This window comes from Diceros bicornis, chromosome 7 (genome assembly GCF_020826845.1).
Source record: "Diceros bicornis minor isolate mBicDic1 chromosome 7, mDicBic1.mat.cur, whole genome shotgun sequence".
Classification (NCBI taxonomy): Eukaryota; Metazoa; Chordata; class Mammalia; order Perissodactyla; family Rhinocerotidae; genus Diceros; species Diceros bicornis.
The window spans coordinates 60,566,736-60,710,914 of NC_080746.1; the positions used below are offsets into that span (position 1 = coordinate 60,566,736).

Consider the following 144,179-nt stretch of genomic DNA (forward strand, 5'->3'; position numbering starts at 1 on the left):
GAAGTGGAGCATGCCAGACCTTAACCACTCGGCCACGGGGCGGGCCCGTATGGGACAATTTTTATTTCCTCTGTGGAAGTAATTCCCATCTATTTTTCCCTAACCCTTTGCAAGAAGTCCTGGGGTTCCTCTTCTAAATAAGAATAAGTGATGAAGTTGGCCCCATGTGGTTAAGTTTGGTGCACTCCACTTCTGCAGCCCCGGTTTGATTCCCACGCGTGGATCTACAGCACTTGTCAGCTGCCATGCTGTGGCAGTGACCCACATACAAAATAGAAGAAGCACAGATGTTAGCTCAGGGCGAATCTTCCTCAAGCAAAAAGAGGAAGATTAGCAACAGATGTTAGCTCATATCTTATATTCAAGCTAGATAATATTTGCCCAGGGCAAATCTTATTCAGCAGAAAGGTAAATAAATAAATAAAAATAAGAATAAGTGGTTATAGTACAGAACAACTTGGGTTGACTTCAGGTAGTATGGGATACGCCTAGGATTGTCTTCTGCACCCAATAGATGGGAACATGAAAATGAGACACTATTAACATCATGAATGGGATTATAGATTCAAGCAGAATCAAGCAGACTAATTGATTCTGTGGATATCAGCATCCTTCAGCACCCTAGCTATCTCTGAAAATTGGAAACCAGGATCATTTATATATTTTGAGAGACCCACTCCATGATGTGAAGGGCAGGTTTGAGTCGCCTTAGTACACATTCAGAAGAGGCATTGCCAACTCCACATCTGTATATTTTCAGATGTGTATGTAGTTTCATGTGTGTGTATTGTAAGTGACCCTTACAACAGCCTTCTGGAACCTTTAACAGGCTTGGTGAAACATAAAATAGGCTCAAGATCCAAAAACAGAAAAAGGAAGCAGTATCATATATTGATTAACAGCATAGATTTTGGAATCAGACATTTGGCTTCAAATTCCATCTTTGTTACTCTCTAGATGTATGGCTTTTGGAATTTTTCTATAGCTCAAGTTTTCCATCAATACAATGGAAATAAGCATATTATCTATATCACAGGGCTGTTTTGAAGATTAAAGAGATTAACATGTAAAAAGTACTTTGAACATACCCTGCATATACATTTTAATGCTTATACTTAATAACACATTAAATTAAAATAGTCCTTACTGGAACCATAGGCTAAAGGCTTCTGGTAGGAAGGTCTCATAGGAAAAAAGGGGTTAAGTGTGTATCTTTAGAATGCTTTAAATTATAAGTAAAAGAAACTTGATCTTACTTAACTTACTTAAACATTAAAGGAAATTTTGTATCACTTTAAAACAAAGTAGAAACGTTGGTCTAAGCTCCTTGTCACCAAGAAGCTGGTCTGATTTTTCATCACCAAGGAATAATTTTCTTTCAGCATTTCAGAGTTGACATTCTGAGACTCCGCTTTATCCTAACGCTGGCTCTTGTCATGGTTGGAAACTTCTCTCAGCAGAAAATCAAGAACAGCTACTTCTTCCTTTACAACCAGCAGAAAAAGGGGTATGAGCTTGCCTAATATTTCTTGCTTAATGTTTCTGAAAATTAACTCTAATTGAACTTATCAGTTGCATGCACACAATCTCCAAGAAAATGCCATATGCAAATGTATGTATGTATATCTATGAAATTTAGAATTTTCAGACATTCAATTTTAAGTTTGGTGTGATATAACTGGAAAGACGAAAGAGTCAAAAGAAGGATTTAACTTCATGCTTTGTAGTCTGTTCTTTAGATCTTCATCCTGATCATGCCCTTTCTTAAGTATTGTTTAAGATGTCTGCTCAAGTGTGTAGTAAAGAGATATAATTCTTCACTCAAAATAATTTCATTCTAGTGAGAATGAGAAATATATATACATTTGACTGAAAAATGAGGGAAAATGTTTAACATAAGTGAGAACTTTCAGACCAAGTGCTATATAGACTTAGTGGCATGAGAGCTTTCTCATTCTGGCTTATATAGATCCGAAGTTTATGAAAGTGGTATTGTGAGTTAAATTCTATTTTAATTAACTCATTAAAATGTGACAGGTTTTGTACTAAGTACATGATATTCATTACTTAATTTATTCCTCAAAATACCATATGCTATTGGTAATATTATCATCGTTAATTTTCCACTTGAGGAAACTGAGAGATAGAGATGATTACTAAATCACTCAAGATGACCTACCTAGTACGTGGAAATCCAGTATGAGAACTGATTCAGACAAATTCCAGGATTGGATATTTTTACCCCTTATCTCTAGGACCTCTGTGACATACATAAGGAAAATTGTAAAGGGCCAAGAGTGAGAGGAACAATCATGGGCAAAGGATGATGAGACCAGAGAATCACAGATCCGAATCCCTAAAGGTAAGTTTTCAATGAACCTAGAATACATGGTCAGTGAAGAGGGAAAATGAGAGCTAAGGTTGAAAAAGGAGTCTCCTATGCGAGGTTATTAAATTTGAACTCAGAATATGGATTAAATATTATTTTATCTAGAAATAACTCATAGACTTTGGCTGCAAAATATCACACAGAGGGAGACGAAATGTATCAATATTTATAAATGATAATATCTGTGGGATTTTGCCCCACAGCTGTGATTTTCTCTATAGAAATTCCTTCTGTTTTTCTAAATCATAGTGTATGAGTTTTGTCAGCAATCTCAGAGGATTCAATCCCAGGGCACCATCATAGTAGAAAACTGAATTAACTCAGTTTTTCCAATGTCATAAGTAGCTGGAGCATTAACATAAAACCACTTCCCCTGGTCTGTATGAAAAAGGGAGATAGAGTTTTGGTGCTTGATTTTTCATCATGTCTCTATTCTTGTGGAAGAATGAAGCATCGCAGGAGAATTCTCTTGATTTATTTACATGCTGCAGTCGAATGAACGAGAAATGATCAACTGTGGCTGAGAACTGCTGGTCCTGATATGATATACATCATGTAGTCCAATTTATGAATCTAACAGGGGGAAAAAACTTGCAATTTTTAAATGGAGATTAGGTATCCTTGAAAATATCTAGAAGATCCAAGTCCTTTAAAATCTTTCTACCAAAAGATTATATAGTTGGTTAATAAATCATAATGTCTGCTTCTGCTGCGAGTTATTGGGAATGATGGACTTCGGATGCACGATGAAACTCTGACAGTGAGCAGTGACATATCAGTTAGAGTTTATTTCCAGAGATGAACCCAACGTGGGCATCAGGGTGTCTCGGAGGCTTGTTCTTGGCCAACACCCTACCACTGGGTAACAGCCGTCACTTAGATGTTTCAGTTCTTATAAAACACAAATAAGGGAGGCATTGCAAAATACAGCTTCTCTCTCTCTCGCTCTCTTTCTCTCTATCCCTTATAATCTTAGACTGGATGTAGCATTTATTTTATTTTTTCACCTTGATATATTTTCCACAGAAATATGGAGTTATATAAAGGATAAAAACCGGAGTCTGTGCTATTTTATCCTGATCATGAACCACTCTGCCTCAAGTTGGAGACCCAGGAAAGTCCTTTTATTTCATCATTTGAGTTTATGACGGCCTGGTTGCTTATCCACCATTTTGAAGGCATTCCAAAAGCACTTTTCTCTCTATTTCCTTTGGACAATTACAGAAAGGAATTCGCTCTCCGATTAGACTTTGTTATTCCATACATTTTTGTGCTGCTCAGAAATGTCTTCTCAGATCCCTGAAGGCTTCTAAACTAATAAGCTAGATTATTAGGTCTTCTAGCCTAATAACGATCGGAAGCCTTCTAGGTTGTCCTTTACCCACATTTCCAGTGACTTAATCAGGCAGAAGGGTGCTAGTTCTGTAGCAGTGGTAAAATTAGCAGGTTTTTTCAGAGGTAGTGATGTGGAGTGGAGAGTGAATGAAGAAGCTTTCAAATACCACTAGAAAACATCATCATCACAACACTCTAAAATGAGCTGCTATGAAATGATATGGTCCTGGGAAAATAGAGACACCGATAGAAATCTACAAAAGGTTTATTCTTATCTTTCTTTCTGCAGTATCTCAAGTATGCAGATATGTGACCCTGTACGTGCTCCTGGGCAGGCATCCCAGAGTGTTTGAGTTTTTGTTTGTAACAACGTGTATCTCTGGTATTCTGTTTCTATCTTTTTGAGGGAATATTAGGCTTTTTCTTGATATTTTTTCTATGTCAATAAATGACTGAATCATTTGAGAATTTCTGCATGTTCTAATTATGGAAGCATCTTGTACATTTGTGCCTGTGACATTACATTCTTATCTGCCTGTCTCCTTTTGGATTTATGTCTGTATTTCCATATATGCATGCTTGTTTTTTCATGTGTCCCTCTTCAGACAGGGACTTCACAAAGGTATGGGGCATATTAAATTATTCCATACTTAATATCAAGTTCTATGTCTTATAACTTTGCCATGGTCTTTCTGATAAGCCTTACATGCTAAAAAATTAATATTAAATCTGTATAAAGACTAAGTTCTTTGAGACTGGTGCGTTGTAATGAGTATGGCTCAATTTAGAATAAAAAATTGCATTAATAGGCCCTTCCAAATTGGAAACTTCATCTTAATCGCATATTGAAGCACTAAGCTTATCATTTTCAGAACCAATTCTTATTCAAACTTCTTTTTTTCTCATCCCTCTAGAAGTGGCAACTTCTCCTACTCTCTCATTTGGAAAGATGTTTTAGTCCAACAGCAGCACTTTTCACCCAGCCACATTTTTCCTCATTGGAATCCCAGGTCTGGAAGAGGTCCATGCCTGGATCTCCCTGTCTTTCTGCTCTGTTTACCTTGTGGCTTTACTGGGCAATGCCACAATTCTACTAGTCATCAAGATGGAGCAGACACTCCGGGACCCCATGTTCTACTTTCTAGACATCCTTTCTACAATTGATTTGGCCCTTTCTACAACCTCTGTGCCCCGCATGCTGGGTATCTTCTGGTTTGATGCTCATGAGATTAACTTTGGAGCTTGTGTGGCCCAGATGTTTTTGATCCATGCCTTCACTGGCATGGAGGCTGAGGTCTTATTGGCCATGGCCTTTGACTGTTATGTGGCAATCTGTGCTCCACTCAATTACAAGACCATTTTAACATCCCAGGTACTGATGGGCATCAGCATTCGCATTGTCCTTGATCCAGTTCTGGTTACACTTCCAATCATCTATCTCATCTACCGCCTACCCTTTTGTCAGGCTTATATAATATCTCATTCCTATTGTGAGCACATGGTCATTGCAAAGCTGTCCTGTGGAAACATCCGTATCAATGCTATCTATGGGCTCTTTGTAGTCTCTCTCTTTCTTCTGAACCTGGTACTTATTGCCATCTCCTACGTTTACATTCTCCGTGCTGTCTTCCGCCTCTCTTCACAAGATGCAAGGGTAAAAGCACTAAGCACATGTGGTTCTCATGTTGGGGTCATTTGCGTTTTTTATATCCCTTCAGTCTTCTCTTTCCTGACTCACTGATTTGGACACAACATACCCCGCTATATTCACACTCTTGTTGCCAACCTTTATTTGGTTATCCCACCCTCACTCAGCCCCATCATTTATTGTGTAAGGACCAAACAGATACGAGAGCGAGTGTTCCATATCTATAATAAAAAGTAGGGACCTCTACCTCCTTTGTTTGCCAAGCATCTTGATCCATCAAGGAAAACTAATGTGTTATTGTCAGAAAAACTTCTCCATCTAAATTCAGTTCTACCAAATTACATTCCTGAGCATTTGATCTTGGTTCTTATTAATTCTATAATTTAAATAATCCTCATAATATTTCAAGTTCAGGAACCAATTCCTATTATGGAAGCAAGAACTTGGGCGTTATTCCACTTTAAGTGAGAGTGACTAGCCCAAGCAATGACATTTCCTTTCATTACCTTTGTTAACATTGCTCTTTTCCTCCAATTTTTAAGCTCTATATTTTCTCTCAGTTTAACAAAAGACAAAGAAACTTATAAAAAATACCGTTGTTCCCACAACATGGAATTAAAAAACATTATTACTATGATGTATTTATCTTAAATGTTATACTAAATCAAACATATAGACATTTAAGTTGAAATGAACGTGACTACCACCATAGTCCAAGTCCAATTTTTTTCTTATCCTCAAAGACAGGAATGAGTACCACAGGCTTTTTCATCTTCCCTTAACTCTAAATTTATCATTTCAAATTCAGTAATTTTTGGAGGGAGAGGTTGAAATTGTAATTTTTAATTCATGTTAATGGTAACGCATTGTATATTATTTCACAGACAATTGTTTCACTTAATTTAGACATCTATCTATGTTGACACATATGGAATATGGTTATTTCCTTTTTAAATGTTGCAGAATCTTTCATTTGCATTTTATTTATACCTTCAACTTTTGATGATATGTATAATAGTTGAGTTATTTTGAATTGAGACTCAATATGGTAACATATTTATAAATAATTTTGGGCATGTTTTTAAAATTTCTGAATGTTCTACCTATTGTTAGATGGTAGGTGACTGATTAAATAGATTGAGTTCTTGGTTTCTCATATTGGGTTTCTTATTTACTGTAATTTTCTTTCCCCCTCCCCAGATTTTATGCCTAGCTTTTTAAAAGTATCTTTGCATGAATTATTTGAGTACAGACATATTAACACTTTGTTATAAAGTCTTTATATTTAAAGTTTTATTTTCATATGCTAGGATAAATTTTCAAATGAAATCAACACTGATTATACTACCTATGTCACAGCCTTCTGTCCTTTTTATACTTAAGGCTTCTGCATAGCTTTAATAAATATCAGCATCCCAACATCTATTTTATTATTAGTGATGCGTATGTATGTGTGTATGTGTATGTGTGTTAAAATTTAAATTTAATTCTAATGTAATTGCAATTCATTTTGGTGTAAAATGTACAGTAAGAGAATTAAATACCTTTCTGTTTCTTTTTCTAACTTGTATTTATAAAATACAAGTTATATAAATATATATAAATATAAAATAGCTTAATAATTCCACATTTCAGAACTGATGTGTCTTTATTCCTTCTTCATATTAAATTTCAATATGTATAAGTTTGCAGTTTATTAATATAGTCTGCGTGTCTGTATATTCTTTGATCACAATCACAATGTTTTGATCACTACAGAATTATATTTTAGTAACTTTTATAGCGGATTATCCTTCTATAATTTACTTTCTCTCCCTTTGTTCTTCACAATAATTTGCAAAAAAAAATGCTGTCATTTTGCCATAATTAAAAATACCCAGATAGAATTTTGAGTTAATTTATTCATTGATTCATTTAGTATCAAATACTTAAAGAATGTATCCATTTCTTGAACTATTCAGGGGGAATTAATTATGCTTCTCATTTGGATAAGCACAGATGATAAAAAGTTCCCTGGTGATTTTGCACTGTGATGACTTAGCTAAGCTAACACACTGTTCCCCAGAATTCTCTTGCATGTTTAGAGTTGAAATGAGAAATATGCATAAGAAGTGAGAGCAAATGTGAAACAGTAGCCAGTATTTTCCATGGTTCAACATTGTTCACAGGCGGTTTCAGATAAACACAGTGATACCAGAGGATTCTAATTTCTCCTCACTTTCCTTAGCTCCATGTCCAGCTCTCCATGAGTACCAGCCCTGGTGACCAAAAACAATCATGAATCTATGATCAGATATTTTACTGCAAATATGCAGAGGCAATAGGCATGAACACTAAACTACCTTCTATAAATTACTGCATGCTTGCCCTTTATAATCTAGCCTAGAGGCTGCATCTACCTAGCTTTCTGCACACTCAGTCATACATGCCTAATGTAGTTGGTAAATTTGTTTTCAAATCTTTTCTTCTCTAGCTCCTTCCACAGTGCTAGCTAATTCCTGAAATAAATTCCTTATTTCTCAATACCCATAGTAGTTCTGCTTCTTTCATTGAACTCTAACTGACGTAAATATAGATAACAAAAGTGATTCCTTGGCAACAAATTCTTAAGAATGAGAATTTGAAGTTGGTTCCTTATCTGATTAGCCTTAAGGACATTAAGGCCACTGCTGTTATTGGTAAAGGGGACATTCATGGTGTATGCAGTGACAACACTGTTAACGTGTATTATCACCTTCAGACCTCTGTAGCCAGGTGCTTAAAGAAGGCAAGGCTTTGAGTGTCAAGGACTTTAATAAGGATAAAGAGATTAGGGATTTGGCTTTTTGTGATGAACAAGCTGGAGAATCTGAGTAAAGGAAATAATGAGCTCAGTGTGCTAAACTCCCAGTGCGAGGTCCAGGTAAGTATATGTAAAGCATTTTTGACTATCCTAAAGAAATATCCTTCTTTTATTAGGCCATTTATTGAGAAGAAGTAGAATTCTAAAAATTGGAATGGCGTTGTGTGTAGACACCAGTGAAGCAAATCCTGAGTTTTGCCAAACCTCCTTTACCTTTAGAAGCAGCTTTTCTTCTCTTGTCTGAGGTAGGTAACTTCCCCTTGTCTGAAGAAAACGTAACACCCTCTCCTAAGGTAGCAGACTTAAAGTGGATTGTTGATCTGTCCCATGAATGACTCCTACTCTCCTTGTTGCTTCTAGGCTGATGGTGTTTATTAGAAAAGAAATGCGAGTCACCTGTGTAATTAAAATTTTCTAGTAACCAGGTTACAAAAGCTGAAAAAAAGAAACAGTGAGACTAAATAGAATATCTAATCTATTTAATATAACCAAAGATTATTTATGCATAAAATCAATATAAAATATCCTTGAAATATTTTATATCATTTAAATTTTCAAAGTAAGTCTTCTTACTCCAGTATTTTAGGCTTAAATCACATCTTATTTTGTACACTATATTTTCAATTGCTAAAATGAAATGCAGCCTTACAAAAACAAAACACTGTACTCAACTGAAAAATACGTTACATTGCTTCAGATTTTCCACTTACATTACTTAAAATAAATAAATATTAAAAATCAGTTTCTCAGTTGCATTTGCCACATTTTAGATGTTCAATAGCCATACATGGCTATTGTCTAATCTACCAGAAAGCGCAATTCTAGACCTATAACTGGACTCAAATGCCAACAGGCTCTATACTAACCAAAAGAATTGAAATATTTTGTCACTTTATGTAGATAGAGACATGGGGAACATGTGTAAGAGTATTGGATCTGAGTAGAAGAAATATGACATTGCATAAGGCTGAATTGTAGTATGAGGACATTAAATAGAGATTCTGGCCTTAATGTGTTTGAGAGTGGCTCCAGCAGCTTTTCTCATTGGTTGACTGAAACCTGGACTCAAAGATGGTCTTTACTAAATGAAACCAAAATGCAATAATTTCCTGGAAAAGACTATAAAGGAGAGTTTCCAAAGACTTCAGCGAGTACAGAATGTTAGAGTGGATTTATCATGTAATACTTGCTTGATCAGTTCCTAACTCTATCCTCGGAAGACCTAGAAAACAATCTCTTCATCATGGCTGTGATAAATATATTCATGAGGAGAATCTAGGAAACCAGGAAAAGATCTGTTTTGACTATTCTTTGTAGATCAGGAATGACATCAGGAACTTTTGCTGTCAAACTGAGTTTCCTGAATTTGGTTTTCAGACAATTCTGAAACCCAGAGCCGTTGAAGTGGAGGCTGTATCCCCTTGAGGAAGGATCTTGCTAAACAACCAAATACATACGGGTCTTCCTGAAAGGGACATGCAATCATTTGTCATTCATACTGTGCATTGGGAAAGGGAATATCTAGAGTCTTGGGGGATTACTGGACACTTGCCCTGAACCTACATTAATACCTGAAGAAGCAAAATGCCATTGTGGTTCACTAGTCAGTGTAGGAGCTTATGAAAGTCATGGAATCAATGGAGTTTTAACTTGTATCCATCACATGGTGGGCCCATAAATTCTCTTAACTTATCACAGAAATCAATATAACATTCATGAATAAATTGCAGGGATTAGTTCTACCATTAAGAAATTAAAATGTTTATTCCTACAACATCTCCATTGAACCTGCTTCTTTTAACTATGTGAAAGACAAATTGATCTTGAGTGGTGACTATATCATCATAAACTTAATGAACTGGTGTTTCCAATTGCCGCTTTCTCAGATGTTCTTTAGTGTTGTTTCAGATTAACACACTCCATAACATTTGATACGCAGTTGTTGATTTCAAAAAGGCTGTCTGTTCCGTCTTGTTAGTAAAGACCTTAATAAGTTGTTTGCTTTCAGCTGTCAAGGAGAGTAACACACTGTTCTGTTTCAAGGCTTTATCAACTTTCCATTTGTTGGTCCTAATGTGGTCTTCAGGGATTTTGATCCTTTTTTATTCCTTAGAGCATCTTGCTGACTGGATCTTGTGAACAAGAAAGAATAATTTATCTAGACACTTGACTAAACAACTTGCATGTTAACAGGTTGTAAATAAGTCCCTTAATAATTCAGGAGCCTGACACATTAGCGAAATTTCTTGGAGGTACAATGATCTTGACATATTGAGATACCCTTTCCAAGGTCAAGGAAAAGTTGCTGGATCTGGCCCTACTCACCATGAAAAACTAGACACAAATCCAGTTGGCCTCTTTTGATTTTGTAGGCAAAATATATCACATTTAAATATGCTATACCAATCCATTTTCTAAATAGTTGGAAAGGATGCCAATAACAGAGAAGGCTCAGCAACATTTCTACAACGCCAAGGAAGTTGATCTACCGTTTGTGACATATGATCCAGCAGATCCAATAGTGCTTGAAGTATCTATAGCTGATTGGAAGATTTGGGCTGGCACTGGGGCCGGCCCCGTGGCTTGGTGGTTAAATGCGCACTCCACTACGGGCGTCCCGGGTTCTGATCCCGGGCGCACACTGACGCACCTCTTCTCCGGCCATGCTGAGGCCGTGTCCCACATGCAGCAACTAGAAGGATGTGCAACTATGACGTACAACTATCTACTGGGGGGCTTTGGGGAAAAAAAAGGAGGAGGATTGGCAATGGATGTTAGCTCAAAGCCAGTCTTCCTCAGCAAAAAGAGGATTAGCACAGATGTTAGCTGAGGGCTGATCTTCCTCACACACACGCAAAATATATATATACATATAAAAAGATTTGGGCTGGCCTAGATAATAACTCACAATGTAAATATTTATGATTTTGGAATAAAAATTATACACTTCTCTTCTCCTTTTTTTCCCCTGGTCTCCTTTTCACAAAAGAGCATCTAGCTTGCTACCTGGTCCTAGTAGACTATACACTTGACCACAAGCCAAAACGTTACCATGCAAACTGTGTTGCCTATCATCAGCAGCATGTTCTCTGACTCATTCGTTACACAGTGAAGTAAATCACAGAATAACTTCTTCATGAATTACAAGTATTATGTATCAGATCAAGCCCATGGAGGTCTTTATTCACAAGGAAGGTGGATGAGGAATGGCAGAGATGTCCAAGTTCCCCAGTCCTGACACCTTACCTCCTTCCTCTCAACCTTAACTCAATTGTATAAGGCATAATTTCTAGAATGCATTTTTTATTTTATACTAGTCATAGTGGTTCTGCCTTCCACATTGAACCTTAAATGAAAAAGTTTATATAAAAATTGAGTATACAGTTTAATGAGGAGATAAAAAAAGTAATTTTTGCTTGGCAATAAATGCTTTTACAAAGATATGCTTGCGATTCTATTAACACATGTACAGGAATTATGCCATCTAAACTGCAGGGGGTTAGAAAAATTCCTGAAGGGACTTAGACATAAAATTTATCATGAAGAATACTTAGGATAAATGAGTAAAAGAACCAGTGGATAAATATTTGGCCTTTTCTTCCCTTTAAATGTACATTTCTGAGATGTAGTTTATACGATGTCTTGGGGATGTTGCTACAAGATCAAGTGAGCAGTTGTATTAAACAATGGCAAACTAGAGAACATATCCTCAAATTTAGTGTCCTCCTTTCCTCTTTCTGTCCCTTGTCCCTCACTCCTGCTTCCTGGGATTTCACTCCACGGGATTTTACTGACTTGGTCTTTGTTTCCTGGAGAATTTTTACTAAGACAAATGGAACCATAGTGGCCTAGTAAGGAAGCACTCAAAACGTGGTTTTGCTTTTAGCAGCAAGCACCCTATTGCTGGTTGTAAGTAGGACAGCAATAAACACTGGTCTGCAATAGTATAATACTTCCTAGAGATTTTCCTGTGGTTAATTGGGAGGAGATGTAGGTTAGAAATGAGGTGTTGTTACCTCAAGTGAATTCCAGCAATAAAAATTATAATGATTGTGAAATGGTCCACTTTCTTTCAACTGCATTAGAAGGCATTATGAATAACATAATTTTCACTAATTAACATTAATCAACATGATTAAAACAGCAGATGAAGATAATTTCAAATAATTTCGTATTTGAAATGGAATAATGCTATTCCAAAGATAATAAGTATGTAGGGGAGAGATTATCCTGTCACCATTTATTCCTGTCTTTCCAAATTTGCAAGATATTTACTTCCTCTCTTTTACTATCTACCTAACTTTACCTCTGAGTCTTTATGTATGGCTTTTCTCTTACTTTTTTATCTAATCATTGTCAGCCACTCTAGAATATATCTGTAAGAGATGGGAGATCCATTTTTGCAGTTGTTTATTATCCCCCAGAGCTTAGAATAATTTAGATTCTCCTTAAAGACCAGAAAAAAAAAATCCCCTAACAATAATGTGTGTAACAACTACTTATATTAATTTTACCATTTGCAAAAAGTAAGCAAAGTGTGACCACAGCTTTCATATATATGTCACATATATCATATATATATTACAGTTCCCAACATCATATAACTTTTGTGTAAACACTTATGAAGGTATAAACAAGATATTTGAGATTAAGCCAAAGAGTTATTTGATAAGAAACAACATTTGGCAGCCACGTGTGTAATTTTGTTGCCCAACAGGGATTACACTTTTAGTTCTTTAGCCTCCTCTCCACTTCTCCATGTTCTTGGCAGAAAGCACACACTTTGAAGCCATGGGATAAGCTTAGTGATGTGATACAATGAAAAAGTTCCTTGAGAATCACTTTTAACATCACATAATATCCTACCTTCTAGTTTCTTTCTCCTTCCCCCCCTCTCCTTCTCTCTATATATCTGGAGTAAAACATTCCTCAAAACACTCAAGGCTTTCACATTTAAGCATCTAAGTCAAATCTTTCTATTGACATGGATACTCTTTACTCTTTTTGGTGAGGAATTCCTAACTTTCAATACCAGGCCAACATTTATCCATCCCCACAAATTCTATCACATCTACTTTTCCTTAAGCATAATGGAATTGTAAATCATCAAACGCTGGATGAGAGGATATTTGCTTTCCCTGATTTTCCACTATAATGGGGGAGTACTATGAAGCCTCCCTTACGATTTGGGACATGTCACTAGCTTCAAGTGAGAAGGTCATTGTGAGACATAGAATATTCTTCATAGTCCATTGTAATTTGTGTTGCGTCCATTCTTGATACTTTGGTTAATTGATTGGTATTTTTGAGCCTCTGGTCACTAACATGTATAAATGAGGAAAAGGACATGTTATTAACATCATGTTTACCATCTGAATTTGCATGTATCCCACCTTGAAGATTGGTACATTAAAACCTCTGAAGATCATAATTCAAAATGATGAATATAAACATTTTCCTCCCAGATGTGGTTTTTCAAATCTCTAAAGCTTTATTGGCAATTTTAAATACAATCACAGAAAGGAAACAATAACTTGTGCCTGTGTGTGTATGTGTTAGTGTGTTATGTTTATTCTGGAAAGGATTTTTAATTCACCCTCAGGCATCAGTTGTCATTGGTATATATGACGAAAGCTAAAAGAGAGGGTTAGTTAGCACTAAGAATTCATGATCCTGGTTTATAATCTCAGTTATGTGGAAAAGGAGTAGAGACAAGCTGATGAAGAAGCTAGTGAGTGTGTCTGTATATATACATATATACGTATGTTTGTGTGTAAACATTATTCTGTTCATTCATTCATTTATTCACTCATTGCTCTTTTCATATATGTGTGTCAATATGTATGTATATATGTATTTATAGGAATATATATAAGTAAACAAGGAGATACACAAATAAATACATATAGGAAAAGATGGCCTTGCATAGAATAAACAGAAAGGCATTATGAAACAAAGATTTAGGGTAGTAAAATTAATCCAGTATTCTACAACTAAGTTTTAATTACAAAAGTTTTACTAGGATAGAGGCTTTCAATTATTCTGGAAAAAATACTGTTGATGAGGTTTTTGAAAATGATGTAAATAGATAAGACACCTGAATTTTTCCAGTACCATAAAACATCCTGATAACAGACTGATACATTCCAATATGGGTCAGCACACATCTGCAATGAACACATTCATATGAAATCACAAGCAAGATATCCCTTTCCAATGACACCCAGCTCTACCCCTCCTCCTTCCTACTGCTGGGAATCTCAGGACTAGAAAACATCCACATCTGGATTGGCTTTCCCTTTTGTGCTGTGTATCTGATTGCATTCCTAGGAAGCTTCACCATCTTGTTTGTCATCCAGACTGAGCCCATGTTCTACTTCCTGGCTATGCTGGCTACCATTGATCTGGGACTGTCCACAGCCACCATCCCTAAAATGCTGGGCATATTTCGGTTTAGCCACAGGGAGATAATTTTTGGTACCTGCCTCACTCAGATGTTTTTCATTCACACCTTTACTGACATGGAGTCAATAGTCCTTCTTCCAATGGCTTGTGACCATTACGTAGCTAATTGTAACCCTCTCCATTATAGAATAATCCTTACTAACAAGATATTAGCTCTCATTGGTTTTGGTGTGGTTGGGAGATCTTTCTCCTGTGTATTCCCCTTTGTACTCCTCATCTTGTGATTGCCTTTGTTTGGACACCATGTTATCCCCTACTCGTATAGTGGGCACATGAGTTTTGCTCATCTGGCCTGTGAAAGTATCAAATTAACATCATATATGGTCTGGGGACCACAGCTATTCTGGGTTTTGACTTCATGGCCATTGGTCTGTCCTATGTCCAAATTCTTCATGCTGTTTTTCGTCTCCTCTCCCATGAGGCCAGGCTCAAGTCTCTCAGCACCTGTGGTTCCCACGTCTGTGTAATATTGGCCTTTTACACTCCATCCCCCTTCTCTTTTATGACACACTGCATTAGTCGAAATGTTCCCTGCCACATCCATATCCTTCCGGTCAATATCTATTTGGTTATTCCCCCAGTGCTCAACCCTGTCATTTATGGAGTTATGACCAAGTAGATCTTTGAAAGGGTGCTCAGAGTATTCATCCAGAAATAAATAGTGGATGAAGACCCCCAGTTTTTGTCCAAAGGATTGAATATTGACATGTATGAATCTGAGCAATGAGGAGAGGCCTTGAAAATGGTAAGTGAGGTAAGGGCATGATTACTTAATGGAAACAGTGTCTTTTTTTGTTCATTTAACTCATTCATGTAGCAAGAAGGGAAGTTTTGAATTCTAAATATCAAGGTGAATAGCTAACAATTATATATGATTGTTTTGAACATGAATATAAGATATGTTCATGATTCCCAGAGATTGAAGTGGTCAAGTTACACAAGACAATTCTCCACACCGACTATGGGCACCGGATACTCCTTCTTCCTTGTCCTTCTCTTTCTTTTCCTCCATCTATCCTTCACCTTCTCTTCCCCTTTTCTCCTCTTCCTTTTCCTCCTCCTTCTTCTTCTGTTACTCTTTTTCTTGCTTTTTCTCTCTCCTCCAAATTTCTCCCTGTCAGCCTGCTTCAATGTGTCTTACCATATAGCTTTCTCTCCCTCTCCTGCCCCTCCACACTAGTTTAGTACTCCATTCCATTTGCTCTCAAAGTATAAACAGTTTTTTTCTTATTCATTTTATCAAGTAGTTGATTTAATGAATTAGTGCAGGAATTATAAACAGGAAGTATAATTAAAGACAGGGGGACAGGGGACTAAGCAGAACTAAAATGCATTCTTATAGATACTAGAAATCCACTATGCTTAAAATTAAGTACATAATTATCTCACTAAAAACACCAGTTTATAGAAGCACTGTTCGTCTGGCAGCCAATGATGGATACACTGTTGTTGCATCGAATATCTCTCTCTCCTCCTTTTAAGAACAAGTTATTGGGGCGTAGCTCTTAAGTGCCCGTGCACTGCTGCTGGCGGCCTGAGTTCGGATCCCAGGCGGGCACAGACACACCGCTTGTCAGGCCATGCTGTGGTGGCGTTCCACATAAAGTGGAGGAAGGTGGGCACGGATGTTAGCTCAGGGCCAGTCTTCCTCAGCAAAAAGAAGAAGATTGGCATGGATGTTAGCTCAGAGCTGATCTTCCTCACAAAAAACAAACAAACAAACAAACAAAAAACAAGTTCTTAATCGCCTGATGTTATTTATACACTTTGGCTGTAAAAGTAATTTGTTTCACAAAAATTGGGTATGTGTTTGTTAAGAAAACAGAGACTCTCTGCTATAAAATCTGTTGAGACTGAATCATAAAGATCTACAAAATACTCCCAAGTCTCTGGATAGGAAGAGATTATTTCTATTCAGGGAGTGAATACATGCTCAGGTATCATAAGTTAGTGACTGGTATGGGCTCTCAAGGCTACTTTTCTATTAGGTACACAAAGGCATTTCAAAAAGAGAAAACAACATGAGGGTGATCAGACAGATTTGATAAAACCTTATTTTTGCAAATTCAGATATAAGGTAGAGCAGGTAGTTAATATAGAGATTGATGTGGGGACCAAAGCTGGTAGGGAAGGTTTAGATCAGATCATGTACCACCTATTTTCTATGTCAAAGAATTATAATAACTAGGTCTATAAATTGGGGTGTTCTCTCATGTGTAAGTGGGAGGCAAATTATATTTTTATGAGGAAAATAAATAATATGAACGTAAGGTTAACACCGCATGTGACACACATTGACTTAAATTGTAAGATGCTTTTATTAATTTAATTGTTTCAGAGACCACTGCTATTTTTGGAGCTGATTGACCATTATTGCTTTTACATTATTCTCAAATTTAATCGGAAAATCTATTCCTGCTGTATTTTTGGTTAAAACTATAAATAAGCAGACACTCTAATATGCTCGAAGTACATGATGCATTCTGAAGACTCTTGGTCAAGAGTAAGAGAGAGAGGCCCACAAATTTAGAGATGGTCTCAAAACATAGTATATTTGAAATCAATATGACCGTAAATGTGCAATTAATAATAAAAAAATATTCAAAATCATATAATAGCTAACGCTTTTAGAGCTCTTGTGTATCAGGAACAGTTTTGAACACTTTACATATTTTATTTCATTTCATTATCACAGCAATCCTGTGGTTTAGGTGTTATTTTTATTTCCATTTGATAGTTGAGGAAAATGAGACATGCAGACATAAAGTACTTTGCCCAAAGTCACACAGCTAATAAGACATAGAGCCTGGATTCCAAACCACCCAACGTGATTCCACAATTCAATTTTTACAACTATGTAACAATGTAATAATCTCTATCATTTTTAATAAATTACTTTAAGATATTTTACTTGCATTGGAATTTTTTCATGATTTAAGTGAAAAAATTCAAGTTATAAAATTGTATAGCATGTACAAAATATCAAGAAAATATTATTTTCACAATAAATTTACAAGACATTAAGTTTTATTCCTAGACAAGAGAATTTATTGTTTTAGAAATTTTGTTAATTGTATAAAATGTTTTATGTTGAACATATGTAATTTTTATTATTATAAAATACCATTAAGCCATGAATAAATAAAGGAACAAGTTTAAAAGAAAGTAAAATTGCATATCTACTATTTAATCATTTCTTCTACTCCACATTTTTCTGAGGCATTTTTTAACCTCACTTATAAATGAAAGCCTATTATTGTTAAGGTTCCTAAATACACATAACACTCCTATATTTCGCATCTTAATTATTGATCATTACTATTCCGTTTTTTTTTTTTTTTAGGTGAATTTTTTTTTTTTTTTTTAGTGATATTTTAATGGTTTCTAACATTGTGAAATTTTGGGTTGTACATTTTTGTTTGTCCATCACCCCATATATGACTCCCTTCACCCCTTGTGCCCACCCCCCACCCCCACTTCCCGGGTAACCACAGTCCAGTTTTCTCTGTCCATGTGTTGGTTTATATTCCACATATGAGTGAGATCATACAGTGTTTGTCTTTCTCTTTCTGGCTTATTTCACTTAACATAATATGTTCCAGGCCCATCCATGTTGTTGCAAATGGGACGATTTTGTCTTTTTTTATGGCTGAGTAGTATTCCATTGTATATGTATACCACATTTTCTTAATCCAATCGTCAGTCGAGGGACACTTAGGTTGCTTCCACTTCTTGGCTATGGTGAATAATGCTGCAATGAACATAGGGGTGCATAAGCCTCTTTGGATTGTTGATTTCAGGTGCGTTGGATAGATTCCCAGTAGTGGGATGGCTGGATCATAGGGCATCTCTATTTTTAATTCTTTGAGGAATCTCCATACCGTTTTCCATAGAGGCTGCACCAATTTGCATTCCCACCAGCTGTGTATGAGGGTTCCTGTTTCTCCACATCCTCTCCAACATTTGTTGTTTTTTGTCTTGGTGATTATAGCCATTCTAACGGGCGTGAGGTGGTATCTTAGTGTTGTTTTGATTTGCATTTCCCTGATGATTAGTGATGTTGAGCATCTTTTCATGTGCCTATTGGCCATCTGTATATCTTCCTTGGAGAAGTGTCTGTTCATTTCCTCTGCCCATTTTTTGATCGAGTTGTTTGTTTTTTTGTTGTTCAGTTGTGTGAGTTCTTTATATATTAAGGAGATCAACCCCTTGTCAGATGTATGTTTTGCAAATATTCTCTCCCAGCTGGTTGGTTGTTTGTTCATCTTGATTCTGGTTTCATTTGTCTTATAAAAGCTCTTTAGTCTGATAAAGTCCCACTTGTTTATTTTTTCTTTAGTTTCCCTAGTCTGGGTAGGCATGTCATCCGAAAAGATTCCTTTAAAACCAATGTCAAATAGTGTGTTGCCTATATTTTCTTCTATGAGTTTTATAGTTTCAGGTCTCACCTTCAGGTCTTTGATCCATTTTGAGTTAATTTTTGTGAATGGCGATAGCACATGGTCCACTTTCATTCTTTTGCATGTGGCTGTCCAGTTTTCCCAACACCATTTATTGAAGAGACTTTCCTTTCTCCATTGCATGTCCTTAGCACCTTTGTCGAAAATTAGCTGTCCGTATATGTGTGGTTTTATTTCTGGGCTTTCAATTCTGTTCCATTGATCTGTGTGTCTGTTTTTGTACCAGTACCATGCTGTTTTGATTACTATTGCTTTGTAGTATGTTTTGAAGTCAGGAATTGTGATGCCTCCTGCTTTGTTCTTTTTCTTTAGGATTTCTTTAGCTATTCGAGGTCTTTTGTTGCCCCATATAAATTTTAGTATTCTTTTTTCTATTTCTGTGAAGAATGTCATTGGGATTCTGATTGGGATTGCATTGAATCTGTAGATTGCTTTAGGTAATATAGACATTTTAACTATGTTTATTCTTCCAATCCACGTGCATGGGATATCTTTCCATTTCTTTATGTCATCGTAGATTTCCCTCAATAATGTCTTGTAGTTCTCATTGTATAGGTCCTTCACCTCCTTGGTAAGATTTATTCCTAGGTATTTTATTCTTTTGGATGCAATTGTAAATGGTATTATCTTTTTGAGCTCTCTTTCTGTTAGTTCATTATTAGCATATAGAAATGCAACTGATTTTTGTAGATTGATTTTGTACCCTGCAACTTTGCTGTAGTTGTTGATTGTTTCTAACAGTTTTCCAACAGATTCTTTAGGGTTTTCTATATATACAATCATGTCATCTGCAAATAGTGAGAGTTTCACTTCTTCGTTACCTATTTGGATTCCTTTTATTCCTTTTTCTTGCCTAATTGCTCTGGCCAAAATCTCCAGTACTATGTTGAACAGGAGTGGTGAGAGTGGGCAGCCCTGCCTCGTTCCTGTTCTCAGAGGAATGGCTTTCAGTCTTTCCCCGTTGAGTATGATGTTAGCTGTGGGTTTGTCATATATGGCCTTTATTATGTTGAGGTACTTTCCTTCTATTCCCATTTTATTGAGAGTTTTTATCATAAATGGATGTTGTATCTTGTCAAATGCCTTCTCTGCGTCTATTGAGATGATCATGTGGTTTTTATTCTTTGTTTTGTTGATGTGATGTATCACGTTGATTGATTTGCGGATGTTGAACCATCCCTGCGTCTCTGGTATAAATCCCACTTGATCATGGTGTATGATCTTTTTAATATATTGTTGTATTCGGTTTGCCAATATTTTGTTGAGGATTTTTGCATCAATGTTCATCAGCGATATTGGCCTGTAATTTTCTTTCTTTGTATTGTCTTTGTCTGGTTTCGGTATCAGGGTGATGTTGGCCTCATAGAATGATTCAGGAAGTGTTCCATCTTCCTCTATTTTTTGGAATAGTTTGAGGAGGATGGGTATTAAATCTTCTTTGAATGTTTGGTAAAATTCACTGGAGAAGCCATCTGGTCCTGGACTTTTATTTTTTGGGAGGTTTTTGATTACTATTTCAATCTCTTTACTTGTGATTGGTCTATTCAGATTCTCCATTTCTTCTTGGTTCAATTTTGGGAGGTTGTATAAGTCTAAGAATTTATCCATTTCTTCTAGATTGTCCAATTTGTTGGCATATAATTTCTCATAGTATTCTCTTATAATCCTCTGTATTTCCATGGTATCCGTTGTAATTTCTCCTCTTTCATTTCTAATTTTATTTACTTGAGCCTTTTCTCTTTTTTTCTTAGTTAGCCTGGCTAAGGGTTTGTCTATTTTGTTTATCTTCTCGAAGAACCAACTCTTTGTTTCATTAATCCTTTCTACTGTTTTTTTGGTCTCAATATCATTTATTTCTGCTCTGATTTTTATTATTTCTCTCCTTCTGCTGGCTTTGGGCTTTGTTTGTTCTTCTTTTTCTAGTTCTGTTAGGTGTAATTTAAGGTTGCCTATTAGGGCTTTTTCTTGTTTGTTAAGGTGGGCTTGTATCGCTATGAGTTTCCCTCTCAGGACCGCTTTTGCTGCGTCCCATATGGTTTGATATGGCATGTTATCATTTTCGTTTGTTTCCAGATAGTTTTTGATTTCTCCTTTAATTTCATCAATGATCCATTGGTTGTTCAGTAGCATGTTGTTTAATCTCCACATTTTTGTCACTTTCCCAGTTTTTTTTTCCTGGTTCATTTCCAGTTTCATAGCCTTATGGTCTGAAAAGATGCTTGTTATGATTTCAATCTTCTTAAATTTATTGAGGCTTGCTTTGTTTCCCAACATATGGTCTATCCTAGAGAATGTTCCATGCGCGCTTGAGAAGAATGTGTAGTCAGCTGTTTTTGGGTGGAGTGCTCTGTATATGTCTACTAGGTCCATCTCGTCCAGTTTTTCATTTAAGTCTGATATTTCTTTATTAACTTTTTGTCTGGATGATCTATCCATTGCTGTAAGTGGGGTGTTAAGATCCCCTACTATTATTGTGTTGTTGTTGATTTCTCCTTTTAGGTTTGTTAATAGTTGTTTTATGTACATTGGTGCTCCTATGTTGGGTGCATATATATTTATAAGTGATATGTCTTCTTGATGGAGTGTCCCTTTTATCATTATATATTTCCCTTCTTTGTCTTTCTTAACCTGTTTTATCTTGAAGTCTACTTTGTCTGATATGAGTATGGCAACACCTGCTTTCTTTTGTTTGCCATTAGCTTGGAGTATTGTCTTCCATCCTTTCACTCTGAGCCTGTGCTTGTCTTTAGTGCTAAGATGTGTTTCCTGAAGGCAGCATATGGTTGGGTCTTGCTTTTTAATCCATCCTGCCACTCTGTATCTTTTGATTGGAGAGTTCAATCCATTTACATTTAGGGTAATTATTGAAATATGAGGGTTGAATGTTGCTGTTTTGTCACTTATTTTCTGGTTCTTTTGCATTTCCTTTGTTTCTTGTCCCATTTGTTTTGGATTGCCAATTCAGTTTGGTTGTTCTGTCTTATGATTCTTCTAGTTTTCTCTTTGTTTATCATATGTGGTTTTAATTTGATTATTTGTTTAGTGGTTACCTTGAGGTTTGGGCGAAAAATCTTCTGTATGAGATAGTCCATTATCTGATAGCCTCCTATTTCCTTATACTAAGTCAATTCAGTCACTTTCCTCTTCCCCTTCTAAGTTGCTCTTGTTATACCTTATTCTATCTTGTGTTGTGGCTGTGTGTTTACAGTGATGAGGTTAAATTTATTTTTGGTGAATGTCTTCCTTTGATCTTTGAGTTTAGTATTTAAGTGGTTGCTAACCTATTCCGGTAAAGATCTACTATTTCTCTGATTTTGTCTACCTACTTTTCTCCTTACTCCAAGCTTTGTGTTCCCTTTCTCTTCTTGTTTTCAGGCCTGAGGGCCTTCTTGAGTATTTCTTGTAGTGGGGGTCTCGTGGCCATGAACTCCCTTAGCTTTTGTTTATCTGGGAGAGTTACTATTTCTCCATCATATTTGAAGGATATTTTTGCTGGATAGAGTATTCTTGGCTGAAAGTTTTTGTCTTTTAGTATTTTGAATATATCATTCCAGTCTCTTCTAGCCTGAAAAGTTTCTGTTGAGAAATCTGCTGAGAGCCTGATGGGAGTTCCTTTGTACGTTATTTTTTGTTTTTGTCTAGCTGCCCTTAATATTGTTTCTTTGTCGTTGACCCTGGCTAGCCTTACCACTAGGTGTCGTGGTGAAGGCCTTTGTCTGTTAATATATATAGGCGTCCTGTTGGCTTCGCTTACTGGTATTTCCTGCTCCTTCCCCAGATTTGGGAAATTTTCAGCTATTATTTCCTTGAATAGGCTCTCTGTTCCTCTTTCCCTCTCCTCTCCCTCAGGAATACCTATAATTCTTATGTTACATTTTCTAATAGAGTCCGATATTTCTCGGAGTCTTTCTTCATTTCTTTTTAGTCTTAGTTCTCTCTCTTCTTCCATCTGGAGTATATCTGTATTCCTATCCTCTAAAGTACTAATTCTTTCCTCCATATTGTCAGCTCTGTTCTTTAAAGATTCCAGATTCTCCTTTATCTCCTCCATTGTGTTCTTCATCTCCATCAGCACTGATAGGTTTTTCTTTATGATTTCAATCTCTTTTGTGAAGAAACTCCTAATCTCATTTAATTGTTTGTCTGTGTTGTCTCGTATTTCGTTGAGTGTTTTTATGATAGCTATTTTGAAATCTCTGTCATTTAGTTTATGGATTTCTGTGTCTTCGGGGTTGATTTCTGGGTGCTTGTCATTTTGTTTCTGGTCTGGTGATTTCATATATTTTTGCATTGTGGTTCCTGTGTTGGTTTTGATTTTCCTCATCCTGGAAGTCTCTGGTTGCAATTTCCACCTGCCGCCACTGTCTGGTGGTAAAGGGCTGTGTAGTCTAAGCCCCCTGCACTCTGCCCCAGTTTTTCTGCTGCGATCCGCAGTTTTGTTTTGTTTTGTTTTGTTTTTTTTCCCCACTGCGATCCACGGGTCCAGTCCAGTTTATTCAGGTCTGCCTCGGACCGCTAGATCTGGTCGAGCTGCAGACTCCGGGTTGCGGGGAGGGGGGAGCTCTCTCTTTTGCCCTCTCGGTCCCTGACGTGGGAGGCTTCTCATTTGCCCCTCTTTATCCGCTCTCTGGGTTGCTCAGATGTTGATGGTAGCCCTGTGGCTCCTCTGAGCCCTCTGTGCGGGAGTTTCCCACTGGCTGAGAGAGCCCGAAGAGCTACAGTTTCCCACCGAGGGCCGCCCCTCCTCCCTCTCTGGGAGCCGCGCGGACCGGATCGCTGATCTGATGGGGAGGGAGCGGAGTTCTCCTTACCTCTCCCCACTTCCTCCGGGGGCCCAGCACGTTCCGCTCTCAGATGTGCGGCAGTGTGGATCCCTCCGCTCTAGCTTTTCACTGTCTGGGATTCCGTTGTTGGTCTGTGGCTGTTGCTTTTGTTGTATCTTGTGGGGGAAGAATTCACGGAAAAGCTCACTCCGCCATGATGCTGACGTCACTCCACTATTCCGTTTCTAATGTTCTAAGGAAAATAAACCATGGACTCATACTTGATCCCTTTCTTTGTCCCACAAGCCACACCAAAACCATCAGTAATTGCATTTGCTCTGCCTTCAAATTATATGTAGGTTTTGAGCATTTCTTTTCTTTTTTTTTATTGTTTTTTATGTGAAGAAGATCAGCCCTGAGCTAACATCCATGCCAATCCTTCTCTTTGTTGCTGAAGAAGACTGGCCCTGGGCTAACATCTGTGCTTATATTCCTCCATTTTATATGGGATGCCACCACAGCATGGTCTGACAAGCAGTGTGTAGGTGCATGCCCGAGATCCAAACCTGGGCCACCAGCAGCGGAGCGCGCATACTTAACTGCTACACCACGGGGCCAGCCCCAGCATTTCTTGAGATAAATAAAAACTGAACATTTGTTGAGATAAATCCAAGCACTTAATCTAATTACTAAATTCAAATTATAAGATCTCTAGAGAAAATAATAAGACAATATATTTGAGACCTTGTGGTAGGAAAATATTTTTTAAGCAAGGCACATGAAGGAAGATACTTTGGATTTTATCAAAATTAAAATATATTATTCCATTGAGAAACTTTTAAAAAAAGAAAGAGCAAACCATAGACAGGGGGAAAATGTTTATAATACATAATTCTGACAAAGGTCATGTAAGTAGATTCTATAAAGATAGTCTATAATTCAATTATTAAGAGATTTAAAAAAAATATGAAAAGGTGGGCAAAGAACTCGAACATGTACTCATAAAAAAGATAGGTAATCTCCAATAAACGAAGAAAACGTGCCCAGAAAGTTTAATCTCAAGAAAAATGAAATTAACTCTTTAATAAAATGCCTTTTCATGCCCACTAGATTGGCAGCTTAAAACAAAAAATTGATAATATAAAGTGGTGACAACACAAATAGGGAACAACTGAAAATCTAATAATTTGATGGTGCAGATGAAAAATAATATGGTGTTAAATGTACATTATGCTATACCTTTCCTGTGAACTAAATATTCCACTTTTAGGCATTTAGTCAAGCGAAATGGAACTAAGCCAATATTGGAAATCATGGCGACTTTATTCACAATACTGCCAAAGGAGAAATACCCCAACGTACTTCAACAGGACAACAGATAAACACATTGGGGTATATTAATATGATGAAATATTACTCAGCAATAGAAAAGGAAAGAACTACTATACACATTACAACATGATAAATAGAAAAAATGTTTTTTTGAGGAAAATAAGCTACAGGAAAACCTACACATGCTATATGCTTCAATATATCTAAATCTCAAGAACAAGTGAGAAAACTCTACAGTGATAAAAATCAGAATTGTATTTGCCTGTCTTGGGAGACAGGGCCAGTTGTGTGAGAAAACTTCCTGGGGTAATAGAAAGATGCATACTCAGATTTACATGCTGGCTACATGAGTACATTTATTTGTCAAAATTAATTAATTTGTACACAAAAGATCTATGGATTTTGCTACATGTAAATTATTCCTATTGTCTATGGAATTCAGACCAAGCAAATTCTTGAAACGGTGCTGAAAATATTCATTCAGAAATAAGCAGCACGTGAGAAACTTCAACTTTTGCTTATTATAACCAATCTAAAATTGAGTAGGCAATAATCATTTAACATGCTTGATTATCTAGAGCCAAAACATAGGAAATTTATTTGACTTCCTCCTCATGGTGTTTTAGACCAGTCAGAGAGTGAAACCACTCACAAAAAATTAACTCAAAATGGATTAAATGTGTAAATGTAATACCAGAAACTGTAAAACTTCTAGAAGAAAACATAGGGGAAAATCCCCTTGATACTGGTCTTAGGAATGATTTTTTGGATATGCCAGCACAGGCAACAAAAGCAAATATAAGCAAGTAGGACTATATCAAACTCAAAAGCTTGTGTACAACAAAGGAAAAATTTTTTAAAAATGAAAATATAACCAATAGAATGGGAGAAATTATTTGCAAACCATATATCTGATGAAGGGTTAATATCCAAAATATATAAGGGGTTCGTATAACTCAAGAGCAAAAACACAAAGAATCTAATTTAAAAATGTGTAAAGGACCTGAATAGACAATTTTCCAAAGAAAATGTAGAAATATCCCACTAGTATATAAAAAGGTGCTCAACATCACTAATCATCAGGTAAATGCAAATCAAACCACAATGAGCTATGACCCACACCTGTTAGGATGGCTACTATCAAAAAGACAAGCACTAGCAAGTATTGGCAAGGGTGAAGAGAAAAGGGAAAACTTGTACAACATTTGTTGGAATGTAAATTGGTACAGACACTATAGAAAACAGTATGGAGTGTCTTCAAAAATTTTAAAATAGAACTACCCTATGATCCAGCAATCCCACTTCTTGGTATACATGCAAAGGAAATAAAATCAGGAGCTTGGAGAAATATGTGCACCCTCATGTTCATTGCATTATTATTCACAGGAACTCAGACATGGAAACAACTCAAGTGTCCATTGACAAATGAATGCATAAATAAAATGTGGTATTATAAACAATGGAGTATGATTCAGTCATAAAAAGGAGGAAATCTTTGCTAGTGGACATTATGCTAAGTGAAGTAAACCAGATACAGAAAAACAAATACTGGAAGACCTCACTTTTATGTGGAATCTAAAAAAGTGGAACTCATAGAACCAGAGAGCAGAATGGTAGCTAGGGAGTGGGGAAAATGGGGAGATATTGGTCAAGGGTACAAAATTTCAATTATAAGATAAATGAGTTCTGGGGATCTTTGTACAGCATGGTGATCACAGTTAACAGTACTGTATTGTATACTTGAAATCTGCTAAAGAGATTAGATCTTGCGTTCTTACTACAAAAAACAAAATGTAACTAGGTGAGCTAATGGATGTGTTAATTAACTTGATTATGGCTATCATTTCATAACATATGCATCATCACGTGTACACTTTTAAAAAATCACAGTGTAAAAGCTAACTATAGGCAATTTTTATTTGTCAATCATGCTTTCATAAAGCTGGAAAAAAAACAGTTAATTTAGAATTCCATACCGTCTAAATTACCTTAAAAAAAAAATAAAGTTATTTTAGACAAAAAAAAACCCCAGGAAATTCATCAGGAGCAATATTGCATCAAGGAAATATTTAAGTTTATTCTTCAGACGTGAGTAAAATCATTACAAATGGAATTTTGAAGATGTAAAGAGGAAGGCATAGCAATAAAAAAATAAATATTTGGGAATATTCAAATTAATTTTGACTGTTCAAAAAAATAACCATATGTGTGTAAGTTTAAAAATTTATAAGAACTAAATTAAACCAGTAATATTATATGTCAGAAATTAAATAAATGGACTAACATTTTTCTAAGATCCTTCGTTAACAGAATGCAGTAAGACTGCCAATTTATATTAAAATATGATAAGTTGCATGGGCATCTTTATGGCAATGGCTAAAGTAATTGTAAAATTATGTGTACAAGTAAAGAAAATGGGACTTACAGTAATAATAAAAAAATAATTAAAAGAAGAAAATTTTTGTTGTGAAAGATCTATAGCTTAGGTTGATGAAAATGATAGTAAAGATAAGATAGCAAATTTAATAGAAAAATAACAATAATTATGTTAAATGTTCATGAAATTAGTAGTGTATTTAAAATATTAAAATTGTCAGATTGCTTTAAATATAAATTCTTTGACATTTGTAAGTTCAGACAAATTTAATTCAAGATATTAAAGGCTGAAGAAAAAAGGATGGATATTTATGAGTTGAATTTACTGCCTAATTTAAACTCTGTAAATTCCACAAAGCCGGGAAAAGTGGTATAGTCATCATTTTATTTCCAGCATCCTACAGTTACGAAACTAGGCATTAAGAAAACGATTATAATTATATTGGGAGAAGAAAGAAGCTCCTTCAAACATCAATTAATCTAGCAACAATGGATGAATTTAAAATTTTTGAAATAAAAATATCGACCAGATATTGAAAAGAATAGAGAAAAATGATATAACCTGCTAAATGAAATTATAGGCAGCAGTAGATATTGTGAACAGTGGTCTGAAAAGCAGAGGACAATCAAATTAATTTAAATACTTACAGAAGAGAGCCAATATAGATATATATATTTAACATAATTTTCATGAGAAGACATTTCACTGAATTAAGTTTCACAAAATTGCATATTGAACCTCATATATATTGTGTCATTCTTTTTTCTTTCCTTGTTTCTGTAGTAATATTTTCTTCACACAGTCATAGATCTGCTTAGGTCTGACTTCGTATAGGACAGAGTTGAGCACTGGTGGCACTACAACATAAAGATTGGGCAGGAGTATATGGGTATAGTGGGTGACAATTTGACCAAAATGAGCTGTCATAAAGGAAAAGAGGGCTGGTGTAGAGAAGGCAAGGATTACACAAACATGAGAATCACGTATTTTAACTTTCAATAGTTTTCATTCTATTCTTCAGTTCCTCGACATAATTATTTTTTAACCTTTAAATTTTCTGTTTATTCCTTTCCATAAAAACCAATGCTTTTTTCATGATTGTAATTCTCTCTCTCTCTCTCAAGCTTTCTCATTTCTCATCTCTTTAAGGCTGTTAACTACATGTATTTTAAAGTTTTGAAGTGGTTTATTTTTAATTCTATTTCACCCAGTTTCTTACTATCTTGTAACTATTTTTTTAAATTTTATAAATAATCTTTGAATGTTTGGGGACTATTTACTGCAAGGTTTTCTTTGCCGTTGTGATTGCATGCTAGACTCTTCGAAGACGTTGCAGGTTGGATGTCTTAGAAAGGATACTCTGAGATGGAGATTTGCATGTAGGAAGCTTACTCAGGTGTTGTGATAGGCAGAACAATGCCCCCTTACAGATACCCATGTCCCAATCTTCAGAATTTCGGAATATGTTAAGTTTCATGACAAAGAAAAATTAAGGTTACAGATGCAGTTAAGGTTATCCATCAGTTGACTTTAAGATAGAGAGAGTATCCAGGACTACCCAGGTGGGACTAATGTAATACAAGCGTCCTTAAAAGGGGACAATGGAAGCAGAAGAATTAGAATCAGGGGACGAGATGTGATGAAAAAAGCAAAGTCAGAGTAATACCATATGAGAAGGGTTCAGCTCTTCACTGCTGGCTTTGAAAATGGAGAAGAGAGCTATGAATTAAGGAATGTGGGCAGCCTATAGAAGGTGGAAAAAAAGCAACAAAACATATTCTGCCCTAGTGTCTCCAGAAAGGAATGCAGACTTGCTGACACTTTGATTTTAGCCCAGTGAGAAATACATTAGCTTTCTAATAACAAAACTGCAAGATAATACATTCTTGTTGATTTAAGGCACTGAATTTCTGGTACTTTGTTACAGCAGCATTAGAAAACTAACGCTTTGCTCTCAAAGTTGGGTGAGGTGGATGAAGAAAGAAGGAGAAAATGATTTGTGATGAAGTGGAAACAAAGCATCAGCCAGATGTTTATACAGGAATCTCTGAAGCTGGAGTGGTTCTTCACAGCTGTCCTGAATTGGGGTGAAATAAGTGAGCTTTTATACTTGTTCATCAACCAGGCATGATGAGGGCTCTCCTGGGAGGGGGATTTGATTTTGGGTCAGGAAGTTCTCACTAGGCAAGAGAAGAACCAAAGAGGGACTCAGCTAAGGGCTCTCAGTCACATTCCCAGTATTGGAGGAATGAGTACTTCAGATCTGAAAGGGGGTTACAGATACCACACCTTGGTGTCCACCACAAAACCCAACTAGAGTATAGATTTTTATGTAGTGGTGACACTACTGTGCAACTCCCCCTAATTCTTGGAGAATTTGCCCATCGTTTCTTCTTGCCTCTGGCTGGAAAACCTCAAGACATAGAGAAACGTGCATATCCATCCTTTGACATACAACTACCCCTTGTGTTTGCAGATATATGCTAGGCTGCTTACACTTGCCCTTTAATAATTGTCCTATAGATTTTGAAGTCATATATATGAATCATTTATTTTTTGTCTATCTAGAGCTTTTCCTCAGGAAAGACAATAGCTACACAAAATGCCAACTTTATGACAGAGACAGTCACATTTGTTAAAAGCATGGGAAACCAAATTTTGTATCATAACTGATTTGACAACAGGACTGAGTGAAGTGAATTTTTATTGATAAATATTTATTTATGATAGTTTGCATTGTTCACCTGTTATATGGTCATTATTTAAACATTTTAAACTCCATAAATTAGAATGACAGGAAATAATGTTATCTATATTGCAATGACCCAAAAACGTTTTGATATTGTGATGCTATTGCAATACATTCTTCTGTAGGATTGACTTTTTATTGGAATTATATCATATATTGTTGTATTTCATGTATACTTATAAATAAATGTGTGTACATTATGTGTAGATCCCTAATGCATTTTTATTTTAGTGGAAACATAATAATGTCTTTGATTGAGCATACTATTTTCTCCATTTAAGTATTTATTTTGTTTTTGCAATCATTCAAAACAGTATAATAAAAATTTTTGTGCACAAATCTCATTCAGTGTTTGAAATAGATAATACAAATATTCGACATTTATAATGATCTTCATTTCTTTCTTTAGACCAATTAAAAATTTTTTTGTTATTTTCCATCAGTTGGTAGTAGTCCTGTAGTATATTTTGTTGTACAGGTTGGCTAGCAAAGAAATCAGTTGGTTTTTGTTTATCTCAAAATATTTTTATAGATAACTCAAGAAGAAAAGTAAAGTCTGAATAGCCATTTAAAATGTGAACAAATTGAATTAGTAATTAAGCATATGCCACAATGAAAATCCCAGGACGAGATATCTCCACCAGTGAATTTAACTTTATGCTTAAGGAGGAACTAATATCTCAATATACTGCACAAACTCTTCTAAATCGTATGAATAGAAAATACTTCCCAATTCATTCTATGAAGCCATTATTACCCTGATATCTAAACCAGACAAAGATATTGCAAGAAAGAAAACTACAGAGCAATGCCTCTTATAAATACAGACACAAAAAATACTCAGCCTAATGCCAGCAAACTTAATCCAGCAACATATCATGGGGTGTTAAAACATAATTAAGTGAAATTTATAGCAGGAATTCAATATTGATGTAATATGGTAAAATCAATCCATGTATTATAAAGTAAAGGATTAAACCATGTGATCATCTCCATAGATACAGAAAAAGATTTTGACAAAACCTAAACACTTTCATGATAAAAACTCAGAATGAAAAATAGAAGGGGACTTCCTCAACCTGATAAAGATTATCTACAAAAATCCCAAACTAACACCACATTTGATGGGTGAAGATTGAATTTTTTCCCCCTAAGATAAAGAGCAAGACAAGGATGCATGCTCTTGCTCTTACCACTTCTACTCCACATTGCAGGCAGGGCAATAGGTAAGAAAACAAAATGAAAAGCATTCATACTATAGAGGAATATGTATAAATATTTTCATTAGAGTATGACATGGTTTTGTACATAGAATAACCTAAAGAGCCCACAATAAAAATATTACAACTAATAAATGACTTCAGCAGGTTACAAGCTATAATATCAATATATAAAAATGAATTGCATTTCTATACAATATCAGTTAAAGATCTGAAAATTAAATTTAACAAAGGAATTCCATTTACAATAGAATAAAATCAATAAAATATTTAGGACTAAATTTAAGTAAGTAAATTTAAAAATTTCACACTGAAAACTACAAAGCATTGAAAAAAACATAAAAGGATTTAAATAAATGGAAAGACATTCCATGTTCATGGATATGAAGGCTTAATATTGTTAAGATTGAAATACTCACTAAATTGATCCACAGATTCAATGCAATTTGGCCTGCTCTTTGTGTGTGTGTGTGTGTGTGTGTGCATGTATGTGTAAATTAACAAGCTAATTCTAAAATCAGTATCAAAATGCAGGGAACTCAGAGTAGCCAAAAAATGTTGAAAAATAATAAAGTTGGAAGACTTACTTTCTGATTTTAAAACTTAATACAAAGCTGCAATATTAAGACTGCTCTACTGCCATACGGATAGTCATAGCTAAAGTGTAAAATAATTGACATTCTAGAAATAAATCCTCATGTTTATGGCCAATCGATTTTTGACAAGTGTGTTAAGACAATTCAATGGGGAAAGAATAGTCTTTTCAGCAAATCGTGCTGAGACAACTAAATATCCAAGTGTAAAAGAATAAATTTGGACCCTTATATCATACACAAAAGTTAATTCAAAATTGATTTTAGAGCTCAAAATAAGAACTAAATTGTGAAACCTTTGAGCTATGTCTATGTCTATGTCTAGAAAATGACAACGGAGCAATCTTCATGATTTGGGAATAGGCCAAAAGGTGTTTTGCATTTGTTTTGTTTTGTTTTTAGATATGACATAGAAGCCAAAGTAGTAAAAGAAAAACTTTGATAAATTGAACTTTTTTTAATTAAAAAAATGTTGTGCATCAAGAAAATCATCATGATATTGAAAATACAGCCCATATAATGGGAGAAAATATTTGCAAGTCATACATCTGATAAGGGACTTATATAAGAATATGTCAAGGACATTTTCAACTAAATACCCGAAAGACAAATAATCCAATTAAAATGGGCAAAGGACTTGAACAGATATTTCTGCAAAGAAGATATAAAATGGCACAAAGACATACAAAATTATGTTCAACATCATTAGTCATTAGAGGATTGTGAATAAAAATCACAGTGAGATAACAATGCAGAAACACTAGGCTGGCTAAACTTTTTAAAAAGCAGATAATAACAAGCGTTGGTGAGGACGTGAAAAGCTAAAATCCTTAAACATTTGTGGTGGGATTGTAAAATGGTTCAGCCAATTTGGAAAATAGTTCAGCTGTTCATCAAAATGTTAAATGTAGACTTACCATATGATTCAGCATTTCCACTCCAAGGAATGTACCCAAGAAAATTTAAAACATATGTCCACAAAAAAACATGTACATGAATGTTCATAGCAGCATTATTCATAATAGCCCAAAAGTGGGAACAACCCAAATGCCCATTAACTGATGAATGGGTAAGCAAAATGCATTATATCCATAGAATGGAATATTATTTGGGCATCAAAGGGGTTAGATACTGACATATACTACAAAATGAATGAATCTTGATACATTATGCTGTGCATAAGAAAAAGTCACATATTGTATGATTCCATTTGTATGATATGTTCAGAATAGGAAAATCAAAAGTGGCAGAATATAGATTAATGGCTATCATTAGCTCTGGGGATGGTACACTAGGGAACAACTACCAAAGGGGATATAGTGTTTCTTTTGAGGTGATGAAAACATTTTAAAGCTAGATAGAGTAATAGTTTTACAGCTCTGTGAATATGCTAAAAATCACTGAATTGTACACTTTAAAAGGGTGAATTTCATTGTATATAAATTATATCTCAATAAAGCCGTCATTTTAATAACAATACATACTGTGTGATTTTATTCAGATAAATTATAGAAAATCTAAACTAACATATAATGACAGAAAGCAGATGAGTGACCTGGGAATGGGCCAGAGACAGACAGGACGGAAGGATTACAAAGTGACATCAAAATATGTTTGTATGTGATGTATCACCTTAATTGTGTAGTGATGGTTGCACCGGTGTATAAATATGTCACAACTTATCAAACTGTACAATTCAAGGTTGAAAAATGTCTTATATGTCAATTATACCTCTTAAAAGCTATCATAATTTTAAAAAATTAAAATAAAAAAACTAAATTTAAAATAAAAACAATGTCAAATACACAATAGCTGAGATCCTTCTATGCCAGCAGAACTGTATTAAAGGAAATATTAACAACAGGTCTTCAGGATAAGAAAAATGATCCCAGATGGTAACACAGGTAAAAAGTGATGAAAGGTATATTAAAAAGTCAAAATAGAAAATAGATAAATTTAAATACATACCTAGAAACAACTCTAGCTATTTGAGAAGGAATGAGCCTACATAGGCTGCATTCTATTCTAATTCAGGAGTCAGGCAACAGTGGGTCTGGGTGGTCTTCTTCAGTTGGATGGGGGAATACAACATGCCCTGCAAGTATGTTGTTCCTCTGGTCTTAGAGTCTCAAACCGACTCACCTCATCTTGCCATCTTGCAGAGTTCTCCTTTGTTTGTCTCTTGTGCCATGGTCAGAGTGTTTAGATGAAAGAAGCAAGGTAAAATTAGTCTATGCCATCTTGTCTATACCTGAGCCTATATCTTTTATTTGCCTTAAAATAAAACGTTTATCTACAGGTAAGTAACATAACTTTGAAGAAAGCACTCCATTATATACCTGAGGTTCAAGCTAAATAATATAATACTTTATTGAATTTGGATTAAGAAAAATGAGATCTAAATCAGTGCAAGATAAACTAAAATAGTCAACATCTGCCTGGTAATTATGTTTGAGTTTAGAATACGGATTACATATTATTTAGCTAGAAACAACAACCCATAGAGTTTGGGTACAAAATATAACTTAGAAGGAGATGAAATGTATCTATCTTTATGCCATATATAAATGATAATATCTGTGTGGTTTTGCTCCACATTTGTAATTTTTTCTATATAAATCCCTACCCCTGTCACTTTTTCTTGGGATTTTGTTTTTCTAAATCATAGTTTATGAGTTTCATCAGCAATCTCAGAGGTTTCAATCCCAGGGCACCGTTACAATATAAAACTGAATTAACTCACTTTCTCTGATGTCATAAGCAGCTGCAACCTTAGCATAAAATTACTTTCCATAGACAGTATAAAAAAAGGGTCATAGAGCTTTGCTGCTTGATTTTTTTCCTCGTTTCTCTATTTTTGTGGAAGAATGAAGCATCACAGGTGAATTTTCTTTTGATTTAGGTATGTATTGCAGTTAAATGAAAGAGAGACGATCAAAGGTAGCTAAGAACTGCTGGTCTTAACATGATATACATCATGTAGTCTAATTTCTGAATCTAACAGAGGGAAAAACCTGCAACTTTTAAATGGACATTGGGTATCCTTGAAAATATCTAGAAGATCCAAGGCATTTAAAATCTTTCTACCAAATGATTGTGTAGTTGGTTGATAAAGTACAATTTCTGCTTCAGCTATGGATTATAGGGAATGAAATGGACTTGGGAAGCTTGATGAAAGTCTGAGGTGAGCATTGGCATATTACTGAGAGTTTATTTCCAGAGATGAACCCAAGGTGGGCATCAGGGTGTCTAGAAGGCTTGTTCTTGGCCAATATCCTGCCACTGGGCCACAGCCATTACCTGGAAGTTTCAGCTTTTTAAACACAGAAATAAGGGAGGCATTGCAAAATACATCTCTTCTCTTTCTCTCTCTTTCTGTCTCTTTATTTCATCTAATCTTAGCTGGATATAACATTTATTTTATTTTTTTTTACCCTGATATATTACCCACAGAAATACGGAGCTATATAAAGGATAAAAGCAGGAGTATGTGCTACTTTATGCTGAGCTTGAACCACTCTGCCTCAAGTTGGAGACCCAGGAAAGTCCCTTTTTTTCATCATTTGAGTTTATGAGTGCCTGATTGCTTATTCATCATTTTGAAGCCATTGAGAAAGCACCCTTCTCTATTTCCTTTAGGTAATAGAGTAATTAATTAAGTAATTCTCTCTCCAATTAGATTTTCTTATGCCATACATTTTTGTGCTACTCAGAATTGCCTTCCTCAGGTCTATAACCACCTGAAGCCTTCTAGGTTGTCCTCTACTCACCTTTCCAGTGACTTAATCAGGCAGAGGGAGTGAACCCAGTGCAGGCTAGTCTGTAGCAGTAGTAAAATTAGCAGGATTTCTCAGAGGTACTGATGTGGACTGAAGCATGAATGAAGAAGCTTTCAATTACCACTAGAAACCATGACTACCATAACACAAAAATGAGCCACTATGAAATGACACGGTCTTGGGAAAATAGAGACATCAATGAAGATCTACAAAAGGTTTATTATTATCTTTCTTTCTGCAGTCTCTCAAGTATACAGGGGTATGACTCAGTCGGTGTGTGCTCCTCGGCAGGCATCCCAGAGTGAATGTGCTTTTGTTTGTGATACTGTATATCTCTGATATTCTGTTTCTATCATTTTGACAGAATATTAGGCTTGATCTTGGTATTGTCTCTATGTCAATAAATGACGACTGAATCATTAGATAATGTCTGCATTTTCTAATTATGGAAGTGCCTTATACATTTGTGCCTGTAACTTTACTTTCTTATCTGCCTGTCTCCTTTGGAATTTATTTTTGCATTTCCATATGTGTATCCTTGACTTTTCACACGTCTCTCTTCAGACAGGGACTTCACAAAGTTATGGGGCATATTAAATTATTCCATACTGAATATCAAGTTTTATGTCTTATAACTCTGCCATGGGCTTGCTGATGACCCTTACGTGTTAAAAAAAAAAATTAGGATTAAAATGAATAAGAATTAAATTCTTTGAGATTGGCACATTCAAATGAGTATGGCTCAATGTAGAATAAAAAATTATGTTAATAAGCCCTTCCAAATTACAATTTTTTTCATCTTCACTACATATTGAAGCATTAAGCTTATCATTTTCAGAACCACTTTTTATCAGAATTTTTTTTTCTCCTTCTAGGAGTGACAACTTCTCCTACTCTGTTATTTGGAAAGGTGTTTTATCCCAACAGCAGCATTTTTCACCCAGCCACATTTTTCCTCATTGGAATCCCAGGTCTGGAAGAGGTCCATGCCTGGATCTCCCTGTCTTTCTGCTCTGTTTACCTTGTGGCTTTACTGGGCAATGCCACAATTCTACTAGTCATCAAGATGGAGCAGACACTCCGGGACCCCATGTTCTACTTTCTAGACATCCTTTCTACAATTGATTTGGCCCTTTCTACAACCTCTGTGCCCCGTATGCTGGGTATCTTTTGGTTTGACGCCCATGAAATTAACTTTGGAGCTTGTGTCACCCAGATGTTTTTGATCCATGCCTTCACTGGCATGGAGGCTGTGGTCCTGATGGCCATGGCCTTTGATCGCTATGTGGCAATCTGTGCTCCACTCCACTACACGACCATCTTGACATCCTGGGTGTTAATGGGCATCAGTTTATACATTGTAATTTTTCCCATCCTTCTCACACTTCCCATGATCTATCTCATCTACCGCCTACCCTTTTGTCAGGCTCATATAATATCTCATTCCTACTGTGAGCACATGGGCATTGCAAAATTGTCCTGTGGAAACATCCGCATCAATGCTATCTATGGGCTCTTTGTAGTCTCTGTCTTTCTTCTGATCCTAATCCTTATTGGCATCTCCTACGTTTCCATTCTCCGTGCTGTCTTCTGCCTCCCATCACAGGATGCACGACTAAAAGCACTAAGCACCTGTGGCTCCCATGTTGCAGTCCTCTGTGTTTTTTACATCCCTTCAGTCTTCTCTTTCCTTACTCACCAATTTGGACACAACATACCCCACTATGTTCACATTCTTGTTGCCAACCTGTATTTGGTTATCCCACCCTCGCTCAACCCTGTCATTTATGGGGTGAGGACCAAACAGATACGAGAGCAAGTGCTCTGTGTCTTAACTAAAAAATGGGGATTTAAACGTCCTTTGTTTGCCAAGTATATGATCCAGCAAGAAAAATTGGTGTGTCATTGCCAGAAAGACATTTTTCTGTCTAAATTTAGTTCTGCTGAATTACATTCCAGGGGATTTGATCTTCACTCCTTATTGATTCTATAATTTAAATAATCTTCATAATAGTTCAAGTTCAAGGACCAATTCCTATTGTGGAAGCAAGAACTGTTTGCATTAGTAAACTTTGAGTGAGAATGAATAGTTCAAGCCATGATCTTTTTTGTCATTACATTTGTTAACATTGCTTTTTTCCCCCAACTTTTAAGTTCTATTATTTTCCCTCGGTTTAACAAAAGACAAGGAAACATATAACAGGTACGTTTGTTCTCTTAACATGGGATTAAAAAACATTATTATCTTGATTTATTTAACTTAAATATTATCTTAATCAGACGTAAGAGACATTTGAATTAAAATGACCTATGACTAAAACTGCAGTCCAGTTCTAGTATTTTTCTTATCCTCAGAGACAGGCAGGACTACGAAATGTTTTCTTTTTCTCTGTCTTAGAGTCTATCACTTCAAATTTAATAATTTTGAGGGGGCTTGAAATTGTAATTTTTGATTCATGTAAATGGTAATGCACTGTGTACTGTGTATCATTTCACAGAAAATTATTTCACTTAATATTAAATTTAGAGATCTATCTATGTGGACACATACGGGACACAGTTATTTCCCTTTTAAATGTAGCAGAATTTTTCATTTGCATTTTATATTCCTTTAATCTTTGATAATATACATAATCATTTAATTATTTTTAATTTAGAATCACTGTTGACATCTTTATGAAGTTTTTGTGCATATTTTAAACATTTCTAAAGTTTCTAGACTTAAAAATGGAATGTTACATGGTACGTTACTGATTAAATAAGTCATGTTCTTACTTTTTTGTATTGTGTTTTTTATTTACTATAATTTTCTTCCCCCCTCCCCAGATTTTCTGCTTAGCTTCTTAAAATTTCATTGCGTGAATTATTTGAGTACAAATCATATTAACACGTTCCTATAAAGTCTTTATATTTAAAGTTTATTTTCTTATGGTAGAATAAATTTTTGAATGAAATCAACCCTGAAAATAGTATTTATGGCACAGCCTTCCAGCACTTCTATACATAGGGCTTCTGCATAGCTTGATTATACATCAACATTCCAGCATCTATTTAATTGTTGGTATGTATGTTTGTGTTCCTTTTCACATTTAATTCAAATCTAAATGCAATTCATTTTGGTGCAAAATGTAAAGTAAGAAAATTAAATACTTTTCTGTTACTATTTCTAACCTATTTTTATAACATAGTTTGCTTAATAATTCATCACTTCAGAATTTATATTTATTCCTTCTCAAATTAAATTTCAATATATACAAGTCTGCTTTTTCTTCAACCAGTATCATAAAATGTTTTGATCACTACAGAATTAGAATATATTTTAACAAATTTGAAAGCTGATTATCCTTCTACAATTTTCTCACTCTCTTTTTGTTCTGTACAATAATTTGCAAAAAAAAAAAAAAATGCTGTCACTTTGCCATAGTTAAAAATACTCAGATGGAATTTTTAGTTAATGTATTCCTTGATTCATTTACTATCAATTAATTAAACTATGTATCCATTTCTTAAACTATTCAGGGAGAACTAATTAATCTCCTCACTTGGATAAGGACAGATGATAAAATGTTCCCTGGTGATTTTGTACTGTGACTGTTTAGCTAAGCTAACATTTTGTCCCCCAGAATTCCCCTCTCTCTAAGTTTCCAGTTTAGACTTAATCACATAAGAAATATGCGTCAACTGTGGGAGCAAATGTGAAACAGCAGCTGTTATTTTCTGTGGTTCAATATTTATTCACAGGCAGTGATAAACTCAGTGATCCCAGAGGATTCTAATTTCTCCTCACTTTCCTCAGCTCCATGTCAAGCTCTCCATGGTTGCCAGCCCTTGTGACCAAAAATGATCATGAATCCCTGACCAGATATTTTATTGCAAATACGCAGAGTCAGTAGCCGTGAATAGGAAACCACTTTCTATAAATTACTACACCCATGTTCTTTATAATGTATCCCAGAGGCTGAATGTACCTAGCTTTCTGCAAACACCAAGTCAGTCGTACATGCCTAATCTGGTTGGTAAATTTGTTTTCAGATCTTTTCTTCTCTAGGTCCTTCCACAGTTCTAGCTAATTCCTGAAATAAATTCTTTATTCCTTAATACTAATAGTAATTTCTGCTTCCTTCGCTGAACTCTAACTGACATGAATACAGGTAACAAAAGTTGTTCCTTGGCAACAAATTCTTGAGAATGAGAATTTGGAGTTGGTTCCCTATCTGATTAGCCTTAAGGACATTAAGGCCCCTGCTATTATTGGTAAATGGGACGTGGTGGCACATGGAATGCAGTGACAAAACAGTTATGTGTATTATCACCTTTAGACCTCTGTAGCCAGGTGCTTAAAGAAAACAAGACTTTGAGTGTCCAAGTGTTTCTGCCAAAGATTTTAATATGGATAAAGCGATTATGGATTTGGCTTTTTGTGGTGAACAAACTAGAGGACCTGAAGAACGGAAATAATGAGCTCAGTGTGCTAAATTGCCAGTGGAAAGTCCAGATAAGGAAACAGAAAGAATTTTGGACCATGCTACAGAAATATTCATCTCCTACTAGGCCATTTATTAAGATATAAAATTCTAAAATTTGAATGGCGTTATGTGAGTAGACCCCAAAGAAGCAAATCCTGAGTTTTGCCAAAGCAACTTGTCTGAGATTGATAGTTTCCCCTTATCTGAAGAAAATGTAATAGCCTCTCATAAGGTAGCTGACTTAAAGTGGATTGCTGGTCTATCCCATGAATGACTCCTACTTCCCTCATTGCTTCTAGATTGATAATGTGTATTAGAAATGAAATGTGGGTCACCTGTGTAATTAAAATTTTCTAGTAACCACATTAAAAAAGCTAAAAAATAACAATGAAATTAAATAGAATATTTATTCTTACTTAATATATCCACAAATTATTTAAACAGAAAATCTATACGAAATATCAATCAATGAAATATTTTACACCCTTTAAATTTTCAAAGTAAATCTTCTTAATACAATCTTTTACGCTTAAAACACATCTTATTTTGTACACTAAATTTTCAATAGCTAAAATGAAATACAGCCTTATAAAACAAAGCAAAACATTGTATTGATCTGAAAAATATTTTATACTGCTTTAGATTTTAAACTTAAATTAATTAAAATAAATATTAAAATTCATTTCCTCAGTTGAGTTTGTCACATTTCACGTTTCAATAGCCGTATATGGCTACTGTCTACTTTAAGAGAGAGCACAATTCTAGACCTATTGATGGACACAAATGCCAGCAGGCTCCAGAGAGTAAAATATACTAACCAAAAAGTTGCAAGCATTTGCCACTTTATGCAGATAGAAACCTGGAGAACACATATAAGAGTACTGGATCTGGAATGAAGAAACCTCATGACATTGCATGAGGTTGAATTGTAATATGAGGACATTAAATAGAAATTCTGGACTCAATGTGTTTGACAGTGGCTCCAACAGTTTGTTTGGTTGGTTGACTGAAACGGGACTCAAAGACGGCCTTCAGTAAATGAAACTGAAATGCCACAATTTCATTGAAATAAATGTAAAGGAGAGTTTCTAATGGCTTCAGGGAGCATAGAATGTTAGAGTGGCTTTATCATGGAATACCTGCTCCACTAGCCCCTAACTCTACCCTCAGAAGAACTAGAAAATGTTCTCTTCATAATGACTATGATAAATATATTCATGAGGAGAACCTAGGAAACCAGGAAAAGATCTGTTTTGGCTATTCTTTGTATGTCAGAATGACATCAGGAACTTTTGCTGTCAAACCGTGTTTCCTGAATTCAATCTTGAGACAATTCTGTAAACTAGAGCCCTTGAAGTGGAGGCTGTGTCTTCTTAAGGAAGATCCTGCTCAACAGCCAAATACATACTGGTCTTCCTGAAGGGACATGTGATAATTTGCCATCCATACTGTGCATTGGGAAGGGGAATAGGTAGAGTCTTGGGAGATTACTGGACACTTGTCCTGAACCTACATTAATATCTGGAAAGGAAAAATGCCACTGTGGTTCACTAGTCAGTGTAGGAGCTTATGAAAGTCATGGAATCAATGAAGTTTTGAGTTGTGTCCATCACATGGTGGGCCCATATGGTCTCTTAACTTATCACAGAAAGCAATATCATATTCATGAACAAATTGCAGGGATTAGTTCTACCATTAAGAAATTAAAATGTTTATTCCTACAACATCTTCATTGAACTTGCCTCTTTTAGCTATGTGAAAGACAGATTGATCTTGGGTAGTGACTCTATCATCACAAACTTAATCAAGTGGTGTCCAATTGCTGTTGCTTTTCCATGTGTTCTTCAACGCTGGATAAAATTAACATATTTCCTAATATTTTGCATGTAGCTATTGATTTGACAAATGCTGTTTATTCCATCCTGTCAGTAAGGGCCATGAGAAGTTGTTTCTTTTCAGCTGGCAAGGATAGTAATACACTGTTCTGCTTCAAGGCTTTATCAACTTTCCATGCGTTAATTCTAATGTGGTCCTCAGGGATTTTGATCCCCTGTCATTCCTTAGAACATTATGCTGACGGGATCTGGTGAACAAGAAGGAATAATGTATCTAGACACCTGATTAAACACTTTCATGTTACCGGGTTTTAAATAAATCCCTTGATCATTCAGAAGCCTAACACATTGGTGAAATTTCTTGGAGATCCAATGATCTTAACATATTGAGATATCCTTTCCAATTCAGGAAAAGTTGCTGAATCGGGCCTCAATTCCTGGAAGTACTTAAATATAAAATTTATGATAAAGAATATATATGATAAACGAGAAAAATGACGAGTGGATAGATCTTTAGTCTTTACATTTCTGAGGTGTAGATTATGTGGCATCTTGGGGATGTTACTACAAGATAAAATGAGCAGTTACATTAAACAACCCATGAACTAGAGAACGTACCCTCAAATCGACTCTCCTCCTTCCATTTATCTCTCCCTTGTCCCTCACTCCTGCTTCCTGGGATTTTACTCCATGGGATTTTACTGAGTCAGGCTTTGTTTTACGGAGAATTTATACGAAGACAAACGGAACTATAGTGGCCCTAGAAAGCCAGTACTCAGAAAGAGGTTTTGCTTTTAGCAGCAAGGAGCCTATTGCTGGTGGTAAGTAGGATATTGATAAACACTGGCCTGCAATAGTATAATATTTGCTAAAGATTTCCCTGTGTTAATTGAGCGGCGGTGTGGGTTAAAAATGAGGCATTGGAATGTACAATAGTTGTTACTTGAAGTGAATGTAAGTAATAAAAATTATAATCATTGTGAAATGGTTTACTTTCTTTAAACTGCATTAGAAGGTATTATGAACAGCATGATTAAACAGGGAAATATTAACAGCCAATTCAAGGCAATTTGTGAGAACAAGTTAGCAGATTACAAAGATTCATCCCTTGAACCTCAGCACAGCACAAATGAGGAAGTATCATGTCTGCTTTGGGATAAAAGAGTTAAACACATTCGTCCCTTGATGGGCACTTAGGTTGCTTCCAAGTCTTGGCTATTGTGAATAACGCTGCAACGAACACAGGGGTGCATGTACCTTTGCAAATTGGTGTTTTCATGTTCTTTGGATAAATACCCAGCAGTGGAATAGCTGGATCATATGGTAGTTCTATCCTTGATTTTTTGAGGAATCTCCATACTGTTTTCCATAGAGGCTGGACCAGTTTGCACTCCCACCAGAAGTAGTAGATAATAACAACAATAAACAAACACATAGGGACAGAGATTGGATTGGTGATTACCAGAGGGGAAGGGGGGAGGGAGGAGGGTGAAAGGGATAATTCGGTACATGTGTGTGGTGATGGGTTGTAATTAGTATTTTGGTGGTGAACATGATGTAATCTATGCAGAAATAGAAGTACAATGATGTACAACTGAAATTTTTACAATGTTATAAACCAATGTTACTGCAATAAACAAAAAATTAAATAAATAAATAAATAAATAAATAAAAAAGAGTTAAACACAAAAGAATTTCACATCAAGTTACTGTTTACTGAAAGGATCCAAGAACGTATATGCTAATCTTGAGGGTGTCATGCAAGTTACATGAAATGGAAGACTGAATATGGGATAATTAACATTTGGTAACTCATTCTATGTAGTATCTGGCCAGTTATAGATAAAGTGTCATGGGATTACAGATTTGAATGTAAGACCTGAAACCACACAACTCCTAGAAAATGACATAGGCAGTCAGCTCTTTGATATCGCTCTTAGCAATATTTTTTTGAACTGGTATCCTCAGGCAATGGCATCAAAAGCAAAAATAAACAAATGGGGTTATATTAAACTAAAAATATTTTGCATAGTGAGGGAAACCATCAACAAAACAAAAAGGAAACCTATTTAATAGGAGAAGATATTTGCAAATCATACATCTAATAAGTTGCTAATATCCAAAATATATGAAAAACTAACACAACTTATCAAAAAAATAACAAACTGAACAAAAATGGGCAGACAATTTGAATAGACATTTTTCCAATGAAGACATACATATGGCCAACAGGCACATGAAAAGATGCTCAACATCACTAATGATCAGGGAAACGCAAAGCAAAACCACAATGAAATAACACCTCACACCTGTAAGAATGGTTATTATCAAAAAGACAATAAATAAAAGTGTTGACAAGGATGTGGAGAAAAGGGAATCCTTGTACATTGTTGGTGGGGATGTTAACTGGTGCAGCCACTATCAAAAACACTATGGAGATTCCTCAAAAAATTGAAAATAGAACTACAATATGATCTAGTAATTCCTTTTCTGGGTATCTATCTGAAGAAAACAAAAACACTACTTTGAAGAGATATATGTAACCCTATGATCTGTGCAGTGTTAGTTACAATAGCCATGATAGGAAAGCAACCTGAGTACCCTTCAATAGATGAATGGATAAAGAAATTGTGGTATATATACAACGGAATATTACTCAGCTGTAAAAAAAGAATACAATCTTGCCATTTGGGACAACATGGATGACCCTAGAGGGTATTATGCTAAGTGAAATAAGTCAGACAGAAAAAAAAAATGTCACATGATTTCACATATATATAGAATCTAAAAACCAAACAAATGAACAGACAAAACCTAACAGGAAGAGACTCATAGATATAGGAGACAAACTGGTGGTTACCAGAGTGGGATGGGGATGGAGAGTGGCATAAAAATGCAAAAGGGATTAAAACTTCTAGTTATAAAATAAATGTAATGGAAATGTAATGTACAGCATAGGGAATACAGTCAATAATACTGTAACAATTTTATACGAGGACAGATGGTAACTAGACTTATTGTGGTGATCATTCTGTAGTGTATATAAATATATGTTATATATGTGTAATTATATATATTTATATATTATTAAAATATATAATAATATAAGTTATATATGTAAATTACATATAAATATAAATTAAAATATATAAATATAAAATTATACATATTTATAATTATATAAATGTACTTAAACATGTATATTATGATATACATTTGAAACAAATAAGACATTGTATGTCAATTATGCTTCAATAAAAAAGTAAAAAATAACTAAATAAAGTGTACCGAGATTCAATCCTAATAATCTATTTTAATGGTTCCTGAAAAACTGTACATATCATGGCCTTAGAAATTAGATGGAGTTGCAGATTTTTCTTGGTTTGATATTTAGAGAAGAGTTAGATGTTTTAGGGAGGTGTTTATGCTAGAAAAAATTTACTATGTAGGAATTAGAACCACCATATGATTCTGTTCCTTTTGAGGGCCTATGGGATATTCTGTTTACTGAGGTATCTGTTAAGAAATGTTGAGGAGGGCACTTTCATCACTGAATAGCTATGTGGAATCTCACCTCTGAGATGGGAGTTGACAATGGAAGATGTTGCCATGAAACTAGGATTCGCAGCATCAAGGAGGATGATGCGATTCCTAAAGGACAGATGACAAAATGCTGCATTTTGTAATCAGTGGTAGGATCTACAGAATCAGAGGTAAGCTCAACGTAATTGCTAAAATATTGAGCAAGCCTGGAGTAGAAATCGTAATGTTTTGATCAATAAGAATCTGTGATAAAAGCTAGACGATGATGGTGTAACCATTAGTGGATAAATCCATAGGCAAGTATTGCAGTGCTCGACACGTGTAACAGTGATGTAGATAATGATTATGATAAATAATTATAATAATGATAATGATGATGATTTTGTAGGAATTTCAAGCAGAAAGATGATGTCAGATGAAAAATAAAAAACCTTTGTCACTCACCTAGTACATGAACACAGTATCTATTGGTCAAAGAAGAGTCTGCTTCTTTCTGCAGAATGACATTGGCATATCGCCATGAGCCTATTTAGTAAGTGTATTCCCAATTTTTCTCTAAAGTAGCCTACAGGCTGCTTTAGAATATATGCCAAAATAAATGTTCCCTGGGAAAAGAAAAACACTCAGACTTTCAAGAACTGTTAGGTAAAGCTTCTGAGATGAAAAATACTAAGTACTCAAAAAGCAGAATTCTATCGTGACTCTCCCGTTACAAAAAGGCCTAAAAAACCAGTTGAAAATTGGCGTTTTGGGTCAAGCATGCCTCAGAATAGGTCTAATGCTTTTTCGCAAGGAGTTTCATGGTTATTTTTCCAGTTCCGAAGTATAATTGCCTCTAATATTCACATTCAATTCACCAGTTGTCCTTCCTCACAAAAAATGATTTTTATTGTGGGTGTTTGTTACAGAGTCACCATAAAATTGAACAGATGGTAGCTGTAATTGCAGCTGCCTTGCCAGACTTGGTACCTCTACTGGAGCAGATAAATAGAGCCTCTAGATCTTGATGTTTAGTAACAAAATGAATAGAATGAATAAACTTAAAATTCATTATTTTCCTATTTTCAATTTATCTAAAACAAAGTTCAGTAAACTTATTATAAAGGGCAAAATAAAAATTATTTTAAGCTTTGCCAGTCATATGTTTTTTGTTGCAACTATTCAATTCTACCACTGTAATGTAAAAACAACCATATATTATATAAAACCAAACGACTGTGTCTGTGTTCCAATAAAACTTTACTCACAAAAACAGGTGGTGAGCTGATTTTGGCCTATAGGCTGTAGTTTGCCGATACTATCCTAAAAGATAAGTTATTGAAGAAAGGAAACATATTGTCAATATATTGTATTTTGATAACATAAAAAAATGTGTGACAAAAAAGCATGAAGAATGGGAGGAAAGAGTTAGGAGTATGATATAAGGTTCTTATGCTATGCATGAAGTGGTATTATTTGAAAATAGATTATGAGTAATGGAAGTTATGTATATATTGTAAATATTAAGAGAAAATATTTTAATAATGCTTCAATAATGAATATTCCATGAATTCATTAAAAAATGATGAATGAAACACAAAACATGGTGGAAAACAAGGAAAAAAGAAAAACAAAACAGAAGTAACAAGTAGGAACCTGCCAGAAACAACTTTCTAGCAATTGGTAGCTATTCACTCAAACATTTAAATAATCACATTAAAAATGAACAGTCGAAATACATGAACTAAAAGTCAGAGATTATCAGATTGGATAAAAACAAAATCTACCCCTATGCTCTCTATACTCGAAGATCGAGGTAGCATAAATATGAAAGAATAGACAAAGATATATCATACAACACTAACAAAGAAAAATTGAATAGTATATATTGATATCAGGCAAAATATATTTCAGAACAGAGACTATCTCAAGGGGCATTGAGTAACAATAGAGGTTCAAAACACATTTTTCAAAAATTGGTATATTTGAAAGAGATATGAAGAAATCTACAAATATAGTAAATTCAACACTTCATGCTCAGTAATTGATTGAGCAAGTGAGTTGGAAATCATAGGGAAAGTCAAAAATTAAATAACACCAATCAACCTCATCAAAATTATACTTATAGGCACTCTACTCAAACACAGAAGGATACACAATCTACATTTTTGTCATTAAACTTTTTAAATTTTAAGGAAATTTTAACATTACATGTAGTTGTAGGCAATGCAGAGAGATCCTGTGTATCCTTGATCCAGTTTTCTCCAAAGTGACATCTTGTAAAACAATACATAGTCATGATATTCACATTGAGACATTCAAGATACAGAAGATTTCCGTCAACACAAGGATCCCTCAAATTTTCTTTTATAGGCACAGCCACTTCCCTACCACTCCCACTGGACTCTCTTGGTCCTATATCCTGGTAACCACTAATCTATTAGCTATTTCAATAATTTTATCATTTAAACAATGTAATATAAATGGAATCATGTAGTATGAAATCTTTGGAGACTGGCTTTTTCACTCAGCATAGTTATCTGGAAATTCATCCAAGTTGTTGCCTACATCAACAGTTTGTTTTGATTGACGAGGTATAGTATTCCATGGTATGGATATACTGCCATTTGTTTAACCGTTCACTCATTGAAGGACATCTGAGTTGTTCTCATCATTTGGCAATTATGAATAGAGCTGCTATAGGCATTTTGCAATGGTTTTTATGTGAACGAAAGTTTTCATTTCTCTGGGATAAATACTCAGGAGTACAATTGTTGGGTTATATGGTAGCTACATTTTTGCTTTATAAGAACTTGTCTGTTTTCCAGAATGGCTGTCCCATTTAACATTTCCATCTACAATATAGGAGTGATCCAGTTTCTCTGTATCCTTGCCAGCATTTGTTTCACTATTTTTTTCTTAAATTTTAACCATTCTCATAGGTGTGTACTAATAATTTATTGTGGTTTTACTTTCCATTTCCCTAACGTCTAAATGCAGATTTACCAGATAACCCAGCAATTCCTAAGTCTAGACACAAAAGAAATGAGTACATATGTTCACACAAAAAGTTGTACATGAATGTCCATAGCAGTGTGGTTCATTATAGCCAAACAGTGGAAAAAACCCAAATGTTCATCGACTGATGAATGGATAAATAAAATGTGGTATAGCTGTAAGATGGAATATTATTGGGCAATAAAAAAGAATGAAATTTTATTATCTGCTACAAGCTGGTTGCAATTAAAAAACAATATGCTGAATAAAATAAAGCAGTGAGAGAAGATCATATTTTGTATGATTCATTTTAACTAAAATGTCAAGAAGAGGAAAATCCATGGAGACAGAAAATAGATTAGCGGTTGCCTAGGGCTGGGAATGATAGGGCAAGACAAGGGGTGATTACGGACAGATAGGAGATTTCTTTTTGGAGTGAGGAAGATATTCTAAAGTTTATTGAAGTGCACTAGCAAGTGCGTGAAAGTACTAAAATTCATTGAATTGTGAATTTTAAATGAGTGAGTTGTATGGTATGTGAATTTTATATCGATAAAGTTGTATTAAAAATCACATGGTCATATTTGTATGATCTATTTCTGGGTTTTATAGTTTGTTCATTTTACCAATGATTCTAAACCTCTGACAATACCAAACAGGCTTGATTATTATAACCATATAATAAGTCTTGGACTTAGAAGATTCATTGTTCAGCTTTATTCTTTTTTTTAAAAAAAAAACCTATTTTAGCTATTCTAGCTACTTTGCCTTTCCATATAAATTTTAGGATAATATTATCTATAGTGACAAAAATCTTGCACCTATTTTGACAAGAATTGTGTTAAATCTGTATACCAATTTAGGGAAATTTTATATCACTACTCTGTTGTGTCTTCCAATCCAAGGATATAGTCTCTCCATTTACTTACAACTAACTTTTTAAAAGAATTCTCTTGTAGTTTTCATACTGTACATGTTTTACTAGCTTTAGGCTTAAGTAAATCTATTTTGTTTTGCGTGAATGTAAATGGTTTTGATTTTTTTTTTTTATTTTTAGGTATGGAGTTCACATGTTCATTAACAGTATATAGAAATACAATTAATTTTTTAATGTTAATCTTGTATCCTAGGGCCTTGCTGAACTCACTGAATAGTTTTAGAAAGTTTCTGTTTGTTTGTTGGTTTTTGTAGATTCCTAGGTATTTTCTACAAAGACAATCATGTCACTTGTAAATAGGAATAGTATTGTTCTTTTTGTTCAGTATATTTTTTATTTTTTTTTCTTAACTTATTGTGCTGGCTAAAATTTCCAACACTATGATGAATAATATTGGTGAGAATACGTATCCTTGCCTTGTTTCCAGTCTTAATGGGAAAACCTTCGGTCTTTCACTGTGACATATAATGTTAACTATACTTTTTGTTTTTATTTTTTGTTTCTGTAGATGCTCTCGTGAAACAGAGGAAGTTCCCATTTAAAGCAATTTTTATGAGGGTTTTTAACATGAATGAATGCTAAGTTTTGTAAAATGCTTTTTGCCTACATTGATTGATTGGTATTTATTTTTTCTTATTTAATCTGCTAATTTATAGGTTGAATTAATTTATTTTCAAATATTGAACCAGCCTTTAAGTCTTATAATATACCCCACTTGATACTAGTGTATAACTGTTTTTATATATTGCTGAATTGTATTTGCTAATACATTTTTAAGGATTTTTTTTGTCTATGTACATGGTTATTGGTTTGTAGTTTTTATTTTTTGTACTTCCTTCGTCTAGTTTTAGTATCAAAGTAATATTAACTTCATAGAATGAATTGAGAAGTTTTCCCTCCTCCTTTTTGGAAGATATTATATAGAAATAGTGTTAATTATTCTTTAAAAGTTGAATAGCATTCTCCAATGAATCTAACTAGCCTGGATATTTCTTTGTTGGGAATTTAAAGTTTTTCCCTTAATAATTATAGTGCTATTCAAGTGATCCATTTCATATTAATGAGTTGTGGCAGTTTGAGGATTTTAAGGAATTGGTCCATTTAATCTACACTGTCATTTTTATTTTTGTAGAAGGGTTGATGTCTGCAATATCTATAGTGATATAACCTGTTTCATTCCTGATATAGAGAAATTGTAAATTCTCTCTCTCTTATTGTCAGTTGTGCTAAAGGTTTGTTAATTTTATTGAGATTTAAAAAAAAATCTTCTCTTGGTTTCATTTAGTTTCTGCTTTCTACTCATCTCCCATGTTCATAAGCTCTTACTCTCTGTTCTTTCCTCACTCTCCAGTTGTCTTTTCTTTCCCTATTATGTCTGGTTTTCTATATTAAAAAAAGAATTATCAGAAGATAGGGATAAGGTCCTATGGATATTGCTCAGGGTAAGTGTAAAGAACATATTGCGTGGGGCCGGCTTGGTAGCATAGCGGTCAAGTTTGCACCCTCCACTTTGGTGGTCTGGGGTTCACAGGTTCGGATCCCTGGTGCAGACCAATGCACCTCTTATCAAGACATGCTGTGGCGGTGTCCAGTATAAAGCGGAGGAAGATGGGCACGGATATTAGCCCAGGGACAATCTTCCTCAGCAAAAACAGGATTGGCATCAGATGTTAGCTCAGGGCTAATCTTCCTCACAAGAAAAAAAGAAAAAGAAAAAGAATGTATTACTTCGTCCTGACCTAGGAGGGGCCATGGCTTTTAATTGTTATGTGGCCATTTGTGCACCACTCTATTACACCACCATCTTGACAACTTGAGAGATGTCAGGAATTGGACTGGGCATTATATTGAGTGCAGTCATGCTCACGTTGCCCATGATCTGCTTAATCCACCATCTTCCCTTTTGTGATGCCCACATTATCGCCCACAGCTACTAGGAGTACATGGGCATTACCAAGCTGGCTTATGCCAACATTTGAATCAATGCCATCTATGGGTTTTATGTTGTTTCCTTCATTGTCCTCATCCCAATACTGGTCGGATTCTCCTATGTCTACATCCTCCATGCTGAATTCCACCTCTAATCCCAAGATGACCATCACAAGACGCTGAACACATGGCCCCCATGCTGCAGTCATGATTGTTTTCTATACACCCTCTGTCTTCTCCTTCATTTGTAACAAATGTACTACACTAATGTCAGTTGTTAATAATATGGGAAACAGTGAAGGGTCCATGGGAAGTCTATACCATCTTTCAATTTTTCTTTAAAAGTAAAATTAATAACTACTCAGTCATAAAAAATGATGAAATCCAGACATTTGTGACAACATGGATGGACATTGAGGGCATTATGCAAAGTCAAATAAGTCAGAGGGAGAAGGTCAAATACCATATGATTTCCTTCATTAAGTAGTAGATAATAACAACAATAAACAAACACATAGACACAGAGATTGGATTGGTGGTTACCAGAGGGGAAGGGGGGAGGGAGGAGGGTGAAAGGGATAATTCGGCATATGTGTGTGCTGATGGGTTGTAATTAGTATTTGGGAGGTGAACATGATGTAATCTATGCAGAAATAGAGGTATAATGATGTACACCTGACATTTATACAATGTTATAAACCAATGTTACTGCAATAAACAAAAAATTTAAAAAAAAAAGTAAAAGTAAAAAAAATAAAGTTTATATAAAAAATAAAAAGCAAAAAACTCACAAGATTTGGAAATGTCAGTTTCTTTTGATGATAAACACATATTTTGGTCAATACTGTCTTAGAATAACAAAAATAGCTGTATAATCTATTAGAAATTAAAATCAAATTTGAAATGATCAGTGAGTTCTCAAGACTGTCAAAAAATTACAGGGCCAAGGTAAAAGAAAAAAACTGAACCTAAAAAGATGACTTGGCATTTGTGATCACTTTAAAAAACATAATATCTGTTGGCTTTTGTCTAAAATAACTAAGAAGATGAATCAAATTTTCTTTAAGTTGCTTTGCCAGTTGGACCGTATTTTACTGGAGTTTGGCATTTAGGGCATATTAACATGGGCTGCATCAATGCAAAGCAGTGGTTTCCACTTTATGAAATTTTCGTGTGTCATAAAGTAAAAAAAAACAAAAACAAAAGGTATGACAACGATAAACACCAAAGTCAAGATAGTAGTAGTTAGATTTGATGAGGAAACAAGAAATAAGAGTACATAGCATGCTTCGATTTTAATCCATGTTGTATTATTTATGCTAAACATTGAGTGCACAGCCTTTTATCTATATAATTTCCTGTGTTTAAAATATTTTTATCATGAGAATTATTAAATACAAGCATTTCAGAGAAGTCTGAAGTTATTCATGATAAGTATGATGGATATTGAAGATTACGAAGGCTCTAATAAGAAGTAGAAGAATGAACTGTATGCTAAATGGAGGAGGCAGCAGAGAATTACCTGGTGGGGGCTTAAACTGCATTTGGGAGCTCAAGTTTATTTTGATTCTGTGAAGAAACATGGGGGAACTTATTTGAAATGAAATGAATGGGCATCATTTACAAAGCTAGTGGAGTTTTCTATTTATTATTATTATTATTATTATTTTATTTATTTATTTTTTTTTCAGGAAGATCAGTCCTGAGCTAACATCCGTGCTATCCTCCTCTTTTTGCTGAGGAAGACCGGCTCTGAGCTAACATCTATTGCCAATCCTCCTCCTTTTGTTCCCCACAGCCCCAGTAGATAGTTGTGTGTCATAGTTGCACATCCTTCTAGTTGCTGTATGTGGGACACGGCCTCAGCATGGTCGGAGAAGCTGTGCGTTGGTGTGTGCCCGGGATCCGAACCCAGGCCGCCAGTAGCAGAGCACACACTTAACCGCTAAGCCACGGGGCCGGCCCTCTATTTATTATTAACATTTATTAAATACTTATTGTGTGAAAGACATATTATCAGGCAAGCTACGTGTTATCCCTCATTTAAACTTTATATAAACTACACGAGGTAGATACTATTTTACTCCCACTTTTCCATATAAGAATATTAGATCTTAATGCGGTTAAGTGGCTTGCTGAACATCTCACAGCTAGTAAGTAGATGAGCTTGCATGAGGCCACAGGCTATTAGAATCTACTGTGCTGGGGCTCAGTCACATTAGTATACTGTCTTTGAGGGGGTTAAGAGTTCTCATTGTTTGTAATGGTGTATCTTCCAGGCAAGGAGTACAGTTAATTCACATAAGCTCAGGTACACATCTCCGATTCTGAATAGTTGGCCTTCTTATCCCTAAAGGAGGAGAGACCTCCCCGGTGGATTTTTCTACTTAGAATAGGACCTGGCTCAAAATAGGGACCTTTGAGCCCTTCTGTCCTTCACAAGTATGACTCCATGGAGTTTCATTTGGAGGCTCTCCTCTGGGTAGCATCATATGAAGGATAAAAACTCCATTCCCTATTTGGGTATACACGGAAATATAGACGCTATTGTGCACAGTCTGGTGAGTCTACCATATCTTTCCCTAGCCTACGGACAGGATGACGGGCACAGGGAAAGAAAGCAGAAAAGATAGAAATGCCATAAAGCTGAGGAGAGCAGAGGGGCTGACACTGGGTTTATGATATTAAGGAAGTTCTATATTTATAAATCATAGCAAAAATATCACTGATAACTCCTATTTGCATTTTTATATTTTCAATCATTATAAGGTCAGATGTCTCAGCCTAAGAAAATTTGCTCATTATTTCCTATCAGGATGAGGTAAGAAAATAAAATAGACCCTAAATGTGTCCTCTCATAGCCCAAGGCTAGTGTATTACATGTAAATGATATACAAAAGGAACCGTATGAATAGCCTAGTGCATTTCTGAGAACTGCTTTGGGCAGTGCAGATCGAGGATCAACCCTATACTCAGAAAGAGTCCTAAAAAAAAAGTGCATTATGAAAGAAAGATGTAGAGTAGTAAAAAGAATCCAGTATTCTGTAACTAAATTCCAATTATAAAACTTTTACTAGGATAGAGGATTTCAATTATTCTGGCAAAAAGGCTGTTGATGAGATTTTTGATAATGGGATAAACAGGTAAGGTATCTGTTTTTTTCCAATATCTTAAAACATCCTAGTAACAGACTGATATCTTCCAATATGGGTCAGCACACATCTGCAGTGGACAAATTCACATGATATCACAAGCAAGATGTCTGTGTCCAATGACACCAAGGTCCACCCCTCCTCCTTCCTGCTGCTGGGAATCCCAGGACTAGAAAACATCCACATCTGGATTGGCTTTCCCTTTTGTGTTGTGTATCTGATTGCACTCCTAGGAAACTTCACCATCTTGTTTGTCATCCAGACTGAGCACAGCCTCCACCAGCCCATGTTCTACTTCTTGGCTATGCTGGCTACCATTGACCTGGAACTGTCCACAGTCACTGGCGCTAAGATGCTGGGCATATTCTGGTTCAGCTTCAGGGAGATAATTTTTGGTGGCTGCCTCACTCAGATGTTTTTCATTCACATCTTTACTGGCATGGAGTCGGTAGTCCTTCCTGCCATGGCTTATGACCATTACATAGCTATCTGTAATCCTCTCCATTATCACACAATCCTTACTAACAAGGTAGTAGCTCTCTTTGGTTTTGGGGTGGTGGGGAGATCTTTCCTCTGTGTATTCCCCTGTGTCTTCCTCATCTTGCGATTGCCCTTCTATGGACACCGAATCATCCCCCACACATATTGTGAGCACATGGGTCTTGCTCGTCTGGCCTGTGCAAGTATCAAAGTCAACATCATATCTGGTCTGGGGGCCATAGCTATCCTCTGTTTTGACATCATGGCCATTGCCCTGTCCTATGTCCAAATTCTCCATGCTGTTTTCCATCTCCCCTCTCCTGAAGCCAGGCTCAAGTCTCTCAGCACCTGTGGTTCTCATGTCTGTGTAATTTTGACCTTTTACACCCCAGCTCTCTTCTCATTTATGACACACCGCTTTGGCCAAAATGTTCCCCACTACATCCATATCCTTCTAGCCAATCTGTATGTAGTGATTCCCCCAGTGTTCAACCCTGTCATTTCTGGAGTTAGGACTAAGCAGATCTATGAAAGGGTGCTCAGAATATTCATTTAGAAATAGTAGATGAATACCTCCAGGTTTTGTCCAAAGGATTAAATGTTAACATGCAGGCATCTGAGGAATGAGGAGAGGGCTTGAAAAGGATAAATGAGGTAAGGCCATGACCACTTAATGGGAAGAGTGTGTTTTTTTCATGTATTTCACCAATCTTGGAGTAAAAATAGCAGCTTTGAATTCTAAATATTAAGGTGGATGAGTAACAATTCTATATAATTATTTTGAAGCTGAATATAAGATATGTTCACGATTCCCTCAGATCTAAGTTGTCAAGTTACAGAAGACAACTTTCCACTTCCACTATGGGCACCAGATAGTCCCTCTCCCTTCCCCTTCTCTTTCTCTTTCTCCCTCTGGCTCACTCTCTCCTTCTCCTTCTCCTTCTCTTTTTCCTCCCCTTCCTCTTCCTCCTCCTCCTCCTGCTTCTTCTGCTACTCAACTTCTTGCTTTTTCTCTCTCTTTCACTCTCCTCCAAATTTCTCTTTGTCAGCCTGCTACAATGTGTCTTACTATAGCTTTCTCTCTCTCCACTGCCCCCCTCTGACCCTAGTTCAGTACTCCATTTCATTCAGTCTCAAAGTATAAACAGGCTTTTCTTATTGGTTTTACTGAGTAGGTGATTGACTGAATTAATTGAGGAATTAGCAGTAAGAAGTATAATGAAAGACAGGAGGATAGGGGACTAAGCAGAAGTAAAATGCATTCTAATAGATATTAGAAACTCAGTATGTTTAAAACTAAATACATAATCATCTCATTAAAAATATTCCCCATGTGGATTATAGAACCATTGTTCATCTAGAAGCCAATGATGGATAAACTTTGGTCATATCAAATGTCTCTATCTTCCTTTTAAGAACAATTTCTTAATTGACTGCTGTTATTTGTACACTTTGGCTGTAAAAGTAATTTGTCTTACAAAAACTGGTTGTGTATTTCTTAAGAAAATAAAGAGGGGCCGGCCTGGTGGTGTAGTGGTTAAGTTTGCGTGTTCCACTTCAGCAGCCCGGGGTTCCCAGGTTCAGATCCTGGGCATGGACCTACTCACCACTCATCAAGCCGTGTTGAGGCGTCATCCCACATAGAAGAACTAGAAGGACCTACAACTGGGATGTACAACTATGTAGTTGGTCTTTGGGGAGGAAAAAGAAAGAGGAAGAATGGTAGCAGATGTTAGCTCAGGGCCAATCTTCCTCAAAAAAAAAATCAGAAATATTATCAAATATCTTAAACAATATAAACAAATTGTTTGAAATAGTTTTTTAAAGAAATTAAAAAAAAAGAAATCATAGTATCTCTGCTATAAAATATGTTAAGACTGAAACATATAGATCTACAAAATACTCCCAAGTCTCAGAATAGGAAGAGATTATTTCTATTCAGGGAGTGAATACATGCTCAGGTATCATGTATAAGTTAATGACTGGGATGGGCTCTTGGGACTGCTTTTCTATTAAGCACACAAAGGCATTTCAAGAGAGAAAATAACATGAGGATGCTCAGAGAGATTTGATAAACGTTGTTTTTGCAGATTCATGTGTAACGTACAGCAGAGTAGTTAATACAGAGATTGAAGTGGGGACCAAATCTGATAAGACAGGTTTAGATCAGATCATGTACCAACTATTTTCTATGTCAAAGGATTTAGTATTTAACTTATAATAACTAGCCCTGTGACACTGGGGTTTCTCTCAAGTGTAAGCTGGAGGCCAATTATATATACATATTATTTTTAGCAAGGAAGTTTGGCCCTGAGCTAACATCCACTGCCAATCTTCCTCTTTTTGCTTGAGGAAGATTGTCCCTGAGCTAAAATCTGTGCCAATCTTCCTCTATTTTGTATGTGGGACATTGCCACAGCATGGCTTGATAAGCAGTGTGTAGGTCAGCACCCGGGATCCAAACATATGAACCCCAGGCCACCGAGGTGGAGTGCACAAACTTAACCACTACGCCACCAGGCCAGCCCCCAAATTATATTTTTTAAGAGGAAAAGAGATAATATGCATAAAATGTTAACATTGCAGCTGACACTTAGCTTTGACATAAATTGTTAGAGATTATTCTTACTCTCATTGTCTCAGAGACCATTGCTTTTTGGACCTGACTGAATATTTTTTGCTTTCACGTTATTCTCAAATTTAATTGGAAAGTCTATCCCTGCTGTATTTTTAGTTAGAACTATAAATAAGTAGATATTCTAATATCCTCAAAGTACAGTGATGCACTTTGAAGACTATTGGTGAAGAGTAAGAGAGAGGTGCTCACAAATTTAGGTAGGGTATCAAAACATAGTATATTCGAAATCAGTATGACCTTAAATGTGAAATTAATAATAAAAAACAAATAAATTATTGAAAATCATATATTAGCTAATGTTTCTAAACTCTCATGTATTAGGCACAGTTTCAAACACTTTACATATATTATTTGATTTCAATATCACAGCAATCCTATGGTTTAGGATGTTATTTCTATCCTGATATAACCACTGAGGAAAATGAGACATGCAGACATAAAGTACTTTGCCCAAAATCACACAGCTAATAAGACATGGAGCCTGCGTTCCAAACCAGCCAGTGTGATTCCACAGTTCAATGTTTATAACTATGCTACAATGTAATAATATGTATCATCTTTAGTAAATTACTTTAAAATATTTTACTTGCATGGGACTTTTTTCAAGATTCAGTGTTAAGTGAAAAAAATGCAAGTTATAAAATTATATACAGTATGCAAAATATCAAGAAAACATAATTTTCACAAATAAATTTTCAATATTTCCAACTATTTATTCCTAACCAGTGAGATTTTGGAAGTCTTGGTAATTGTATAAAATGTATGCTGTTGAACATATATAATTTTTATAATTACATTTTTATTATCATTAATCCATGAAAAAATAAAGGAAGAAGGTTAAAAGAAAGTAGAGTTGAACATCTACTGTTAATCATTTATTCTATTCTACATTTTTCTGATTAATTGTTAACCTTACTTGTAAATGAAACCTTATTATTGCCAAGGTTCCAAAATACACACAGCACTCCTGTATTTCACATCTTCTTTGTTGATCATTACTATTTCATTTCTAATACCCACATGAAAGAAGACACTTTGGATTTTATCAAAGTTAAAATATTTTATTCTATAAAGAAACCATTAAAAAATGAAAGGGAAAACCATAGACAAGGAGAAAGTATTTATAATACACAGTTCTGACAAAGGTCATGTAACTGAACTCTATAAAGATATTCTATAACTGAATAATTAAGATATTTTTAAAAATGTGAAAAAATGAGCAAAAAACTTGGACATGTACTCATAAAAAGGTATGTAATATCCAATAAACCCAAGATAACGTGCCTAGAAATTTTAATCTTAAGGAAAACGTAAATTAACTCTTTAGTAAAATGCCTTTTCGTGCCCCACTAGATAGGCACACTTAACAAAGAAAAGATTGACCATATGAAAGATTATTAGTGACAATACAAATAGGGAACAATTTAAAATCTAATAAGTTGATGGTGTGGATGAAAAATATCAATTTAACAATGTTAAATATGCATTATGATACACCTATCCTATGACGTGAAAATTCCACTTGTAGGTATTTAACCAGGATAAATGGAAGCATTTATCCATAAAAAAAGCAAATATTGGAATGTTCATGGCAACTTTTTTCACGATACTGTCAAAGGAGAAACACTGCAAATACACGTCAACAGGACAACAGATAAACGCACTAGGGCATATTAATACAATGAAATATTACTCGAATATAGAAAAGGAAAGAAGTACTATATACACTACAACATGATAAATAGAAAAAAATGCTTTTCTGAGTAAAAAATTCTAATGGAAAAAGTACTCATATTCTATGTCTCAATGGATCTAAATCTCAAGAATAAATGGGAAAACGCTACAGTGACAGAAATCAGAATTGTGTTTGTCTTTCTTGGGAGACAAGGCAAGTTGTATGGGAAAACTTTCTGGAGTATGGAAAATAAGCATACTCAGAATTATGTGTTGGCTACATGAGTACATTCACTTGTCAAAATTCATTAAATTGTACACAAGAGATCTATGCATTTTGCTACATGTAAATTATTCCTCAAAAAGTAAACAAACCATATACAAAATACTCCAGAAAAAAATAAGTTCTGAATAAGATGGACTATCTACTCCTTTGAGCTGATGAGGACTAAAGTATTCCCCCAGAGTCAGGACCCTAAAAAAACTCTACTATTCAAAATCAAGTTTGGAATGGGACTTGCTGCATCTCAATAAAAGCTGAAAAATACTTCTGGGGTTAAATTTTTGATGCTAATACTTTCATAAAGGTTCATGATCATAGTTTACAGCTCACGCTATCAACCTCTGAACTGAAATGATCCAAGCACCTGATAGTCATTGCCTTTCTCTTAGATATCCTGAAATTCCAAACGGATGTTTAATTTTTATACTGGAGATCACAGGAATTTTGGTAGAGATCATTACAAAATTTCTAGACAAGAGTTGATTTGTAGGTACTATGATGGTGAAATTTATAAGAGATAGGATAAAGTAAGCGAGAGAGAGAGAAACAGGAAAAAGGAAACATAAAAAAAAGGGAGAGGAAAAGGAGGTAGGGAAACGTTACACTTAAGTTAGATCTTCAAATCTATATAACACAATACATACAAAAGTGAACCAAAATGTTCACAGCAAGAAAACAAATCAGTCCAGAAAGAATTGAAATAAACAAACAAAAAAAAACTATTCAAACGTTTATGTCTATCATCTTCAAAAAAATATTAAAAATTTATAATAGGCATTACAATAATTGAAAAAAACAACCAGTTAAATAGGAAGACTCATGAAATAATTATTCTAGTCAAACTTTACAATTATTGATCACAAATAAAGTGGGAATCCTAAAGTATAACTTTAGAGAACTTCCAAATAGTACTGGATAATTCACAAGAGATATAATATAGAAGAACAAGGGCCGGCCCCATGGCTTAGCGGTTAAGTGCGTGCACTCCACTACTGGCGGCCTGGGTTTGGATCCCAGGCGCGCACAGACGCACCACTTCTCCGGCCATGCTGAGGCTGTGTCCCACATACAGCAACTAGAAGGATGTGCAACTATGACATACAACTATCTACTGGGGCTTCGGGGGGAAAAAAAAAGGAGGAGGATTGGCAATAGATGTTAAATCAGAGCCGGTCTTCCTCAGCAAAAAAAGAGAAGGATTAGCACGGATGTTAGCTCAAGGCTGATCTTCCTCACAAAAAAAAAAAAAAGAAGAAGGAAAAAATAAAATTGAATAGCTGTTGAACTACATTTAGATCAATAGAGCATAAATTAAGAGTTTCTAAAATATTATTTATAGGATTTTTAAAAGAAGAAACTGGATAATAGAGTGAGGGAGCAATATTAGACATCATGGATGAGAACTTTCTAATTACAAAAATACTTATAAATAGTCACATCAAAAGTTTATTCAAAATAGTTACCAGAATATAATATAAAATTAAACCCCCCAACTGCATTACAACTTCAATTGATCAAAGATAAAGAGAAAAATAAAAGAAGATATTTGGAAGAAAATTCAGAAACCTAAAAAGGAAAAACAAATGGCCAAATGTAAAGTTCTTAAAGGCAACAAAACTTCTAGTTGAGAATGAAATACTATTTTTTATTATTCTGAAGAAAAATAATTGTCACTTTCAGAATTGATTCACAGCTAAATTATCATTTATGAGGGTGAAGAGAATACATTTCCAGAAGTAAAAAATATGACGAAAATTTTACCTCTCATATATCGATACTGGAGGGATACACTTCATGTTAACAATTGACCGCATATAAAATATAGTATACATACACTAGAACAATTATCTTCTCATTCAGGGAGCAAGAGATACACACATATACACATATATATATACTCACATAAACCTGAGAAAGAGAGAGAAAATTAGATCCATAATTCACTGGACAATTCTATGCTATGTTACACTAAAGTAATCCTGTTAACGCTCATATCTTAAGGAACCTTCCTGTGGAAGCATAGCCTTAGGCAAGGACTTAGGATCATGTAGTTTATTTAGAAGCACAGGAAGCACAGTAAATGAGTGGGGACAATAAGATAGGAAAGGAAAAAAAAAAAAACTCCAATAAGATTGATGTGTTGGTTACCATCTGGGCAACAATGTTGTACTAGGGACTGGGAAGAACTGGAATGAACACACCTCAGAATTGACCTTATGAAAGATGAGAGGCTTATAATTGCTTTAAAAAAATTTAAAATAAAATAAACACAAAATATCAGGATAATGGTTAAATAAAACTTTTACGTATGTGAAATGCAATGATAAACACCAAAAAACGATTATCAGAATGGATATATCTCAAATCAAAAATATTGTGTGAAAAATTATGTTGCAGAAAGATATATTCGTAATGATTTCCTTTATACAAATTTTTCAAGGAAAAAACTAGGCTGTATGTTTAAGAATACATCTCTCACTTATAAAAAATAGGACACTAGGGGGGGCCAGCCCAGCAGGGTAGTTGTTAAGTTTGCACGCTCCACATCAGCCGCATGGGGATCATAGGTTTGGATCCCAGGTATAGACCTACACACTGTTCATCAAGCCATGCTGTGGCAGTGTCCTACATACAAAATAAAAGAAGATTGGCACAGATATTAGCTCAGGGACCATCTTCCTGAAGCAAAAAGAGGAAAATTGGCAACTGATGTTAGCTCAGGACCAATCTTCCTCACCAAAAAATAAATAAACAAATAAATAAATAAGAAACATGCATGGCAATCCCTTACCTCAAGTTTAGAATAATGGTTATACCTAGAAAAGAAGGGAAAATAGCTATCCTGGGATTTGACATCATGGCCATTGCTCTCTCTTATGTCCCAATTCCCTGTGTTGTTTTCCATCTCTACCCCCATGAGGCCAGGCTCAAGGCTTGCAGCACCTGTGGTTCCCATGTCTGTGTAATTTTGGTCTTTCATATCCCAGCCTTCTTCTCTTTTACGATACACTGCTTTGACCAAAATGTTCCTCACTATATCCATATGCTTCTGGTCAATCTATATGTGGTTATTTCACCAATGCTAAACCCTGTTGTCTATGGAATTTGGACCAAGCAAATCATCAAAGGGTGCTGAGAACATTCATTTGGAAATAAGCTTCAGCTTTTGTCTATTATAACCAATCTAAAATTGTGTAGACAATAATGATTTAGCATGTTTGATTAGCTAGGGTGAAAACATAGGAAATTTATTTGACTTCCTCCTCACAATGTTTTAGCCCAGTCAGAGAGTGAAACTACTTATAAAAATTAACTCAAAATGGATTAAAGATTTAAATGTAAGACCTGAAACCATGAAACTCCTAGAAGAAAACATAAGAGCAAAGCTCCTTGACACTGATCTTAGGAATCATTTTTTGGATATAATAGCAAAAGCATAGGCAATAAAAGCAAATATAAACAAGTAGGACCATATCAAACTCAAAAGCTTCTGTACAGCAAAGGAAAAATTTCTAAAAAATGAAAAGACAACCTATGGAATGGGAGAAATTATTTGCAAACTACATATTGGATGAAGGGTTAATATCCAAAAAATATAAAGAATTCACACAGCTCAAGAGCAAAATAACAAATAACCCAATTTAAAACTCATCAAAGGACTTGAATAGAAATTTTTCCAAATAAGACATACGAATGGCTAACAGTCATATAAAAAGGTGCTCAACATCACTAATAATTAGGGGAATACAAATCAAAACCACAATGAGATATGCCCTCACACCTAATAGGATGGCTACCACCAAAAAGACAGGAGGTAGCAAGTGTTGGCAAGGGTGCAGAGAAAAGAGAAAGCTTATACAGTATTCATTGGAATGTAAATTGGTACAGGCATTATAGAAAACAGTATGGAATTTCTTAAAAATTTAAAAATGGAACTATCCTTTGATCCAGAAATCCCACTTCTTGGTGTATATCCAAAGGAAAGGAAATCAAGAGCTTGAAGAAATATGTACACCCCCATGTTCATTGCATTGCTATTCACAGTAGCTCAGATATAGAAGTAACCGAAGTGTCCATTGAAAGATGAATAGAAAAAGAAAATATGGTATAATGGAATATTACTCAGTCATAAAAAGAAGGAAATATTTGCTAGAAGACATTATGCTAGGTGAAATAATCCAGACACAGAAAGGCAATTAACTGGAAGATCTCACTTTTATGTGGAGTCTAAAAAAGTAAAACTTGTAGACCCAGAGAGCAGAACGGTGTCTAGGAGTGGGAAAAATGCAGAGATATTGGTAAAGGGTACAAAATTTCAGTTATAAAATTAATAATTTCTGGGAATCTAATGTATAACCTGGTGATTATAGTTAATAATACTGTATTGTAAACTTGAAATTTGCTAAAGAGAGTAGATCTTGTCTTCTTGCCACAAAAAACAAAAGGTAACTATGTGAGCTGATGGATGTGTTAACTTGATGGTTGTAATCATTTCATAATGTATAGACATATTACATCATCGTGTGTACACCTTTAAAAAATCACATTGTACAAGCTAAATACAGAAAATTTATATTTCTCAATCATACTCCCATAAAGCTGGAAAAAATAGTTAATTTAGAATTCTATATCTTGTAAAAACCTTAAAATCAAGATGAAGTTATTTTAGGCAAAGTAAAAGAAAACACTCACTGCCAGCAAAACTGCAGCAAGGAAATATTTCAGTTTTTGCTTCATACATGAGTAAAATGATTACAAATTGAATTTTGAAGATGCAAGGAGGAATGAATAGCAATAGAAATAGTAAATATTTGGGAGCATTTAAATAAATATTGACAGCCCAAAATAATAATTGTATGTGTATAAGTTTTAAAATTTATAAGCAGTAAATTAAACCAATAATAATATATGTCAGAAAGTATATAAATGAACTAAAAGACTGCCAATTGATATTAAAATTTAATAAGTTTCATAGGCAACTGTAGGGTAATGACTAAAGTAATTATAAAATTATGTATAAAATCAAAGCAAAGGAGACTTACAGTAATAATTAAAAATAATTTAAAAAAAGTCTTTCTTGTGAAAGATCTATAGCTCAAATAGAAGTAAAAGATAGAAAATATAAGATAGTAAATTTAATAGAAAAATAACAATAATTATGTTAAATGTGCAAGAAATTAGTTGTGTATTTAAAATATTAAGATTGTCAGGTTGCTTTAAATATAAATTCTTTGATATTTGTAAGTGAAGATAAATTTAATTATCAAGATAACAAAAGGCTGAAAGAAAAAATGGAGAGAGCGAATACAGACATATTTTAACATAATTTTCACAAGGCATTTCTCTGACTTAAGTTTCATAAAATTGCATATTGAACCTCATGTGTATTACATGTCATTTCTTTTCCTTTGCTTGTGTCTGTAATAATATTTTCTTCACATGGTCATATACCTGCTTAGTTCTGACTCCATATGTGACAAGGTTGAGCATTGGTGGCACTACAACATGAAGAGTGGCCAGGAGTACATAGATAGAGAGGGGGACATTTCGGCCAAAGCTATATGTCATAAAGAAAAGAGAGCTGTTCTCAAAAGCATGAGAACCATATATGTTGAGGGCCTTAAGTCAGGCCTCACTGGAAGGAAGATGGAAAGTACAGAGCATCTGAACATAAGAAAGGGCAATGGCTATGGTGTCAAACACTAGATTACAAAGGCACATAAGCCATAAATAATATTGATCTTGATGCTGGCACAAGACAGGCAAGGAAGACCTGTGTGCTCACAGTAGGTGAGGGGAATGACATGATTCCCACAGAAGGGCAATCACGAAATGAGAAATACAAATGGAATAATGGAAATAAATGGCCCCACTAACACACCAAGACCAATTACAGAAACAATCTTATTGGTCAGAATGGTACTGTATCGGAATGGGTTGCAGATGGCCACATAAAGGTCATAAGCCATTGCCAAGAGGACTGCTGATTCCATAAGTGTGAAGCTATGAATGAAAAACATCTGAGTGAGGCAGGCTTCAAAGATGATCTCTCTGAAATTGAACCAGAAGATCCCGAGCATTTTAGGAATGGTAGCTGTAGAGAGACCCACATCAACGGTAGCCGACATGGCCAGAAAACAAGACATAGGCTTGTGTAGGCTGCTCTCAGCCTGGATCACAAACAGAATAATGAAGTTTTCTATGAGTGCAATCAGGTACACAGCACAAAAGGGAAAGCCAGTTCAGATGTGGTGTGTTTCCATTCCTGGGATTCCCAGCCACAAGAAGGAGAAGAGAGGAAATTGGGTGTCATTGAGAAGCAACATCTTATTTGGTAATGCATTAAGTCTTCAGAAATGTATGTTCACCAAATCTATGGGTCACCAGATAGTTTCTCTAACATTAAGTTAACATAAGAACACTTAAATTTCTACCTTCTCTATCGCAATCATAAACAACAGAACACTCTTTCAGTGTTGACCAACTTAAGGTTTTGCTAGCCTCTAAATATAGTGATGGCAATAAGTCCAGTTGATTGAATGACAATACACAGGAGGAATAATAACTATTGTATACACACACAAATTCATCAAAATTTATGCCCAAATATTAAAAATTACTTTAAAGCATTAAAATTGAGCCATCTGTTGGTATTTAGTCATTATTATTACAAAATAAGAAAGGGAATAATAGTGAAAACAGCAACATCAACTACCACTTAGTGAGGTGCGGCCTGTTATTTGTAAGACTTTTTATCAGACTGTTCAAAAATCATTTCTAATATTAAAATAAACCCCTCTAAGGAGAACATTAATATTCCATATTTTACATATAAATGATCTAAGGATCAAAGAGATGAAAAGGCTTGTTTGAAGTTTGAAATACTTTTCATGGAAGGGCTGGGAAAATAAGCTAGGGAGAAAAGTGTTGAGTAGATACGGAAGGAGAATGGAAATAAAGGAAAAGATAATGTGTACCTTACCTACGTTACATATACAGATACCACACACACACACATACACACACACGCGCGCGCATAATACTCCACACATATTATACAAATACACAATATTTTTTAAAACTCACAACATCCATCTCAGTAAAATATGTGAGTGTTTCTCATTTATACCTGGGTCAATTATAACTTTAAGAGTTTAAGATACATGTCAAAATGTCAATCAAAAACTAAAGAGATAAGGGGCCGGCCCGGTGGCGCAAGCGGTTAAGTGCGCGCGCTCCGCTGCGGCGACCCGGGGTTCGCTGGTTCGGATCTGGGGCACGCACCGACGCACTGCTTGGCAAGCCATGCTGTGGCGGCGTCCCATATAAAGTGGAGAAAGATGGGCACAGATGTTAGCCCAGGGCCGTCTTCCTCAGCAAAAAAAGAGGAGGATTGGCGGATGTTAGCACAGGGCTGATCTCCTCACAAAAAAAAAAAAAAAAAAAAAACTAAAGAGATAAAAGCATTAGGAGCATTGTTAAATTAGATATATGGTAATTCAGTGATTTTCTAAGTTACTTACACCCCAATGGTATGTCTTCATGTAGCTTGCTTATAACATTTGATAGGGGAGTATTTCAAAAGTATTTCAAAAAGGGAGTAGAAAGGGAGAATATGGGGAAAGGAATAAGATCTGATTTCTCATCTTTATAAATATTTATTTCCCCAGGGACATTAAACATTTTTTTCTTAGATGATTGCTAAAGAGTAAATTTTGTAAAACCCTAGGGGCAGCATATAGCTTCTATAGCTATATGAAGGTGGAAATGAATAGTCTTGAACTTGTTGACAAGGCCTTCAGGAATTACAAAAGTTTAAATGGAGCAAAGTTACAATGAGATGGATGTGTCAAAAGAAGAGCTGTTAGTAGTCTTAATTATCTTCAAAATCAAGGATACCTATAATCTTGTGTTTAAACCCTCTTGAAATTTTACTTCTTCTCACAGGTATTCTATCTATATGATGTTACCATAGAATCACCTTGATATTTTCTCCCTGACTCTCTTCTATTTGAATTGGTAAAAATATAAGTGTTATATCCAAGTTTCTAATGAACAAAAGCATGTAAACAATAATGGAAATTTCTATCACTCGCATTTTTAAAAGTATCCTTCAAGACATAATTTAGATATATTCTTAGGGCACTCGTGAATGACCTCATTCAGACTTGATCCCTTCTACTTCTGTGTGCCTACAAATTCCAATACTAAGCTGTATTACAGCATTAGTACAAGTATCACTCATGTTTACATGTCTGTACCTAACTTAAAATGTGAACCACTTACCAAATGTCCATCAACAGTAGAAAGATAAATATAGTTTTGCATATTTACATAGTAAAATACTATACATATGAACAATCTATAACAGCATTCCATAACATGGAAGAATATTACAAAATAATAATGAGAGAAAGAAATCAGTCACATATAAAAGTTAAACCAGTAAAAGCTAGAGGGGTGACATCAGCAACTTGGTGGCATGAGCTATTCCCTTTATCTCTCCCTCTTTGAACTACAACTAAATGGTCATTCATTGACCAACATAGAAAACCCACACAGCACAACAGGAAGCCTGAGAAACCCACCTCTGAAGGTGGATTTACTGGCCCTCCAGGAAGTGGTGGAGATATGTGAGCACTCATTGCCCTTTCCCAGCAGCCCTGTGCATGTGCATGGACATTTTCTGGCACAAAAGCCAATAGTACCACTGTGCCCCTAAAGTAGGAACATGCCCCAGGGCTACTGTAGGAAGACTCAGTGGCAGATTTTAGCCCACTCATGATTGCTTTCCCAGTGGTGGGGGAGTCCACTGTGCCCCTGCATTGTCAAGGAGTGTCGCTGGCTCAGTCCCCATGAGGAAACCTAGTCAACTAAGCACAGCAGCTGGCATGACCACAGGAAGAGGCAGCGGCAGATCTATGCTCCTAGGTGAGCAAATTCCTGGCCCCCCGAGCATCCATAGTAGTGCAGAAGCCCAAAAGTGGGAACACACCCAGTGGCAACTGTCAGAAGAGACATCAGCAGCCTTTATCTGGGTTGTGATCACTTTCCTAGCAGTGGGGGAGCCCACCATGCCCCCGCCAAGGAGTTGTCCTGGCTCAGTCCTCAGCAGGAAACACCTCCCACTAAGCACAGTGGCCGAGGTGACTGCAGGAAGAGTCGGCAACAGATCTGCACCAGGACAAGTGTGTTCCTGGCCTGCATGAGCATCCATAGTACTGCTTCACCCCAAAAGTGGGAATGTGCCCGGGGATGACTGTAGGAAGAGGTGGTGGCAGTCCTTAGCCCACTCATGATTATTTTCCCAGCAGTGGTAGAGCCCACTGTGCCCCTGTGACCCCAAGGAGTGGCCCAGGCTCAGACTGGTGAGGGAGCGCCACCCACCAAGCACAGACTACACACGTGCCTGAAAGCTCACCTGGCCTGCGCAAGTGCCCGTAGCCCCACGACTTCCAGCAGAAGGAGAGAGATCAGAAACTCAGCTCCTGCTTCCCGCTAGCAGTAGCAGGTGGAATCTGTGAACTAATACTATTACAGATGTGCCAAGAAAAGATTAGTTCATCAAACACCATGACAAACTACAGCAACAATTCAGACCAGAAGGAAAATGACAACTCTCCAGCAACCAACTCTGAAGACATAGAAATTTACAATTTATGTGACAGAGAATTCAAAATACTTGTCATAAAGAAACTCAATGAGTTAAAGAAAACTCAGAAAGACTGTTGAATGAGCTCAGGAATAAAATTAATGAGAAGAAGGAAAACTTCACCAAAGAGATTGAAACTATAAAAAAAAAACAAGCAGAAATTCTGGATATGAAAAAAACAATTAATGAAATTGAAAAAATCAAGAATGCTTAAAAAGTAGAGCTGATATTATGGAGGAAAAAATTAGTGATTTAGAAGAGAGAAATATAGAAATGCTTCAAGTGGAGGAGAAGAGAGAACTAAGATTTTAAAAAAATGAAGGAATTCTTTTAAAAATATCCAACTTAATTAAGAAAAGTAACGCAAGGATTATAGGTGCGCCAGAGGGAGAAGGGAAGGAGAAAGAAGCAGAAATCTTGTTCAAAGAAATAATAGCTGAGAACTTCTCAAATCTGGGGAAGGAACTGGATTACAAATACATGAAGCTAATAGAATGCCTAACTACGTCAGTACTAAAAGATCTTCTTCAAGGCATATAATACTAAAACTGGAAAAAGTCAACAACAAAAAAAGAAATATTAAGGCCAGCAAGGCAAAAGACAATAAATTACAAAGGAACCCCTGTTAGGCTTTCAGCAGATTTCTCACAGAAACCTTACAGGCTAGGAGAGAATGGAATGATATATTCAAAATACTGAAAGGCAAAATCATTCAGCCAAGAATACACTATCCAGTGAAACTCTCCTTCAGATATGATGGAGAAAGAAAAGCTTTCCCAGATAAACTAAAGCTGAGGGAGTTCAACACCACTAGACCTCCCCTACAAGAAATGATTAAAGATGCCCTCACAATGGAAACAAAAAGGCAAAGGTCTATAAAGTTTTGAGCAAAGATAAAAATAGACAGACAAAATCAGAAAACTACAGCTCTCTTTTGGAACAGGGAAGCAAATATTCAAATAGAACCTAAAAGATAAAGAGAAGGAAAGCATCTAAAGCAACTATAAAAACTTCAACTTAGTCACAAACTTATAACACAAAAAAGAATCATTTGTGATGACAATAACTCAGAAAGGGAAGGGCAATGATATGGAACATGCTTAGGCTAATGGAGACCGGAGGCTTTGTGAAAATGGACTATCTCATCTACAAACCTCACGGTAACCACTAAACGAAAAATCAGAGGAATGCCAGAAATCACAAACTGAGAAAACTTCCACAGAAAACCACCAAACTGAAATGGCAGTCAGAAATACAAATGAAGAGAAACAATGGAAACATAGAACAACCAGAAAACAAAAGACAAAATGGCATATTAAGCCCTTACATATCAATAATCACTCTAAATATAAATGGATTTAATTCTCCAATCAAAAAACACAGAGTAGCTGATGGAATAAAAACCAAGACCCAACAATATGCTGCCTCCAGGAAACACATCTCAGCTCTAAAGACAAACATGGGCTCAAAGTGAAGTGATGGAAGATGATACTCTAAGCAAATGACAAACAAAGGAAAACATGTGTTGCCATACTTATATTAGACAAAGCAGACTTCAAGATAAAAAAGACAATGAAACACAAAGAGGGGCAGTATATAATGGTAAAAGGGAAATTCCACCAAGAGGACATAACACTTATGAATATATATGCACCTAACACAGGGACATCAGAGTATATAAAGCAACTATTAACAGACCTAAAGGGAGAAATCAACAGCAACACAACAATAGTAGGGGAACTCAACACCCCACTTATATGAATGTACAGATTATCCAGACAGAAAGTCAACAAGGAAACAGTGGAGTTAAATGAAACACTTGATCAGATGGTCTTAATAGATATATAACGAACATTCCATCCAAAAACAGCAGAATACACATTCATCTCAAGTGCACACAGATCATTCTCAAAGATAGACCATCTGTGGGGAAACAAGGCTATCTTCAACAAATTTAGGAAGACTGAAATCATCTCAAGCATCTTTTCTGACTACAATACTATGAAACTAGATGTCAACTACAAGAAACAAATTGAGAAAGTCACAAATATGTGGAGACTAAACACCAAGCTACTGAACAACCATTGGATCAATAAAGAAATCAAAGAAGAAATTAAAAAATACCTGGAGACAAATGAAAATACAACATACCAACTCTTATGGGAGGCAGCAAAAAGTGCTTATAGGGGGGAAATTCAGAGCAATACAGGCCCACCTCAACAAAAAAACAAACAAAAATCTAAGATAATTAATCTTAAACTACACTTAATAGAACTAGAAAAAGAAGTACAAATGAAACCCAAAGTCAGAAGAAGGATGGAAATAATAAAAATTAGAGCAAAAGTAAACGAAAAAGAGACCGAAAAAACAGCAGAAAGGATCAATGAAACTAAGAGCTGGTTCTTTGAGAACATAAGCAAAATTGACAAACCTTTAGCCTGACTCACTAAGAAAAAAAGAGAAAAGGCTCAAATAAATAAAATTAGAAATGAAAAAGGAGAAATTACAGTGGGTACTCCTGAAATACAAAGGATTATAAGAGAATTCTATGAAAAACTATATGCACACAAATTGCATGACCTAGAAGAAATGGATAAATTCTGAGACTTGTACAACCTCCCAAAACTGAATCAAGAAGAAATAAAGAATCTGAAAAGACCAATCACAAGTAAGGAGATTGAAACAGTAATGAAAAACCTCCCCAAAAATAGAAGTCCAGGACCAGGTGGCTTCTCTGGAGAATTCTACCAAATATTCAAAGAAGATTTAAAACCTATCCTTCTCAAACTATTGCAAAAAATTGAAGAAGACGGAATGCTTCCTAACTCATTCTATGAGACCTACGTTACCCTCACCCCAAGACCAGATAAGGACAACACAAAGAAGGAAAATTACAAGCCAATATCACTGACAAACACAGATGCAAAAATCCTCAAGAAAATACTGGCAAACCGAATACAGCAATACATTAAAAGGATCATACACCATGATCAACTGGGATGTATTCCATGGATGCAGGGATGGTTCAACGTCCATAAATCAATCGATGTAATACACCACATTAACAAAATGAGGAATAAGAATCACATGATCATCTCAATAGATGCAGAGAAAGCATTTGACAAGATCCAACATTCATTTATGATAAAAACTCTGAATAAAATGGGTATAGAAGGAAATTACTTCAACATAATAAAGGCCATATATAAGAAACCCACAGCCAACCTCATACAGAGAAAAACTGAAAGCTATCCCTCTGAGAACTGGAACAAGACAAGAGGGTCGACTCTTTCCACTTCTATTCAACATAGTACTGGAGGTTTTGGCCAGAGCATTTAGACAAGAAAAAGAAATAAAAGTTATCCTAATTGGAAAAGAAAAAGTGAAACTCATGCTTTGCAGATGACATGATTCTATATATAGAAAACCCTAAAGAATCCATCAGAAAATTATGCAAAATAATCAGCGACCACAGCAAAGTTGTAGCGTATGAAATCAACTTACAAAAATCAGTTGCATTACTATACACTAACAATGAACTAGCAGAAAGAGAAGTTAAGAATACAATCCGATTTACAATGGCAACAAAAAGAATAAAATATCTAGAAATAGACTTAACCACGGAAGTGAAAGACCTATACACTGAAAACTACAAGGCATTATTGAAAGATTGAAGAAGACATAAAGAAATAGAAAAATATTCCATGCTCATGGATTGGAAGAATAAACAGAGTTAAAATGTCCATACTTCTGAAAGCAATATACAGATTCTATGCAACCCAATCAGAATTCCAATGACATTTTTCATGGAAATAGAAGAAAGAATCCTAAGATTTACATGGAACAACAAAAGACCTTGAATAGCCGAAGCAAACTTGAGAAAAAAGAACAAAGCTGTTGGTCTCACAATCCCTGACTTCAAAATGTGCTACAAAGCTATAGCAATCAAAACAGCATGGTACTGGCACAAAAACAGACACACAGATCAAGGGAACAGTATTGAAAGCCCAGAAATAAAACCACACATCTATGGACAGTTCATCTTTGACAAAGGAGCCAAGAACACACAATGGATAAAGGAGAGTCTCTTCAATAAATGGTGTTGGGAAAACTGGACAGCCACATGCAAAAGAATGAAAGTAGACCACTATCTTGCACCATATACAAAAATTAACACAAAATGGATTAAAGACTTGAATGTAAGACTTGAAACCATAAAACTCCTAGAGGAAAATATAGGCAGTACACTACTTGACATCAGTATTAGCATTATCTTTTCAAATACCATGTCCACTCAGGCAAGTGAAACAAAAGAAAAAATTAACAAATGTGACTACATTAGATTAAAAATCTTCTGCAAAGCGAAGGAGACCAGGAATGTAACGTAAAGACCACCCACCAACTGGGAGGAAATATTTGCAAATCATATATCCCACAAGGGGTTAATTTCCAAACTATATAAAGAATTCATGCAACTCCATGACAAAAAAATGAAAAACCTGATCTAAAATTGGGCAGAGGATATGAACAGACAATTTTACAAGGAAGATATATAGTTGACCAACAGGCACATGAAAAGATATTCAATATCCCTAATTATTAGGGAAATGCAAATCAAAACTACAATGAGATATCACCTTACCCCAGACAGAATGGCTACAATTACCAAGACCAAAAGTAACAAATGTTGGAGAGGATGTGGAGAAAAGGGAATCCTTATGCCCTTCTGGTGGGAATGCAAACTAGTGCAGCCACTACGAAAAACAGTATGAAGATTTCTCAAAAAATTTAAAAAAGATATCATACGATCCGGATATTGCACTATTGGCTATTTATTCAAAGAACTTGAAATCAATGATCCAAAGAGATTTATGAATCCCTATGGTTTTTCAGCATTATTCAACAGCCAAGATGTGGAAGCAACCCAAGTGCCCTTCTATGGATGAATGGGTAAAGAAGATGTGGTATATTTATATGCAATGGAATTCTACTTAGCCATAAAAAAGACAGAATTGTCCCATTTCCAACACCACAGATGGTCCTTGAAGGTATGATGTTAAGCAAAATAATCCAGACAAAGAAAGACAAATACTGTTTGATTTCACTCATATGTGGAAGATAAATGAATACATGGATAAAGAGAACAGATTAGTGCTTACCATAGGGGAAGAGCGCTGGGGGTGGGCAAAAAGGGTATGGGGCACATATGTGTGATGACCAGCAAAAATTAGACTACTGATAGTGAGCATGATGAAATCTATTCAGAAATTGATAAATAATAATTTACACCTGAAATTACACAATGTTTTAAACCATTATGATCTCATTAAAATAATTGGGAAAAAAAACAGTAAATTGTCTAAGAAGTCAGGATAGTTGTTACTTTTTGGAGTATTGGCAGTCAGCATGATTGGGACTTCTTGGGTCCTGATAATGTCTGTTTATTCATTTATATACTAGTTACACCAGTGTGGCAAGTTTGTAAAAAATTAACTGGGATGCACTCTGATGATGTGCACTTTTTTCATGGATGTGAATATTCAATAAAACATTCACAAAATGTGAATCATTTAGTGGCTGATAGAATATATGTCATTTATTTTTGAGTCTCCAGCATCACTTAGTAGAGTCTATTGCATCAAATGATAAATTAATATTAAAATTATTAATGGCTATAAAGACATCCTAAGCCAGATGTAATTTGTTCTCTAATCTTCTTGCTAATAATTTCATGCATGAATGCATTATTCTTTCATTAAATAAATATTATTGAACATGTTTTATGTGTCAGAAACTGTTCTGAGACATTTTAAAATTGAGGCCTGTGCAATTATGGAAAATAAAAATATTATATATAATCTGATGCAGTATTTATAAACAAGGAAATTCAAGGGAAACAAATTTCTAAAAAAAATTCATGGAACTATCCCACTAATAGTGAAGTAAACTCTACATCAATATTTGAATTTAATCTTGCAAGCTACTCTTAAAATTAGTACAGAGTAGAATTTCTCAAAATTATAAGACTCTGGTTCATCAATACATAGAACTTCTCTAAAGCAAGATCAAATGAGTTCCTGTAAATGTCGTCATTGCCTCACATTCTGACATCTGTAACTGTAAAATGCATTCTATAAGTGCATTTTTGTAAGCTCTAGAGAGATAAATGCTGTGATAGTGAACATTTCTGATTTTCTTTCTACCTCTCTGGTTTCATCTTCTCATTATTTTTTAAGGACATTTGTGCTTCTGACTATTCATTAAATATTAGTGATTCTTAACCTTCAGCTTTGTACTTTCTCAATCTAATGTCTATGAATAATCTCATCCACCTCCATTGCTTTAATAACCATATTTTAATGAAGACTCCTAAATAAATGTCAACAGCCCTCAGAACGGTAACAAATTCAGATTCACATAACCAAATTCCTCCCAGGTAATTACTTCCACTTTTTCTGTTGCAAAAATATTACAAATAAAATATTTTTAAAATTGAATCTCCAACCCTGCTTCTACCAAACTCCAACTCTAATTTGGTCTTACTTTTGCTGTTGTCTATCTCAGTAAATATCATTACGATTCAGTGATTTGGCCAACTCAGAAATGAGAGCATCATCCTTTTCCCTTTTCTACTCATTTAAAGAACAACACTCTGGATTCTATTTCTAAAAATATCATTGAAATCAGTACACTTGCCTCCATCCTAACTAAGATGGTTCAAACCATCATCATTGCTTGGGTTGATTAGAGCACAGTGCTTTCTAGTGCTTGAGAGCATGAGCTCTGCAGTCAGACTAGTTGTGTTGAAAGCAGCTTCATGACTTATTCACTCTAGAGTTGAATGAAAGTAAATTAAAATGTGTTACTGATTAGCTGTGTGAGCTGCACAAGAACTTTAACATCTCTATACCTCAGTGTCTTTATCTAGAATATAGAAATGTGTAAATAAACCCTTAAAAGTTAAACTCTTAATTTTAGAACAGATAATCCTTTTAAAACACTTTGAACCCTGTTCCAAAGATAATAGTTATCGATATTTCTTTAGATATCAGGCAGGCTAATTTTTCTATAATGCACATTGAATGGATTCAGGCTGAAATCCAAATGCTTTTACTAGGATTAAATGGTCCTTCCTAAACATGATCCTTTGCTTTCCATAAGCTTCCTCATTAGTCTTCTTTTCCTAAAACTTATGGCATGTCTCCTCTCTTCCTCTTCTATCCCTCTTCTTTCTCTTCATCCATCACTGTGTCCTAAGGATTTACTGTGAGCCCAGAGGCAGGGAAGAGTTACCAGACTGAGCACTAGGATGGAATCCTGTCTCTGTGTTGTCTCAACGTGCTCAGTCTATATGAGGGCATTGCTCTTTGCCAGGGAGAAGTTTTCAATAGAAAATGTCTTAGAGCCAGTTGTGTAAAGGACACAAGGTCTCTAAGAATCTGACCCTGAGTCATGAATAGACAGCCATGACTTCTAAGCAAATGAAGGCAGGAAAAAGGTTTCTTGATTACGTTGTGAGATTCCATTAACTTTTGTTAACTTTCTCTGTGTCAGAGCACACAGTGATTGATTCTCTCTGCATCCCAGATCATCATTTAGAGGGACAGTATAATTGCCTATTCAAGAACAAGGGATCTCAAGTTAGAATTTTTCTACCTCTATAAATTTACTAGAAATGTGACATAGACAGATTATTTAACCTCTTAATTTTTTTTTCAGTTCCTCCCTCTGTTTTACTGCATCAATCCATTTAAGATTCATAGATAATCTCACATATAATCATTTACTCTTTCAATTCTTTTTATTGATGTTTAACATCATGCTAAATTTTGAGTTATATCCAATAGGCAAAATTAACATAAAATTTTGTAATGGAACCCTGAAAACTTACCAATTATTTTAAGCGGATGCTAATATTGTGTCGTATATGTTTCAAGTAAATCTACTTATTCTATACAAAATAAAAACTTTATTGGTGCAGGCATGGTTCTACACAGTTCTTTTGCCTTCTTTCTTCTCCAGAAATAGTAACTAACCAATATATCTTCAAAGTTAGACTTGTAGAGGGTTATTTCATGCTGACAGGCTTTCAGTGGGTGTGTGATCAATGCAGTTCTCAGGACTCTGTTTTCAAAAGGGGGCCCAAAGCTTGGGGTTTAACGCTCCATGGTGATTGGGGTTTAATTCTGTCTTGTGTTTTTAAACAATTTCATCTTTGAATTTATGTTCTGTAATAGAAACCTGACATGGAAATGGGGCAGATTCTGGAGCTTGGGGCCCGACTCATACACACTCACATCTTCTGTACCCTCTTTATCCTCCCAGAATGATTTCTTGGCCACTTGCTACTTTACCTCTGACCAGAGACTACTGATGCTGCCCTTTGTCCTTGGCATGCTCCTGACACCAATTCTATCCTCATCCATAACCAGTGCTCCAATTTACAAGACAGGGAGTTTGTGCACATTTGCACTTACCCCACAGGTGTCCCCATGCCCAAAAGAGAGCAAGAAAGAAGAGAAAATTAAAAATACCCTAATTAGGTAAGAGAGAGATCATGGAAGAAAAATAAAAACTCTTGTTTTTCCCATGTATTTTCATCAAAAGGCCCAGCAACTGTTACTTTGCACTGGGCTTCTCAAATTATACAGCAAACAGTAGTTAAGACAGTGGCTCAGACACAACACCCGTGAGTTCAAGGCACTGCTATAGACTGAATGTTTGTGTACATGATAAGGCAGGCTGCATAGTTCAGTAGACACCCACTTTCTCCTTTAGGACCTTATTGTAATGTTCTGTTAGCTCTCTTTTCGCTTTTTAAGTAGTCTTTCATCGGTAACTCTGGCGCCAACATACCCAGAGCAGACAATTCACTGTGTGTTTACATCACTAAGCCTGATGCCATTATTGTCTTGAGGACACGTCTACATCACAGTAGATCTGATTTTGGGAGGAAGAAGCAAGTGGTGAATTCCTTGGCGGATTTGCTTGGTCTTCACACTATAGATTATTGGATTGAGCACAGGTGGAACTAATAAGTAGATGTGAGCCATGAAGATGTGGATGAGGGGGGAGGAGTGTTTGGCAAAACGATGGATGATAGATAGCCCAATCATAGGCACATATAGAATGAGTACAGCACAGATGTGGGATGCACATGTGTTGAGGGCCTTAAACCTCCCTTCACGGGATGAAATTCTTAATACTGAGTGAAGGATGAACACATAAGACACAAAAATACCCACAGAGTCCATGCCCCACAGCACAGTGATCAGAACCATCCCATATATAACATTAAACTTGGTGTCAGCACAAGCAAGGCGGATCATGTCTTGGTGCAGACAATAGGAATGAGAAAGGATGTGGGAGCGGCAGAAAGGAAAGAAGGGCAGTCGGGCCAGAAGTGGAATAATGGCAAAGGCACTCCTAAGCAGAGCTGCAATTCCTACTTTAGTGATAAGTCTTGGCGTGAGAATGGTCACATATCGCAGGGGGTGGCAGATGGCCACATAACGGTCAAGGGCCATGGCCAAGAGTACGGATGATTCAGTGAAGGAGAAAGTGTGAATGAAAAACATTTGGACCACACAGATATTGAACTGGATCTCCCTGGAAATGGACCACAACACCCTGAAGAGTGATATCATTGTGGGCATGGACATGCCCATGTCAGTGAGGGAAAGCATGGCCAGGAAGTAGTACATGGGCTCATGGAGCCTGGGGTCTGTCCGCACGATATGCAGGATGGTGCAGTTACCCATTATTCCAACAAGGTAGAGGAGACAGAATGGGATGGAAATCCAGTGGTAAAATTCCTCATATCCAGGGATACCTGTGAGGTAGAATGTGGGGGGCAAGGTATTGCTGGAGTTAAAGGTTGCCATACGGCTCACTGTTAAACCACAATCCAGTTTCACGATCACACTCAATGGGGAAGTCAGCAATAAGATCAGCATCTGTGTCAGGAAAAAAACAAAACAAAACTTCAGTCCTTACCTACAATGACTCCTAAATTCATCCCCACATTTTTTCTTTGTCTTTCCTCATTTCATTGCTGAATATCATTAGTTAAGTAAAATATTCACTTTACAACCACAAGAACCTTCCCTTCTGCTTCTCAGATGCAGACCCATTAACATCCTCTCTGAATGTGGACGATCTTCTTCTGAAGACACTACCCAGAGCAGCACACACACAACCTGTTCTAAACTACATTTTAAATTTTATAATTTTCTTTAGGAACTTTCTTGGCCAAGTTTACTGGCCTTACATTAGCCTTTTTTTTTTTCTTCAAAAGACTCTTCCAGTGATTTACATGAAATGCCTTTATCTGTCTGAGCTTCATAGCTTTTTCAGTAATACTAGAACACCATGGAAGGTATTTTTATGGCATTCAGGCAAGTTTTGGTCAGCATAGATCTTGTTCTTACTAACATATCTTCCAACTATATAATTGATGTCTCAGGCCTAGTATTCATAGATAGTCAATTTTAATATTAATTTGGTCTTGGACCAGCATCACCAAGAGCTAAATGCAATTTAAGATAGGCTTATAGCAATGTGTAAATTTAAAAAAAATTAATAATAGAATATGTAACATTTATATATGATACTCCTATTGCATTGAAATATATAATTTAAGCCAAATATAATTGACTCTGATTTTAAAGATTCAGAACCTTCTTCCTACTATGATTCAGAACTAATAAATCATTTAGAGACTGGTTCTTTCTGCAAAAAAATGTAAAACAATATACATAACAGGGTTGTGGAAAAATAGAGTAGAAACTTATGATTGAAAGCAAAAACAAGAGAAAACCAAATAAAAAATTTTAATGCTCAGAAAAGGCCTATTGGTATCTGACATTGACACCAAATCTTTTCCACTCAGACCAAATTAAAAAATATATTCCCCCCTGCACTAGATTCCAGTACTTCTTCTGGGGTCAGGAAAAAAATCTCTGAAGTAAGAAAGATGAGCTGCTTCTCAAAATCCCACTTATCCATCACTTGTCAAGCATCCATGCCCACCAAAATGCTGTTTTGAAAATTTAAAATCCATGGGATAGATTACCCCCATTGTAAATTAATAAATTAGCATCTTCCTGTTCTGTGAAGTCTAATTCAGCCATTTGGGACATCAAATCCCTTTCAATCTCCTCTAGATCCATGTAGGTAAACCCTGAATGCAGACGATATTTGCCTGGAATGGTTAATAAGAACAATTTTCTAGGAAACGAAAGACCTATAATCAAGAAATCAAATAAGTAAATTCCAGAGATAAATTCAGTCTTTCTGGCTATTCATATTATAATTAAATTCTACCCACATATTGTATAAACTGTTAATTTTGGCCCTGTTATTTTCCTCTATCTGCCTGACTTATTACCTCCCCAAAATTCCTGCTAGTCTACCTCACCTTCCTTTCCACATTTTCACTCATTATTTCCTTCAATACGCAGATTTTCCAATATTATCTCTTCCTTTTGTTGATTCTTTCCCAATTTCTCATTTATAATACAAACTTGAAATCTGTATTCTTTTCACCTCATTGCTTAGTCAGTTCAGACCATTTCTCTGATTTATAACCTCTGTCTCTCCCACTGCCTAGAAGGAGAAAACATGAAGTTTAATTTAAAACTGGAAGATATCTGATCTGGAGGCCAGACTGAAGCACTTTTAGTCATCTCAAAGACTTTTGATTGAGGTTTTGAGGAGACAGCTGTCCACCATCTCCCTTGTTCAGATTCTGTTTTCTTTGGTTCTGCTATCACAGCAACCTGGGTTATATTCTGGTTCCAATGCATGCTCTCTTTTTAATTTTAGACAAATGACTTATTTCTCTCTGTACCAAAGCTGCCTCCTCTGTAAACTGATGATAATAACAATTTGGCAGGATTATGCTAAGGATTAAAGGAGATTTTGTGGGTAGAATACTTAGCACAGAGCCTTACATACAGTGACCATAAAATAATGGTGGCGATGATGATGATAAAGATGACAATGAAGATGACAACGACAACAAGAATAACAACAAAAGTTCTTTGAAGTATAATGGGAGGGAGAAAGATATGGGGAGACTACATAGTATCTTTCCATAGAGGAAAACACCATGAGTGGCCATCTCAGAAAAGGGACCTACGTAGGCTGAGGGTGGGAAGTGAATTTTACCAGTTTCATCTTCTTTTCATCCAGTGAAGATTCAGTATAGCCAGAGATGTGAATTGCTTCTTAAGCTTTTTCTTTACCCCAAAATTCCTCTGATAATTATAATGACAGTACCTATATTTTTTCCATTTTATTCAGTGCCAATTTGGGGGGAAAAAACAAACCTGACTCCAGGGTAGAAAGGGAAGTCTCACCAAGAAAAGGAGTGAGATCTTTGGGACTTCAGTGAGCTAGGAATCTGAGCAGCCAGGTTAGTATTCCAAAGTTACCACATAAATAAATGAATACTATTTATTTATAAACATGTGAATATAAATAGCAACATATTTATGAACATAAATATTCACTATATTCCTATATTCAATATATTCCTATATTAACAAAAATATTCACTGTATTCCTATAGGAATACAATGAATATTTATGGTATATATTCTCTGGTATCTGGTTTTCCGATTATACCACAACCCCTTATATTGTAACATTGGTTCATTTTGACAGCCCAACTCCTGTTGCTCCTGATCTTATAATTTCAAACTCATTCACATGGCCTTGCAATGTCTTCCACCATTCCCCAGAGGAAGAGGATAGAGTTTGTAGGGTTTAGACCTCTGAGCCATAATTAACATCAAGTAAAAAATCACTGATGTTTGGGATTGGAAGAGACATTGAGGGTTGCCTAGTGTAATCCCAATATTTTTCTGGAATTTTTCTCCTGTTGTGTCTGAAAATAGCCCTTCACCCTGTGTTAACTACCATGCCTATGGACAGAGAAGAGACCACTTACCATGAATCTTGGGCAAGGCCTATCTGAAAAGTCTGAGCCTGGCTAGAATGCTACATGCATGGGCATGAGCTATAAAGATATTTTGGTGAACATTATGTCCTGTGATGAAGTGAGAAACTCTCCCTTCTTGAACTAGTCTCCTCGTTCTCCTTCTCACACTTTGGGTGTCCACCCTCCTCTCTTGTTTCTCAAGTCCCCCTTTGTATTTTCCCTACTATCTCCCACTTTACTTTTCTCAGTTTTCACATACTTGGTAGAATAGCTCCTCTTGTCATGAGAGATGGTTCTAAGGCTCAGAGCCGGAAGGATGAGTTAATAAGTCTTCCTCCAGTCCTTAGAGATATGAGGCCCCAGGATAAATGCAGGACAGTACACGTAACCCTGTCAGTGCCAACATTTCAGTTTATGGCCCTTCCCAAGCACTTCTGTCCAGCACTCAGATTGCAGCAGAATATTGCAGTTTGGAAATACAGGGGCAAGAAGGCTATAGAGATTCTCAAATATTTATTGCCTCAATGCCTGGAACAAATGATGTAGCACAACATGAGATGAAATATTAGTCAGTACCGAGATATGATAGGGTAGTAAAGAATTTTAGACATAGTGTAGCCAGTGAAATGTATTTATTAAGGACTTAAACTGTGGAGAGACATAAAGACTATAACCTAAGAGCTGGAAGAGACTCTAATTCAGTTCTATTATTATGTACTAGATAAAAAGGAGACTCAGTTATGAGATTTGCCTTCCTCAAAATCATACAATAGGGAATATGTACATGGGAAATCTGTGTACCTTCCACTCAGTTTTGCTGTGAATCTAAACCTGCTCTAAAAAATAATATCTCTTTAAAAAATCATACAATATGCAACAAAGGCAATGTTAACTCTCAAATTTGTTTCTCTAGACTGGTACTTTCCTCACTGTGCCGTAGAGTTCTTCCTCATGAAACAGATTAGATACATCCAATCTGACTATAAATAGAGGCTTTTACTCAGTGAATAAAATTCCTTATGTTTGCCAACAATATTGACTTTTAAATGTCTATTGGTGATTGAGCCATGCAGCAGGGTTGGCAGGAGGACTACTAAATGATAAGAAATCTCTAATCAGGGTGGAAGCTCCATTTGTAATCTCAGTCTTGTTTAGCACAGAAACGACTTAAAAAATATAGTCGGCTATTAATCTTTCCAACTCTGGTTTTGATCTCGGCAATATTGGTTTAATTAACACACTTAAAAACTATCATTTATTCACTCAACTCAGATATTGGTTATTGTATATATGTTATAGCTTACTAATATTCATGCACTGTTATGTTTAATGCATTCAATTGAGAATTGGCTTTTTTAGGAATTGATGACCTTAATAGAATTAATATTGCTGATAAAGAAAATTTACTCCATTACTAAAGAAATTCACCATCCACTGATAATCTATGAAAATGAAAGGCTATTTGTACCATACCACACCACAAGAAAAACTCTCATAACTCTATCTTAAAGGTCTCCTTATGAAATTACCAGAGAAATGTTTTAAACTTACTCTCTTCACTGGAACTGGATGCCTCAGGATTCTCCTTATACTTTTTTAATTCCTGTAATATTAATTTAAATCACTTTGACACCATCTAAAGTTGATATGACCAAGGATCCCAAACTTAGAGGATTATCCTTAGTCGGTGCAACCATACTCCTTTGCCATACTGTCTGTATATTTCTCAGGTATATAAAGAAAGGAAATAAAAAAAGCAACTTCACGACTGCCAATTCTTTGGCAACTTTAGGTCATGAGCTCAATACTGAATGATTCACTATGATGGGGAGAATGTAATGGGCAAATATTCACATTTAGAGCTATGGATAGAGTACTGTCTAGACCACAAAACCTGAGAGTGGATAAAAATATGAAAGTCAGAGTGGTTTCTGAAAGAAGGGCATGCTTAGTCTATTTTCCAGATCTACCCTGCTCTGTGTCGTGATCATAAGGGACTGCATCAACAGGTCCTTTTGCTCTTTGGGTTCTGGTTTGATCTAGTCAATGATGGGAACTGACAGGAAACAGGAATACAGAAGAACATACAGTTGCAGTGTTTACTCCCTTGACTCCCCTCCAAGCCCTTATTTTGGCTTCCTCGTGGTGGCTGCATCTCTCTACAGGTGTCCGTCTCCACATGCTGCCTTTTCTGATTTCTGGTAAACTCTTTTTCCCTTGCCACTTCAGGGCTAGTGATGGCAGCAAACTCCTAACTGGAATATATATATATCCATACATATATTTATTTATTTATTTATTTATTTATTTATTTACATATATTCTCCTGTCTTGGTTTTCCTAAATCTTGCCCTCATATTTTCAATGACTCCTGACTCCTTTATCAAATTCTCATTATCCAGTTTGAGCATGGCATCTGTTTACTGACAGAACCTTAATTAATGCAAAGGAAATATGTCTACCTCGTATACATGCATACTTCTCTCTGTCGCTTTCTATCTCTGTCTCTGTGTTTATCACATTGGTATCATTATCTGCAAGTTTATCAACTATTGAAGTCTCCACATGTGTAATTTTTTCTTCATTATTTTCTTACAAGAAGCCTGATGTCCACTTTTTGATTCAGGCCAAAAGGCCCTTTTTTTCCCAAAATGGAGGACTCACCTCAAAGAAACCAGTGGCCCAAGTATAAGAGAGACAGCTTTGCATAAGTCTTTGCATATTTAGTTTTTCTGCATATAACAATAAGAAAAGCTGGGACTGGGGAAGGGTAAGGAGAAGGCAGAGAGCAAATCAGCCTAGAAAGGAAGGAGTAAAGAGGCCTCTCTTCCAAAGGAAAGTTGAATAAATTTCTTAAGTGGCAATGCACATAGAACTGTGGGAATCACCTATGCTTTGCCCTGGAGCTTGGAATCTTGTTATGGAAAATAGGACCACACAGTCAGAGTGGAAGAAATAATGCCTTTGTCGTGTATGAATCTTAACTGCATGTATTTATTTATTCTTTCGGTTTGTTCACTAGCATTCACTGGACTCTTTTGTTATAAAATCTACCTTCTTATCTCATTTCATCTTTAAAGTATATTTTCACAGATTTTTCCTATTTTAAATTCATTTGAAAATGAAAAGACTTTTGTCTGTTTATTCCGTTCTTGAGATGTTTACTCCAAAAATGATTTTTTTAACTATAGTTCTTATAAAGTGTAATTTTTTTCATTATTTTCTATATTCTTCCTTCTTTTCAGGTTATTCTAGCCATAATATTCTATAAAATGTGTTTGTGTATGTTTTTCAGCTTCCTATTATTTAACAAATGAGAGTTGTAGCTTTTTTTGGGGGGTGTGATTTAAAATAATATTTTACAAAAATAATTAGTTTTGGTTTTCTTTGAACCCTCTTTCTAATCGCCTAAGACTCATTTCGATTCTCCCATTAGAATGTACATTTTAAGAAGCTTGATTGTTGAAAATTAGTTTGTTTGTTTCCTCTTATTTGGTAGAAAATTGTGTGAGATAGCAAGAGTTGTGGGCAGCTACAATTCATGGTGATATTTTGGCATCTCTCTTGCTCTAATTTGTTTCAAGTTCTGCATATGAGACATTGGGTCTAACTGGAGTGTACACTAACCAACGAATGTTGGTCTATTTTTCTTACCCCATTTCATGATGAGTATACTGCTCATTTGGTGTGAAGTCTTGATTTGTCTTGTGAGATTTCTCCAATGGAGAAAACAAATTCTATGCATTTATTGCCCAGCGTTTTTCTGGCATTCATTCCAATAGAAGTAAAGGAAACAAAGAAATGCAGTCTTTTCATTTATTCCATCTCTAAACTCAAACATCCACTTGATTATGATTTGGCTCAAAGTCTAGAGAATGAGGACTACTTTGCCTCAGTGGAAAGAAAATGTACCCTCTTACCAGTGCCAAATTTTCTGCATATTATTTCTGTTACTTTTGTATAGTAAACTAACTTCTCTAAGTCTTAGGCTTTTTGTGTGTGTGTGTGTGTGTGTGTGTGTGTGTGTGTGTGGTAATTAACCTTGAGCTAACATCCCTGCCCATCTTCCTCTACTTTATACGGGACACTGACACAGCATGGCTTGACAAGCAGTGTGTTGGTCCATAATTGGGATCCAAACCTGTGAACCTGGGGCCTCCAAAGTGGAGCATGCGAATTTAACAGCTATGCCACTGGGCCGGCCCCTCTAAGTCTTAGTTTTAACATGGAAAATTGGATTTCTCTTCAAACTTGAATGGAAAATATCTCCATAAATTATTTGAATGAAATGAATTTCCTCTCACTAAACCCCCTGGCACCAGGATTTTGAGATACTTTAAAGGTAAGAAATAACGATAAAAACAATTGCAATATTTTTCTTGAAGGGACATGTTGAATTTATGAACTATCATGGAATTGTTATGCACCAAATGTGTCCAAGAAGTTCTGAACAGGTTATCTTCAGGATGAAGAAAATTGATTCAAAGGTCAAAATGATAGGAAATCTTATGTTTTCTAAGCGTGAGTAAGCCCAAACCTTTTGGCTGATAATACCCTTAGGAAGATTTGATGAATCTGCTTTGTCTTGATGCTATAAATAATTGGGTTGAGCACTGGTGGAACTAACAGGTAAATACTGGCCATGGTTTTGTGGATAATGGTGGAGGAGTGTTTTGCAACATGTTGCACTAAGAATAGCCCTATCTTTGGCACATACAGAATGAGCACTGCACAAACGTGGAACACACATGTATTGAGGGCTTTGAGTTTCCCTCCCTGGGGTACAATGCCTAGCACAGAGTGGAGGATGAAAGCATAGGATAAAAAGACTCCTAGAGAATCTACACCCCAATTAAATGCAACAACAAACAAGCCATACAAAATGTTGAATGAGATGTCGGCACAGGCCAACCGAATGACATCTGGATGCGAGCAGAAAGGGTGGGAGAGAACATGGCAGAGACAGAAGGAAAATGTGGGAATACGAGCAAGAACAACAGGGAGGACAATGGAGCATCTGGGGTGAAGACCCCTATATAGACAATGCATTGTAGGGTAAGTTTGCTGGAATACCTCAAAGGATTGCAGATGGCAACATACCTGTCAAAAGCCATGGCTAGGAGCACAGCCGACTCCATCAGAGAAAAAATATGGATAAAACACATTTGGGCTACACAAGCATTCACCTCAATCTCCTAGCATCAAACTAGAAGATTTTCAATACTGTAGGCAGGGTGGAGGTGGACACGCCTATGTCAGTGAGGGACAGCATGGCCAGGAAGTAGTACATGGGCTCATGGACACTCTTGCCAGTGTGAATGATGTGAAGAATTGTGCGGTTGTCCACTATTCCAATCAGGCAGAACATACAAAAGGGGATGGAAATAAAGTGCTGAACATTCTCCTGGCCAGGAATTCCAATGAGGTAGAATGAAGCAGAACGTCCAATACTGTAATTAGAACCTGTCATGAGGCTATCCCAAGTAGCCATTTTCCACCATAAATATGTGGACCCCTTAAAGGGAGAAAAGCACACAATATTTAGAAGATAACAACTCATGTTTCTCTGTTAGTTTTTTTCTCTTAACTCTTACTGCTTTGTAAGGACATTATCTGTACAATTTGGAAAATGACTTTGAAAAATTATCCGGAGTCGCTACCTTCTTTTAGTATATTACTATTTAATCCTTAAAATGGTTCATGGTTATTGTGTAGTTATATGCTAATCTTTTATCATATTGATTCTGGATTTTGAGTCCTTCATAGTATGCCCTTCCCTGCCCTAAGTTTATAACATATTCTCCTATGTTTTCTTTTACTATTTGGATAGGTTGGTTTGTTTCTATTTACTTTTAGATTCATCATTTACTTGTGATTTATTTTTGTGTATGATGTTAAGTAAGAATATTTTCCAGACCCTGACATCTCCATGTTGAGCAGGGAATCTTGGTGGAAATCTTTTAGAATGAATGTCAGAAAAAGCTCAGTCAACAAATGCTTGGAGTTAGTTTTCTCCAATAGAGAAAACTCACAAGATTAATTAAGTCACGTCACAGGATATGTATGGGTATTTCAAAAAACATTGTATATGCAGTGAGTGTGGTTACCTACTAAAGAAGTAGGTAAATCAGCCCTCAAAATGGTTTAAATGGAAACCACAAGTCCACAAGCATCCAAGAGTAAGTGGCTTTCACTAATTTACTAAATCTTGGGTATTTGGATTTTGGTTTCTCTTTCACATTCTCCGCCAAGGTTTATTTATGTGTACTTAGACTGAAATGAGGCCAGAATTTTACTTAAGTGAATTGTTGTCATTTGATCCATGTATATAATTGATTTGTGTGCTATATCAGCCTTGCTGATCCTGGAGCCTCCATTTTGTTGTCACTGGAACTCACAACTCATTTTCTAGTGCTCCCATCTGTGGGCATGGTCTTGGGCCATCTCTTACAGAAGGAATGAAAATATCAGCAACATCATTCCCAGGGTATTAGATTGAAGTTAGCCATCCCACCACCAGACTGTGATCCAGTGGCCCATTATAGTTGCAAGAATCTGGTGCCATTCTCTTGAATTTCTTATTCTTGATCTTTTGCTCATTAAGTTTTAATGTATTTAATTACAAAGGGAATAAGCACTATCTCATAATATTGTACAGATAATTAAATTAAATAATATCTGAAAATGCTTACACAGTCCTCCTTTAATTTGAATTTTTAAATTTTAATTATCATATTTGTACCTTAAAATGTCTTAATGAGAGTAACAGAAAGGCAAATTATAGATAAGTAGACTGAGGATTAGAGACGTAAATGGTTTGTCCAAAGCCGCATAGGTACAATGATAGTTTTAATAAATATCAGTTGCAGGGCTCTACTCATATAGATGGAGATTTCCCAGAATAGTGTTTGCCTCACCTATCCGGCTTCTGTAGCCATGTGACAGGCTTGGTGAGTGGTTGAAGCTCCAGCCATATGATTACTATCATGTACCACCCCTCATACCTCAGCAATGTTAAAACAATCAATAGAATCAGTTCCCTCAGATACATAACTACCTCAGTGTTTTACTAATCTATACTTTCACTGCCATGCTTTCCTCTTGTCACAAGAGCCATATAGCATCTTAGGTCTGTTTCTAAAACCCCTGTCATTTAACCATCTATGCCTTATTCCTTATGACTCAATGATTCTTTCACAAGAAAATTTGGCTATTAATGGAGATGTCTACACAGTTTAAGAAAAAAGATACTATTATCCAATTCCTTTAGTTTATTCATGAGCCCTAAGCATATCCCAAAATCTAAAAGTACTTTTAGACTCTAAATTAGAGTGCTGGATATGATTCATAAATGACCCTCCCCAATCGGACTACGGAGCATTTTTGCCAGGCTTCCCCGAATAATACCCTTCTTCTCCTGCAAATGCCTCCAAGTTTTACCCCAACATGTGCAGTCTCCTCATTTTTCTTTAGTGTTTTACCAAAAAGATAGGACTAGAAGAAAACTGAGGGAGGCAGGTCTTGAAAGGAAAAGATTTTGCTGGTCAGAAAAGGGACTGAAGGTGGGACAGTTGTGAGAATCTCTGCAATGAGAATGTTGCCTTACGAAGCTGCTGTGGTCCACAAAGTGTTGGCAAGAAGGAAGATCATCAACTGTATTTTGTTATTTCATTTAACTCACAGGGATGGTCCTCTCACATCATGGGAGCTACTCAATTATAATGGCAGATTGAGGTATCCCTGCCAAGAGGAAGTGAGTCCCAGATGAAGGGGAAGTGGAGAGCAGAAAGCGTCTAAGCTAGGCATTTAGCCTGTGACCTTATAACACAGTGAAACACAAGTGGGACATCCTATGGTGAGAGTAGAGAGCCTAGAATTTGGAAGTAGGAATGTGTACCTATTTCTAGTGACAAGGCCTGAAAACAAGTGAATGAACAATATCATCCTTTAAGGATTGTGAATCAATTGGAACTTTCTAAAAACTGTGTGAAAAAGGATTGTGAGAACACAATAGGGTGTATAATTTCTTTTCTCACCTCACCTCAACTCTCTTTAATCTGACATCCTACCCAACACCCCACTGAAGCTGAAATAGCTCTAGTCAAGTTAATCAATGATCTCTAGTCACCAATCCAAAAGATATCCCTGCCCTTATCATAACAACTATTAGCAACATGTGAAAAGTTTACTATTTTCTCACTTGAAAATGCTTTCCCTCCTATATTTTTGAAACTGTATTTCCTTTTGTTCCCTCCCATCTCACTACATGATCTTTCTTTCTTTCTTTTCTTTTTCTTATCTTCGCTGGGTTCTCCACCACTGTCAGATTTCTAAATGTTGTCAAAAGTGCCCCAGGTCTTACTTCAGCTTTTATTTCTCTTATACAACTACACATTTTTCATAAGATATTTTTTCTAGTAATGTGGCTTTAAAAACTGTCTGTACATCGGTAGCTCCACTGTACATCTCTATCCTTGACCTTTCTACTGATTTCCAAATCAGTATATCTAACAGTGTACTTATACGTGTTTGATTGCATATCTAAAAAACACAGCAAACATCACATGGCCAAAAATGAATTCTTTATAACTGCCTTAATATTTCCATATTAATAAATGTAGCTCCTTCTGTACAGTTGGTCAAAACTAGGTATTTCCCTCTGGGGGCCGGCCCCATGGCCTAGTGGTTAAGTTCAGCATGCTCCGCTTAGGCAGCCTGGGTTCTGTTCCCAGGCACGGACCTACAACACTCATCAGCAGCAATGCTGTGGCGGCGACCCATATACAAAACATAGAGGAAGACTGGCACAGATGTTAGCTCAGGGTGAATCTTCCTCAGAAAAATAAAAAAACAAAAACCAAACTTAAGTATTGTCCTCAATTATTCAAATCTTTTTACTCTTATCCAATTCATCAACATGTGCTTTTGCTTGTATGTCTCAAGTTTGTTTTTGGTTTTTTTTTGTGAGGAAGATTAGCACTGAGCCAATCCTCCTCTTTTTGCTGAGGAAGATTGGCCTTGAGCTAACATCTGTGCCCATCTTCCTCTATTTTATATGTGGGACACCTGCCACAGCATGGCTTGATGACTGTTGCCTAGGTCCATGCCCAGGATCTGAACCCATGAACCCCGGGCCCCTGAAGTGGAGCACTCGAACTTAACCACTACTCCACTAGGCAGGCCCCTAAAGTATTTTAATTCATTAACTTCAGCTCTTTACCACTATCCTGATTTCTCTTCTACGCTATTTTAGTAGCCTCTTGACTCATCTCATCCTTTCCACTCATATGCCATTCTCCCCATATCAATTTCCTCATAGCAGATACTGAAATCAAAAAGACATGGGCAAGTAAAATTATTCCATGCGTAAAAGTGTGTTAATTATTTTCCTTTTGCTCTTAGAATAAAAGAGAACCCATTACCACTACTTATAAGATCCTTCTTCCTCATATAGGAAAAAATGGAGGTGGATTTATGCATGTGGTTTTGCTCCCACTCTCCTTCCTCCTCATTTTTGTGTTCCTAGGCTTAAACCCCCAGATGCCTCTCTGATAGCTTTACTATTTCTGACCTCAAAGCATGTTTTTGCTGTCCTTGTTCACCAAGCTACAGAGTTCTTTCCTGCTATTGTATGACAGTCTAAGCCTCTTTCTCACCACTCTGTTCAAATACTCTGTCCACTTACTTTAAACAGCCAACCACATCTCATCTCGCATTACTTTATCACATCACACTTTTTTTTCCATTGCAAAACTCACTCATTTTTCAGCTCACTGGAATCCCCTATCTCCAACTACCCAAAGCCAATCTCTTTTCTTTGAACCACATTTTCTTCCCTCCTTTCCATTAACAAATTGACAGTTTTTTTTCCCTCCCAGGTTTGCCCTCCTTTGCACAACAGCCTTACTCAAGTCTGTAGGCCACGTCTGTTTCCCCACCACTTATTTGACTTTCACTGCTTTGCTTTCTTGTTCATATTAACAGTGCTCAAGTTGAAGAAGGTGTTTCCTAAGAGATGTAGAAGGTTATCAGTTTATATATCTGTGATGAAAGAAGCTTCTGATTTTTCTGGTTATATTGGAGCCCTCAAGCCAGAGGGAACCATAGTTACTAACGTTGCATTTATAAGTAGGGACCTGTGGATTTAAGGGATGAGTGTTGCGTAGGATGAGACAGTGGGAATTTCCATAGGAACAGAGAAAGCCTGAGGGAGGCTCAAGGGGGATGGGATCAAGGAAGCCCTGACTCTACCTCTGATGGCTGGCTGAGCTTAGATACAATGAGGGTAAATGTTTTCCAACTTAGTAAAGCCCTAAGTAGAACAAAGGGACTATGGAATTAAAATGGACACTAGAACTGGGAAGATCCTAGAAACTATTCAGACTGTGGGATGGGGTCTCATAGGTATCTTCCCACAAAAACGGATTCACCTCTAAAGCTTCCAGAAAAAAATGCTGCCCTGCCAACATCTTGATTTTAGCTCAGTGACATGTGTTTTGAATTTCTAACCTACAGAACTGTAAGATAATAAATTTATTATAAATGTGTTACAGAGGGGCCAGTCCCATGGCCTAGTGGTTGAGCTCAGCGTGCTCCACTTCTGCAGCCCAGGTTCAGTTCTCAGGTGCAGACCTATACCACTGGTCAGCGGCTGTGCTGTAGTGGCGACCCACATACAAAATAGAGAAAGATTGGCACAGATGCTAACTCCTGGCAAATCTTCCTCAAGCAAAAGGAAGATTGGTAACAGGTGATAGCTCAGGGCAAATCTTCCTCAGAAAAAAAAAAAAAAGAAAAAAGAAAAAAATTCGTTAAATAAATTTGTTTTAAGCTTCCAAATTTGTGATAATTTATTATGGCAGCAATAGGAAACTAATACAACTCCTATAGAATTAAATTCATAGAATATCTGGAAAAAGACAGTAGATTTGCTCTAATTAATATTTAATAAATGCACATAAAATTATAGAATATTATTTTCAGTGCATATACACACAAAAACTGTTACATAGGTCATAAGGCAATTAAGAAATTATCACTAATGAATAAATATAAGAAAATGAAAAAACTTTTGGGTATATTACAAGATTAATGTATAACTGTCAAAAAAACATATATAATAAATTTTAGAAGAAGGAAATAAATAAGGAAGTGAAATATTTGAAAAAATTATGACAATTTCAAAAATTAAAGAAACATAAAACTTCAGATTTATAGGGCAAATGGCATATTAAAGATAATATATATTTTTTTAAATTACAATATTACAGAGGTAATTAATTACTATCAAACCACTATCAAAGTCAAGGTAAATATTCTAAAATTTCTGAGGAGTAAAGCTGTATCATTTCTACAGTGACAATAATCATGTTGGAATAAGAATTTCCACAGGATCACTAGATGCAGGAGAGCACTAAACCAACATTTGCAAATACTTGCAGGCAGTCGCACTTGCTGACAAAAATTTCCCACTGTGAGCTATAGATTTTCTAAATGTATACAAATAGTAAACAGCTATTAAAAAGACTGCACCTCTATTTTTTCATTTGTGTATTTGTTACTTCCTTTTCGTGTAGTGTGAATGATAACTACTTGAATGAAATAAAACACTTATTTTCTCTGTTTTCTTGTGTATATGAGATCATTAAATATCTGAGAGTGATTAGCATAGCTTGGTAGAAGAAGGAATGAGAAGGCATGCAAATATATTGATTTATTATCAGTCAACTGAAAAAAAAGTTAACTATTGATAATCTGGTAATGTGCTTGATTTTTCTGGAGCCCTGTTTTACTACACAAAACAAAACAAAACAAAACAACAAGTAATGGAGTTGATTTAAACATGGCTGCCTAACTGAAATAGCAGCCCTGGGCTATCTTGATCCCTAGCCACTGTCTGAGGATCTCCTTTGGTGTTTGTCCTATTGAATGATGACCCTCTGAATTTTAAGTTTGTGGAAGTCTGAGGGTTCTCAATTTTGCCCACATTTTTGAGACTTTGATTCTGTGGAACTCGCATTTTCCTTGACCACACCATATGGGCTTCAGCTTCATTAGCTTTACATTTGCTGTTCCCTCTGCCTGGACTGCTCTCCCCCAGCCATTTCTCCCTCCGAATTCCACATGGCTTGCCTCCTCACCCCTAACCCTTACTTAAATGTCACATTCTTAGTGACAGTTTCCCTAGGTTACTTAGAATTACTAACCCTTATCATCACCATCTTCCCACCTTCCCAGCTTTATGTTTCAACACAGCACATATTGTCATCTAAACACTTCCCCATTCGGTTCCTTGTCCTCCTTTTACTAGAGAAAAGGCACTTTGCTCTATTTACTACTATATAGAGTGTTTCTAAAACAATGCCTGATGTATAGGACATGGTCAGTGCACATTTACTGAACTCATCAGTGAATGAACTATAAAACGTATGCATCCTTCTAGGTGTGAAAGATCAATCTCCCTCACTCACGGAAAAGCCTTCTAGAATGGTAGCCTGAAAACTCAGCTCTACATCACTATGCGAACTTCTCTTCCCTTCTCTATTTTTGTCTCCTCATCAGTAAAATGGGATAATAACTTCATAAATGTTAGGACTGAAGGAGACTGAAACTCGTTTGACAAATGTCCTCATTTTACAGGTTTCAAAATTGAGATTGAAAGGATAAGGCAATTTGTACATGGTTTTATATAAGCATCAGAGGGAGAATGATGACAAAATGACTGGTCTCTGAACTCTGAATTTTAATCTCTCTTTTCATTCCTAACAGGAAACGTCCACTGGAATGACATCATAGATTTTAGAATGATGCAAAACTGTATGTATTTCTTCACTTTAGGATAGTGCAGTTATGCTAACTATGCTAACTCAGGGCAAATCTTCCTCAGCAAAAAAAAAAAAAAAATTGTTAAATAAATAAATTTGCTTTAAGCTTCTAAATTTGTGATAATATATTATGGCAGCAATAGGAAACTAATACAACTCCTATAGAATTAAATTCATAGATAGACTATTATGATGAAATTTTAGTGTATTTCTTTGCTTTTTTAGCACTTCTAATTATAATAAATATCATGTCAATATGGTAGTTGCACAATACTAACAACATATACTCAGATTTAACACAGTCATTAGCTTGTGTATATTTGGGGCCTGGACCAGCCCCATCCACTTTGAGGAGTTCAGGATTAAGAGCCTAGAACCAATTCCAGGAACCCTGTTGAAAAGAATGTTTAAGGATTTCACAAAATTAAAAAAATAATAATTGCCTCCCTGGAAATGCATTAATCTTGAATTTGGAAGTCTGAGCCCAGTATCAGGACATGGGCTATCTATGTCTGGTGACATCCTATTTCACTGGAAAAAGTTACTTCAGATTTCAGAGCTTTATAGTCCCCACCATCCCCAGAAGGTTCTAATGTATGCAAATTTCTCACTCTGGAGAGTGTGGCCACAGTATAAAAAATCCTCCTGCCTATGGAGTTCAGAAGGATGAAAGGGGAAATTTGCTAACCTCTCCAGATGTCGCTGCTGGTAAGTAAGGTTTTAGATGTATGGATCCTTATCTATGGTAGCTGAGCAAAAGGAAAAGAGTGGTAGGTGATAGGATAGGGAGAAGAAAGGAAACCTTCCTGACTGAGTGAAGTGGATAAGGGAACTGACTGTAACACTGTGTTGGCATAATCTCTTACATACACCTAAGCAACTACTGCCTTCTTTCTTTCTAGTACATTCTTATACAACCTCTGTGTGCAGCTAGAATATCTTTTGACACCCTTGACATTCTCTGCACTGGAGCACCTCACTGACCTGGATCCTGCCTATTTACTGATCTGTCACGTTTTTTTCTCTTCATGTTTTCTGCCTCTTTCTCCCTGTTATCTCTCCTTCAATACTTTCTATTCTAATTTAAAGGTTGGCTAAATGCCCCCATCCTCAGACTATGTTTGACACGGAGGCAGAACCATAAATGAACTTACCTTCAAATACTCAGAAATTCTCTTTCACCAATTACAACCTAGTAAAACACAACTAAACCACTTGCTTCTTTCCTCCAACTAGGAAGTAGTCCTAATCATTTTGGAATGGTTCAGTCTCCAAGTGTGTAGTGCAAATGTCTGTAAAAATGTCTTAGGATAGGGTAATCAGATGTAATGTCAGTTCTAAACATTATGCCATTTGCCACACACTAAACTCTAAATTAGCTGAACACAAGTCACAGAAAAGAAATATAATTATAGGATTCTACTTTATCTTTTTCCCAAATCCTTTGATTTAAATGTCATTCCTTTCATATAGTCAACTCTGTTCAAATTAGGGATAGTTTTCTACCTGGTTCATATTTCTTTCTTAAAATCCCTCTTCTATTTTGTCAATTTAGCAATTTGTTTGCCTTTCACTAATTATCTTAACTAAGTTTGTTGTCTCCTCCTTGTATCTGTGATGAACTTCTCCTTTCTAGGATGTCTTAAGTAATTTGTCCAAGATCCAAGCTGGCATACACCCTCCCAAGACACATACATACAGCATGCACACGTACACATGCTTTCCCTCCCAGAAATACTGTTCTAATACAGTTTATCTGTCTAATGAAGCTTGTTCCTGCTTTGCATAGTGCTTTGGAGTCTCATAGAATACTGAGAAGAGGAACAAAGAAAAGGTTTGATTCCATCTATAAGGGAGAGAAGTACATCAAAAGTGATCTATAAGGGTAACACTTCTTACTTCAGCCCTCCCTATGAGTTCTTCCAATCTTCTTATGTCTGTAAGGAGATAGCCTCCTTATGGAATGGGTTAGATTTACTTTCCTGAGCATGATAATTCTCCTAATATTGGTTACTGTTTTTTCTACTGAGCACTTTTAAGTACCAGACCCTCTTTCTCATGTGTGTAGAGTAGATAGATATTCCTATCTATCTATCTATCTATCTATCTATCTATCTATCTATCTATCTATCTATCAAAAGAGAGCGTGTATGTGTGTGTGAAAGAGAAAGAAAGAGCTCTTGATTGTAGTGTTCTTAGAGTCATTAAGTTGGTATATATTGGTGACAACATATAGTAAGAGAAATGATGGATTAAGTTTCAAGGAATGGTGTGTGTAAATTAGATCACTTTACCTGACAATTTTGTGATAGTCTATGGACCAGAACATTAATGTATACATGCACATGTGTAAATCTGTGTTTCTTTCTGGACTGTCATCAGGAGGAAGACACTTAAATTTGCCTATCATCAGAACAGAAATGAAGAGGAATGTGTACATTTCATTCTAAGCAGACCCAGATTGAGGATTATCCTGACATGAGGTTTTCCATGGCTTCATAAATAAAACCTCAAGGCAGATTTGTTCTCTGATATTGGCACCAGCAAGGAAGGAGAGAACAGAAGATAACTGTGTCATAAGAAATGTTTTGGGGGGACTTAAACTAGGAGGCCTGCACATATCCAAAATTGTCTTAGAAAGTTCTTGTTTGCTGCATTTATGATTTCTTTAAAGAGTGAAATATATATGTTCACCTCAGAAATGCGATACTTACAGATTCATAATGGTTGTCAGCGTGTTTAAGCTATGTTCATACTTTGTGCATAAAGTATATAGTCATAAATCAAACAATTTTTCTATAAAATAATAATCAAGATTTTCAGGGAAATATTTGTATACCCAAATAGCAAAGGAATAACTTTATCTTAAAGATTATTTTATTAAATTAGATGGCTGACTTGTATAACTGTTTCAACCACTAAAACTTTAAGTTGCACCAAGAAAAGAACCTTCTCTAACTCATCTTTTGTGATCAATCTTAGCATTTGGCACATATGTTGTAGAAACCCAATCAATGTTTGTTGAACTAAAATATTGAATTTAATTGGATGGATCTGGTGAAGTACAATTGAAATATTGTGGCCACATTTTACCTTTAAATTTCATATACTTTCAGGTTTCTATGAGCAATATGAGTAAATATGATAGAAGTTTCACTATTTTCTTCATTTCCTGTGTACACTAAGCAAGGGTGAGAAATGCTTACTGAATGGCAGGCACTTGGTCTACAATATATTTCACTAAAAAGATCCCAGAAGGAAAGCCTCACTTAATATCACCCTATTTCATCCTTACTCTTTCCTCCTTCGGGGGATCCCTGTGCTGGAACATATGCATCTCTAGATTGGTTTCCCATTCTTTGCTGTGTCCCTGACAGCTGTACTTGAGAATATCAGCATCCTTTCTGTGATTCAGACTGAGAGTAGCCTCCATTTGCCCATGTTCTAGTTCTTGGCCATTCTGTCATCTATTAACCTGGGCCTGTCCACATCCACCATCCCCAAGATGATTTGCATTTTCTGATTCAATCTGAGAGAAATCACTTTTGAGAGCTGCCTCATCCAGATGTTCTTCATCCATCTATGCACTGGCATGGAGTCAGCTGTTCTTGTGGCCATGGCCTATGATCATTGTGCGGCCATCTGTAACCCTCTTCACTATACACTGGTGCTGACAAACAAGGTGGTATTCATCATAACTTTGGTAATCCTACTGAGACCTTTGTCTTTTGTCATACCCTTTGTTCTACTCATCCTACGGTTACCATTTTGTGGACACCACATTATCCCTCACACTTACTGTGAGCACATGGGCATTGCCCGCCTATCCTGTGCCAGCATCAGGGTCAACATCATCTATGGCTTATGTGCCATTTCTATCCTGATGTTTGACCTCATAGCCTTTGTCGTCTCTTATGTCCAGATTCTTCGTGCTGTCTTTTGGCTGCCTTCCCATGATGCCTGGCTCAAAGCACTCAGCACCTGTGGCTCTCATGTGTGTGTCACGTTGGCTTTATACACCCCTGCATTTTTTTCATTCATGACCCATAGTTTTGGCCAGAATATACCACGTTGCATCCACATCCTTCTGGCCAATTTCTGCGTAGTCATTCCACCTGTTCTCAACCCGGTAATCTATGGTGTCAGAACTAAACAGATTAGAGAACAGGTGCTGAAGTATTTTCCAAGAAAAGAACATAGCTCTGGTGAAGAATCAGATTAAACAAGAGAGTGACACTAATTTTTTGTGTTCAGAATGGAATCAGAACATGTGGAAGTTAAGCAGGTCTATCTTACGGGAGGCCTGACAGCCTCAATCTCAAACCCAGAAAAGGAAAGTTAAGCCCATGTCAAATGCATGAACAAAAGTATTTTATAATTGTCCATTGTTTGGAAATCATTTGGACTTCTCATTTGGAAGAAAATCAATTCTTTGTTCTGCTTCCATTATGACTGAGCATGTCACATTCCACAGTCACTGTCAGTTTAAAGCTAAACCAACCAAAAAAAAAAACACACACACACACAAATAAATGAACAAAAAGTATAAAGCCCTTCATATCCTGATTTAAACAAACATAGTGCATCACCCTGACTAGTACTGGCCCCCAAAATAATACATGCTGGAGTATTTCTCATATGCTTGGACTCCCCGTCAAAAAGAATATTATTCTTGACTTTGCCACGTTAATGTTGGAAGAATGACTTTGTGAATATATGAGTGAATATATGATGTGAGCAAGGTGGATATTTTCCACCATGAACAGAATTGCAGAAACTTGACAACCTTAGTAAATTTGTAGTCTTTTTTGTTTTAATGATGTATTATATTGTTTATTTGATAGACAAGTACTTATAGAATCTGACCTACTGATACCTCTTTTGAAACAAACAATTCTTTTTCAAACAGTTTTGTCTCTGTGTCTTCTTTTGCCACTTTGTAGAGGAGTTGCACTGTTATGGAATGTTGGAAGTCTTCGTGATGGTCCAAGTCCAGTATTACCAACCGTGTGTGTGTATGTGTGTTTGTGTGTTTAAGATAGAACCCTAGTTCCATGTGACCTCACTCAGCATTCTCTAGTGCTATGCGGCATTATTGACATTATTTGTAGAAAGAATTCAAGGGAAAATCTTGGCCAATAAATTTAAGTTTTTAGCTATATATTTATTGCAGGACTTCTCAGAGCTTTTTTTTTTTTTTAATTTTTTGTTTATTGCAGTAACATTGGTTTATAACATTGTAAAAGTTTCAGGTGTACATCATTGTACTTCTAATAAACAAACATTCATTTGATATTGGCTTCAGAATGCTCCTTAGCTCATCCCATGACACTCATATTCTGTCAAATGCGCTTTAGAAAAAAAATCCTACTGCTTTTTACTGCAACAGAAAATATGATATAAATTCTTCAGGGGCGTTTATATTAATCAACATCACACCTTGAACTTGAAAATTTATGAAAATAATTCATCAGTTATGCTGTGTAATTATAGGTACAAGTGGCTTTTCCTGAGATCTTATTGTGACACTGAATTCATCCCTTTACATCCATTTCTTCTACTTTGAAATGAACTCTAATTATATGGCCCCAATTATGTCTTGAATGATTTGGAATGTGGTCACTCTGTTTAAATGTTTTGGACAATTTGTGGAGAATTGGTATTTAGTCTTTAAAAGTATGATAGAATTCACCAATGCAGCCATCTGGGCCCGGAGTTTTCTGTGTTAGAAGATTGCTAACTACAGATTCAACTTCGTTTGTAGGTAAATGACTATTCAGGTCATCCATTTCTTCCTCCTATTGCTATAAATGTCCTCAGTGAATGCATCACAGGATTCACATTCACTTAACCTTGTGTTTAGGTTGTGGACAAATGAGTCAGAAGGTTTTTCTCAATGTCTACCTCACTATCAGCCTTAGATCTTCCCTTTGTTCCTATGCCACAGATAAGGCCATTCTCTGTGTTCCTGACTCTCCCTCAGGAGTAGAACCCTGTTACTTGTTTCTTTTTTTATTTTTATTTAATTAAGTAATTAATTAATTCCCCCCCCCCAAAGCCCCAGTAGACAGTTGTATGTCATAGCTGCACATCCTTCTAGTTGCTGTATGTGGGACGCGGCCTCAGCATGGCCGGAGAAGCGGTGCGTCGGTGCGCACCCAGGATCCGAACCGGGCCACCAGCAGTGGAGCGTGCGCACTTAACCGCTAAGCCACGGAGCCGGCCTCGGTTACTTGTTTCTTGAATCCAGCTAGCCTGGTGGTGGGAGCTAGGGCATATTATATTACCGCTTGTGCTGTTATAGTTGGTCTTAGGCAGTGCTGTGTTCCGGGGTCTTCTTACTGATTCTGCCTGGCCTCAAGTGCTATGGGAGTCTTCTGATGAATCTGCCCCAGCCCAGGGTTATAGAGTTTGTTTCTGCTCCCTTCCTTCAGCAGCAATGGGGCTTCACTTGTGCTCTTCCCCTGGTGGCTGAAGGCTGTAGTTCCTTAGGGGAGGAGAATTAGGTGAAGTGCTGTTCCCACTCTACAGAGGCTGCTATTCCCTCTACCAGGCCTTTTCCACAATGAAGGCCTTCTCAGGCCTCTAGTCCTGCCATCAGACTTGCTCCTGAGTACCTGGTCCAGGTCTAGGGAGAAAAACCCAAGTGGGTGTGAATTTTCCTTTGTGTCACACACTCATGACTCCCAGCCATTCTATTTTCTCACATAGGTCCACTCAGCTTTGAGAAATTTGTTTAACAATTTTACCAAATTCTTTCTACTGGCTTGCATGGCATCTGGCATCTGCCCCTAGTGAGCGTGGGGTCCTGTTCCATCTCTCTTGGGAGTTCCATCTCCTTCCTTAGATTTTGGTTATTCAGTTACTCTGTGATTTCAGTTATCTGACAGGTTCAAGAAAATGGTGAATATTTTTAATTATCCAGCATATTTTTTTCATAAAGTCTTGACTAACAATATTTCTATATTCTAAGTGAAAACTGTAAGTCCTGGTAGGAATTTTCAATCATGTTGTATCCTCTGAGTGGAAGGACACCTGTGTGTCCATCCTCAGCTTCCTACATCTGTGTTTCTCAAAGCATGGACTGTGGGCCACTGAATCAAAATAGCCAGATGCTTGATGAAGAGCAAATGGAATTTTACTTATGGGATACACTGCGGAAGTTTTTGAATCTAATGATCTTTGAGTCGGCTTGAGCAATCTATATTTTCAAGAGGCTTCAGGTCTTCTAAATTTTGAGAACTGTCATTCTGAAAGTCAAGGTGTGATTATTAATCAAATTGGTCCATGAAAAAATGAGATAATCTTTAGGAAGTGAGATGATTGAATGCAGAATTGGCTAACTCAAAAGTGGACACCACCTTGCCCCCAACACACACACACACACACACACACACACACACACACACACACACACCTGACTTGACCTAATCCACAGGTAACTTTGTTTCATTACCTATCTGATGTTCCTATTGTCTTATATTTTCTGACTTTTTAAACTTTCTAAGCTTTCTAGTTAGCCTTGACTGATTATCTATTTTCCACTTCTATCATAGCACTTTCCACATTGATATATCATAATGTAATGTAACTAGATACAGTGGTGGTGGTTAAGAATGTAAACCTGGTGACAATCATCCTAGGTTCAAATCCTGGCTTGACTTTTTACTATCTCTGTGAGCATGAGAAAGTCAACTAATTTCTCTATCTCTCAGTTTCTTTATTTGTAAATTGAGGACATTAATGCTAAAAATAATGTCCAGTTTGATGAGAATTTAATGTGTTAATGTATGTAAAGAACTGAGGAGGGACTATGAGAATGTAAGCACTATTTAAGTATTAGATGTTATAATATTGAGAAGAAATGTTTATATGCCTGAATCAACTTTATGAAACTACTTGAGTGAAATGTTTCTACCCTAATCTTGATGTCCATGTTTCATAACACCCACCCTTTTCCCACACCCTTATTCACTATGTGCTAGGGAAAAGCTGTAGATTTGAACATTTGGTGAGAATAAACTGAGTAAGTTTAAGACACTTCCCCCACACACAGACACTTCTTGGTAATTAGACTTTCTAAAGAAGTCATATGTTATCCCATGCTCCTCCAAGTGCTAAGTCTTCTTGCTCTGATTAGGAATATATACTTAATTCTGGGGTTTAGTTAGAGTGTTCAGTGACTCTCTAACCAAACTAGGGCTTCCAAAATAATCTTCATCACTAAGAAAGACGATATTTTAAACTCAGATTTGCTACACCTTTTTTTAATCTCAATCTTTTCAGGAATATATATGAAAAAAAGGATACATATTTTTTGTGTACGTCTCAGATGCTAAAACTAATTATAAACCTTCCCTTAAGCATCTCCGTATCCCCAATGAATTCTAGTCAATAATTAAACATCGGCTAATTGGATCTAAATCCAAGGTGGTAATGGAGGATGGAATGAGCAGTAGCAACAATTTTAACACCTAAGCCTGTGAGAAGCTGTTTTCCTGAGAGCCCCATTCAGTGAGATTTGGTTATATATGTGATCATTGTAAAATTATAAGGAAACGGTGCCTTTAGAGCTAGACAGAATTCAAATCCTAGCTCCTCTACTCACTAGCCCATTAAATGCGAGCTTGTTGAGCTATTTATCATATGGGTATTTATGATAATTTAACTCTAAAAAATTTTGTGAGATTTAAGTGGTTATGTATACAAAACACACAATAAAGAACTTGGGACCTAGTAAATCTTTAATAAATGCTGATTGTCTTCACATTTTTAGCTTGAAGTTTGAAGTACTTCACTAAAATATTTTCTCAATGGTCAACTAATTTCTCTATGCCTCAATTTGCACAACTGCAGCTCAATTTTAACCACATCTAGGAATCATCTAGGAACTTTGGATGCCTAAACTCTACCTTTACTATAGTTTTGCATTTTCTAAAGTTTCATTTAAGCAGAATCATACAGAGTTTTTTGTGACTGAGTTTTAACACTTATCATAATGCCTATGAGATTTATTCATGCAAAATTATAGAACACTAAAGAAAAAATAGAATGCAATGATAGAGAGAAAAGATGATTATCTACAAATTAATGTCAATTTGACCAACAACAGATTTCTTCAGAGTAATAATAGATTCCAGAAGACTGTAGGATAATGACTTCAAATAGCTAGAGAATGGAATCGTGGATCTAGAAAAGTATAATTCAAGAGAGGATGAAATAAAGAAAACTTTAGATGAAAAGATAACAGAGAGTTAGCACTGGATTGTATGAGCAGTGAGAGCACTATCAATAACAATGAAAGCACAGAGACTCTCCCTAGGAAAGTGTTGAAATATGTACTTGAGAAAGAAAGACATTTAGTCTGAGAGGAAGGACTGGGCAAAAAAAAGGAAAATTTCTACATCTGGTCGTAAGTTTTAAATTGTAAACCAGAGATATTTGATTATAGATCATGCTGATGTAAAATTTCTCTCGTTTTTATCCTCAGATGATTCTCCGTGGTTATCTTTTAAGGAAACATTAATTTCGTATTTTGACAGAATGCTAGCTGGTAATATATCTTCCTCAATGTAATAATTGTTATAACATAATATATATCTTTAGATGAGTTATTTTTCATAGATAAACTTTAGACTTCAGACAATTAAAAAAGGATCTTGATAAAGAAACCACATATTCAAAACATATAATATGACATTTGTTCAGATCTTATTTACCAATAAAAAGTATTTAGTTCAGAGGCTTTGAAAAAATGAAAAACTTAAGGAACCTGTCCTGTATATTCTTGGTCCTTACCCCATAGATAATAGGGTTCACCATGGGGGGGACCAGAAGATAGATGTTGGCCACAAATATGTGGACTTGGGGAGCTACCCAGTGTCCAAACCTGTGGGTGAGAAAAGAGAAGAAGGCTGGAGTGTAGGACACTAAGATGATGCAGACATGGGAGCCACAGGTGCCCAAGGTCTTGAGTCGGGCGTTCTTGGATGGGAGGTGGAAGACAGTGTGGAGTATGAGGACATAAGAACAAATAATCAATATGAAGTCCACTCCTCCTGTAAGGAAGGCAACAATGAGACTGTAGGCTCTGTGGATTCTTGTCTCAGCACAGGCAATCTTGATGAGGGCCATGAACTCACAGTAGGTGTGGGAAATAATATTGGTTCTGCAGTAAGGAAGCCAACGTAGCAGGAAGGGATGAGGACTGAGAAGTGCTGTGCCCCGCAATACAATAGCCAGACCCATCCCCCTAATTTCAGAATGTGTCAGAATAGCTGAATGTCTTAATGGATTACAAATGGCTACATAACGGTCAAAAGCCATGGCCAGGAAGAAGCCAGACTCCATGGTGGAGCAAGAGTGAATCAGGAATACTTGGGCGAGGCAGGCTTCAAAGGGAATCACTCCATCGTGGAACCAGAAGAGGCTGAGAAGTTTAGGCACAGCTGTAGTACACACAATAAGGTCAGCTACAGCCAGCATGCAGAGGAAGAGATACATTGGCTCATGGAGGCTGGAGTCTGTCTTGATGATAAAGAGAAGAGAGCAGTTTCCCAGTAGGGCCAAAAGGTAGAACATACAAAAGGGGATGGAGATCCAGATGTGGGCAGCCTCCAATCCAGGAATGCCAATGAGAATGAAAGTTGATGGATGGACATCTGTCTTATTGTATGCTGACATAGTAAGCATCGATGTTTTAGCTTTCTCTTCATGGATTTTCTTCTAAAGCAGACAAATAATAACTTATAAATTTTGAAACATCCGATACATTCAGTAAGCCAAAATTCAGGGAATTGCAGTCCATGGAGTAATTACAATGTCTGTAAATATTTAGATGGAAATTATTTCATCATCTGACTGTCAGATATTATTTCAGAGTGGTAATTTGCAGTGTGGATAATCTATAAATGTTAAATGAGGGAAAATATCTAGGTAACAAAAATCTGAATTAAATATTTGAAAATCCAAAATCCTCCATCTAGAAGAAATCAATATTAATTGAACGCTGAAGAATGTGTAAGAGTCATTGGTTTGGACGACTTAGTAAGAAAATTGCAGTTGTAAGATACAAAATAGAGTGAAACAGGAAAGATGATAGGAGATTTTGAGTAGAAAATAGATTCCAATTTTTTTTTTAATTTCAGTTATAATAGTTTTGGGACATGGTGAGTTACAGGGTGTATCTTCAAAATTGAAATACCGAAATTTGAAAGGATGCATTCATTGTCTTGGAATGACCAGACGGATGTCTATTCACACCAACATGGGACTCATTCAAGATGGTGACAGGAGTGGGTCTGATGACGTTGTGTGAGGAAACGAACAGCTCATTGCATTGTTCATGACTTTCCACTGGCCCTAGAATTTGTGTTTTCTCTTGACCTTAGCAGGCAAGAGTTACAACAATATGATTATAACCTGTATTCTGAACTTCCTTCCTTTCTTACATGTATCCAATTAGTCAAACAACTTTATGACTTGCTTTTGACTAAATTCACTCTATAGGCAGTCTAATTCATCCAAGCTTTCCTTCATAATGTATTGTTTGCTCTGCATACTTCTCCTATATTGACTGATCTGCCCCTCTACCCCATACTGTGATCTGCAGATTATACTTGTTTCATTTCTTAAGACTATTAGAGCAACATTTTGAAGGGTACTGCTCCCCTAATAGACAGTTTGTTTTTCCTTTTCTTCTTTTTAGAAACACAATGGACACTGTTCCTGACTGAGACACTTATTTTACTTTATCAACTATTATACATACTTGTACATTATGGAGTCTTTGTGATCAAGAAAAATTACTCTTAAATCAGTGTCCATTGAAATAGGGATTGGGATATGTATAGTAGACTGGACGTTAATACTGAATTACAATGATGAAAAATATTTTTGTTCTTAACGTGTTGTTGAAGTTTCATACCCAAAGTTTCTGCTTACTTTGGCTAGCTGGCCTTCAAAGTCCCTAGCGATGGAAATTCTCTTTTGAGCATGGAAACAGCTGCATATGTGGGCCAAGGAGCTTTGGAAAGACTATGAAATGGCATTTCTGAATCATAGTATAAATTGGAACAGGAGAGTAGTACAGGAAAACCAGATTATTGAAAATTTCTGTACTAATGTAGTAGTTAACATATCTAAATGCTTACTGTGAGTCAGTTGTTTTCCTGAGAACATTTCATATATTAATTCATAAATTTTATCTCCAGTTTAATATTTGGAGAATTTAAATAACTTCTATAAGTTTAAGCAGCCTTGAAGTGATAAACTTATTTCTAGCCCACACAATTATTTTAGACCCCTTATTCTTAACTGTAGTGACAAATTGCCCTAATGATGCGATAGTCTTTTTTTCATTTGTGTCTGTAAGAGTGAAGATAAGAATTGTTCTGTATCTAACATTCGAAAATATAATCACCATTAATTTGATTATGATTACTGGCTGAAAATCCCTCTTATTATTAAATTCTATAAAGGAACTTCTCCAAATCTAAGCCTTTCTCTTCCTAATTAACCCTCTGTCAATGCACTTACTTTCAGTGATGAGCTCTTACTTCAGAGGGAAAATATTTGTCACTAGACAAAAGCTCTGTCTTACCCTGTTTTACCATTAGGTTTATGTCTATACTCATGGAGTTAATGCATTTTTACATACTTTCACCTTTTTTGTCCTTAAATGAAACTTTATATCCTTTTATCTATATTTTTGGTTCCAAACATTCTCCTATTTCTCATGCACTTTAATCTTCATTCTTTCTATTTTTTATGTCCCTTTGCATAATTTAAATATATTTTCCAATAAAAAAGTAAGTGGACCAATTATGTGGAGAAAAAATTCACACTGAAGTGAATGCAAATGTCCAATCCCTTAACATAGATTTTATCCTTACTTACAATCGAGAGATTAAAATAAAATGAATGTGATACAAACCATACGTTATATTTTTAACTAACAGAATATCAAGATTGTTGATAATAAGCATTAGTGATGTGTGGATTAAAAAGCAACTCTTATGCACAGTTGTAGGAGAAAGTTGACCGAATTTATAGGGGAAAATTTTATACTAACCATTCTTATTAAAAAAAAATTTTGGTAGGTCAACTCAACGACTTGCCATCCTAGGAACTAATGTTCACATATACACATGGAAGTATAAACAGTGATTCCCATTGTAAAAGAGCCTTTAATAGAAGAAGAGTTGAAGCATTCAAAATGCCCATCCATAAAGAAATATTGTTAAAAAATCTGTGGCATATTTATATTATGAAGTACCCAGAAGCACTCAGAATAAATAAAGTATATTTATATAAACTGATATAAAAAGTCTACAAATAAAAAATGAAACAAATTTTATTTTTCCATTAACATTGAAACACATGAAAATTAAATATATGTTTTTGTGTATATGTGTGTGTATACATAATATATAAACATATTTACACCAAGAAAACAATTAAAAGGATATACACGCAACTTAAGAGTAGTCTAAAACGTGTGATAGATGGAAAGAATACAGTCAAAGGATAATTTAGCTGTATCAGTATGGTTTGATTTTTTAGCAGTGCCAGTGTATTCTATATATTCGTGTGTTACCTCTATAGATTAAGGTAAATAAATAAATAATGCAGAGTTATAACGGTATTCATCATAAAAAATACAAACCAAGAAATTACGAACTCGTTGCGACTTTCCATGTCTGGTAAAATATTAAGGAATTTTTCTAACCTCTTAAAATACCTTTTCCCATATCTCTGTGCATAGAGAACTGGTCACCTACTCAATTCAAGAAAGTCTTGACCTTGAGTCTTGGTTCTTCTTAGTATTTCTTCACACATGGAAGTCCTCAGTAACTTGATTAGAATTGAAGACTCTACTCAAATACCAGCCCCTAGGAGATTATTTTTCTAGGTACCTTCAAGCATCACTGACGCCCCTCCTCAGTGTCCCTTTGGTATGTGCACTACCTATCTTCTGTCTCTTGTTACATCATATTTTGTATTTTTGCATGTCTTTCTCCTTTATTATATTGTACATTGTTACTTGGCAGAGATCATATCTCTTTACGTATTTGCTTGTTGTTCCAATGAATGAATGAAGAAAAAGAGAAAAATAGGTAAAAGAGTGTTATTATTTTTCTGATAAATAATTTCAATATAAATTTAAGACAACTAGTGGAATCACTATAAATTTATTACAGCCCACACTAATCCCAAAACACTATAGTGCATTAACAGTTTATACTATTTCTACTATTTTTATACTATAAATACTGCCTGAATCATTAAATTTTTAAACATGATTTTTATACTAATTATTTATTTTATAATATTAAATCTTTAAGACATACTCACGGAGCAGTTTACAACAAAATTGAATTCTATTAGCATTTTTTTCCTTGTGTGACTACAAGATGGAAAAAGAGAGAATAGAAGGGAAGAAACTCACATTTGCTTTTGAGGAGGAATAAAATAAATAATCTATAATGTCTTCTGGCTAGATTCTACATCCCTATCCTTCTCTTCACAAAAGTAAAATAAATCAACATGAATTGAGCATCTATTAGGGACTATATTATTTACATTACAGGCATTATCCTGTTGAATCCTTAAGGGAGTTTTTAGGTAGGTAAGCATACATATAACACAGGTATGAAAACAAACTAAGAGTGTTCATTTTAGTTTCCCAAAGCTAGTCCACTATAAATTCAAAGAGCTGGAATTTGAACTCAAGAATCATTACAAATTTTGTAATATTTACATTAACCATTAGCAGATGTGTATTCCATAGGGTTTTATAAATGTTAAATGACATAATGCATTTAAGATGGCTTTGAGCAGCATGAAACATTGCTCAAATATCATAGATTTGCTCAGAAAATATGACTGATACATCTTCACTCCCATCCTTTCCTTCATCAGCCTTCCTCTGATGTACTGTGCTAAGCACAGAAGCCCATGCACAAATTTATTCCCAAGGCACATTGCAGCCTAATCCCAACCCATAACAGAGTAAAGCAGAGGCAGTCTATTCAGGGCCCACAAACCCAAATAGGCTCAGTTATCCCAAGAAATCTTACACAAGCCTCTTTTTCAGAGCCTGTTTGCTCTGACTACAGCTCTGAAACCTTCTGTCTAGCTGTTGTCCAGCTAGCCCATGACACAAATGAGCAATTGTGCATTGCCTTACCTCACCAGGGGTTCTGTGGGAATTATGATGAGCACCCACCAGGCCTGATGGAGCCTTCACTTCTCTCATGACTTACAGCTTTTCCAAAGGAACTCAGTTATAGACGTGTTTCCCCATTTCTGAGGCTCCCATGGTCATGGAGTGGAGATAATCTCCCAAGGGTGTCAAGGAAAGAAACCATTGGGAATTGGAGATTTGAGTTTAGAACTCAGATTCTAAGTCTTTAGAGCTAACATCTTAGTAACAGGAAAATTTATGAAGGGGGTGGGGAGGAGATGAGTCTTCCTCAGGTGTTTGGAACCTGCCTTTAAGCAGGATTGCTTGAGTCTCAGAATTCTTTGTTCTTAAAACTATTGTATGTATATATCAAAAAAAGAAAGATAGTGCCTATTCCATTTGCTTTAAATAATGCCTTTTTATTTTTAATATAAAAAAGACTAATATCAATCATAATGTCACCTTGACATTTGGTTTAATTTTATTTCATAATTTTCATATTCATTTGATTTTGAATATTTGTCATATTAGACTTTAAAATTTTATACCATAACTCAAGTTTCATGTCATGATATATGTACCTTATTTCTTTCATAATTAATCAAGATAAATATCACAGAATTCTTTTTTAAGGTATACATTGTTGTTATTTGATATATATATACATCGTGAAAAGATTCTACCCCTCTAGTTGATTAACATATCTATCATCTCACATGTTTATCGTTTTTTTGTGTGTGAGAACATTTAAGTTCTACTCTCTTAGCAAATTTTATTTATACAATAAAGTGTTATCAACTATTGTCACCATAGTATACATTGGATCCTCAGATCTTATTCATCTTATGGGTGAAAATTTGTACCTTTTTGCCAACCTTTCTCTATCACCCCCCAACCCGACCCTTATAGCCCTCGGCAACTACTTTCCTACTGTCTGTTTGTAGCACAGAAAATGTATTTAATTATATTAAATAAATCAAAATGTGATTTTGATGAAAACTGAATCACATCTAAACATTAATATGGAAAATCTGATGTCTTTAAACAGGCAATCCTCTCAGCCATTGAGATTTATTGTTTGCTTTTACATGCATTTCAGCCTCCTTTTAGATATTTAAATAATTTCTTGAGTCATTTTTGTGTCAATCTCTTGATTGTACAACTTGGAATTTTATCACTTTATTTTCACAATTATATTCTTTATATCTTAAGTATGAGTCTTATATAAATTACATATATTCAGTGGAGCCCCATTACTTGGAGATTCTATACTTGCAAATTTGCCTACTCCCTAAAATTTATTTGTAACCCCAAATAAATGCTCATGGCAATTTCACAGTCATTTGCAGACATGCAAAGAGCTGGGAAAAATGCAAGTTGCCTGACACACATATTCCCAGCTGAGGTTGAATAAAGTGAGACTCTGACTTCTTATTTCAGCTCTCATACTATAAACAAGTCATTTTTGCATTATAGTCCATGCCACTTTTATTTTTTGTTTTTGTGCTTTTTGTTGATGATCTTACTGTTTATAATGGCTGCCAAGTATAGTGCTGAAGGGAACTAGAATAAATAATTATCTTCAAAATTTATTTATGAAGTGCACTAGAATAAAACAATATTTTTCTAGTGTTCTTAAGCGCAAGAAGGTTGTGATGTGCCTTATGCAAAAAACAACTTTGCTAGATAAGCTTCATTCAGATTTGAGTTAAAACATTGTTGGTTATGAGTTCAAAGTTAATGAATCAGGGCCGGCCCCGTGGCTTAGCGGTTAAGTGCACGTGCTCCGCTCCTTGTGGCCCGGGTTCGGAACCCCGGGCGCGCACCGACGCACTGCTTCTCCGGCCATGCTGAGGCCGCGTCCCACATACAGCAACTAGAAGGATGTGCAGCTATGACATACAACTATGTACTGGGGCTTTGGGGGAAAAAATAAATAAATAAAATTAAAAAAAAAAAAGAAATTCAAAGTTAATGAATCAAAAATATGATACACCCAGGCAGAGGAAGAGGAAATTTGCCTATCTGCATATGAAGCCACTCTGGAAAGTACTACAGCAGTATCAATGGTGTGTGATAAGGATATGGAAAAGATGGAAAAGCAGCTAAATTTATGGATTCATGAGACGACAGCTAATAAAAAAGGTTAGTGGACAGCATTGTTGTGAGGTCAAAGAAATTTACAATCATGGCACTCAGGGTAATAAAATTGTCAAACTCTTTTTTGGCTAGTCCAAGCTGGCTAGCACATTTAAAAGGCAACAGTGGCGCCGTCCCCGTGGCTTAGTGGTTGAGTGCGCGCACTCTGCTGCTGGTGGCCCGGGTTCGGATCCCAGGCGCACACTGATGCACAGCTTCTCCGGCCATCCTGAGGCCGTGTCCCACATACAGCAACTAGAAAGATGTGCAGCTATGACATAGAACTATCTACTGGGGCTTTGTGGGGGAAAAAATTAAAAGGCAGTAGTGATGAAGAATGGTAAACTTACAGCTGAGGCAGGTTCTGCTTATCAGGAGGCTGCAGAGGAATTTTTTAAATGCCCGCTATGTGTACAGGAAGAGGATTACGTGAAAGAGCAGATTTTCAACACTGATGAGACGGAGTTATTGTACAAGGGTATTGGCAAATGAATGTATATAACACAAGTGGCCTCAAATGAACATGTATGACACAAGTGGCCTCCAAAGATCCTGGCTTTTAATCATTTAAAGACCATGCAATGAATAATTTGTAAAAACTATGTATTAAATGAGGTGTCTTTAAGCAGAAACACACATAAAACAAGGTTACGTAATGATCGATTGACATTGAAATGTTGTGACAAGAAGGTTGTAGGAACCTAACTCTGTATTGCCCCTAGGAACAATGGTTCCATATTTTCTAATTCAGTATTCAAGATGACTCTATAGAACACAAACTACTGAGAATAATAAGAATGGACTGTGTGTCTGTGTGAATTCATATTATATATATGTGTACACACACACACACACACACACACATATATATGTATATATCTGGGGTGGGCTTGCTGTCTCTTTCCCCCATGAGAGAACTCCTGGGCTGAGGGAATCTCTCTTGGAGCAGATCCGTGCCAGGTTAGGGGAGGGGTGATGTGGATAAAGGGAACCTTTTCTTTTTATCCTTTTCAAACTGTCTTTGCTCGTTCTGTGTTCCGTTGGGATCCTGTAACCCCTCATCTGGATTCTGGAACTCTCATGAGGTATTTTCATCCATTAATGGTTTTAAAACAGTGTTTCTGTGGGGAGAGGAGTACTGGGACCTCCTATTCTGTCATCTTGCTAACTTAAACCTCACTTTTCTGCCTTCATTTCCTTAGAGGCCAGGGATCCCTAATGGCTCTCTTTTCTTGAGCCAGAGACAAATTAGAAACTAGAGTCCTCAGCTACGTTGTGTCCTTTACACAACCGGCTCTAGGAGGTTTTCTACTGAAAGCTCCTCCCTGGCAAAGAGCATTGCCCTCATAAAGACTGAGCAGGTTGAGACAAAACAGAGACAGGATTCCATCCTGGTGCTCAGTCTGGTGAGTCTTCCCTGTCTTCCAGCTCACAGTGCCTCCATAGGTCATAGTGATGAATAAGGGAAAGAAGAGGGAAAGAAGAGGAAGAGAGGAGGCTGGGACAAATTTTGGGGAAAGAAGAGTAATGCTGAAGCTTGGGCAAAGAATATGATATTTAGAAAAGGCCATATAATACTAACAAAATATTGGATTTCAGCCTGAATCCTTTTGGTGTGCATTTTAGAAAAAATCAGTCTCCTTATATCTAAAGAAGGAGGAATAGCATAGTATCTTTGGAATAGTTTCATAGGTTTTAAAATAATTTTCTATTTAAAACTAACAACATATTTAGGGTTTTCGTCCTTATTATCTCTATTTTATAGCTGAAAAGTGTTTGTTATTTGTTTTTCTTTGATTACAGAGTGAATAAATCATGAAGCTGGTTTCAGCACAATTAGTCTGACTGCAGAGCTCGTGTTTTTAAGCACTGCAAAGTATTGTGCTGTGATAAAGCCAAGAGATGATGAGGGTTTGAACTAGCCACATTGGGATGGAGACAAATGTATTGATTTTGAAGATACTGGAGAAATTGAATCATTTTTTTTTTAACATTTGGAGAGGAGAGGAAGATGCTGTTCAGATTTTTGATCTAGCCAGTTCACTGAATAGTAAAGACATAAGACAGACAAATACAAAAGTTTGTTTTTCTGTATATGTTTTCCAATTGTTTCTGCTTGGTTACTCGTATCACTGTCTCTCTACTTAACCAACTACTGAGGCCATATTATAAAACACAATCATCTGAGTTGACAGATTTAATTCCTCCATTATATATTTTTTAAACTGAATATAATAGCATCTCTCTCTCTAACAACAATAATAAAACAGAAAACCAGAAAGGTAGCTTATTTTTCTCCTTTAACGATAAGCTCTGCACCTATTAGCTAAAGTAATTTTCTTATTTACTGAGAATCTATTACATAATAGGAATGATAAAAAAAAAAGAAAATGTTGTTTTTGTTGCTTTCTGAGGCTATTGCCTACATTCCTGATCTTCAGAGATGTTATTTAGGAATACAAACATTTTATTTAAAAAAGAACCTGCCATTGGCACTTACATTGAGAAATCACAGACAATTTTGCTTCCGTAATTGAATCCTACTTTCACTCCTTGTGTTTGTGGCACACACTTTTAGAGAGTGTTCACTATTCCATTACAAGAGCAGAACATTACAGAAGAAAGGCATTATTCTTATGGATGTTTCACAGAGCGTCTCCTGCAAATAATATCTCCTGTTCTTAGCTTCTCTTCTTTTCAAAGGTTTACCATTTCCTCCTAGAAGTTCCCTGTGTCCCAACCACATTGTACTGCTCCTTCCATGTTCATCACACACTCTTCGTGCTTTACTTCTCCCATACCAATGTCTATATAATACCCTGATTTTCTTACCGAAATTGTAATCATAAGTAGTATTGCTCTTCTGGAATCCTCCAATGATATAAAATCACCAAAAAACACTTTTTACTACGAAACAATTACATGTAATAAGTGATTGAGTGCTTTGAAAACTCTCCGTTAACAAATGCCATAAGTAAGGTAGATGAAAACATATATGAACAGTTTAGGTAACTTTGAAAATGATATCTTCAGTTTGCTCAGAATATGCTTTCTATCTAGTCTTTTCTTCCACATATTTGCCATGCATCTTAAACTCTGAAAATTACAATTGTCTCAGATTTATAGTTAAGAATCTGATCTCTTACTAAGATGGATGTGAGTTTAAAAGAGATTATGTGTTTGTCTGAATGGATGTGGCGGAGGGGGAGCTGTGTATATATAACATGAGCGAGACATGAATTATCTTTGCCTTATTTCTGTTCTCTTTCAATTTCAAGTTACTTCTTTCCTCTCTACTTTATTTCTATAGCTCTATAACTATAAGCATTTCAAGCATTTGGCAAGTCTTTTAAACTATTTGAGGTTCAGATCTATACGTAATAGGGTTAAATGTTCTCTTGTATGTGTTTATAAAGATTAGAGATGATAGTTGCCCAGATTCTGACAGAAATTGAAGATAGTACGCAGTACCTCAACAAATGGTAGTCGATGCCACTATTTTGACTACATTTACTTCTTTATTTTGTAATAATAATGAATACATATTAACAAATGGACCAATTTTAATCCTTTAGAATTATTTTTAATATTTTAGATTAAATTTTAATAAACCTGTGTGTTCATTAACAACTTGTTGTGCATCTTGTGTGTTAACAGCTGTGTGTTACCATCTAGCCAAATGGAATCAATATAAATCACTATTTATAGGGACTGGCAGAGCCCTGTGTATATCCAAATTGAGAGTAAATTATGTTGTTATTGATGAGAGAAGGTAACTAATGAAGTAGGTATTAAGGCAAAACCTTAGCAAAATATCAGTTATGACACCATGGCAAATTAATAGAGAAGAAAGGTGCTAACAAAGATGAGTGTATTATATAGAAATTTTTATTACAATCTACTGCATAACTTCTCCCAGAGCCTTCTCATTGAGAATTCACTACTTCACATTGTTCTTTATGTAGTACATTTCTAATCATGTGAATTAATTGAGGAAGAGAATGTGCTCAATTGTATGACATTCTTATTTCTCTAGGTCTCCAACACTGCAGAGTTTTACCTGCTGCCCTGTAGATTGGCGAACACACATTTGTAAGGAATATGGACTTACGCATTACCACGCAGGATGTCTTTTCCCAGTGACATCCAGTTTCACACCTCCACTTTCCTGTTGCTGGGGATCCCAGGACTGGAAACAATCCACATCTGGATTGGCTTTCCCTTTTGTGCTTGTACCTGATTGCACTCATTGGGAATTTCAGTATTCTGTTTGTGATTCAGGCTGAAAGGAGCCTGCACAAGCCTATGTTCAACTTTCTGGCCATGTTGGCTACCATTGACTTGGGACTCTCCATAGCTACTGTCTCTAAGATGTTTGGGATCTTCTGGTTTAGCGTCAGGGATATCGTCTTTGATGCCTGTCTTACCCAGATGTTTTTCATTCACAACTTCATTGGTATGGAGTCAGTAGTTCTCTTCACAATGGCTTACGTCCATTATGTGCCATCTGTAACCCACTCCAATATAACACCATCCTCACCAACAAGGTTGTTTCTGTGATTGGTCTTAGTGTGTTAGTGAGGTCATTTATTTCCATTATTCCTTTTGTATTCTCATTTTGTGATTGGTCTTCTGTGGGAACCAAGTCATACCATATGCATACTCTGAGCACATGGGTGTCGCTCTCCTATCTTGTGCCAGCATCAAGATCAATATCATCTATGGCTTGGGCGCTATTTCAATCCTAGTGTTAGACATCATAGCCATTGCCCTTTTTTTCCTTTGTTTGTTTGTTTGTGAGGAGATCAGCCTGTGCTAACACCTGCCAATTCTCCTCTTTTTCTGCTGAGGAAGACTGGCCCTGGGCTAACATCCGTGTCCATCTTCCTCCACTTTATATGGGACGCCGCCACAGCATGGCTTGCCAAGTGGTGCGTCTGTGTGCGCCTGGGATCCGAACTGGCGAAGCCCGGGCCGGCGCAGCGGAGCACGCACACTTAACCACTGGTCCCAAAGGGCCAGCCCGCCCCCGCCCCCCGCCATTGCCCTTTCTTATGTTCAAATACTCCATGCTGTTTTCTGTCTTCCGTCCCATGAAGCCTGACTCAAGTCTTTCAGCACATGTAGTTCTTATGATTTTTCTAATTCTTGCTTTTTATACACCATCTCTCTTTTCCTTTATGACACATCACTTTGGCCAAAATGTCCCCTATTATATTCATATACTTCTGGACAATCTTATGTCATAGTTCCACCAAAGCTCAATCCTGTCATATACAGAGTCTGAACCAAGGAGATCTGTGACCATGCGAAGATAATATTATTACAAAATTAAGGAATTGAAAAGGAATAGCACCTAATGGGTCAAAACTTTTGAACAGAAAAACACCTTGTTATATTAAATAAATTTAAATGTACCTAACAGAAAGGATTATTTATTTTGACTCTCTTTCTTTAAGTACTTTAACAGACAGTGAACGCCTAAGCTTTTTATACAATTCATCTGGTAAATGATGGCCCATCAGAGTTTTTATATGACATTTTTTTAAATCACTACTGTCAGTAGATTTAAAGGAGGATTTCTAAAGTCTGTAGTGTTTTTTGGGAACTAGGGGTCCTATATCATGCATGTGGATATTTTTGATGATTCTCACTCCTGTTTCATCTCCAAGTCTTCCTGTTGTTTATTTCTCCCTCCTTATTTTGAATCCCTTTTTATTTTTCCTTCTTTTTCCTTTTTTCGCTACCTTCAGAAATCAGTCATTTTCATTCCATCATAAGGATTATATATAATATCCATGACTTTGTCATTAATATTGTAAACATGCAGAGGTGTGCCATAGATTAAGTACTGATTGTGTACATGGAAAGGAAGTGAGAAAATGAATGAGACTACAAAAAGCTTCACTATAAATTTTTGTCTAGAATTTGTCAAAAATATATTTAGGTTTTCATAGACCAGATTATCATATAAACATAAAGGAAGGAACCACTTACAGCCTAGAGAGGTTGCTTACTTTCACTTTCTTATTTCTATCTGTTTTCTAGTTTATTTTAGATTCATTTTGTAGTTACTGTTTCCTTTGTCCTGTCTTTGCTCACATGATTTTAATAGTTAAATAAAACTTGAGTTCAGTCATAGTGCTGTCTTTATTTATTCATTATTTTGCTGAGGAAAATTCACCCTGAGCTAACATTTGTTGCCAATCTTCTTCTTCTTCTTTTTTTTTTTTTTTTTGGCTTGAGGAAGATTAGCCCTGAGCTAACATCTGTGCCAATCTTTCTCTCTTTTGTATGTGTGTCACCGCCACAGCATGGCTGACAAGTGGTGTAGGTCTGTACCCATGATCTGAACCTGCGAACCCGGGCCTTCAAAACAGAGGGCGCTGAACTTCACTGCTATGCCATGCGCCAGCCCCTCTTCTGTGTTTAATATATAAGTTTCAATCATCCTCAATTTCTCTATTTTATAAATATAATACATTCATTGATCTTACTGCTTACTGATCTTTCTCAGTCTCTTTTTCTGGTTTCCCCTTACATGTGCCTCTTAAATTGAAGCATGTCTTATAATTTTAGTCTGAATCTCCTGCACCAAGACTAGTTTCCTACCTGCAGATCCACTCTATCCCAATACATGCTCTCAAAGAAACACACAAACACAAAAAAGCACTTTTGACCCTCTTGTCTGGATCAGGAAGAAATATGTGAACTAATAGCATCCTGCTGAATCATAAACTGTAATATAAAAATAGTAAATATAATATTCTGACTTCAATGCCATTTTTTTTTTAAACTGCTTAGTAGCCAGCTATAACAATTCAGTCTTGTGGAACACAAAAGAAATAGTTCCAAAGTGGGTTGTGAGTAAAGGGACAAATATCACGTCAGCGAATAATGTGCATTTTCAGGCCAATTACAAAGGGAGAGTAGAGAAAAAGATAAAGTGAATGACAATGTTAAAAATTGTCTACAAACTTGGAAAAAAGTTATGAGACATTAAATGTTATTTTGATCTTCTGGAGGAATTAAATATAAAATGTGCATTCTGAGACCGCACTTCACTGCAGTTTAACTATCTATATTTTAAACATACTTCTGCTCAAAAAGTGTTCACTGAGTTCAAGAACCAATATGCACATAGTTCAGCACTATGACTGAACTCAAGTTTTATTTAACTATTAAAATCATGTGAGCAAAGACAGGCAAATGTAGGATTTTTAGATGCTTAAGACAAGATTAACATCTATAATTCAAATCATTGTAATGTATACATATTAAATTAGAGATATAATCTTTGAAAATATTGAGAGATACATAAGTAAATACATTTGCTTTTTGAGCAACTCAGAGATGTAACTGGTGACACAAGGGCAGTAAGCGATTCTCCCACATTCATGGAGTTAGTAGGTAACATGCCAGGGAAGACACACGACTCTTACCTCTTGATTATCCATCAAGAACACATTCTGCTCACTCTAGGGGTATGATAAGAAAAAGAAATGAAAGATTTCCATACAATGTAATGAGCTGTCAGTCTTCAAGAAGTCGCTTCTAGAATATTTGAGGGATTAAGTTAGGATTTAGCGACACAGTTTTTGTTTTCAAAATAAACATTGAGTTCTAACAAGAACGTATGGTGTAGAACTCACACTGACTTAAATAATAGACATGAGAACAAAGTTTAAATACCCATTGTACCATGTTATATGTAAACGGATAATAGTGAATGAGATCTCATGTAATTAGAAAGTTACCAATGACTAAAATACAAAGTTGTGGCCATGTATCCATAATTTATAATCTAGCAGTACAAAGTAAGAGAATGGGTGTCACAGCAGTTGTTGGTGAAAAGCACAAAACCTAGGGTAACATTCTGTAAAACTGACCCTGTTCCAAGGATAGAACACATCAAAAAGGATAATAATAGCTGTTAATAAAGGTTTCATGGAAAAAGTTATCAGCTTTGGTAAAAGGATTAAAAGTTTTGAAATGGTGTCTGAAAATGTGTATGTGATTTATTTGCAGTTTTATTTATAAAATCTGTACATATGCTGTGGGAACTAAAGTAATGCAAAGATGATCACAGACAACTCTGTGTGACAAGAATTGCTAGATATATTATTGTGAAGAATCTATGAGGCACAAGAATGCCTGTCAATTTAACTCTTAGGAGTGAACATTTTGATAACTGTCTCTCGAATCTGTTTAGTCTTTACTCCATAGACAATAAGCAGCGGCAGAACAAGCAGATAAACGTTGGACAGCAGAATGTGTACATAAGGATCAATGTTGAAGCCAAATCTGTGTATAAAAGATGTAAAACATGAGGATATAGAATTGGAGAAAGACAAAGATGTGGGCTGTGCACGTGTTGAATGCCTTGGATCATGCCTCCTTTGTGGAAATTTAAAGACAGCCTGGAAGATAAAGACACAGGACAAGAAGATAAAGATCACGTCAAATCCAAGCACTGAGAAAGCCACAAACAGTCCATATGCTTTATCGACTGACATTTTCTGCAGCCAGCTTTACCACAGCCATATGCTCACAGTAGGAATGAGAGATGACTGTGGTTCAGAAAGGCTTCAGGCGCAACTTAATTAGAAGAGGACACATGACGATGATAAGAGATGCCCAAATGGTCACAACGGTGTAATGCTAATGAGCACCTTCTTCATAAGGGCAGCAGAATTCCTCAAGGGCTCACAGATGGCCACATAATGGTCAAAGGCCATGGCAAGGAGAATGCCAGACTCCATGCACTGGATAGTGTGAGTGAAATACATCTAGATTCAACAGGAGTCAAAGTGAATCTCCCTTGAGTGAAGCCAAAAGATCACCAGCATTTTAGGGGTAATGCATAGAGTCAGTCCTAGGCCAGTAGATAAACATAGCTAAAAAGATATACATGGTCTCACGGACACCATGATCAGTGCGGATGATGGTGATGAGGAGGCCATTTCTAATTATGGCCAGGATAAATGAGATGAACAATGGGATCCCAATCCAATGTTGTACTGATTCAAGACCTGAAACTCCAATTAGTGTGAAGATAGATGGCTTGAAGAAGGTGCCATTGGTAAGTGTCATGATGGGGCAATGCTGTCAAATTCCTCCAATCTTGAAGTGTGATCAGAAGGAATAAAATTGATAAAGAGCATCAATAGTGCAGTTTGAATGATCCTGGAAAAATATTTGGGAAATAATATGGTATATTGCATTCCTCTACTGGTAAGGGACATCAGTCTGATTTATTGAGGGACATTTTTTTTTTTCTGTTTTTAAAAATTTCTGTAAGTTAAAGTACCACATGATTTTAAGGCCCTTTTTCTTTTTCCTTAAATAGAGCATATGTACAACAGCACAATAAAATAAATAAAAATTCATCAGTGACAATGCCAAATAATTTATATACCAATTTTAAATGTCTTCACCAAATTTATATTTAAAAGAGTATTATAAAGTATGTATAATGACTTTAAGCATTGTTTCTTTAATTTACCAAAACATTGTAAAAGTTTTCTCAAATATATAAAGATGAGTTTTAATTAATATTCTGTTAAAATGTGAAATAAAATATCCAACTACAGCTGTTTTCCTTTATAATTCTTTCTAAGTAAGTAACATTTTCAAATATACATTATCATTTATTTTTACTATCTTTTTTCTTTCTCAATTTTGTGTATCACACTTGTGATTGCTTTATAGCTTCTAACAATGCTAAAGAGTATAGAGTTCCATGGATATCAAAAAAAAATTAAATTTGAGATATTTTGTGTGTGTGTGACTTGCATAGTTTAGAGATCAACAGAAATAAATAAATAATATTCAATTACGTGTTTATTCTTACACATTTATAGAAAAAGTACTATCCAAAAAATGTATTTAAAAGTAAAAACAGTTGACAAAGTGAATAAAAACTAAATATCTCCAAGTTATTTTCAACCCCAAATCACTGACTGCTAACAAACCTCAACCATAGCTCAAGGATAGTAACAAGAAATACAAAAATTGTTAAAGTTTCTGTTTTTACTTTTTTGGCATTAGGGTGATCACAACTGCTGAATAGCTTCTTCCAGATTTAATTAACTCATGATATCAGAAACTCAACTGTGTCTTTATGAGATTATTTAAAGTTGAAACTCAGATCTCTCGTAGAAAAATTCCTGGTGGGAAAGGGCTGTGGGATAAGGTTACATCCCCCTCCTCTACACCAACACATACTTTTGAACTGATTGCCAAGTGAGTTGGTTCCATCATTGCTGGGGGCCATCTCTACTGTCTCATCTGCAAAGTGAAGATGACAACAAAAATTAGATGACACTACTGCTTAGAAACACAGCTTTCACTTTGCTCAGTTTTTCCCAGTCTTCTCAAGGAAAGATTTTCCAGGCCTTTTGGTCATCTTAGATTGCTCCTATATATTGGTGTTCTCGTAGCAGTGGATGGTAAACATTGTCTTCTCTTCATTCTCTCCTGTCAGCACAACTCTTAAGTGGGACAGCGCATGAGGAGGACCACAGGTTTACAAAAGTAAGTTTTCTCTTCTTTTAAGCATTTCTTCCAGTCTTTAGCGATTAGGAAAGGAGCAAAACAGGGAAGAAGCTATCTCGTTATTCACCTAAACCATCTTGGGCTCTAGAAAAACTAGAAGCAGCCTATATTTAGGGCACTGGTTGAGAAAATAAAAAAGTAGATGTCTGATGTGGACTGACTCTGATCTGTGTGAAAGGTAAAATCAGCTATAGATTTATTTCTATTTTGTCTACTGGGGTGATGAACAGGTAGGAGTTACAACGTTCATGAATAAATATTTTGAAATAATTTGAAGTTTCCCCTATGCTATATCTCTCTGAGGGTATAAAAAGGGGTAATTGGGAATGGTTCAGATATTTTGGATTGGATAAGTAAACTATGCTACATTCATTTGATGAACATAGCAGCTAACAAAATATTTTTATATTATGGGCAATTTTTATAAGTTTTATAATATGTCATATGTAGAAGCAGAATACAATTTGTTTAAAAGTATGTAATGTGGTTTGGTTTGTTACTGTGTATCTGGTAATTTTCCATCGTACAGCTGATGTAAATGAACTACAGAGAGGGTAAATGGCAGACATTACCTCAAAACTAACAAGCAGTGGGGTCAGGTCCAAAACAAACGTATTTAATCACTACACCATACTGCCTCTGGATATATAGTATGTTGTCATTAATGAAAAACCCATAATTGCACAAGAAAACTGAAAAGAATTACATTGAATTCTTATTAAATTATACTTAACATTAACGATAGCAATCCCTAGGCTGTAGAGTTTGGACATTTTCTTCATTATGCTAAATTAGAATTAATAAATGCACTAAGAAGAATACAAATCAAACAGAGAGAAATTTGTTTTTCTATATTCTCGAGTGAAATTTCGGAAATGGTGAAGTATTCTCAATAAAACTATCATCAATGAAATATTTATGAATTGTATTTTCTTCAACACGGGATTCTGTGTTATGTGTAGGTAAACAATAGGAGAACAAATTATATGACTCCTCATAACTCATATTTAAAATCAGCCAGCAATGATGGTGGTTACAGTGTAAAAACAAATTTAATGGCGTGAGCTAGAGGAAAAGTACCTAGGCTGCCTTTGTAGAACAGTAGACTTCATCTCTGATATAAATAAGGAAGAGAATCTCAAAGTCATTGAAGACTATTTCTTAAATAATTTAGCTCACTGAATTATACATTTATTCAACCAAAAGAAAAATATATATTATGTATTTTCTGTGTCTGGGATACCCCTCAAGTGCCTAGAAATATGGCCATGAATAGAACAGCAGCAATCAAAAATGCTCCCCTCCCCTATAATTGTCATTACATAATAGATCTCACCAGAACGAGATAATCAGGTTGCCTTAAAAAGATACCTGGTAATCTCAACACTTGCCTAATAGCCTCAAGTCAGATTAAAACTATATTCTATAGGGTTATATTTGAAATGTCAACAATGACAGCTGCTAATTTTATCAAGTCAAAAACACTGGAGTGTCAAGAGTTTTACATGAATCTCCGTTCATCACATCATGTAACTGTAAAAAATATCTCCAAAAAAGATTTTATCACCATTGAATTTTCTTTTTTATGAGATTAAGTAGTTTGTTCACAGATCCAGTAATTTAAAACAAGATTTACCTGACACCAATGTTCATACAGTTAAGAAACATGTTTACAGTTTTCTCTCAGTGCTCTCTCTCTTACATTCAAGAAAAGTATTTCATTATTTAGCTGCTATTTTAACTTAAAATTTTCAATTTAATTTTCAATTATTTGTTGCTAAATAAATAAGTATATTTTATTTTGTATGTGGACCTTGAATTTTGCCACCTTGCCAAATTCATTCATTCATACCATAAACATATCTGTAAGTCCATAAGATTATCTGCTTAAAGAATTAGTATGAATTTTATATCTTTTACTTACGTTATTTCACTGGCTAGGGAGTACAGTAAAATGATGAATAAAAAGCTTGTTAAGTAGACGTTTTATGCTATGTTCCTGATCTTTGGGGAAAGCAATCCCCTTTCAGTAATAAGGAAAATGTTGGCTGTAGGTTGTTTTTTTGCAATTGTTGTTATTGTTGTTTTTCAAAATTGCAAATAAAAAAGGCTCTCTTTAGAAATTGAGTTCATCACTTATTAATACACTAAAACATGTAACTGGAGGGTTTTTAAATATATCTACTATCAGGTTGAGGAAGCCGCTTCTAGTCCTATATGCTTAGCATTTTTTAAATGTGCTTTTCTGCTGAAGGTTGTTGAATGCTATTTCTACATCTATTGATAACATTACATGATTTTCCTCTTTTATTCTGTTGATGAGGTTAATAACAGTGAGTGTTTAATATTAGATGATTTCTATTCTCTTGGTATAAATTCTTTTTGTCTTGGTATATACTACATTTTGTATATTGTTGGATTCAATTTGCTAAATTTAAGGATTTTCACATTTATATTCAAGGCGATTATTAATTTATAATTTTATTTACATGTAATGTTTTCTGTTTTTGCTATTATGTTAATCCTGAGCTATTAAATTGATTTGGGATGTGTTCCCTCATTCTTATTACTTTAAAATATAGGAGAAAACTTCACTAAAGTGGATGTGGAAAAATCAGCTAATCTCAGAAAACTTGGAGATGAGTGGAGTCTGTGAGACTAAAGCCAAAAATAAATACACATAAGCACTGTGCTCTAGTGGATAAACTTTTTCCCAAGTGGTTGTAGGTGAACAATTCTAATACAAATACATATGTGTATACTGTTATTAAATAATTATGTAAATAGATGGTATATGGTGGGGGCCAGTTTTCTCACTGTTGGAGTGGGTGTTTGCAGATAATCATGAGAGGATACTAGAATAATTCATGTGGTAATAGACTAAAGTTAGAGACATCACAATGTATAGCTTTAGAAAGATGATGGATGATAGATAGATTATACATGCACAGGTTAGCATATACACATGTATTTGCTTGATCAGTCAGCTGAAAAGGCCTTAAAACAATGACACCCCAGTAGCAAAGCACATCCAGCACCAAGAGCTTTGTTTCTAACACCATTATCCAATTAAAATAACCACTGCTTCTAGGAGAAATATCACATTCTAAGTGCAGGCAGATGATATACGAGATAAGGCTGTAGTATCTTGTGATGCTAGAAAGTCATGAAGTGTCCCATTCCCCCAAAAAAGAAGAACACACAATTATGGAGGTGTGCCAAAGGGACACAGGAACCAACTGAAAGAGATTACAATGTACATAGCTGGAAAATTTTACAAAATACAGTAGCATTGGATTATAATCTAAAGTATAAATTAAATGTCCATGAGTTCATACTGATATAAATAAATGATTGAATACATAAACAAAGGGTGAAAGAGACAAATCTCTTGTGAAAAAAATTCCAAACAATTTGTGAGGATACCCTATCCTCAAGAAGGTGGAATATAACTTCTCATTGGTTAATTTGTGGGCTGCAGATTGTAACTTACTTCCAACGAGTAAACTTGGAAATGCGGGAGGAAGAGAATCCTGACAAATTCTACCTCAGCCAGGTGATGAAATTCAACATCAACAGTGATGAGCCATGTTGATAGTATGTACTCTTCATATATTTTAATATAAATGGTATTTTATCTCACTGATTTTCCTCTCAAAATCACATAACTCTTGTCTAATCATCGGGAAAATAATCAGACTAACCCCAATTGAGGAAAATTTTACAAAAACCCGACCAGTACTCCTAAAAACTGTCAAGTCATCAAAACCAAGAAAAGCCTAAGGAACTGTCACAACCAAGAGAACTCTAAAGAGACACAACTAGTAAATATAATTTGGTACCCTGGGTGGGATCCCATAAGAGAAAAAGAACATTAGGAAAAACTAAGAGAATCTGAATAATATATGAAGTTTAGTTAATAATAGTGTATCAATATTGCTTCATTAATTGTATCAAATGACCATAGTAATGTAAAATGTTAATGACAGAGGAAATTATATATGGGTTATATGAGAACTCTCTAGACTATATTTGCATTTCCCTATAACTATGAGAATTCTAAAATTAAAAAGTTTATTTAAACTTAAAAAAAGAGTAACATCAGCATCATGATAGAGTGATGCATGATTACTCCCTTTGTCTCTCCCCTCTAAGTTACAGACAATCAGACATCCATTGACCAACAGAGGAATCTCTACATACCACAACAGGAAGCCTAAGAGATCCATGCATTTGTACATGTGAAGGTGAGCGGACTCTGGGACTCAGTGGAACTAGGAGAACAGCTCCTTCCCACTCCCCTGGCAGCCCCTGAAACCAGTCCTTGTGCCCGTGAGAGGTCACTGCAGGAGCAGTAACAGCATGTGCTGCAGCTCAAATGAATGCAGGCAGACACTGCTGCAGTGGGCACAAAAACAATAGGTGTCCCTGCCTCTTCCCCAGGGCATCTGGCCCACATGACTGTGTGCAGACATTATGGGAGCAGGAAAAACAGGCATGGCTTGCTCCTTGCCCATCCCCAGTGGATCAAGCTCATGCACCCTCCCTCTCCCCAGCTACAGTCTGGTCTTTCCAAGAGAGGGGACAGTAAACAAAACAAAAAGTCAGGGCACCCTGACTTGAGTTTTCAAAACACAACAGCTAGTGCCAGAGACCAAAGGCAGCAGAAGCATACAGAAACAACAACTTCTTGCTTCTTAGTCCCTGCTCTTCCCTAGGGGTTGCAGGTGGGGCCTTCTATCAGAGGATTCAGGAAACACAGCAGAACTGGTGAACCAGCCACCAATGGTGGCACCCTCGAGACTGGCTCCACCAGCAGTGGGGGCTGCATACAAATCCCCAGGTCTCCAAGGCCCCTGGTAGCTACAGCCATTAACCCTGAATCCTTGGCAGCTGTGCAAACTGCACCCCAAGCAACCCAGGAGCAGCAGGATAAGTGGTGCATGAGGCAGCAGAATCTGACCCTGTGGAGAGCCCACAGAGAGTTGGGGAAGAATAGGAGACCCAGGCAACCCCAGAAGCAGCAGAAGTACTCGCAGCCTGGTGAACCCAGTGGCAACACCTGAGACTGAAGTGACATTGTAAGCAGCAAGGCACAAGCAAGCTCAGAGGCACAAGCTGCACAAGGAAGGCATTGATGATGCTTCTAGAAGAGGCAGTGGTGGTAGAAAGTGCAGGCTTTCAAATTTAACTAGAAGCAGTTCAGAACCAAAGTAACTAAAGCCATACCCAAAAAAGAAAGATGGTTACTACCACAAATGTGCTGGCAGAGGATCAGTTCATCAAATACCATGAAGAACTACAGTAACACAACAGAACAGAAGGAGAATGACAGCTCTCCAGAAACCAAACAATCACAGAAGATTATAACCTGACTGAGAAAGAATTCAAAATAGCTGTCATAAAGAAACTCATTGAGTTACAAGAAAACTCAGAAACATAGTTTAATGACCTCAGGAATAATATTAATGAATAGAAGGCATACTTGACCAAAAAGATTGAAACCCTAAAAAGCAAACAAACAGAAAATCTGCAGAGGGAGAACACAATTAACAAGATGAAAAATAATGTAGAAAGCATTACAGATAGAGCAGACTATATGGAAGAGAAAATTAGTGAGCTTGAAGATAGAAATCTAGAAATGATTCAGATAGAGGAAGAGTGAGAAGTAAGATGTTTAAAAAATGAAGAAATTCCTTGAGAAATATCCAACTCAATTAGGAAAAATAATATAAATATAATAGGTATCCCAGAAGAAGAAAGGGAGCAAGGAGCAGAGAACTTATTCATATAAATAATAACTGAAAACTTTCCAAACCTAAGGAAGGAAATGCACATGCAAGTACATGAAGCTAATAGGACTCCCAATTACCTCAATACAAAAAGACCTTCTCCAAGGCATATAATATTAAACATGTCAAAAGTCAATGACAAAGAAAAAATATTAAGGGCTGCAAGAGAGAAGAAAATAACCTATAAAGGAACCCTAAGCAGACTTTCAGCAAATTTCTCAACAGAAACTCCCAAGCTAGGAGAGTAGAATGATATTTTCAAAATACTGAAAGTCAAAAACTATCATCCAGGAATACTCCATCCAGCAAAATTATCCCTCAGATATGATGGAGAAATAAAAGCTTTCCCAGACAAAGAAATGCTGAGGGAGTCCATCATCACTATACCTGCCTTACAAGAAATGTTGAAAGTAGCTCTCTCACCTGAAACAAACAGGCAAAAATTTACACAGCTTTGAACAAGGAGATAAACAGAAAGACATAATCAGAAAATTGCAGCTGTATGTCAGAATAGGTTAGCAAAAACTTAATTATAACATAAAGCCTAAAGAGAAAGAAAGCATCAATAATAACTATAACCACTTCAATTTGATCACAAACTCACAACACAAAAAAGAATAATTTGTGACAACAAAAATATAAAGGAGGAAGATGAAAAGGATGGAATACGCATAGGCTAAGGGAGATAAGAGGCTGTGAGAAAAAGGTCTATCTCATCTATGAGATCTCTTATACAAACGTCATGTTAATCACAAAACAAAAGAATCAGAGCAGAGTCATACAAATCATCAATAAAGAGAAAATTGAAAAAACTATCACAGAAAACCACCAAACTGAAATCTCAGACAGAAATACAAGGAAAAAAAAAAAACAATGGAAATGTAGAACAACCAGAAAACAAAAGATAAAATGGCAGTATTAAGCCCTCATATATCAATAATCACTCTAAATGTAAATGGAGTGAATTCTTCAATCAAAAGACACAGCGTGGTTAGATGGATTAAAAAACAAGTCCCAACAATATGCTGCCTCCAAGAGACCCATCTCAGCTCTAAAGACAAACATAGACTCAGAGTGAAGGGATGGAAGATGATACTCCAAGCAAAGGGCAAGCAAAAGAAAGTGGGTGTAGCCATAATTATATCAGATAAAACAGACTTCAAGACAAAAAAGAAGAGATAATGATGGGCATTATGTAATGATAAATAGCACATTCTACCAAGAAGACATAACACTCATTAATATATATGCATCTAACACAGGAGCACCAAATTATATAAAGCAACTATTAACAAACGTAAAATGAGAAACTGACAGCAACACAATAATAATAGGGTCACCTAATGTCACCACTTAGGTCAATGAATAGATCATCCAGACATAAAGTCAACAAGGAAACAGTGGCTTTAAATGAAATACTAGAACAGTTGGACTTAATAGATATATAGAGAACACTCTATCCAAAAATAGCAGCTACACATTCTTCTCAGGTGCACATGGAACGTTCTCAAAGATAAACCATACGTTGGCAAGCAAAGCAAGCCTGAATAAATTTAAGAAAGTTGAAACCATATCAAGCAACTTTTACAACCACAATGGTATGAAACTTGAAATCAACAACAAGCAAAAAGCTGGAAAAGTCATAAAAATGTGGAGACTAAACAATATGCTACTGAACAGCTATTGGATCAATGAAGACATCAAAAGGAGAAATCAAAAATACCTGGAGACTGGGGCTGGCCCCATGGCATAATGGTTAAGTGCATGAGCTCCACTGCTGGTGACCCAGGTTCAGATCCCGGGCCTGCACCAATGCAACGCTTGTCAGGCCATGCTGTGGTGGCATCCCACATAAAGTGGAGGAAGATGGGCACGGATGTTAGCTCAGGGTCAGTCTTCCTCAGTAAAAAGAGGAGGATGGCATGGATGTTAGCTCAGGGCTGATCTTACTCACACACACAAAAAAATACCTGGAGACAAATGCAAATGAAAACACAACATACAAATGTTATAGGATGCAGCAAAAGTGGTACTAACAGGGAAGTTTATAACAGTATAGGCCTACTTCAAAAAACAAGAAAAATCTCAAATAAACAATTTACACTATATCTAAAAGTATTAGAAAAAGATGAAAAAAAAAAAAAAAAAAACCCAGTAGAAGGAAGGAAATAATAAAAATCAGAGCAGAAATAAATGAAAAAAGAGACCAGAAAAAGAGTAGAAAGGATCAATGAAATTAAGAGCTGGTTCTTTGAGAAGATAAACAAAATTGATAAGTACCTAGCCAGACTCACTATGAAAAAAAGAGACAAGACTCAAATAAAAAAAATCAGACATTAAAGAGGAGATATTATAATAGACACCACAGAATTACAAAGGATTATAAGAGAATGCTATGAAAAGCTATACACCAACAAATTGGATAACCTCGAAGAAATGGATAAATTCTTGCAATCATACAACCTCCCAAAACTGAATCAAGAAGCAATAGAGAATCTGAATAGACCAATCACAAGTAAAGAGATTGAAACTGTAATCAAAAACCTCCCCAAAAGCAAAATTCCAGAACCAGACAGCTTATCTGGTGACTTCCACCAAACAGTCAAAGAGATTTAATATCTAACCTTCTCAAACTGTTCTGAAAAAATGAAGAGGATAAGATGCTTCCTAACTCATTCTACAAGGTGAACATTAACATGATCCCCAAACCAGACAAGGACAACACAAAGAATGAAAATCACAGGCCAATATGGCTGATGAACACAGATGCAATATCCTCAACAAAATATTATCAAATCAAATACAACAATACCTGAAAAGGATCATAAACCGTGGTTAAATGTGACTTATTCCAGCAGTGCAAGGATTGTTAAACATCTGCAAACCAATCAATGTGAGACACTGCATTAACAAAATGAGGAATAATAATCACATGATTATCTCAATAGACACAGAGAAATCATCTGATAAGATCCAACAACCATTTATGATAAAAATTCAATGAAATGGCTAAAAAAGGAAAGTACCTCAACATAATAAAGGCCATATATGATAAATGCACAGCCAGCATCATATTGAGAGAGAAAACCTGAAAGCTATTCCTGTGAGAACAGGAACAAGATAAGGATGCCCTTTCTCACCACTCTTATTCAACACAGTACTGGAAGTTTTAGCCAGAGCAATTAGGCAAGAAAAATAAATAAGGTGGATCCAAATAAGGGAAGGAAGAAGTAAAACTCTCACTGTTTGCAGATATAAAGAAAACTCTAAGGAATTAACAAAAAAACTATTAGAAATTGTCAATAAGTACAATAAAGTTGTTGGGGAAAAAATCAACATACAAAAATCAGTTGCATTTCTATGCGCAAAAATGAACCATCTGAAAGAGAAATCAAGAATACAATCCCATTTACAATCACAACAAGAAGACTAAAATACCTGGGAATAAATTTAACCAAGGAAGTGAAAGACCTATACACTGAAAACTATAAGACATTATTGAAATAAATCAATGAAGACATAAAGAAATGGAAAGGTATTCCACAGTCGTGGATTGGAGGAATAAACATAGTTAAAAGTTTCTGTATTATCTAAAGCAATCTACAGATTCAATGCAATCCCAATCAGAATCCCAATGACTTCTTCAGGGAAATAGAAAAAAGAAGCCTAAAATTTACATGGAACAATAAAAGACCCCAAATAGTCAAAGCAATCCTGAGAAAAAAGAACAAAGCTGGAGATGTAACACTCTCTGAATTCAAACTAAACTACAAACATTTAGTAATCAGAATAGCATGATACTGGCAGAAAAACAGACACACAAATCAATAGAACAGAATTTAGAGCCCAGAAATTAAATCACACATCTATGGATAGCTAATCTTCAAAAAAGGAACTAAGAGGGGGCCGGCCCGGTGGCGCAAGTGGTTAAGTGCTCGCGTCCGCTGCGGTGTCCCGGGGTTCTCCGGTATGGATCCCGGGAGCGCACGGAAGCACTGCTTGGCAAGCCATGCTGTGGCTGCGTCCCATATAAAGTAGAGGAAGATGGGCACAGATGCTAGCCCAGGGCCAGTCTTCCTCAGCAAAAAGAGGAGGATTGGCAGATGTTAGTTCAGGGCTGATGTTCCTCACAAAAAAAAAAAAAAAAGGAGCTAAGAACATTCATGAAGAAAGGAAAGTCTCTTCAATAAATAATATTGGGAAAACTGGATAGCTACATGCAAGAGAATGAAAGTAGACCATTATCTTACATGATACACAACAATTAACTCAAAATAGATTGAAGACTTGAATGTAAAAGCTGAAACCATAAAACTCCTTCAAAAACATAGGCAGTATGCTCTTTGACACCAGTCTTAGCAGTATCTTTTCGAATACCATGTCTACTGAGGCAAGAGAAAAAAAGAAAAAATAAACAAGTGGGTCTACATCAGACTAAAAAACTCCTGCACTGTAGAGGAAATCATCAACAAAATGAAAAGACAACCCACCAAATGGGAGAAAATATTTGCAAATCATATATCTGACAAGGGGTTAATTTCCAAAATATGTAAGGAACTCATACAACTCAAAACAATAAAATGAACCACCCTACCAAAATATGGGCAGAGGCTATGAACAGACATTTTTCCAATAAGATAGATAGATGGCCAACAGGCACATGAAAAGATGTTTACCATCACTACGAGGGAAATGTAAATCAAGACTAAGATGAGATATCACCTTACACCCATGAGAATGTCTATAATTAACAAGACAAAAAATAACAAATGTTGGAATATACACTGCTGGTGGGAATGCAAACTGGTGCAGCCACTATGGAACAGTATGGAGATTTCTCAAAAATGTAAAAATAGAGAAACTTATGATCCAGCTATCCCACTAGGTGGTATTTATTCAAAGAACATGAAAGCAACAATTCAAAGAGACTTAATGCGCCCCTATGTTCATCACAGCATTATTCACAATAGCAAAGACGTGGAAACAACCCTAGTGCCCATCATCTTATAAATGGATAAAGAAGATGTGGTATATATACACGATGGAATACTACTCAGCCATAAAAAAATTGTGCCATTTGTGACAACGTGGATGGACTTTGAGGGTATTATGCTAAGCGAAATAATCAGACAGAGAAAGACAAATAGCATATTATTTCACTCATATGTGGAAGATAAACAAACAAATAGATAAGTTGAACAGTTTAGTGGTTACCAGAGCAGAAGTGACGGAGGGAGGGTGAAAGGGGTAAAGAGGCACATATGTATGGTGACAATAGTAGCAAGACTATTGGTAGTGAACATGATACAGTCTATACAGAAACTGAAGTATAATAATATACACCTGAAATTTACACAATGCTGTAAGACAATATGACCTCAATAAAATAATTTTTTCTTAAAGTGTAAAGAAAATCAATTAGCCAGAAATCACATTAAAGACCTAGGAGAGAGAAACAGGACATGTACTATGAGGTATTAAGAATTTTTACATACAGTTGAAATTATGAAAGTAGACAATTTGCAATGGGACAAATAAAAAAGATCAATACATTCAACGGAGAATCTAGAAACACACAGATTTATTTTTTACCTGACAATGCTGACTGCAGATCCCAGTGTCACCCTCCAAAATCCATGGATTCCATTAGTTTCCTAACAAGGGTATGCTCTTGCAACCAAAAGCCTGAGGTTTTGGGTAAGTTAAATTTTAAGGAGGAGTGGAGCAGAGAGCAAAGATTGTGAAAAAGCCCAGTTTACCAGTTGAGATGAGTTAAGATAACTTAGCCAAGAAACACTACCCAGCTTTTGTTGAGTAATAATGCTGATGTTCTGAAAGCCATTTATTTGACTCACGTTTTGTTCTTTATTGTCGATAAATCTAGGCAAGGAAAATTATGTCATTTATTGACTCCTCTATAACTCCAAGAGTGAATTCTAGGAAACATCTCCATGGCAGTTCTAATCAGTATGATCTTCCACTGAATATCCTAGCCTGGGAATATTTAGTGTTAGCTAAGTAGCTCAGATTATTATCAACAAACTGTTAACAAATTTCTTACTATATGTCAGGAGTTCTTTTAAGTACTATACAAGTATTAGCTTTTTTAATCTTCACAACAATGCCTTGGGTTAGGTATTGTTCTGATCATTATAGAGGAGGAGATGGAGACACAGAGTCTAAACTTCTTGCCCAAATTCATGTGTTCATTAAGCAGAGAAGATAGGATTCAAACCCATGTAGTCGGCCTCAAAGTCCATCCATTTACCCAGTTTCCTGTATCTCTCATTTCTTGCCATAGACCTCTATCTTTTTCCCCTAAATTAAACATTTTCTTATCTTGCTATAAAAAGGAACCATGAAGAATAGGAATCTGTGTTCAAAACAACTGGTCCCTATTTTATTATCTCCGCCACCTAAGTTCTTCTAATAAATACCTCACTCCACGAAATGACAGATACTAGTTGAGCTTCAATTTTATCATGATAGTATTTAAGGTAGAATTATGTTTAGGACTGGTGTGGGAGAGAAGAGGTAGGTAAGTTTTGGAGAAATAGACCATATAAGAGCAAGGTAAACATTATGGTAATAATATGGGGCCAGCCCCATGGCGTAGCGGTTCGGTGCATGCGCTTCGCGGCTGGTGGCCCAGGTTCGGATCCTAGGCGTGCACCGATGCACCGCTTGTCAGGCCATGCTGTGGTGGCATCCCACATAAAGTGGAGGAAGATGGGCATGGATGTTAGCTCAGGGCCAGTCTTCCTCACACACACACACAAAAATAATAATAAAAAACAAAAAGCCAGAATGACTTGTCAAAGCCTTGTATAAAATCACCTGTACTTGTAGGTGGGGCCCATGAGAGGGAATCTAGAACTGGAGGGATCTTGAAAAGAGTGGGAGATAAGCCCTCCTCATAGATTCTCCTGCCTAGAGGTAACTCAGTCCTTCAAGAGTCACCCCAAGCTTGGGAATCAGCCTCCTGAATAAGGACATAATTTTTATTATTAGTGATGTTATGCTTTACATTTATGAAGCATCAGTCTCAGTGCCTCCAGTAACCTGTTTTCTTCAAAGGGCACCAACATTTGTATGACTTTCTCATTTCAGTTAGAGTGGGTGAAAATGAAAACATCCTGGGGCAGGTGAACTAGATCATCCAAAAAGTCTGGCCTTGGGCTAGAAAGGATCCACTAAGATAGAATGATTTTACTGTGGCCATTTCATTGAGATTTAGGTTGAGGAGATAAAATAAGTGACAGGAATGTAGAAAAAAGAAAAGCTAACAAAATATGGAAGCTATCAGTAAGCCCAGAGTTTAATAAGATAATAATTTACATAAACTCAGGTGCATACTCCAACAAAGACTTTATTAAATCTTACTCTTAAATATTTGGATAAATGATGTGTATACGTGTGTACATATGCAAATACCATTTCAACTTTCTTTCTGTGTTATCTGTCTTTCTCTAAGTCTTTATTTGTCATTCAACTCACTTTTTCTTTTGCCTCTTGTGGTTGTATCTTAACCTTCAATCTTGTCTGCTTTGTCTTCTCTTAGCTGTCACCATTCTATATTTATCTTACAGAACTTTACCTAATTTTATATATCCCTCTGTCCTCCATTCAGCTCTCAAAGTAAATATTTCACACTCATGCCTTCATTTAACATAGTGGTGCAAAATATCAGATCAAGAATCCTGAAATATCAAAGCTACTGCAAAAAAAATTTTTAAAACTTGATTCATCATTTACAAAACCATTTCTAAGGTTTTCAAACATTTCTAAATCCATATATACCCAGGATCTTTAAGGAAGGAAAATGACCAATAACTGTATTCCATAGGGGATAAAAATAACAAGAGTTCATTTTATATTCAAGGCCGTTGGAAGTCGGATATAATTTATGATATTCACAAAAGAAACTCCCTTTTCAAGTACAAATGAGGTTGTAATCTTTATAGCTCATTGAGTAGTGAATGAAATAGGAGGAAATGGAGATAATGCTGTAAACTATTTCAAAAATCTTTCTGTTTTTCAAACTGGGTTAAGCTTGGCTCAAGAAAATGGGCAAAAATACTGGAGGTGGAGAAGGTAAAAGTATAAGAGAGAAATGAAAATGGGAAGAGAGAATAAAGAGTGATACATGCAGACTTGAAAAGAGATTTGATTCAAGGCAGAAGTAGAAATATGAGCTTCAGGCTGAGTAAAAACACTTGTACAACTAAGTAAGAGATGAGTGAAAAGGGTAAAAATATCACTTGCATGATCATGTTAATTTCCTAGGGAGATAAGAGAAATTGCTGAGAGCTAAAGAATACATGCATAAGACAAAATGTGAGAAAAGTGCAAGTTTAACTTCTTTACTAAAGCAAATGCAAAAAACAGAAATTAACTAAAGGACTTAGGAAAGGATTTTCACGTAGCTTAGAAGCCCCACCTGACGAGGCTTCAACTGGCATAATTCTGTAGCTTTTCTTTAACAACTCTCAGCAACCAGAGCTGTTGGAAGAGAAGTGGTTACAGAGGTTCAGGGCTGAATTTGGGGCAGTTATATTGACAGTAGACAGTAGAGTCAGTGAAAGAAAAATGTACAAATATGGGATGGAATCTATTGTGAAAAGCTGAAAAAGTGAAGCTGTAAGGAATAAATAATTTTGAAGAAAAAGGATGAACCAGGCCCTACAGAACTTGATGCAACCTGAGAACAGAGGTGAAAATTCCTTGAGAGGGCTGGAAAAATGTGAGGTGTGGTCTGACAGGGACTTAGAGTTTAATAATTCAAAGCTGGGCCAGCTACATAAAGTAATAGATTGAGGATCTAACTGTAGGGAAAACAGCAGAGGATGAGTGGCCATGAACAGCCATTGAAGCCAATCAGAAATTTAAGGTTGGATCTTTTTGTCACATGATGTGAAATAGAAACAATGCTAATGATGCATAGATACCAGATGCACTTTATTTTAATGCAGCTTAGTACTATATTGTTATTGTTTATAATCTTTGTACAAAATTATTAAAAATATCTCCCACCACAGCTTCATGATGAAAATTTAACACCACTTAAAATGTTCAAATTTAACTTCATTACATGGTAACTAAAGTCAGTCTGATTGTTACTGCTACTGCTGCTATAAACCAAACTCATAATACATCTTTATCTCTCATACTTTTCTTTTCTTTTTTTTTGTTTTTTTTCATGAGGAAGACGAGCCCTGAGCTAACATCCGATGCCAATCCTCCTCTTTTTGCTGAGGAAGAGTGGCCATGGGCTAACATCCGTGCTCATCTTCCTCTACTTTATATGGGACGCCACCACAGCATGGCTTGACAAGCAGTGCATCCGTGCACGCCTGGGATCTGAACCCGCAAACTCTGGGCCGCTGAAGCAGAGTGTGCATGCTTAACTGCTGTGCCACCGGGCAGGCCACATATCTTGTGCTGGTTTTAACAATCAATTGTAAACATTTAGTGGAGAGGCCATCTTGACTGCATCAATTAGATCCATGACATGTCTGGATTTCATGCATTTAATCCAGTCTACCCAAATTACAATGATGTGGTTTCTGATAAAAAAGATAGGTGTTGACTTCGCGGCTTTCTCAACTAAGTTTGGTACTTTTAAAAGAGTTTTATGAAAATTCTGCCTCCAGAGATTACAGCAATTGACTATGAGAAGGTTGTTGCCCAGGACAGAAAGAAAAATGTACGTCCCTGGAGGAATCCTGATTGGTCCCAAAATAGTGTCTTTTTTATTGATTGATTGATTCAGTTGGCTAAGAATTTTTACATACACATTTATGAGGCATATTGGTCTGTATTTCTCTTCTTATGAGAGCTTTGTCAGGTTTTAGAACCAGGGTCATAGTGGCCTCATAAAGTGAGTTGGAAAGTAGTCTCCCTTCTTCAATTTTCTGGAAGAATTTGTATAGACTTGGTATTATTTCTTCCATAGGAACAGAGAATGCCTAAGAGATGCTCAAGTGGATAAATTCCAGGAAACCCTGACTCTATCTCTGATGGCTGGCTGAGCTTAGATACACAATGGGGGTGAATGTCTTCCAACTTAGTAAAGCCCTAAATAGAACAAAGCAACTATGGAACTAAAATTGACACTAGAATTTGGCAGGTCCCAGAAATTATGCAGACTATGGGATGAGATCCCATGGCTGTATTTCATATGTGTAAGAAATACACACTTTATGTGTAAAGGTGTATCAGAAAGAGATACATTCTCAGAGGGATTGACATAGGTTCAAATAACCTCAAATCTTGATTTGATTAATGATATCTGAGTTTATTAGTACCCATGGCCATCTGCCAGAAGTAAAATACAAGTCATCTAAACTGGAATATTATTAAATAGCATTATCCGAGGCCTAAAATTATTTTTACTTTATTTTACACAATACATTTGGCATTAGCACAACCAAGCAGGGAAAGAAGCAAATAAACATAAAACAAAAATATCAAAAAAAAAAAAGAGTAAACATAGGGTATCCAATAATACAATTTTCAGAAGTCTTTATAATAACTATGATTAAACATAGATAAGAAAATCAAAGATAAGATAGAAAGAATCAGAAAGAACCTGGAATATTTTTTAAAGATTCAAATGGAAATTCTATGACTGAAAACATTTAAAAATTAAGAAATTTAAGTCTAATTTACAAAATTAAAAACATAATTTTCCCCCTGAAAATACATAACCTTAAATTTGGAAGTCTGTGTCAAGAATCAGGACATGAATTATCTATGTCTGGTGACATCCTATTCACCAAAAGAGTTAATTCAGATTTCAGAGTCTTGTATCCCCCACTATCCTCAGGGTGTTCCAAGACATGCAAAGTTCTCACTCTGGAGGCTGTGACCACAGTGTAAAAAATCATCCTGCCTACCAAAAGCCGTTCAGAAGGATGATAGGGGAGATTTGCCAACTTCTCCAGGTGTCCTTGCTGGTAAGTAAAGTTTTAAACAAATGGATCCTTATCTGTGGCAGCTGATCACAAGGAAAAGCATGGTAGGTGTTAGAATAGGAGTAAGAAAGGAAACCTTCCTGATTGAGTGAAGGGGATAAAGGAACTGACTGGAAGAATGTGTTGGCATAATCTCTTACATACACTGAAGCAACTACTGCTTTCATTCTTTCCAGTACATTCTTATACAACCTCTGTGTGCAGCTAGAATATCTTTTGACACTTTTGACATTCTGTGCACTGGAGCACCTCACTGACCTGGATCCTGTCTATTTACTGATCTCTCAAAGTTCTTTCTCTTCATGTTTTCTGCCTCTTTCTCACTGTTCTCTCTCCTTAAATCCTTTCTAATCTAATTTAAAGTTTGGCTAAATGCCCCCATCCTGAGACTATGTTTGACACAGACAGAAAATCATAATTGAACTTACCTTCAACTATTCAGAAATAGTTCTGTCTTACCAATTACAACCTATTAAAACACAACTAAACCACTTGCTACTCTCCTCCAACTAGAAGGTGGTCCTCTTCCTTTTGAAATCCAAGGGTGTAGTGCAAATGTCTGTGAAAATGTCTAAGGATAGGACAGTCAGATGTACCAAATGGTAAACATTATGAACTCTATCAAAATATTTATATGCAGATAGAAAGAGGATCAGGATTTAAAGTCTGCTGACCCTTGAGTTATGGAGTCCCTGAAGACCTGAGATATGCCGGAACCAAGTTCACTGTAGCTCTCCACTTTATCATGTTCTTATTAATAGGTTTACCAGTAACTGTAACTATACTTTTTGCATGAGCCATCTTGGGTCATGCAAACCTAGCAATAACCTGTAACGCAGGTCTTTTAGCCTCATTTCGTAGATGAGGAATCTCAGACCCACAGAAGGAAAATAGTTTAACCAAAATCACATGAAAATGAGCAACAGACCTTGGCTTCAATTCCTAAATGTCTGTTTCTAAACATTATACCCTTTGCCACGCACTGAACTCTAAATTAGCTGAACTCAAGTCACGGAAAAGAAATGTGATTATGGGATTCTATTTTATCCTCTTCCCAAATCCCCTTGATTTAAATGTCATGCCTTTCACATAGTCATCCCTGTTCAAATTAGGGATAGTTTTCTACATAGTTCATATTTCTCCTTAAAATCTCTCTTCTGTTTTCTCAGTCTAGTAATTTGCTTGCCTCTGACTAATTATCTTAAGTAAAGTTTGTTGTGTCCTTCTTGTATCTCTGATTGAATTCTCCTTTCTAGAATTTCTTAAGCAATTGGTCCAAGCCCCAAGCTATAATGCACCCTCCCAAGAGACACACATGAAGCATGCACACACACACACACACACATTTTCATTCCCAGAAATACTGTTCTAATGCAGTTTATCTGTCTAATGCAGCTTGTTCCTGCTTTGCATAGTACTTGATTCTCATAGAATACTGAGCAGAACAAAGAAAAGGCTTTATCCATCTATAACGGAGTGAAGTTCATCAAAGGTGACCAACAATGGTAACACGTCTTACTTCAGACCTCCCTGTAAGTTATTCCGATCTCATGTCGGATGAGATAGCCTTCTGGTTGTATGGATTAGATTTACTTTGCTGAGAGTGGTAATTCTCCTAAAATTGGTAATTCTTATTTCTACTGAGCACTTCTAAGTGGCAGACTTTCTTTCTCATGTGTATAGATCTATCTACCTATCTATCTATCTATTTATCTATCTATCTATCTATCTATCTATCTATCTATCTATCTATCTATCTATCGAGAGTCGGTGTGTATGTGTGTGGATGTGAGTGAAACAGAAAGAAAGATCTCTTGATCACAGTGTGCCTAGAGTTATTAAGGTGGTATATATTGTGACGACTTATATAGTAAGAGAAATGATGGATTCAGTTTCAAGGGGTGACCTATATAAGTTAACTCACTTTACCTGACAATTTTGCGAAATTTTGTAAACCTAGAAATTAATGTTTACATGCACATGTGTAAATCTGTGTTTCTCTCTGGATAGTCATCAGGAGGAAGACACTTTAATGGCAAAGCTCTATTTGCCTATCATCAGAACATGAATGAAGAGGGGTATGCACATTTCATTCTAAGCAGACTCAGATTAAAAGGATTATCCTCTTGTTTGTTCTTTGATATTGGCACCAGTAAGAAAGGAAAGAACAGAAGATAATTATGGCATGAGAAATGTTTTTTGGTGACTTAAACTGGGAGAGTTGCACATATCCAAATTGTCTTAGAAAGTTCTGGTTTGCTGGATTTATGGTTTCTTTAAAGAGTGAATTATATATGTTCAACTCAGAAATGTGGTACTTGCAGATTCATAATGGTGGTCATGTATAAGCTATGTTTCTATTTTGTACATAAAGTATATAGTCATAAATCAAACAATTTTCTGTAAAATAATGATCAAGATTTTCAGGGAAATATTTTGTGTACCCAAATAGCAAGGGAATAACTTTATCTTAAAGATTATTTTATTAATTTAAATGTCTGATTTATATGACTGATTCAACCACTAAAACTTTGTTACATCAGGAAAGGAACCTTCTCTAACTCATCTTTTGTGATCAGTCTTAGCATTTAGCACATATATGGTAGATGTCCAGTCAGTGTTTGTTGAACTAAAATATTGAATTTAATTGAATGGAATGAAGTACAATTGAAATATTGTGGCCACATTTTCCCTTTAAATTTTATACTTTCAGGTCTCTATGATGCAGAGATATGGGGAAATATGAACAAAGTTTCACTGTTTTCTTTGGTTTTTTCTGTGCACTAAGCAAGGATGAGAACTGCTCAATGAATGACAGTCACTTGGTCTATGGTATATTTCACTATAAAAGATCCCAGAAGGATGACATCACTTAATACTAACCTATTTCATCCCTACTCTTTCCTCCTTCCGGGGGAATCCCTGGGCTGGAAGATATGCATCTCTGGATTGGTTTCCCTTTCTTTGTTGACTACCTGACAGCTGTACTTGGGAATATCAGCATCTTTTCTGTGATTCAGACTGAGAGTAGCCTCCATCATCCCATGTTCTACTTCCTGGCCATTCTATCATCTACTGACTTGGGCCTGTCCACATCCACCATCCCCAAGATGCTTCGCATCTTCTGGTTCAACCTAACAGAAATCTCCTTTGAGGGGTGTCTCATCCAGATGTTCTTCATCTACCTATGCACTGGTATGGAGTCGGCTGTTCTCGGGGCCATGGCCTATGATCGCTATGTGGCCATCTATAACCCTCTTCGCTACACATTGGTGCTGACAAACAAGGTGGTATTCATCATCGCATGGGGAATCCTACTGAGGCCGTTTGTTTTTGCCATACCCTTTGTTCTACTCATCCTACGGTTACCATTTTGTGGATACCACATTATCCCACACACATACTGTGAGCACATGGGCATTGCCTGCCTATCCTGTGCCAGCATCAGGGTCAACATCATCTATGGCTTATGTGCCATTTCTATCCTGGTGTTTGACATAATAGCCATTGTCATTTCTTATGTCCAGGTCCTTCGTGCTGTCTTTCGGCTGCCTTCCCATGATGCCCGGCTCAAAGCACTCAACACCTGTGGCTCTCATGTGTGTGTCATGTTGTCTTTCTACACCCATGCATTTTTTTCATTCATGATTCACCGGTTTGGCCAGAATATACCATGCTATATCCACATCCTTCTGGCCAATTTCTATGTAGTCATTCCACCTGCTCTCAACCCTGTAATCTATGGTATCAGAACTAAACAGATTAGAGAACAGGTGCTAAAAGTATTTTCCAAGAAAAAAACATAGCTTTAGTAAAAAATCAGATTAAAGAAGAGAGGGGCACTAATTCTCTGTGTTCAGAATGGAAAGAGAACATTTGGAAGTCAAGCAGGCCTATCTTAGGGGAGGCCTGACAGCTTCCTTCTCAAACTCAGAAATGAAAATTTAAGCCCCTGTCAAATACATAAATAAAAATGTTTTATAATTTTCTGTTGTTTGGAAATAATTCAGATATCTCATGTGGAAGAAAGCCAATATGCTCTGTTCTGCTTCCATTATGACTAAGCATGTCACATTCCTTAGTCACTGTCAGTTTAAGGCAAAATGAACCAAAAAAAAGCACAAACAAATGAAAACTATAAAGTCCTTCATATCCTGATTTAAACAAAAATAATGTATCACTCTGACTAGTACTCCAAAATAATAAATACTGGAGCACTTCTCATATTCCAGGACTTCCTA

The 144,179-nt window shown here is 36.0% G+C and overlaps 5 protein-coding genes and 7 pseudogenes across 5 annotated transcripts; 7 read left to right on the forward strand and 5 right to left on the reverse strand.

Annotated features, from left to right (window-relative positions):
* The first annotated feature begins 4,673 nt into the window (after positions 1 to 4,673).
* LOC131407989 (olfactory receptor 52J3-like) lies at positions 4,674 to 5,609 on the forward strand (annotated as a pseudogene).
* An 8,790-nt stretch (positions 5,610 to 14,399) lies between these two features.
* Positions 14,400 to 15,337, forward strand: LOC131409036 (olfactory receptor 52E2-like; annotated as a pseudogene).
* Positions 15,338 to 15,402: 65 nt separating this feature from the next.
* LOC131409037 (olfactory receptor 52J3-like) lies at positions 15,403 to 37,945 on the forward strand. The gene is made up of 2 exons (XM_058546243.1): positions 15,403 to 15,424; positions 36,828 to 37,945. Exons 1-2 carry the CDS (start codon positions 15,403 to 15,405, stop codon positions 37,943 to 37,945), a joined length of 1,140 nt encoding a protein of 379 aa, XP_058402226.1.
* Positions 37,946 to 54,896: 16,951 nt separating this feature from the next.
* On the forward strand, positions 54,897 to 55,826 carry LOC131407991 (olfactory receptor 52E2-like). Its single transcript, XM_058544572.1, has one exon. The coding sequence runs from the start codon at positions 54,897 to 54,899 to the stop codon at positions 55,824 to 55,826; it is 930 nt and encodes a 309-aa protein (XP_058400555.1).
* Positions 55,827 to 65,259: 9,433 nt separating this feature from the next.
* On the reverse strand, positions 65,260 to 66,191 carry LOC131407990 (olfactory receptor 52E2-like; annotated as a pseudogene).
* Positions 66,192 to 78,441: 12,250 nt separating this feature from the next.
* On the reverse strand, positions 78,442 to 79,401 carry LOC131407992 (olfactory receptor 51G2-like). Its single transcript, XM_058544573.1, has one exon. It carries the CDS (start codon positions 79,399 to 79,401, stop codon positions 78,442 to 78,444), a length of 960 nt encoding a protein of 319 aa, XP_058400556.1.
* A 7,577-nt stretch (positions 79,402 to 86,978) lies between these two features.
* Positions 86,979 to 87,954, reverse strand: LOC131409038 (olfactory receptor 51G1-like; annotated as a pseudogene).
* A 7,929-nt stretch (positions 87,955 to 95,883) lies between these two features.
* Positions 95,884 to 99,509, forward strand: LOC131409039 (olfactory receptor 52E1-like; annotated as a pseudogene).
* A 5,510-nt stretch (positions 99,510 to 105,019) lies between these two features.
* LOC131407993 (olfactory receptor 52D1-like) lies at positions 105,020 to 106,002 on the reverse strand. Its single transcript, XM_058544574.1, is given in 2 exon segments — positions 105,020 to 105,981; positions 105,984 to 106,002. Coding segments are annotated over 2 exon segments (981 nt in total).
* Positions 106,003 to 116,739: 10,737 nt separating this feature from the next.
* LOC131407995 (olfactory receptor 52E2-like) lies at positions 116,740 to 117,990 on the forward strand (annotated as a pseudogene).
* A 2,785-nt stretch (positions 117,991 to 120,775) lies between these two features.
* LOC131407996 (olfactory receptor 52A5-like) lies at positions 120,776 to 121,706 on the reverse strand (annotated as a pseudogene).
* A 21,094-nt stretch (positions 121,707 to 142,800) lies between these two features.
* Positions 142,801 to 143,744, forward strand: LOC131407997 (olfactory receptor 52E1-like). The gene is given in 2 exon segments (XM_058544575.1): positions 142,801 to 142,848; positions 142,851 to 143,744. Coding segments are annotated over 2 exon segments (942 nt in total).
* The last annotated feature ends 435 nt before the right edge of the window (positions 143,745 to 144,179 follow it).

Coding starts and splice junctions, on each gene's coding strand:
- LOC131407991 (XM_058544572.1), top strand. CDS start 54,897: ATGTCTGTGTCCAATGACACCAAGGTCCACCCCTCCTCCTTCCTGCTG.
- LOC131409037 (XM_058546243.1), top strand. CDS start 15,403: ATGAGGAGAGGCCTTGAAAATG. Junction 15,425..36,827: donor GAGGAGAGGCCTTGAAAATG/GTAAGTGAGGTA, acceptor TTCTCCTTCTAG/GAGTGACAACTTCTCCTACT.
- LOC131407992 (XM_058544573.1), bottom strand. CDS start 79,401: ATGGCAACCTTTAACTCCAGCAATACCTTGCCCCCCACATTCTACCTC.